The sequence below is a fragment of the Phascolarctos cinereus genome, unplaced genomic scaffold (genome assembly GCF_003287225.1).
Source record: "Phascolarctos cinereus isolate Bilbo 61053 unplaced genomic scaffold, phaCin_HiC Scaffold_4;HRSCAF=312, whole genome shotgun sequence".
NCBI classification, from domain to species: Eukaryota; Metazoa; Chordata; class Mammalia; order Diprotodontia; family Phascolarctidae; genus Phascolarctos; species Phascolarctos cinereus.
In genome coordinates this window covers 352436954-352581132 of record NW_027555847.1, presented here as the reverse complement: position 1 = coordinate 352581132, position 144179 = coordinate 352436954, and the positions used below count along the sequence as shown (strand labels likewise).

Sequence of the window (144179 nt, the reverse complement as noted above, 5' to 3'; positions counted from 1 at the left end):
TGCAGGTTCCCCACCCCTGTTCTAGGCCAAGGATTTCCAATTTTTTTCAGAATGCTTGACTTTCAGCAAACCTTCCTGTACTCAAAACACATACAACTGTATATGTTGAAGTTTAGGGTACTGCTAAGGGACTGCAATCCCAGAGGGAACAGGTAGGTGGTGCTAAAGGTCCAGGCTCAACCCAAATGACGCCAATTCCTCAGAGCTGAGTGCTAGAGGGTTAACACACATTATTTTCATATTTCTGGCATATAATTTAGGGCTAGGCCAGCTGATTTATATGCCTTTGCATTTAAATAGCTTTTTTGGGGGGTGTCTCTCCTCCTCTGTTCCCTCTGTTCTCCTTCCCTCAATGGACTAAAAATACATGAAACCTTAGAACTTATCCAGAGGGCCAACAAACATCATTATTTCATTTTGGAGACAAGGAAGCTCAGTGAGAAGGGAAGGAAGTGAAATGTTCAAGGTGGAGGCATTGTTGTAATTGAGCCTAGGTGTTAGGGCTTCAGATTGTAGACTAGAATACTTCTTTTTTCATAAGATGTTAGAGCTGGAAGGGACTTTAGGGATCAGAGAGTCTAATCCTCCCCTTCCCCTATTTTGTAGATGAGGGAACTGGGCCTTGAGGTTAAATGCTTTGCCAAAGGTTATTTATCTAGTAATTGGCAGCTAAGTGGTGAAGTAGATAGAGTGATAGGCCTGGAGTCAGGAAGACTCACCTCCCTTAGTTCAAATCTGGCCTCAAATACTTACTACTGTGTGACCCTGGGCAAGTCACTCAACCCTGTTTGCTTCAGTTTCCTCATCTGTAAAATGAGCTGGAGAAGGAAATGGCAAGCCACTCCAGTATCTTTGCCAAGAGAACCCCAGAGGGGTCACAAAGAGTTGGAAACAACTGAAATCACTGAACAACAACATTTAGCTAGTAAGTGTCTGGGGCAGGATCTGAATCCAATTCTTGACGTTAAGTGCAACATCCTATCAATTCTACCATCCTATCAATAAGTCCCTCTCATTTCTCTTGCCTAATCCAACGCTACTTACCTTTCAAAGTCCATTGGAAGCCTATTTCCTTCATTCCTAAACCTCCAAAGTAGTTTACTTTACTGTTGGGACTATATGAATCTCTTCCTACTGGGCTCCCAGGAAATGAGGATGTGGAAACTACTATTTAAAAGTTCAACCCAAGAACAATTTATTTTCCATCATCTATTCAATGACTGTCCTGTTTTAATGGACATTTATTATTATACCAAAGACTTTAGCAACTAATTTTATTCTGTGTTATGCTATTCTATAACTGCTTCATGTGTTAATCTTTTTTCCTTGCAAAGAGACCACATATCCCTTGTGGAAAAAGAATAACATCTCCTCATTGGAAACTTTCAAACAAAAATTGGATGACTGTTTATTGGCTATGTTGCAAGGGAGATTCTTTTTGGGTATGTGTTGAACTGAATGGATTGTGAGGTCTCCTCCAACTCTCAGATTTTGTGATTCTTTTAACAGAATTCTTGTGTGTCCTTAAAAATACTTAGCATACAATAAATATTTCAGGAATGCTATTTGAACCTAATTGCATTCTTATTCATCCTGAAATATCTTACAAATCACCCATATATTCAACAAAGTTTAAAGATGTAGGTTATCAAAAGTGTTCAGTGTTTAATTTAGGCCAGGAATGGCTATCTGAAACTACAGGGAAACTGTTGGGTTTTGTCTGAGTCCATGAGTCTGCTCTTCAATAGTGATGCTTAGAATAGTCCATTTTGAAACTAGGGAAATCTGGGGTTGTTTAGGTGACAGGTGAGGAATGGGAAGAAGTTCCATACTTCAAAGTACGTGCTGAAAGAAAGCTGGCTACCAAAAGAGATCTAGGGAGTCAAGAAATGGTGAAGGGTAGGCTAGTTTTCTGAGAGGCAGCTTAGTGTAGGGCAGGGAAGTCGGCCTCAAAAACTAATGAAGGGCCACTAATCTTATGTAAGTATCCCTGTAGGCTGCACAACAAATTAGTTTTAAAATATAATTATCTAACTTGTATTTTTATTTATTTTGTTAAATACTTCATAGTTACATTTTAATCTGGCTTGGCCATACTAGGGAGGGTAACACCTTTGGTATATTTGATGGAGAATTTACCTCAGAGTTTAGGAAGATTTGAATTTAAATCTTATCTCTGACCTGTGCTGTGTAAGACCCTGGGTAAGTAGGTCACTTAACCCCTTAGACACCCAGGTGATGGTCTAATAATGTAAGGTACGGAGCAGGTACTGATCTGCTTTGGTGAAAGTTTCTTTACAACACTGAAATCACAGGTCTAGTAAAAAACCCCCAAAATCCATGATTTTTAAAAGGTTAAAAATCAGTTAGTTTAACAGCTTTTCAACCAGGAGAAATATGTTGATGTAAAAGGCTATTTGACCAAGGTCCACAAAGGTACAATAATATGTGAGCCTAAAACATTCTTTCTGGAGCTGGAGAGGAGGGATATGGTGTCTCCCAGAGATCATAAATCCAGGGTGGGTCAGTAGTATATGGAAGGTGGGTTGTCATAATCCACGCTCCCCCCACCCCCCATTTGGGTCCTCTGTTGTGCCTTGGCTGGAAGTATAGCTGCCTCTTACAGCCAAATCCCATTTCTAGTGGGCCTGGAAGTTCGAACCTGCCCCACTTTTCCAATTTGGGTCAATTTATCTTTTGTAGGTAGTCTAACAATCCTTTGACTCCAGGTGCTAACCATATTGATGTTAGCCTTGGTGTAGAAACTCTATCAGCTTTAGCCCTACCTGAGCTCAGGATGCTGAACTCAAGTGATCCACCAACTTTAATCCCCACCCATAACAGCTAGGACTACAGGCATGAGCCAGAGCCACAGTTTTGACCATTTGGCAGATTTAGAAACATATCTAACTCTGAGCTATTCCAGGGCTAATTGCAGGGGATGACCCAGCAGTCTTCTTCCTATTTCCAAGCCATGTCACCTTCACTCTGTCCATCTTCTTCATCCCATTCCTTCTGGAGCTCAGACTCTGTCTCTTTGAACCTTGAGCTCTAAGAAGTGACCTCTTGCCTTTATTTGCCCAGAACCAGGTTACCGAATTATTTCTCTGCCATTTCCAAACCATGCTACCTCGTGCATGCTCACCTAGCCCCTACCCTCTTTTTTACTCTTCCCTTTGTGAAGTCTTCCCCCACTAGAATCCAAGCCCCTTAAAGATATAGACTTTTGTTTGCCTGTACTTGCATCTCCAGGCTCAGCACAATGCCAAACATATAGTAAGTATTTAATAAATAATTAGTTAATTTGTTTATTCAATCACCTAGTCCTTGTGAATCCACTATATTAAAAAGTGTTCTATTGAAGAAGCCTTGCACTAATAAACATTTGATGCATCAGACCCAGAGGTGTGCCGGTAAATGTTTAATAGCTGACTCTCAGAAAACAAAATGTCCACAGGACATAGTTTTAAATTTAATCTGCATTGTTAACATTTTGTCCACCATTTTCTTAAGCCTAGGTAATCAACACAACAATAAGCCACTGCCTGATTTCTATCATTTGTTGATTTCAGAGCTGTAAATGCTCTCATTGGAAATTTAACAACCAGGTCTTGGAATATGGCACAATTGGCTCCAGCATGCCACTATTGATCAAACCACACCATAATCAACAGCAAGAGCATTTTCACATTAATGTTTCCTGGTCGATTGCAATGTTTGCATTAATAAAGGTCACTAAGGCATTTTCAGGATGGCTCATTCCATCTATTCTGTGGGTTATATGTCTAGCTAGCTTTATTCTTCTCCCTCTTGTAGACTTTCCCTCTCATTCAGATTTTCATCAGGGGATGAAAGATGCAAGGATAGGCTAGAAATCCATCATTCTACCTTACTTTTCATTTACTTCCACTTCCTCTAAACAAATGTGAATTCCTTGAGGGCAGGGATGTAGCATTTTTTCCTCAATATCCCTAGAACTTAGCAGAGTAACTGGCAGATGCTGGGCATTTAACAAATGCATGTTGAATTGAATTTCCAGTTCTAATAAAAAGCTAGTGAAGGAAAATGTAGAAACTACTGTGAAAAATGAAATTCCGGAATAATCCATTATTTTCTGCTATTGATTTAATAATCATCTTCAGCTTTCATGGGCAATCTAGAAATGAGTTTGCAAGCAAAATGGTCTGGGAAGAAATATCTTTTCTCAAAATAATTTTACTCACCTTCAAGCAACTGACTTGATTTGGCAAGCAATTCCCCGAAAACCAACTTCACAGGCGCACATGCATTCCCCGTCCAACAGCATGATGGTTCCTCCATTTTGACAGGGCTGGCACTTGTGGACGCTAAACTCGGCAATATAGTCATTTATGGATTTTTCCAAATTTTGTTTCTTTTCATGTGCATCTTTCATTCTCGTTGGAACCAGATTATTTATTGGAGATAGCTGTGGATCAAATGAGATGACCCATAATGTCTTAAAGTGCTATATAAATGCTATTTATTATCAACAACAGTAATAATATGAGTATTACTATTATCATGGACCTGTGTCTTGGGATTTTAGGATTTAGAGTTGGAAGAGGCCTTAGAGATGATGTTATCCAACCACCTCATTTTGCAGAGTTAGAATTTGAGGCCAAGAGAAGTTAGGTGACTCCCCCAAGTTTAACAAAGTGATAAATAGCTGACCCAGAATTTGAGTTCTATTCCTCTGATTAAAGAGCCACGTGCTCCTTTCCCTGCAACAGGCTGGCTGCCTCTTATGATCTTGTACTTCCCTCTAGGGCCTCGCCTAAATGTTCTTTAAACACATATTAGGTGCTTAATGAACATTTATTTATTTATTTAATTTTTTAAAAAAATTAATTTATTTTGATTTATCAACAATCACTTCCATATGCTTTTGAGTTGAAAATTTTTCTCCCTCTTTCTCCCCCCAACTCTCCCCAAGACGGCGCACAGTCTGATATAAACTTTACATTTGCATACCCACTTAATGAATATTTAAATGAATGCTACATGTGTAGATAAGATCAATTTTTTTTCCTGGGCTGGTTGGCTTTTTGTTTGGCTATTCATGGCATAGTCAGTTTACAGGGAGCTTAGAAATAGAGGGCCCTCAAAATTCCTTGCATTACTGCATTGTTTTTTTTTTAAATAGTATTTTATTTTTTCCAGTTACATATAAAGACAATTTTTAACATTCCTTTTTTAAATAAAAATTTTTCAGTTCCAAATTTTCTTCTTCCCTCCCTTCCCTTCTCCCTCCCTAAGACAGTAAGCAATTTGATATAGGTTCATATATGAAATCATATAAAACATATTTCCATATTAGTCATGCTGTGAAAGAAGAAATAGTTTGCAAAAAATTACAGTCTGCAAAAGGAAAAAAAAGTGAAAAAAAATAAAGAAAGTGAAAATAATATGCTTTGATCTGCATTCAGACCCCATCAATTCTTTCTCTGGAGGGCATCCCTGTATTGTTTAGCAGCTGAATTTAGGTTAGTGAAAATCAGTATTTCCAAACCATTAAAGCTATCTAAACATACTATTGTGCTTTTTTTTTTAATCATAGCTCATATTACAAATCTCTGCACAATTGCTTGGCTTGCCTTGTTTGTTGGGGCAGGTTCTAATTTTAATGCAATAAAGTGAGGTTTACCCGACGTTCTATCAAACTGTAATATATATTGATTATTTCCTCTTGCGCTTTTTGTCGAGTTGTTTCAGTTGTGTCCAGCTCCTTGTAACCCCATTTGAGGTTTTCTTGGCTGAGATACCAAAGTGGCTTGCCATTTCCTTCTCCAGCTCATTTTATAGATGAGGAAACGGAGGCAAACAGTGTTAAGTGACTTCCCCAGGGCCACACAACTGGTAAGTGTCTGAGGCCAGATTTGAACTCAAGATGAGTCTTCCTGACTCCAAGTCCAGCACTCTATCCACTGCATCACCAAGCTGCCCAGACTCTTGCAGAATCTTCAAGTGGGAAGTGACTTCAGAGACCAATTAGTCCAACTGCTACTGACCAAAATTCCTCTTGACAACCTTCCCTTGAAGGCCTCTATTGATCTGGAACCCACTACCTTGCAAAGCAGTCCATTCTACCCTTAGAGCCCTAGAAAATATTAGGAAGTTTTCCCTTACATCAAGCTTGAATCAGCTTCTGTCCTGTGGTCATTTGTTGTCGCTAGTTTTCATCTCTAGGACCAAGCAGAACAAGTCCAATCTCTCCCTTATAGAAGACAACCCTTCAAATACTTGTGGGTAGTTATCATTCTCTCTAAGTCTTCTCTTTCCTATTCCTATTCTCAGCTCCTTTTGCCTGGCCATCCTGGTCACCTACCTTTGAATGATATTCAGCTTGTCAATATCCTTTTGTTTTGAAATGTGGCACCCTGAACTGAATGCCATATATGCCAATCCCAGATGTGGCCTTACCAGAACAATTCAACTTAATTCAATTTATCAAATGATTATAAAATGCCTAGTATATGTCAAACACCATGGGAGACACTGGGGATGCAAAGACACAAATGAAAGCTTTCTATACACTAAAAGAATTTAGATTCTATTGGAGAAGGAACCTAATATTATGATAATCCCCAAACTCCTCTTTTCTGGGGAACCTCTCCAAGACCCATAAAGCGCACTTGTGGCAGGCTGCTTGTCTTCTGGGCCCATCTATTTCTTCTTCCTAATATCACAGACCACCCCTTTTCTGGAAATGTCCGTAGCCTGTGCTTATACAGGTGGGAACTTCACTAGCCAATCCCTAGGATCTCCTTCTGTATAGCATTCGAAGCAAGAAACCAAAATGATATGTCTCAAAAAGAACCTATTCCCTTCCAAAAAAATCCCACCATACTTGATAAGACTCTCCGTTGTGGAGGAGATGAAGGACTTGGTTGTCCCAAATATTGGCTAGAAAGTGAGGAAGAGAGTTGGCCAAACCTGAATGTGCCAAGTCTGAAGTCAGCCTTTCTGAAGAACCATCTCTTATCACCATCCTTCTTTGTGCCCTGACTTGAAGACTATTGTATCCAAATCCCAGTGGCTACTCTCCCTATGCCTACAACTCTCCCAGCCACTGAAGCCTAATTGTATTCCATCCCTCTGTCAACTGAGACCCCAACATCTTCTTTGCCTTTGAACCCTGTTCCCCTGCCCTTCTCACATGCTTCTTGCCCTTGACCATCTCTTTAGGCCTTGAGTCTTCCCTTGTTTAAGTTAAAACATGATATAATAAAACCATATTACTTCACACAACACTGGCATTTAAAAATCTCTTGTAGAACGCAGCCTCTATTCATCCTCATTTAGAAATCTGAAAATCTAGGAGAGTGTCCATTTCAGGTATGGAGGATAATCGAGGATAGTTCACATGAAAACACAGAGACAGAGGTCATGTCAAATTTAAGGAATAGCTTATAGCTCATAGTTATATATATTATACATATATAATATATACATATATTTTATATAAGCCTATAGCTTATAGTTATTTTATAACAAAGTGTATGAAGGAGAGTAATGGTGGATAATTCTGGAAAGGTAAGTTACAGCCACACTGTGTAGGGCTCTAAATGTTAAGCTAATGAGTTTTTATTTTGTCTTGGAGACAATGGGAATCCATAAAAGTTTTTTGAGCAGTGGAGTGATGTGGTCAGGCCTGTGTCTTAGGATGATTATTTTGACAACTGTGTAAATGGTAGATGAGAGAGGAAATAGAAACAGAGAGAATAATTAAGAGGCTATTAAGACAGTCCAGGTGAAATGTGCTGAGAGCATGACATAGGATGGTGGCAATGTAGGTGGTGAGGGGGAAAAGTATGTGAGAGATATTGTGGAAGTAGAGTCAATAGGATTTGGCAAGTAATTGGCTGTGAGACATGACATGGAGGGACAAGTCAAAGGTGAGTCAAAGGTTATAGATCTGGGTAAGTGGGAGGATGGTTGGGACTCAGTAGAAAAGAGAAAATTTGAAAAAGTAGCAATTTTAATGGAAAAGATGAAGGACATATTGAGTTTGGGGGTTTTAAAATGACATCGAGGCGGAGATGTCTAGTTGTCACTTAAAAATGCAGGACAGAACTTCAACAGAGATAGTTCTGTTATAGAGTCGGAAGTCAGCTGCAAGAAATAATTGAACCCATGGGAACTGATGATGGGGCAGCTAGGTGGCATGGTGGATAAAGTGCTGGACCTGGAGTCAAGAAGACTCCTCTTTGTGAGTTCAAATCTGGCCTCAGAAATTTACTAGTGTGTGATCCTGGACTAGTCACTTAACCCTGCCTTCCTTAGTTTCCCCATCTATAAAATGAGCTGGAGAAGGAAATGGCAAACCACTCCAATATCTTTGCCAAGAAAACCCCAAATGGGGCCACAAAGAGTCAGACACAACTGAAAGTGACTGAACAACAACAAAACATAGGAACTGATGAGATCACTACTGAGAAGTTTATCACAGGATCACAGATTTAGAGGGATAAGGATGCTAGAGGTCACCTAAGTCTAATCCTTCATTTTACAGATGAGGAAATTGAGTCCTAGACAGGGTGAGCAATTGACCCCCAAGCACGCAAAAGTGTAAATTCCAACATCTCCTTTTGGATGGTTCATTAGCTCTTTCTGGACACTCATGCCCTGTTCAGGAACTTTTCTCTTTTAGAGCATTAAATGACTTCCTAGCAGCTAGAATAAATGAATAAACTTTGTGATCATTAACAATTTGTGTATGCTTTTCTTACCAGTAGGGTCAGCTGTTACCTCTTCCACATCTAGTGCAACAAGTGGGAACCAAAGTCTACCGATGAAAAGAATGAACTATCACATCACTAGCCAAGAGAGAACCTCTGCTATGTCATATTGTCTAGACTGTGCGTGATGGCAAACACAGTGATTGTATTCAAAATTCACTTAGCTAACATAGATTTGAGTTTAAGGAAGGAGCTAATTCCATTCAGTTCACTTCAACTTAAAAAGCAACTACAACATTTGATGCACTGGGCTAGGCACTGGGGGATACAAAACCAAATAATCCCTGCCTTCAAGCAACTTATATTCTTCAAGAGTCTTCAATTCAATTCTATCAGAAAGATACCTTTGAATGACTCTGTGCCCTAAATTTTCTGTATATAAAAACTGATAGTATGGGAAATATTTGCAACCTACTATGCTTTCTTGTTTCCTGGAGTTTATTAGATGAAGAAAAACTATTTCTTTTGAAGAAATAATCTCTTCTGATTATATCTATCTATAGTCATATGAAAAAATGCTCTAAATCACTATTGATTAGAGAAATGCAAATTAAAACAACTCTGAGGTACAACCTCACACCTGTAAGATTGGCTAATATGACAAAAAAGGAAAATGATAAATATTGGAGAAGATGTGGGAAGATTGGAACACTAATGCATTTTTGGTGGAGTCGTGAACTGATCCAATTATTCTGGAGAGCAATTTGGAACTATGCCCAAAAGGCTATAAATAACTGTGCATACCCTTTGACCCAGGAATACCACTTCTAGTTCTGTATCCCAAAATGATCATAAAAAGGGAAAAGGACCCATATGTACAAAAATATTTATAGCAGCTCTTTTGTGGTGGCAAAGAATAGGAAATTGAGGGGATACCCAGCAATTGGGAAATAGCTCAACAAGTTAAGGTATGTGAATGTAATAGAATATTATTGTGCTATAAGAAATGATGAGCAGGTAGATTTCAGAAAAACCTGAAGAGACTTACATGAACTGATGATGAGTGAAGTGAGCAGAAGCAGAAGAACACTGTACACAGTAACAGCCACATTGTGTGACAACCCACTTTGCTAGACCTAGCTCTTCTTAGCAATGTAATGATCTAAAACAATTCCAAGACACTCATGACGGAAAATGATGTCCACATCCAGAGAAATAACTATGGAGTCTGAATGCAGATTGAAGCATACTATTTTCTCTCTTTTTTTTTCTTTCTTGTGAATTTTCCCCTTTCGTTTTGATTCTTCTTTCACAACATGACTAATGTGGAAATGTGTTTAATATCATTGTACATATATAACCTATATCAGATTGCATGCTGTCTTGGGGAGGGAGAAAGGGAGAGAGGGAGAAAAAAATTGGAACTCAAAATATTATAAAAGTGAATGTTGAAAATATCTTTGGATGTATTTGGAAAAAAATAAAATACTATTAAGTGAAAAAAAGGAATAATCACTTCTGGTCTAAAACCATATATAATGTAGTTCTACTTGAAAAGATTTTATTTATTCATTTTTTTTTTTATTAGCAGGTAAAAGGCCAGAAGCAGAGATATGTTGTGGTAAAGGGAAATCTTGTTGGACTATGTGGTTTCTGTGCTCCCTTCTAACCCTGGGATTTCTAGGGGAGGTCCTTTGAGGGCTGAGCTCCATAAAACAAAGGAACACAGAATTCTAAATATCTTTCTGGAGTCAGGCCATTTAAGAGGGGAGAAAAATACAACCTCTTGCCCTCAAATTCCTGCAGAACATAGTTTTTGTGTTGTTGAAATTGTGACCTCAAAGATGATGCAGGGGTCCACTGACTTAAGTTTTCTATGAATTAAACCATAGGATGGAGGCTTTCAGCTCTGTTATATTTGTTTGGCAGAAAGAAAGGGCTCTTTCCCAAGTTGCCACATTGCCAGAAACAGTATACACAAGGGCTGGAGTTGTATTGATTTCCTCAGAAGAGGAATTCATTCTGCTTTACTCTTCAAAGGGAAGTGAGAGCCAATGAGACCATGACACAGGAATACAGGGGCCATGGAGACAATACAATTTGGTTAAATGCATAAACAGTGTTTGAAGAGATAAAAATGAAGGGTATGCACTGAAGAACAGATTCTGAGGAACGCAAACCTCATAAAGTACAAGGGCCTACCAAGGGAGTGGCAATTTTCATGGCCCTGCAGTTATAGGAAAGACTACAGAGGAACAGTGCATTCTCTTGACTAGTTTGGTCCCTCTGTTAAACAAGAGAACTTCATTAGTTACCTTGTATTTTTTAAGCTGAAGATGGTTGGAGATTATGTTATCCAATTTGCCAAGACATAACATAATCATGCAATAAGCACCTATTATCTGTCAGGCTGTGTCAGGTGGAGGGGGTGCAAAGATGAAAATGAAATAGTGCCTGCCCTCAAGAAACTTATATTCATTCCATAGGAAAAGACAACGTTTACACTTTTAAGTATATAAAATATAAAATAAACCAAAGATAATTGTGGGGGAGGTGCTAGCAGCTAGGAGGATCAAGTAAGATCTTGTATTGGTTCTCACAATTAAGCTGAGCTTTGAAATAAACTAGATATTCCAAGAGGTGGAGGTGAGGAGGGGTATGTGTCCCAGGCAGAGTGAAGTCAGATGGAGACAGGAGATGAAATGTTGTGCCAGAGGAATAGTAAGATGGCCAATCTGACTGGATTGTAGAGTGCTTGAAGGGGAAGTTTCACAGCACCAGTTAAGGTAAGAAATAAGATGCTCTAGCCCTGTTAGCTTTATCAGGTGAGAACTCCTCTTTAATTTCTGAGAATCATTCATTGAAAGTGAAGAATGATGTGAAAAATTCCACTTCTATTGAAAAATAATCAACTCAAGGCATAAACTAGGTGTCAAGGGGAAGGAGTCTCTGTTCTCCCTCCTTCCAAGGTCTTTTAGAGGAAGACCTTCAGAGTTTCAAAAGGTCAGAAAATTTGGACTTCTCATCGGGGATGGTAAGAATGTCCCTGGAATAGCAATGGCTCAGAGTGACATACATATCAGGAGCCCAGGTCAGACCAGACACTGAGGAAAGGCAGCTTTAGGACTCTCCAAGAAGCCAGAACCTTGGACCTCAACCATGTGCTGGACTTTGGAAGAATCTATGAGGACTTCAGGAAGTAAGGAAAGAGCTTCCATTGAAGGCAGAAATCATGAGTTCCATCTTTGCACATGTGGTCTCTCATCTTGAGCTCACTTTTCCTCTTGACTGTCTAGTACTTGTGGAACATTGTGTCACAGGTGTTTGGGGTAAAGTTTCATACCAACTATTCTTACTATAACTTTGGCTGGGTCATTGATATCAATTGCATGATTAGTGGTGAGCATACCAGTCAAGGCTTATGAATGACAGCGTTAGCAATCGACCCCAACAACTCAGGATTGCCTCTAGAACCCAGAGGGAAGAAGTAGTAGCCACTCTGTAGCAGTCATTAAAACTAATAGAGATTCAACATGGTGCAGCGAAAAAGAACACAAGATTTGGTATTGCAGCTCCAATGTGTACTAGCTATACAACCATGGGGAAATTACTTAATTTCTCTGAGACTGAATTTCATGATTTGTAAAGCAGGCATAGTTATATTTACACTCGCTTCCTCATAGGCTTGGGAAGACAGTTCTTTGTAAAACTTTGAGGGTGAGATAAGTGTGAATTATCACAAATTGTCTGGGAAGGTATTGTGATCCTCTGTAGAAACAGAACAAAATAACCTCTCAAAGCCTATTCCAGCCTTTAGATTCTATGATTCTGTGACTTGAGCACCTGAAAATGCTACATTCTATTTTATGAGAACATGCATAGGAATATCTCATCAGAAACAATGAATTCTTTACCTTTTGATTAATGAGTACAGGTGCTTTCTCTAAGGAAGAGCTCCAGTTGAGAAAATCGGTCACATTTACCACAGGTCCCCGAAGTAGCTTTTCCTTGAGTTGAGTGGCATATTCTCTAGTTCCTCCGTCTATGAGTGAAATAACATCTTCTATAACGTGTTTGTGGTGCCTGTCATCTGCAGAGAGGGAGGGCAAGAGCAGCACATTCATTCATAAATTGAACCAATCATTAAATGAGGATTTATGGAATGCCTACTGAGATCTTGGTCTACATTACATACCAGGAGTAGGTCATTTAAAAAAATTTTTTTCTTTTTCCTTTTTGTGAGGCAATTGGGGTCAAGTGACTTGTCCAGGGTCACACAGCTAGTAAGTGTCAAGTGTCTGGTCTGAGACTGGATTTGAACTCCGGTCCTCCTGACTCTAGCTTCCCCTAGATCATTTTTTAAACATCTTTTTGCTTACCTAAATCTTGACAATTTGATTGAGATGGCCTTTGAAGATGTCAAAGGTGTCAATTCTATGGTAAGTGGTATAGATAAACTAAACATGATGATAATACAAACCTCATATTATACACAAACACAAAATATGAAATTAAGAATATATATATATGTATATGTTTATATATGTAGGTATATATAAGGCAGCTATGTGGCATAGTGGATAGAGCACTGGGCTTGGAGTCAGGAAGACTCATCTTTCTGAGCTCAAATCCGGCCTCAGATACTTACTAGCTGTGTGACCCTGGGCAAGTCACTTAACCCTGTTTGCCTCAGTTTCTTCATCTGTAAAATGAGCTAGAGAAGAAAATGGCAAACCACTCCAGCATCTCTGCCAAGAAAATCCCAAATGGGGTCCTGAAGAATTGGACATGACTGAAACAACTCAACAACATATATATATGTGTGTATATGCCACAAGTGGTTTTCTCCCCTTATTAAACTATAATGCTAATATAACAAATATATTAATGCACCTAAACACCACTGCCATACAAATAAATACCTTATTAAATGACTCCCTTGGGAAAAAAGTTCCTTGAGCTAGAGTTAACCATAAAATCAAAATGCTAAAATGACCCCCAAGTCTTCATTAACTGTGCAAAACAGAGCTGTCTGTTTTGATGGCTTCATGATAAAAACACTTTTATTTTTAGGAGCATTTTTTTTCCATTTATGTAAGTAGTTTACTATTTTCTCTATAGGTTCAAGTAAAAGGATCCATTTTAGGTAGAATGGTGAATTCTTTAAAGTTTGCCTTCTGTCCCAATCTGCTTTTTTCTAAAGCTTCTTCACTCCCTAGAAGTGCATCAAGTTCTTATGATCCAGGTGGCTGATGACAAAGCGGCACCCAACCTCAAGCTGGTGCCTCCATGACTCAGAGGTGGCCCAGTGGTCTTTTTCTGAGAATTGCTTTTTCTCTCACATATGGAAGAAGCATCCCCAGGGCCAGAACATGGTGGGGTGGGGGATGGTTGCTGTGGCCTATGAGAGGATGCCCTCCCTCACAACACACCACAGTGAAATTGTCCTTTGAACACAATATTTATGTAGATCTAAGTAAATAAGGATGGGGTTGAAGGCTGTGGTCGTTAAGGTCATGCCTTCTGCCTCTGGCATCCAGTGGAATACCTTTGAGGGTCAATGAGGGGTGTGTTTTCAGTGCAGAAAACCTGAGAAGGAAATAATGTTCCGATTGAACTAGTAACTGTTTCTGGTCTTCTAATAATGGTGGGATGGGTGGGGAGGTGGGAAATCACCCACTATGGTATGGTTTCCATCTTATTTGGATCTATGTGTACTTATTATCAGTGTACGTGTCTGTAAGTCGCAATTCTAACTTGGCAAATAGTGAGCATTAACATAGATACTGAAGGATGTCCTGGAAACACAGGCTGGAGTCTATGAAATATGTGTCAAAAACATAATAGTAAAATAAATAAACCAAAAATTTAGCTGGAGGGTCCAAGTTTAGTCCCTGGCAAGGGAGGCAAGAGTGGGGGTGAAAGGTTAATAGTACTTCCTTCTAGGCCTTTCTCTTGGAAGTTCTTCCTGGAGATCCTATGCTGGTAATTTTGGAAAGTCAGTGCTCGATAGACTTGAGGCTGAGCTCAGGTGGATACCCTGGGATAAAGCAGCTTTGGGCATTTGCAGTCACTAGTCTCACTTTTTTTTTGCTGGCTTTCGTGGCTGCCTAGGTGATCTTGCTTTCTTCTCCACAGCTTGGATGACACCAATAACTACCATCTACTTCCTCTCCAGTGCAACAAAGACATCTAAGGGCAGGTATTCAGAGATATGTCCTGCACTATAGGCTTGCCTGTTACCATCTGCATGATGATTGTGTTTCCAACTTGAGGATCTTGGGGTTATCTTCTAGTTTTTTCAATCGAAGACGAGCTGATCTCCCTTGGCTCAGCAAAGCTGGAGGAGATGTGGGCTATGTAGCAGCCCAGGATGGGTGAGTAGCTGATGGCCATAGGCAAAATATAGATGGTTCATACTGATAATTTGGGAAATGACAATATTTACCTTTAAGAGCTAGTCAGTCTTATTGTCCTCAGCTGCATTGTCCTTCTGGATAGTTTTCACAGGATATCCTTTATATGCCCCCATTGGCTAGGATTGTGGGAGTAGATGGAGGTTGTTATTGATATAAACTAGAAGTTCTTGATAGAGACCAGCAAAGATGGTGGAGCAGGAAGAAGCAGCATAGCTGAGTTCTTTCCTAAATTTCTCTAACAAAGATTTAAGAAGATCCCTATTGAGTAGAGATTGGAAAGTCTAAGGAAAAACCACAGTGGATCATTTTTTCAGGTCAAGATGAGGAATTCATCTCATAAGCAAATAATCAAAGGAGAAACAGGGATGAGTCAAGCAGATCTGTGTTGCTCGGAAATAAAAGTGGGGTCCTGGATTCAAATCCTGGGCTCAGACCAAGAGTATGTCTACAACTCTGTCATTCTAACCCAAAAGGAGGATTTTGAATTTAATTTGTAGGCAGATGCAGACCAGGAGTGGCTAGCCACTATGTTACTTTAGTCCCTGGGTATCTATCTAGGACTCAGCACAGGGATGAGTGACTAGGGCAGCGGCTTTAGCACCAGGGGTTGACCTACAGTGTACTAATACTGAACTTATGGTTCCTTCCAACTAGCTGGCAAAAGTGTGCAGAAACTGTTTCTAACACAAAGTTCCAATATAAGAAGTAAGCCTAGAAGATGAGTAAACAAACAAACAAGCGAGCAAATAAAAGACTCCTATGATAAAGAACTATTAGGATGCCAGGAAAGCACAAAGCACAAACCTAGAAAAAGGAAAAGAAATCCAAAATATGCACAAGCAAAGCTTCAAAAAGCATAGCTTGGCTGCAAGGTCAACTAAAATTCCTATAAGAAATAAAGCAAGAATTTTTTCCCAAAAAGTTTTAAAAATTTAAAAATATGCAAATTAAATGAGTGTGTTAGAGGAAAGAATTGAAAAGGAAATGAGAAATTTGGAGGAAATACCTGAAAGAAGAATAGATACAAAACCCTACTCAAATAACAGACTCTCTGAAAATTAGAAATCTAGCACAAGTTAATGACAACATGAGACAACAAGAAATACGAACACAAAGTCAAAAGACTGAAAAAAATAAAAGAAAATGTGCAGTATCTCTTAATAAACAACTGACATAGAATATATATCAAGGAGACATCATTTAATAATCATTTGACTTCCTGAAAAGTATGATCAAAACAAAAGCCTGGGCATCATGCAGTATTTCAAGAAGTCACAAAAGAAAATTTCCTGAATAAGATCAAAGCAAAAATAGAAAGGATCTACTGGTTACCTCCTGAAAGAAAATCCAAAATGAAAACTCTCAGAAACATCATTGCTGGAATCTAAAATATTACAAGCAGCCAGAAAGAAAGAATTCACATACAGAGGTAGCACAATCAGGATTAAACAGGATTTAACAGCTACAACCATAAAGGAATAGAGATCTTGGGAATACATATTCCAAAAGTCAAAAAGATATGGGCTTACAACCAAGAATAACTTAGAGAAAAAGTGAGTAAACCTACATCAGAAAAAAATTGGATCTTTAATGAAATAGAATTCCATATATTTCTGATGAAATACAAACAGAAGAATCAAGAAGAGCACAAAAAAGTAAATATGAGTGAACATACAGAGTGGACTATACCAGGATGAAGAAGTGTTTATATTCTAATGGGGGAGGGGAGGATGATTCCTTTAAAAACTAGTGTTATCAGAGGTCATAGGAATAGTTAAATAAGTAGAGAGCCTAGGAGTAGTTTTGATGATTTTCAAAGAAGAAAGGAAAAGGAGGAGAAAAAAGGAATAAGATTGATGGGGAACTTAAAACACAAATAGAAAATAATATAAATAAAAAAGAAAGGGGAAACAGGTTTCATTTGAACTTCACTTTCACCTGAACTGGTTAAAATAAGGTTAAAATAAAATTACATATGTGCATGTATGCACACAAACAAAATTTGCTGTAGAAATGCTAAATTTAGAAATGTTTCAACAGTGAAACAGGAGAAAAGAGTGAGAATGAGAGGAAGGATGTATTCAGGGAGGGATTATTCATAAACAAAATAAACTCTAAGCTAAGAGGATGAATTGTGAAGAGAGGCTTAAAAGGGGAAAAAAAGATTGGGATCAGGGCAGGGGAAAAGGAAGAGGGGCATTGGGACAGAAGCTGGTTGATTGCATCAAACATAAAGTGTCGATACTGAGCTGTACCTTTCTCATCATCCTTTTCTTTATAAAGTAGGGGTAGGGAGCAAATATAGGAAAAATATAAGATGATGGGGTGGAGGGAAATACAGAGAGATTATAACTCTGAATGTGAATGGGATGAACTCATCCGTAAAGCTGAAGAGGGTAGTGGAATGGATTAGAAAGGAGAATCCAACAACATATTGCTTATATGAAACATACCTGAATAAAACACTCACACAATTAAAATAAAATAAAGAGCTGGAGTAAAATCTGCTAAGCTTCAGTTAAATTTAAACCATCAGGTCTTGAAATATAGAGTCCACAAATCTCAGAAAAACTGCAAGGGTGCTACAGAAATGTATTATGGCTATTCATTGGCTATTAAGGATTCATCAGCAGAAACTGAGAGCTCCAGAAAGAGAATGGAGTTGAAGTGGAGTAGTGGCTGGTAGAGGACCAGTTTTCTCAGTAGTATGAATAATCACTTTCTAGCTTTATCTTTTTCATCGGGATTCATTTTTCAAAATATTTTTATGTTTAAATCTCAAGGAGTACAAATAGGAGTACAAATAGGATAGGACCTTAAAGGGGATGCTCAAGGAGATTCACTAAACATCACCATGAGGTGGGCTGTCATCGAAGAAGCCACAGAAATGCCAACCCAGAAGAGAGCAAGGTGACCAGAGGATGAATCAAACAACTGAACTACCAAAGGTGGCATGGAAATGTTAGAGAGACTGACAGAGACTCATTTATCAGGAAAGGTAAGAGGCAGCCACTTCACCAGATAAGCAAGATTAGGTTAGGCTCATGAAGAATAGGCAATACTTAAACACTTCAATGAATCTGGGATATTATATAAATCTGTCATATGTGTATACTTCTTCTGATTGCATAACTCAACCCACATGTATATATTTATCTATCCATATATGTATGTGTGTCTTCTGATCCTGGGCAATTCTTGTTTCTGTTCTTCCATAAAGATTTCATGAAGTCTCTACCCAACAGACTAGTAAATCTTTCTCTTTTGTACATTTCATGGGTCCCAGTGTAGCACTTGGGCTGTCCATCAATTAGCTCACTTTTGCTACACATACTATCTACACTTTTCTTTCTTATAGTTTTATTACTGACTTTTGTTTTTACATATTATTTACATATTATTTTCTTTAACCAAGTGAACTATAACAAAAATGTAAACAAACCCAATCAACAGATTAAACATATTTAACAGCATATACTATGCTATGTCTCTGAGATGAGGAAGGTATATTTTCTTACCAGTTCTCCAGGACTAAGACACTTTATTATAGCTCTTCAGTGATTGTTCATCAGTGTTATTTTTGTCGTGTATTTTGTTTTCTTGGTTCAGCTTTCTTCACTGTGAATAACTTTATATGAATCCTCCTGTGTTTTTCCTAATTCCTCACATTTGTCATTTTTATGGCATGACAATATTTGTTCATATACCATGATTTATTTGGCCATTCCCAATTTGATGGGGACCAATGTCACAATTTTTTTTTACTACCATAAAAGATGCTGCTATGAATATTTCATAATATATAGGACATTATTAGGAGAACACTATCTAATAGTGGTATTACTGCATCAAAGCAGCTAAAGAGTGTCCCCCTGAGGATGATCCAACCTTGAGGCTGACAGGATGATTGGTGAGCCCTTGCCTGGAGCCACCATATCATAAGTCCCAGTCGCTCTGATCATTTCCCTCCTGGCTCATTCTCTGGTCTGTTCTACCTACACACTACCTGCTTTGCCCCTGTAAGGGTAGCCTCGCCCTTACTTTTCACCTCTTTAGGTGTTGTTGTTCTCCCCTATTAAAATGCAAATCTTTGGAGGGTAAGAATCATTTTTTCTTGTTCTTGTATCTCTCAGAACTTAGCACAGTAGCTGGCACAAAGTAAGTGCTTAATAAATGCTCTACTCTCTCTCTCTCTCTCTCTCTCTCTCTCTCTCTCTCTCTCTCTCTTCTCTCTCTCTCCCTTTCCCTCTGTATGTCTGTCTGTCTAAGGGTATGAACACATAAGTGAATTTTCTGCCTCCTTTTCTTATCTTACATTTCCTGCATAACGTTTGATACTGTTTCATACATACGTTAGTGGTAATATACTGAAGTCTACTTATTTCCATCGCATGGGTCCCTTTTGCCCTCATTTTCTACCACTCTTCCACTGTCTCTGCAAAAGTGAAAACTGACTGCCCAAGACCAAGGGCCATTTTGTATTTTTCTTTGACCCATGGGTTGTCATGGCCAAAGAATTCTTTGTATGATGGCAAAATTTCTGGTGATGGTCCTTAGTCGTAAGGAGGCTGGTCGTTAAGTGACAGATACCATTTAGTGGTTGGTGGTATTAAGTGGTATGGAAGCCTGGTTCCAGGGAGGATAAGGTTAAAGCTTACCTAACAGAAACTACATTGTTCCACTGGCAGAGTCCAAGGTTCTTGCGGTTGGGGGTAGAAGGATCAGTTGGGGGTGGTGTGGTTTGTAAATTGTGGCTTGGAAGTGCCCAAAGGAACTGATTAACTCTACCATGGCTCCTTATTTCCGACTAAATCAGTGAACTCAGTGCTTGAAATTTTAGCTTAAAAGAGGGCATTGAAAATCTTCCTGAGCTCCACATTATTTAAGAAATGACTCCTGTGAGGAAGTAATGACTCAGAAGACAGCTGGCTTTGACAGGCAAGATACCATGAAAGCCAACTGGAGGCACTCCACAGGGGGTGCAAGGCATAAATAGTTCTTTTTGGACCAGAAACCTTAAGAAGTCCTTCATCTCATGGGCAAAAGTACAAGTTCACTGTATTATCTTAAACAGGTCAGCAAGGCAGCTCACTCTATCCCTTTTGGACTAACCATTTTCCTTCCTACCCATCTTCAAAAATTCCCTGAAGTATAGCCAGTTCATAGGATCACAGATTTAAAGATAGAAGGAAGAACCTTCAAGGTCATCTAGTCCAATCCTCTCACTTTGAAGTTGAGGAAACTGAGGCCCAGAGAGGTTAAGTAACTTTGCCCAAGCTAAGTATCAAAGGTAGTATAATGGCCAGAATTTGAATCCAACTCCTCTGATTCCAAAGCTCACATTCTTTCTACTGCTTCTCCCTTCTATGGATGTCTGGTTCAACTATTAAAGAAGTCCCATTTTCTGGTTCTCCTATTCTAGAGGCTCCAGAAAGAGGACCCATAGTATGGAGCTCTGTTACAGTATGAACTTGTACCTTGTAGTCAAATTAACAAGCATTTATTAAGTGCTTATTGTATGCCAAGCACCTTGATACAAATTCTGAGAATAAGAAACAAGAACAGCTTTTTCCATCAAGAAGTTTATGTGAAAGCTCTAGGCATCTTGGGTAGGGAGATAGTGCTGACACTCTAAAACTAGCCAGAGTGATGGGAGGGGAACTTAGAAAAAGGAATGGAGTGAGTTGGAACAAATCTGGGACTGAAATTCACCATGTGACCCGAAGCACTTGCCCCAATCTACAGCACAGTGTAGATTGAACACTAGGTCTGGAATCAGGAAGATTTGAGTTCAGGCCCTTGCCTCAGGCCCTTACTGGATGCGTGATCCAGTGCAAATCACTTAATCTGTGCCTCAGTTTCCTCCTCTGCTAAATGGAGACAATAATATACCAACCTCCCAGGGTTTTTGTGAGGATCAAATGAGATGATATAGATACTTAATAAATGCTTGCTTCCTTGCTTCTGCTCTGTTACTGATTTCCTGTCATATCCTACACAGAGTATTGTACTTTTAAGTGGTTCTATTCTATTATAAATCAAAAGTGAGACATCCTGACCCAGTTCCAAATGCATGGAAATGCTGTGAGGGAGGAAAAGGTAGTAGGAGATTCTCCTTGTCTGAGAAAGAAGGCAGGTAAATGGTAACAAACAGAGGTCCAAATACAGCCATACTTACCTAAATTTCTTGAATTTACTGCTGAACAGTCAGAATGTTTTATGTTGGCTTGGAAGTCAATTATTTTTTGGTAAGAAAAATCCAAATCATACCCAAGGCATTTCCGCACATCATGTATTTCAAGTCCTACAAAAAGAACTCATTTGAAGATTCCAGGAGGATTTATTCATTAAATCAAATTAAAATAAACCCGAGCTTTGTTACTTGGGAAGGAAAAAAAAAGGTTTATTTTGTTTCTGGGAAGTCACTGCTGCCTACAAAGGCATGGTGACTATCTGCATGTTCTCTTGTTAGCATCACCTGGTGGTATCCAATGGAATTCTACTGCTTGCCAACTCAATGGTGAACAGCACACCTTGTTTTGCCATTCCTAGGCAGAAAAGGTATCAGATTGGGAATGAGGAAAGAGTGGTGGAGGGAGGCCATCCTGAACCATGGGCATAGGAGCATGGGCACAAAATACATTTCTTATCTACAGAGGGGAACGCAGGAGAGAGGCAGCATAGTGTGCTTACAGCACTGGACCCAGAGCCAAGAAGATGTGAATTAAATTCTGAATCAGATACTTACTAGCTGTGTGATCCTGGGCAAGTCACTTAACCTCTTTGGGCCTCAGTTTCCTTATCTGCAAAATGAAGGGGTTGATGTAAGTGATCTCTAAGGTCCCTTCCAGCCCTGAATTTCATAGGAAAAATCATATGAATTGTAACTTCTTAAGAAATCCTATAATCCCATTTCTTCTAGGTCATTTAGACCTTATTTTACACATGAGGAAACTGAGGCATAGAGAGGGGAAATGGCATTTCCAGCAGCCTATGGATATTGTAAATTACATGTACCCCTGTATCTCAAACTCAACGTATCCAGTCCACTCCTCTTCCAAACCTTCTTATTTCTGCTGGGGATACCACCATTCTTCCAGTCACCCAGTTTTGGCATCTTGGACTCCTCACTGGGACACCCTATATAGCTAATCAGCAGCCAAGTCTTTCTGATTCTGCCTCCACAAAGCCCTTTACACCTGTCTTCTCTTCGTTCACACAACCACTGCTCCTTTTTAGGCCCTTATCATGACACATCTGGGCTATTGCAATAGCCTCCTAATTGTTTTCCTTGAATTATCTATCCCCACTGTAATCCATGTATTCTTCACAAGGCTGCTAAAGTAAAGTGTTTTCCTAAAGTGTGGTTTGGTCCCCTCACTTCCACCCCAAACTAAATAAATTCTAGTGCTGCCCTATTCCTTTGTGTAATGTAAATTTATCTCTTTGTCTTTTAAAGCTCTTCACAGCCTATCTTTCCTGCCTAATTATACATCACTCTCCTTCCTGAGTTCTGCATTATCTGCTCCTCAGTGTGACTATTCTCCCCCTCCTCCCCTCCCCAGCACACGTTTGGAATCTAAGCTCTGAGAGGTCAGAAACTGGTTTGGTTTTGAGTTTTCTTGGCACTCCACCTTACACATAGGAGGTACTTAAAAATGTTTGTTGGCTTGCACTGAATCGGACAAAATTCAGTGTCCTACATGTCATTCCGTCAGTAAGCATTTATTAAGAACCTGCTATGTACTAAGCATGGGGATACAAGGAAAGGCAAAAGATAATCCTTGCCCTCGAGGAACTGACATGAGTCCAAGGAGGGAGACAACAAGAAAACAAATTATACAAAGAAACTATTTGTAGGATAAATCGGAAATTATTAATAGAGGAAAGGAATTAGAATCAAGAGTGACTGGGAAAAGTTTCCTGTAGAAGATAGGGTTTTAACTGAGCTTTGAAGAGAACCAGGGAAACCAGGAGGATGTAATCAAACCAGCCCGTTGCTCAATAAAGCAGACTTAAGCAAACTATGAATTCTATAAAATTTCATCTTTCTAATTGTACTTCTCTGGGAACAGTATTGTTATCTGCTAGATGTTAAACAAGTCTCAGTTGCATATGGTTTGCAGGATTTTCTCAAGGCTCTGCTGGGAGGTCCGTGACCAAATTAAAGAGCTCCCAGGAGATAGTCTATTCTCCATTTGATGGACAAAGTTGCTAAGCAGAGCTGGCAGACGTATTTCTCCTCTTTCAGAAAATCAAGGTAGTAGAACTTGTCTGCTGGAAACTTTGCCCTGTGCATTTGTTGGTGGGGGTGGGGGAGTCAGTGAAAGAGGTTATGGCACTTGGTCTAACAAGCCAGCAGAGCACCAACTTTAGGCCTACCTCTCTTGCGCATTTCTTCCTTGTCCAATACATATATCAATTCATATTTTCCTCCTATATTCCCAGAGCTACTGTAATGGGTGCCATACGTTTCCAAAAAACCAAAATATTCTCCTTTTTCATAGCTGGTAGGCAGAGCTTTTAAGTCATCCAAGAAAGTACTTTTCAACATAAAATCTCGATTTCGCATATGGAATCTTCCAAGCTGAACTTCTCCTTTCACGCGTAAAAAGATTTTTGTCTGCATTATAAAATGGGCAAAGAGGAGAAAATGTGAAGTTAATTGCCATTATTTTCAAGATAAATAATTAAAATCTAAGCACATTTTCATGAATATTCCATTCATAGAATTTTAGAGTTAAAAGGGACCTTACTGACAATTTGATGCAGTTGAGAAAACAAGGCCCAGAAAGATTAAACATCACCTACATTTAAGTAGGTTGTTAAGTTGTTAGTGGTCAACATTTCAGTTGATAAAGCACTTTCCTCAGAGCACCCTCATGAGATGACAAATCATTCAATAATTATTAAAGCCATCAATCATCCTGATCTATATCTTGCCACTAAATCCAGATAGACCCAGAAGGATAAAGTGAGGCTGGTGACCTTGCATAGCTTTCCCTTGCTTAAATCCAATTCACTTGTAAGCCATGGCATCGTTTTCTTAATGTCATGGTTCTCTTTGAGAACAGACAAACAACAAATTAAAGTCATCTTACAGATGAGGCAAATGAGGTTTGGTGAAGCTCTGGAGCTAGCAGCGACCGTACACAATGAGGACTCTCAATAAATACTAAACTGAAATGGTCATCATTGGTGAGCAACGGGTCAATACTACTACAAAGAGGCCCTGCTATGGATAGGAGTGAGACTCCTTCGGCTCAGAATTGGTATTTGGAGACTGATAAAAAGGTTTAGTGACTTGGGTAGAACTACCACTGGAACCATTTCAAGCTCGGTTCTCTTTCCATTCTATTATGCTATCAACTTGAGTGACTTGTTCACTGCTGCTGGCTAGCAAGCTAGCAGCAAAGGCAGCTCTCTAGGACTCGGGTCTCGCTTGGATATCATTTCAGTGTTTCCTCCATTAGACCAAATCAACTTTTAATTTTCAGAAGGAGGGAGAAGAAGGAGCAGGAGACAGAGAGCCATCAGGTAGTTTCCAGGCTTTTTACACATTGTTCTTTTTTCACGTACTCCAGATTGGTTTTATTGCTTTTATTTGCTCAGAATGTTCCAACTTTCATTTCTGTGCCTTTGCACTGGCCATCTCCTATGCCTTGAGGGTCCTCTCCTCTCACTCTGTAACTCAGAATCTTCCGGCTTCATTCAAAGCTCAGTTGAAGCACCATCTCCCACCTGAGGGCTTTCCTGATACTCCCAGTTACTAGTGCCTCCCCCCACTCCCAAAATTACCTTGTAGTTATGTGGCTTATATCTTGTATATATTTATTTGTGTACATGTTTTCTCCTGTGACTGACTGTAAGGTCTTTGAAAATAGGGACCATTTCCCTTCATCTTTCCATCCCTAATACTTGGTATAGTGCTTAGCACAAAGTAGAATCTTAAGTGCTTGCTGATTGATGGATTGATTGACTTTTTAGTGAAGAAACTTACCCAAGTTGATGCAGTCAGCTAGGGACCTTGAGTTTTAATTTTAGAGGGAATGGAAGAGAGAAATAAAGGCAGGAGAGAAAGGAAGAGCAGAGAGAAAAGGGAGAGTGAAAAAGGAGAAAGGGAAAGGAAAGAGGGAGAGGATAGAAGGAAAGGAAATGAGGAGAGAAGAGACAGGCAGTGAGAAAGGAGAGAGTAAGAAGGGAGAGGAGGGAAAGGAGGGAAGAAAAAGAAGAAGGGAATGAGAGAAAGGCAGGAGGGAGAAGAGAGAAAGGAAGAAGAAGGAAGAATGGAAGGAAGAGGATGGAGGGAAAGAGAGAGAAAGGAAGGGGGTAGGGAAGGGACAAGTAGGACTATGCCAGCATGCATATGGAAAAGTACAAGCTAACAACTCCACAGTGAAGAATTGCCAGGGACCTTGACAACTGTCAAAGCAGAAATTTTGTGACAGTGACAGAAACCTGTGCAATCCAAATGCCTTGTTCCTGTCCAAGTGCAAGCTGGACCTGTTCATGGCCTCTCAAAGGTTTTCTGGCTGCAGCTGGAGTTAGCACTTGTTATCTACAGAGATCTTGGATGCTTGGTCTCTGGACATAGGGTTACAGGCAGCTGGTCAGCCACACATGACTTTTGGGTCTACAGGATGACAGAACTACCTGAAGGGAATGAGTAGCACCAGTTCCAAAAATGTCTCAGGGAAGAAGAATTCACACTGTGCACAGAGTGAGTCATGTGAAATTAAAGCTGCATTCTGCTGATTTCAATTCCAGAGTTGAGCCTCAAAGATACACAAAACATATTCCAATTCCCAAACCAGATTGCAAAGCATGAGTAATGAACTGGGTTTTTATGAAGGGTTCTCTCGAGTGTCCACGTGCGTATTTTTCTTAAGAATTAAATTAGGAGATGTCAAATTTGACTAGTTTATGATGCCGATTTGTCAGTAGGAATTTTCTGCCGGCATCTGAAGTACTCGTTCTTTGGGACCTAAGGGTTATAATTGCATTACTATTGGCATTAAGATACTATATGGTAATTAGGAAAAGTCTCAGGTCAAGAGAAGCCCTTGGAGAAAGAACATTTGCTATTTATTTCAAAGGGGTTAAATCCACTTTTAACTTAAAAACTCAGCACACACACAGAGAAACACAAATAAGAAATACACATACACACATGCACAAGATTCTTTTAAGGTATATGTTGGACTAAATGGCTGAGATCTTTAACAATTCTAAAACTTCTGTGAAATAGGAAATATGAGATATGATGAAGTAATAAGACTGATTGGTTTATGGAATAAGTCTCATTGTCTTATGGTCATAATTAGTATCAAGTGAATATTATTTCTCCTTTCTAATGGATTATGGCGAATCATCAGTAATTGTACATCTTAAAACATTTTTATAAATATGTTGTTACTATTGGTTTATAGAGTATCTCGTAAACAATTCTGACGTCAGTGTTAGAATAATTTGTGATCACAGTCCCTGGTCAGTATACCTGTACCCTGAAAGTAGACTACTTAAGGCTAACAAACCTCTGTGAAGGGCAAAAATCAGGGTTCGAGGAGCCTTTGACTGCTCCACAGACATCAGTTCTGAGACAAAGAAGGCTGCTCCCTTGTTCACAGAAAAGGAGTAATCTTTCTTTGGATCATTCTAGCTGTAACATTCTCTTGTTTTTCACCAGTGATGCATATTACAGTTTAATATTTCTTGAATGTCCTTCTCTGGTTTTTGCCAGCCCCAGATGCTAAAAATCATTAGGGTCAGTTCTAGGTGATGCAGCGGATAGAACATTCCACTTGGAGTCAGGAAGTTCTGAGTTCAAATTCAGCCTCAGACACTTACCAGTTATGGAACTCTTAACAGGGCAGTCAGGTGGCATGGTAGATAGAATGCAGGCCTGGAGTCAGGAATACCAGAGTTCAAATTTGGCCTCAGCAACTTACTAGCTGTGTGACCCTGGGCACGTAACTAAACCCTGTTTGCCTCAGTTGCCTCATCTGTAAAATAAGCTGGAGAAGGAAATGAAAAACTATCCCAGTATCTTTGCCAAGGAAATCCCAAATGGGATTACAGAGTCAGACATGGCTGAATGACTTAATAACAACAAAACCCTCAACAAGTCACTTAACCTTTGTCTGCCTCAGTTTCCTCATCTGTAAAATAGGAAAAATAATAGCACTTACCTCCCAGGGTTGTTATGAGGCAAATAAGATACTATTTGTAAAGTGTTTTGCAAAACTTAAAGTGCTATATAAATGCCATGATGATGGTAATAATAATAATAGTACTTATCATCGCTATTATTATAGTTGGTTTAAAAAAATTCCATATTGTGTAATTTCTTCATCCTACCTTGTTCGAGGAATAGAACTTGATAAGGTGGAGACTTTCATTTTTTGAGTATCTAAATCGAAATGTTAGAGCAGATTCTTGTGATGCTTTCTTTTGATCAGATTCTTCTTTAGGTTGTTGTCCTCCAGGGGCTCCATCCCCAGGTGCTTCTTCCCCAGGGGCTCCCTCTCCAGGCACTTCATCTTCAAGCATTTTGGCTTCTGGAGCTCTGGCTTCATCTTCCCCAAATTTTGGAACATTAGAATCAAATGATTCCGCAGTATTGAGTACCTTCAAAGGGCCTTCAGTAGATGTGAGTTTTAGAGACAGGTCGATGCCAAAACTTGTTCTCCTTTCTCTGAATGTCTCTGCTATTTGAAGTATATGTTCTTCATAGGTCTCTGTTCTGAATCTTTTTTCTGCTTTGGTCTAAAAGAATAACAACCAGTTAGTTTGAAATCAGATGAAAAAGGTAATTAAATTATGTTTTCTTTGCTAATTTAACATTTATTAGGTATCTGTCAAAAGCTTACTAAACATTAAAATGGGATCTCCTTCTAGAGATCCTTTAAAAAGAGGATAGGATATTGTTATCTCTCAGATGTAGCTTTGTAAGACAGTCCAGACTGAAATCAGGGAAATGGACTATATGGCCTTTCTCAGTCCATTGCAAATGTGAGATTCTATATATTTTTTTTATCAGGTATGATCAAACCAAAATAATTTTTTTCCTGTGAATCAGCATGGAAGAGAAGGTACACTAAGCTATCTAGGTTATTTTTTCCTCTCTTCCAACTTCACCACCCTTTTCTTTCTTCTTTCCTTTGCCTTTTCCATTCCAAGATAACCTAAGGTGCAAGAAAAGTGCTGAGTTTTGTATAAGCATATGCTAACGGTAATCCCGTTGTCACAAGGGGCCACCAAGAGGGTTTTAATACTTACATTTGTACGCCATCCATAACTAATTAGATGTTCCATTTCTCACTTCCAAGCTTTCATTCAAGTGGTCCCTCATGTTTCTCCCTCCTACCTACACTGCTATTAGAGTTTTCTTAAGGAAATACATTCAGGTAGTGGGCATAAACCCCAGAGGGAATCTAAGAAAGCATTAAGTACCTCCTAATCCTTATCTGGGGCACAGTTCTAGAGAAGTTATGCAAACCTCTCAAAAAGACACTAAGATCTCAGATCTCAATGACAGGGTTATTTTCTAGTCTAGTTTGACAGAACATGATAAAGTTGTATTAGGCATTTCTGGGAAATGAGTGAATGTTGAGGTACATTCACAAGATGAGTTAGAGAAAAGGTAAAAATTGAGGTAAAGGGGCAGGGTGATGTAGGGGCAGGCTTTCACTACTCTGGTCCAAGCACCATTTAAATCATTACTCATCACATCATAGACTTTACCTAATTTCTGCCAATGTCATAGTAATTTTTTCTCATCATTCTAAGATAGGTGCCAATAGATTCCTTATATTCATTGAAGATAGTCAGCTCATCAGAAAGTGATTGATTTGGATTATGGCTGATCTGAAGACTTTTCTTCAGCAATTTAAGCGCATGATACCTCTTCTTTGAATGCCCAAGAGTTCTTACATTCAACTAGTTATTTCTGTTTTCTTGCAGAACTTCACCCAATATTTCTCATGAAACTTATCTAATTGAAGTCTTTTTTTGATGTCTTTCAAGTAGATTCTGAGAAGTTACAGGATGATTTGGTAGGATCTGTGGGGAGACTTACATCATAGTTCAGAGTTGCCACATTCCAGGGCTTGCGATAATAGGTCCCAGTATTTCCATCTCGAATTCGTACACACTGACCGTGGAAATACTCATTGTCAAAGGGGGTGTCCAAAGGATCCATCCCTAAAACGTTGATTCTGTGAACAGATGAGACAGCAAATTTCCAAGAATAGCCTTCACCTCTCTAACTCTAAAGAACATTTCAGGAGTCCATCTTCACCATCACTACCCAATGATCTATTCAGGAAGAAAATAATTCAGGGGTCTCTTTTCCTCATTCAGGGTCTCTAGTAGTGAAGCTGGCTCCAAAAAGCCCCTAAACTCTTTGAGAATAAAAAAAATGCCTTAAGTGAGTAGTGGTAAAAACATACTAAAGCAAGGTACTGGGAGAATTGGGCTCTAATTCCTAACTTCTCTGCTGTAACTGGAACCTAACCTCTTCTCAAAAGCAGCTTAAGCTGTGAGGCTGGAATGCCAACTCTGTAAATTATTTGCAAACAGTGCATCCCAGGGGCACAATCTAACATGTGTGTGTTAGGTTGCATCTATGAATCAACTCTGGAGCTTCTTCCTTCCTCTCTGCACTTTCTTTAAACATGAGCCTTCTCCTCCAGCTGTCTCATTGCATGTCAAGGACCTCACTTTTGTTTCCTGGACTGTATTAAACAGAGTGTACTTTCCAGCATTCCAATAGGAACATTGAAATTCCAGCTTGCTGGCAAAAAGTTCAACTGTTTTCCCTTTCTTCGGCCCCAAATTCCAACTTTTTTTGAGACAATTTTCTTTCAGAAAATAGGGATCTTGTTATTGTAGAAAGGTTATGTGCTGATTTATAAGATTAAGGGCTGTATACTAGGTATAAACTGGCTATGTTTGGCATTCTGCACAAAACTATTTCTTTGTAAAAAGTGTAGAGTGTTAGTTTAGAAGAATGCATGATTACCATCTCTTTGGATTATTCATGATAGTGTCTGGGGCTGATTAGTTCACCCCCCCCCATGCCTGTCCCCTCCAATGAGTTTAACTGTCATCTCTATACAAATGACTCAGAGATACATACACATGTGTGTGTATATATGTGTATACATACATACCTTATACACATACATACATATCCAGCCTTAGTCTCTCCCCTGAGCTTCAGTCCCATATCACCAGTTGCTTGTTAGATATTCCAAACTAGATGTCCTGGAGACATCACAACCTTGACATGTCCAAAATTGAACTCATCTTCCCCTTCAAACCCTCCCTTCTTCCACATTTCACTATTTCTATAAGAGACAACACCATTCTTCTAGTCTTCCAGGTTTTTCATTTCAGCATTATCCTTAACTCCTCATCCTTCTTCACCTTACATATCTAATCAGTGTCCAAATCTTACTATTTTGGGCTTCCATGTCTTCTCTTGAATCCTACGCCTTTACTCATATGAGTAGAATAGTACCACCTTAGTTCAGGTTCTCTTGCCTAAATTATTGCAACATCTTCCACATTGGTTTCCCTGATTCAGACTTCTCATCGCTTCAGTCTACTCACACACAACTGCCTAAGTAATTTTCCTAAATCACAGATCTGACCGTATGACATCTGCCCTCAACTCAATCAACTTCAATGTCTTCCTATTGCCTCTAAGATAAGAACATTGCCTCATCTGTCTGATTTGCAAAGCCCTGCGTAACATGTTCCTACAGCCTTGATGGATGTTATGCTTCACCCTGCACTCTATGATCCAACAAACTGGTCTTCTCTCTGTTCTTCCCAGCCAGCACTTACTCCATCCATCCTCTCTGTGCCTTTCCACAGATGGAACACATTCTCTCCTCATTTCCACTGCACAAAGTCCCTTTCTTTAAAATGCAGCTCAAGCCCCATCTTCTGCATGAATCTGTTCCTGATTCTTCCCAAGTGCTTATAGCTTCCCTCCCAAACCCACCTTGTATCTATTACTTTTCATATATTTACTTTCTCTGAATCTTTAATTTGTACATACTTGTATATGTCCTTGTGGTATCCCCCACTAGAATGCAAGTTCCTCATGAGGAAGAATTGTTTCATTTTTTTTTGGTTTTTATTTCTCCAGTGATTAGCACAGGGCCTGGCACTCAGTAGGTACTTCATAAACACTTAATGTCTGATTGATTAGATTGGCATAGAAAACAATACAGAGCTGTACAGCTTCAGGTTGCCCCCTGAGGCAGCTATCTCACAAATCACGTCACTAATCATAAGGACAACTTAGCAAAGGAATGTGGCTAAATTAGGACAAACCCATCACCAAAGCTACCAAAACATTAAAAAGCATGTCCTGATGATAGCCAGTTAGCAATATTATATACATCTGGATGGAAAATTTTAGGAAAGCTCGGAATCGGCAGAAAGAAGTTGAGATGTCCTTTTATCTCTTGCTCACTAGTGGTATCCATTACATTTTAAAGGAGGCTCAGTTAAGGAGACAGAATTTGTACAACATTCCAAAGACTAACTGAGATGTTGAAAATGTATTCTTCTAAAGAAGCCCTTTTAATAATAATGATAGCCTTTATAGAAAGCTTTAAGGTTTGGAAAGTGTTTTATGAATATTATTCCATTTGACCCTCATAGTAACCCTGGGATGGAGGGGCTATCATTATGCCCAATTTACATGATGAGGAGACTGAGGCTGAGAGAGGTTAATTGATTAACAGAAGCCCAAGGTCACAGAACTAGTAAGTATCTGAAGTCAAATTGGAACTTAGGTCTTCCTAGCTCAGTTCTCTATCCACTGAACCACCCATCTGCCTTGGAATACAAGCAGTAAGAAATTTAGTGTTAAATGAAGAAAAGAAAAGGGAGTAGTATAAGACTTTAGACCCAGAAGGGATCTCTGAAGTCATATAGTCCAACCCACTGTTTGTTTGTTTTTTTGACATGTACAATCATATTTCCCCCACTTAATAGTATTTTATTTTTTCCAATTACATGCAGTGAGAGTTTTCAATATTCACTTTTACGAGTAACCCAATGATTTTTAAAATAGGAAACTGACTTTCTACTCATAGGTTGATTGACTTGTACAGAGCTGGGATTCATACTGAAGCCTTCTGACTCCACATCTACTGTTTTTCCCACTGCATCATGATGGTACGATGTTGTGCTTGGTAGGTCACCTAAACTCTTAGTCTCAGTTATTTCATTTGTAAAATAGGGACAAGTATACCAGTGCAATCTATATCACAGAGTTGTTATAACAACTGCTTTATAAAATATAAAGTTAATATACTTAAAATATGATAATACATGTAAATATTGTTAAACCTATGCAAATGCTAGATATTGTTGTTATTATTATTATTAGGATGGAGACTAGAACTCCCTGAAGAGTTCTAAGGAATTCCCTGAATGAGCAAACTTCTTTACCCATGTTGATCTGCATTTCCTCTGAAATGTATGGTTTTAGAGAGTGGTCCAGAACACTGACAGATTAAGTGAATTACTCAGTGTCATACAGCCAGAATATGTCAAAGAGGGACTGGAACCCAGATCTTCTTGATTTTAAAGTTGTCTCTCTATCCACTATGGCACACTGCCTTTCATATAATTGCCATTATATAAATGGGAATATCATTCTCACTGTGGATAAGTCATGGATGAAAGGGCACTTGGGCCCCAAAGGATGGGTAGAAGATAAAGAGGTAGAAGCCAAAAGGCAAGGCATTCCAAGAAAGGGGAATGGAGTAGTGTGAGCAGATATGGAGAAGGGAAAGGATATAGTATATCTGGGGGCACACAGAGCAGGGCAGGGTAGTTGGAGCCACATGAGATCTTGCTGTGAATCTGATCAAAACTCATCAGAGGTAGCATGTGGTCCTACTGCTTCAGAGCCAATCAGTCTAGTCTGCAGTGAGATAATGATCTTCTAGGTACCGTGAAAATTCCTCTCCTGCGGAATGCCATCTTTGGGGAGAGGAGACCCCTGTGTGCTCTGGATAGTACTTAATGTGAGCCTGTCTTCCTGTCTGCATCCCAATTCACCAGTTTACCAGGTGAGCTGGAGAGAAATCTTCCTGGGCCTGATCCACAGGGGAGATTTTAAGCCTGGAACACAAGGAAAGCATTCTTTGCATATTATACATCATTTCATCTGGTTTAGATTTGTGTGTTTTCAATGAATGCAAGATGGTGTGGGGGGATTACACTAAATGCTTTTGAAAATCTTAGAGGCCGCAAGGCAAGGGTCTTTCAGAGTTGCAACCCAACCCAACCCTCCCGGAATCCTTATTCAAGTGGGAGAGCAAGTCACTGGGAGAAAAAGTGCAGAATAATTCTGACGAATGCTGGGGACTTTGATGCGTGAAAGAATCTGGCTGTGTGTGTGACAGTCGACAAGATAAAATTTGCAGAGATTGTCCAGATGACAAAGTGTAGAAATGCAGCTTACTGTCATGGTTGTAGAAACATCATCATTGCTCTATGTCTATTAGTGCAAACATTTAGAAGGTACCACATAAGAATGGTAATCAGAGTAAATAAAGAAAAGCTTTAATGGTATGTAATAAATCATTATAAGTGTAACTGTAAAAATGACCCCTTTTGACTTGCAATTCCTTTTTAAGTATTAGTTCTTGTATATCATGTTTTTCTACTTTACGTATCTAATTTAAGAGCCAAGCCCCTGCTTTGGGATCTCATTTTAAAGTAAAATATTATATATCAGTTCTGCTTTGAAGTGGAGGAAGCAACTTCAGGGTTTTTGTTGGAGTGGAGATGGGGGTGGAGGTTGAGGCAGTAATATGATATAATGAAATGTAGTTTGGAGATGTCAGGTTTAACATTTTTGGCTCTGCAGATGAAAGGTTATGGGCCTTACTCAAGTCACAAAGCCTTTCTGTATTTCAGTTTTCTCATCCCTGAAATGGGATAATAATGAATGAATGAATGATTGAATGGATAGATGGATGGATGACAAGCATTTATTAAGTACTTAATATGTACCCAGTACTCAGCTAAATGCTGGGTATACAAATACAAAAGTACGACAATTCCTGACCTCAGAGAGCTAACATTTCAATGAGGGAGACAATATTTAAAGGGAGTGTAGAGGGCCGGCTTTGGGGAGTTGGAGGGCTTAGGCCATCCCGGGTCTTACCTGCAGTTTGTACTAAGCCTGACAGCTGTGAAACTCAGGATGTCGGCTCACCACCCCCCTGTTCTGTCTCTTGAGAACAGGATGCAGGAAGGGAGGAAACGGATGGGGTACAGGACAGGACGCAGGAAAGAATGTGACAGACAAGGTACAAGGAAGTAAGGAAATCACCTAATTAGATTTGTACTTTTCATGAATAATAATGTTACTATTGCTTGATCCAGTACTATATAAGCCTGAGCCCTCAGATCAATAAACAGAGTTTGTTCTTCCCTGCTCTCACCTGGCCCGTGATTCTTTCTCTCTTCACACTCTGCCGGCATCAGACCACAGCCAGGGACGCAGGAGCTCCCGGCAAGGGAGTGGTGGCCAGGGAAGAGAGTTATGGTCAATGGAAGTCACAAAAATGTATCTAGAACAATAGGGCAGTTGAGGGAATGGTAGCAAAATTATAAAATTGAAATGATATAATGTGTATGAAAGGGTCTTAAAAAGAATAAATCATTATGTAAATGCAAAGTATTTCATTTGAAATAATGCTATACAGTCAGTTCTGCCATTTATGCATTCCCAAAAAGCATTGAGTTATGCAAAATCAAGCAACAAAAGACAGGGCTTATGGGGAAAATGAGGTTAAGGATACAACCCTCAGATATTTCATCAATGACTCATTTTAAAAAAGACAGGAATATAAGAAAAATGGTAGTACAATTTTATACATGTTAAATGGTTAAGAAATACATGAATTCTGCAATAAATAGTGGTCACATCAATAGTCTCGGGTTGCTGCTTGTCTTATATTTTTTGTCTATTTAAAAAAAGCAATGTAGTGAAAAGGAAGGTGGTATGAACTGGAAATCATGGAATCTGAGTTTGAATCCTAGCTTACAGCATTTATGTGTGTGATTTCAGGCAAGTCACTTAATCTCTCTGGCACAGTAAATCGAAAAGGTTGGATTCAATGACATCCCATGTCCTTTCCACTTTGAGATTTGTGATCTTATGATCCCAAGGGAGGTAGCTGTGGTGTCGGGGAAAGAGCCTGGAATTTAGCTTATGAAGGCCTGGGTTGGATCCCTGATTCTACTGCTTTCTGCCTGTGTAACCTTGGGCAAGTCATATAACTTCTTTGAGAGCATTTCCTCATCTGTAAAATGGGACTAATACTTGTACTGACCATCTCACAAGGCTGCTATGAAGATTAAACCACATACTATCTGGCAGGTTGAAAACAAAAAACACCAAAAGTCTAATTTTTATTACCTCTGGTCATTTCAATCATGTCCAGCTCTTCATGACCCCATTTGGGATTTTCTTGGCAAAGATACTGGAATGGTCTGCCATTTCCTTCTCTAGCTCACTTTACAGATGAGGAAACCGAAGCAAACAGGGTTAAGTGACTTGCCCAGGGTCACACAGCTTGTAAGTATCTGAGGCAGTATTTGAATGAATGACAGTCACAACTTTTCCCTTTCCTTACCTTGGGAGCCTCCCTTTATAGGTTCAGTTGTGATTATTGAGCAGTCACGCCTCTAAAGCCCGTTTGATTGAAATGGCCACTATGGAACTTCCCCACTATATCCATCCATGCTGTGTCACATGCACTCTGGCCTTTCTCTTGCTCCTGCTGGATCTTGGACTCCTCTCCTGTGGCTGCAGAGCTCTGACAGATCAGCTTTCACTTTGTTTTGCCTGGAACCAGGCCATAAACCCCTTCTAGGCCATCTCTACTCATGTATTATCAGCTTTTCCCTCTTTCCTCCTATTTCCTGACTTTAGCTCCCTTCTCACCGAGGTCTGCTTTCCCCAACAGAATATAGCTCTTGAAAGGTTGGGACTTTCTTACACATTTGCATTTGTGTTCACAGCACTCAGCAGTGTCTGACACATAGCAGGCACTTAAATTCTTTATGAAAAAAATTTTCATTTAGGAAAATGCTAATAGTTACATGTATTTTCTGTTTAGGGCTATTATATAGACAAAGCCCACTGAAGATCCTTAATTAGTTGTGTGGAAATATGTCGTGAAGCAGCAATACAGGGAGGATTTAATTCCATCACCGAATCACCTTGATCACACCTTCAGGAAAATGGCCAAATAATGAAATAAAAAGGCCATGAGACATCATGAAGGTGGGAGATGTTTAGATTTAATGTATTAGTGATACATCTGTAAAATGAACTGGAGAAGGAAATGGCAAACCACTCCAGTATCTCTGCCAAGAAAAGCCCAAATGGGGTCACTGAGAGTCGGATGTAACTGAACAACAGAAGGGGCATCAGATATTATCTAGTCCAACCTCCTTAAGGGCAACTAGGTGGAGCAGTGGATAAAGTGCTGGCCCAGGCCTGGAGTAAGGAATGTTCTTCTCCACAAATTCAAATCTGGCCTCAGACTAGCTATATGACCCTGGGCAACTCACTTAACTCTCTTTGCCTCCATTTTCTCATCTGTAAAATGAGCCATAGAAGAAAATGGCAAATCACCCCAGTATTTTTGCCAAGAAAATCCCAAACAGGATCATGAAAAATCAGACGACTGAAAAATGACTGAACAGTGATACTACTAAATGATGTTGGGAAACAAAGTATTTGGAGGATGCACATATATATGCATTTAGTTAGCTTAGTATAACACTATATAATCCAGACTTGATTGCTAACCAATGAATATATGAGCTACTCTTCCCAGTAAAAAAAAAAGATAGTTAATTACATAAAAAAACCCAAACTTAATTCTTTAGGGAGAAGACTGTCAAACTAACTAGTCTGATAGTTTAACTAGTCAAGCTACCAAACTAACTAGTTGGCAAGCATCTTCAGTTGCTACATTCCAGACTTATCAGGTGATTAGGGTTCTAAAGAAGAGGGCTGGGAACTAGGGGATATGCTTGGGTATGGCCAGCAAGGTATAAACCCTAGCCATAACTTCCTTCTAGAATATTGAGCTTCGTATTTTCCTCATCGTCATCGTTGTCATCATCCCTTTTGTCCTACTCTTCTTCAATGCCACCACCATTGTGATCTATCCATTATTATCACCCTAAGCACCACATCTCCACTTACTATGTGCCCGTGGGTGAAGCTCTTAACCTCTCAATTACCTAAGACTACGTCACAGAATACTTGTTGACCTACATTGATAGAAGAACATTTCCTATACCAATAATCACAATTCTGTACAAAACAACAACAGCAGCAGAAGTAACACCAACAACTTACATATATTAAGCACTTTGTTTTTGGAGACAGCTAGGTGATGCAGTGAATCCATTGTTGGACTCGGAGTCAGCAAGACTTGATGTTGAATCCTGCCTCAGACATTTATTAGTTATGTGACCCCAAGCAAGACACTTTGCATCTCTAAGCCTCAGTTTCCTCATCTGTAAAATGAGGACGATAACAGCACCTACCTCATAGGGTTGTGGTAAAAATCAAATGAGTTAACATGTGTAAAGTGCTTTGCAAACCTTAAAATCTTACATAAATATTAGCTGCTATTATTATTATTAAAACTCTTCGTGATAACCTTGTGAAGTAGGCTGTGCAGGTATTATTATTCTCATTTTATAGATGAGGAAACTGAGCCTTAGAGAGACTAAATGACTTGGCCAGGGTCACACAACTAGTAAATAGCAGAGTTGAAATTTGAACTTGTGTGTGTGTGTGTGTGTGTGTGTGTGTGTGTGTGTATGTGTGTGTGTGTGTGTGTGTCTCCACTCAGTGAAAAAGGATACATTCTTCCTGGGGTCCTGTCTAAGTAGCCAGTGGACTGGGATTTGAGCCAAGCTGTGTCAAGCACAAGCAATTTAACCTCTGCATGGGCCACCAAGGGCTGGGGAGCCCTGGCACTTTGTTTTTATCCTGGAGGATTCTGTCGTATCTCCTTGGTGACCTGGAACTGGTAATAATAGTTTGTTTTGTCTATAGTGTGACTTGTCTGTTCCCTAGGGATGATGTTCACCTAACCAGGGAATGCTTATTTCTTCTTCAACTCAAGTGGATACTGACCCATATCCAGCTGTCCGGCCAAGCTCAGACAATTCTATCTCACTACGGCAGGGAGGGCGTGGGTCTTTTTCACAATTGTCTTCATCAGAAAAGTCTCCACAGTCATTGTCTTCATTACATAGAAGCTGCTTTTTAATGCATCGACCTAAATCAGAAACAATAATGATTTGATATGGCAAAGGATAATCTATCTTGCCCAAAGTGGAATAAAATGCTCTTTGATTCTTTTTCATTTTAGGATGCCATCTGTATCACACTGAGGGAAACCGTAAGTCTCCATCTATAGGGGAAGATCATATTCATGCCTAGGTACACACAACGCGTACCGTGCGCGCGCACACACACACACACACACACACACTGAGCTCTAAAGACATCCAATGTCTCTGACTGATGAAGATGAAGGATAGTACAGATAAACTTTGACTTTTTGGATGAGATCTATCAAAAGACCTTTAGAAGTTCTAGTTAAACTAGGAATTTAATTTCTTTCACTCTTGTGTCCAAACAGAACTCACAATGAACAATCTGTGCCCAGAAATGTCAGCCAAGCAATTTACACCACACTGGTGAATTGCAGTGATAGAAACAATACCTGTTTCACATTTGAAATCATTTCCACAGTCAACTTCTTCATCTCTACAGATGCTAGCAGATTCACAACTACGCCGGTCTCCCAAAGAATATAGGCACCGCTTCCCACCAAACTGGCCAAAGGTCTCGATGGTCCGAGAACGATACTGTTAAAAGAAAAAAAGAAAAGGAAAACACTTGTTGGTCTTTGAAAAATATGAAGAGGTTATGAATACTACAAAAAGTATTCATACAACTGGCTGTCAGGGAAAAGAAATTATTCAAAAACCAATGTGAAATAGGAAAAAAAGAAGTCAGAAATGAACTTTGAAATAAAATTTCATGTTGTATATACTGACATTTTTTGGTGGTAATCTTTAAGGATTTCATAATGCCTTTTCTGTATATTATATTGCTTTCTATGTTTTCAGTGCAAAGAAATAGTCAAATAATTTCAAATTACTATCTACTTTTTGGGTCTGTGACATAGTTGAAGTATCTCTATATTAGACTGAGAAAGGAAAGAAACCCCCTGTTGGGGTGACACTTACGGTGCAGCAGGGGCAATCTTGTCATTTCAGGAAGATACAGGTCTCCTAGCAAGGGGCAAGAATGATACAACTCCATAGGATGTGTCTCAATCCAAAAAAATCAGGGGTTCCTTTGATCACCTTTGAAATACTACATCACCACTGCAATTTTAAATTTTTAAATCTTTTTTAAAATAAATTTTTATTTGCATCTTTTGTTTCTTAAATAAATCCTCAAAATTTCTCATAATATTCCTCTCTTCACCCTCCCAAAGAGCTATCCCATGCAACAAATGTTTAATTGTTAATCTTTTAAAGTAACTTATCATATTCTGATAGTAAATAGTTGGGGTTCCTAACTGTTGTTATTATTGATTTATTCTTATATTTTTTCTATGAATTTAACTGTTGCATTGTTTGATATATACAAAAAGTTAATTGTTGCACATATCTTATTTATTTTTCCCTTCACCATTGTATGGTGAGATAGGTGGGGGGGGCCAGGTTGTGTAGGGTTTTAAAAGCTAAGCAGAAGAGTTAACATTTATTCCTAAGGGTGATAGTAAGCCATGGGAGCTGATTGTGTAGGGTGTTTATATGATCAGATCTACACTTTTAAGGAAATTTACTTTGGCAGCAAGGTGAGATAAAGGTAGAGGTGTTCTGCAGCCGATTGCTACCATTGAGAGCCAACTGCTAAATTTTCAGTATGAGAATTCGCATCTCATAAATCAGCAAATGTTACAAACCAGGGCTTGATTTATTATTTTGGTGATTTCTAGAATTAAGAAAGTGATTGAAAAAATGTTAACAATGCAAATTAAACTTAAAAGGGTGTAGTGCACATATTCTCCCCCAGAGAGCTGATTGTTAAACATTTATCAGTGTTGCCTGGATGGAGGAGATTTATTTCCAGACTTTCCTTTTACCCCTATCCCCAGCAATAACCATGGTTTGTTGAACAAGAACATGGCAATGAGAACATACGCTTGTCATGTCAGGTCTGATGTTGGAATTTTTATGTTTTCTTTAGTTCTCCAAGCAAATCTATGGATCACTCTTTTTTTTTTTGCCATTTCCACGGTGAAGTGATAAACAATTGTCCAATTCCTGATACCCATATTGTGCATCATTTACCTTTTCCAGAGAGGACCCTTCCACTCATATTTTAGGGAAACCCTAGACATGAACCACACTTGAATTTTATTTTAGAGATTTCTTGGCAGTTTCTTGGGGTGGGATCAGAGGCAGAAATAGAAACCTGAGGATCTTTTGTGGAGTAGGACCTGAGCCCCAGGATCCATCTGGTCTGGGTGAGCCCAGGGTTCTTAAAGGATCCAGGGCCAGGAGTTATACTAATATACAAATGTGGTTATATTTATATTTTTAACAATATTAGTTACTTTACTTAGCTGAGATTTAAACCCTGTTTTAGTCTAGAGAGATTAGCTTTGCCTTGAAGATTACTGACTTTTCCTCTTTCTTCTCTGTTTTAAAAATTTTGCATTGTGTTAAAGTTTTTTAAAAATAGTCAATATAAATGTTTTTATTGTTCTTTTCCGGTTTTTTTTTTGCTTTGGTTATTATATATTTTCATCTCAAACTAATTTTATTTCCACTATAGTTAGAAGACATCATATGCTTTATCCTTCATGTATATTAATATTAATTTTAATTAAAGTTAAAAAGAATCTTAAAGAATATCATTATCTTTGTTAATCAGTAATTTTTGGATTTTCTCTTCCATTGCTGGTAGGGGTCCCGTCTGCTGTGGACTTTTGCTGATAAAGCCATTCAGCTCTTGTCAGTCTTTACTGTGAATTTCTTGGGAGACAGTGTGGCTCAGTGAAAAGGCCTCTGGTTCTAGAATCAGAGGCTCTGGTTGTTCAAATTCATCCCTGCACTTACTACCTGAGTGACCTTGAGTAAGTCTCTTAATCTACTTTCTTAAGTCTCTTAACCTTACTTTCCACATCTGCACAATGAGGGGATTGGCCTGCATGGCCACCAAGGTCTCTTTGATCCTACTACTTTGTGCTTAAACAACGTGGTCACATTTTCAAAGAATGAGCTTTTTGTGTCCAATCTTTTTTTTTTAAAGATGTTTTGTCCATCTTTGAAATCTTTCCACTTTTATTATTAAAAGTCTGATATTCTAATACATTTTGTTTAAGCATAAGTGTAGCTTTTTTTTTTTTACTCTGATGCTTGGGGAAATTTTTGTGATTTTTCTTTTTTTTCTTTTAAAAAAAATTTTGTGATTATGTGTTTTTGAGAAGTTGTTAGGATTTCTTCTTCCTGGTTTCTTACATATTCTTTTTCTATATAGAGCATTGCATGGACTAGTCCCTTGTGGAACATTAAAAAAAATTAATTCCTTAAATATAGTATTCAGCTTTTTTTTTCTTTCTCACTTTCTTCTGGGAACCCAGTTAAGCTAGTGTGTGTTCTTCTTTTACTTTGTCTTCTCAAATCTACTTTGTCCTATCATTTAGTTACCTTTTCAGTTCTGTTGCTTCCTGGGTTTGTTCTTCAATTTGTTAATTTTTTTTATTGTCTATTGGTCTTTGCTTGATTTTGTTGATTCTATTATTTGCTGCTTCCATACGTGTCTCAGGCTTTGGATGTCATTCTTCAGTTTTCCTAATTGTTGGTTCATTTATTTTTGTGTTTGTTTCACTGCTTTTTAAAAATTGCTGATATACATATATATATATATATATATATATATGTATATACATAAAATATATACATATATAAATATATACATATATATAAATCTATCTATCTATCTATCTATCTATCTATCTATGGTCCAATTTACTTTTCTATTGTCATTTCTTGTCTCCCAGCAACTGATGTTTCAACCAGGATTTCTGAAGGAATTTTAACCCTTAGGGGTTTCCCTTGGAGAAGTTCTTTATTATTGAATTTTAGGTTTTCTTCTAATTACTACTCATTTTTCTGGGGTGGGAGTAGTAAAAGTGTCTTAGTTGTGCTGTGGATTTACTATAGTAGTACCAGCAGTCCCATGAGGGTGTAGGGGAGGGTTTACTTCTCCCCTGTGCTCTGGTTGTTGGGTTGAGAAGGGACAAGGAATCCCATCTGCTTTGAGGGGAAGCAGAGAAAGAGAGGAATTATCCAGAGAATGGGGCAGAGGATAGTGATGAGAGGACTGGAAACCCAGTGAGAAAGGGTTAAGTTGTAGATTTGACCTTAGCCCTCTATGAGTGGGCCAAAAGGAAACTATTTTGAGCTTTGTTGAAGAAAGGGGCAGAAGTAAGCCTATCAGATAGGTCCTCAAGTGTGGCTTTTTGACCGAATTCAAACTTCACAGAACAAATCCCCTTAATAAAAGGATTTATTCTATAAAATTTAGACTCAGTCAAAAGGCTGCACCCAAGGACCTAGAAGGCTGTGTGTGGCCTGGAGGCCACAGGTTCCCCACCCCTGGATCTAGTAGGAGTCCTTCCAGCACCTGTCTTTGGGTGGTTTTGAGACAGTGGGGAGTTATGTGAGTCTCTGCCATTTTGGATTGAGTTGGGACAAAGAAGACTAGGACTTCCTCCTAGGCTTGGTCATTAAGCAGTCTGGTCACTGTGGGCTTGGGGAATGGAGGCCAGGACTACTCATCTCTCCACATGGGCCTGACTACACTGGGAGAGCAGCTGGAAGCACCTGGAATTGTATTTTTTTTTTTTGCAGGAGGGATACTTGGGGTCCTGACTGGAGGGAAGCAGGGTGTGGCTGGCCCAGGCTTCATGCAAGGCCATATTATTACTCTCTTTTGGTTGGCCTTGCCTATAGTACCTTTGTGCCTGCAAATCTGCTGCATTCAGGCCAGGGTGAAATAGGATGGGAAAGCACTTCAACACCTGCTCAGCCTGGGAGAGGGAGTGGAATAGGCTGGGCTATTTGGGTGTCAGGTCTAGCTGGGCTCTTCAAAGTGCTCCAGGGCTACTATATACCTCCTGTGGTAGCATCTACAGTGTTTCCTGCCTCTTCCCTCATTTTGGGGTGGTAGTTTCTTATTCCTTCATTGTTTGTTTGTTTGTGTTGGGAGGCAATCAGGCTTAAGTGACTTGCCCAGGGTCACACAACTAGTAAGTCTCTGAAGCCAAATTTGAACTCAGGTCCTTCTGACTTCAGCATAGGTGGGCTATCCACTGTACCACCTAGTTGCCCCCTTGGGTGGTATCTTCTTCTTGGTGACAGTTCATGCTTGGGGAGTTAGAGGAGTTCCCAGTTTTTCTGGCTTTCTTATTGTTCAGCCTTCTTGATCTGAACTCCATATAATTTCTTATTTGAACAAAGGGGGCATACCTACCTTCACAGAGACCTGAGTTTTCTGGTATTAGAATATGCACATTTATTTAAAAAGTGTGTCTCATTGCATTTCACTCTACCTCACAAAGAATGTCACCCTAAGGGGCTGCCTACTTTGCTAACAGTGCTAGTCCCAGAACTGAAAATCAGGCCTTCTTTCCTGAGATGCCAATCCCGAGACCACATTCATGGATGCTGAAAAAAAAAATAAAGGTCTATGTCTTACCATTTCTTTTTGGCAAGGGTTACATGAAGACCATTCACCCCAGGAGCTCAGTCTGCAGTCTACAGGAGCAGGGGCCCCAGCTTCTCTCGGTAACCTGTTTAAAGTGGCTTCTGAAAGTCTGAGAAAAGGGAACACATAAAAGCAGCAACAAAAAGTGCCAGTGGGGTGGTTTTAACTTTGTAATATCTTTTCAGGTCCAGATTTCTTTTTTTTTTCTTTTCTGTACAACATGTTGAAGTTGAAAGAATACTAGACACCACCTAGTGTGGTGTTTTGTACATAGGAAAGCTTATTGTTTGTTGATTTGAATTGGATTGACCAGGAGTCAGACCAGCTAGGTTTTCTTCCCAGCTAATTGTATGACTCACCTTAGAAGCAATAGGAAGCAACAGGCAAATCACTTAAACTCTCTGGGATTGAGATTTTTGTTTTTGAATTTAAAATCCTTCAACATACGTGCATACGTACATCTGAATATGCCAAAATACACTATAATTCTTCATTAAATCTGATAGTATCCTCTTAAGACACTGATAATCACTCATTCCTTCTTCAAATTCTTTCTTTGATTCTATGTCATACTTTCTTCTTCTTTTTCTCCTGTTCATTGAATCTCAGAGCTGGAGGATCTCAGAACCTTCATCACCTCATTCTTGGATTGTAGTGATAACTTTGGCTTATCTCCCTGCCTCAGATCTCTTCCACTCCCTGCTCTATTTGTCCTCCAATCAGCTATCAAAGTGATTTTCCTAACGCGCTCTTCTGAACTTGTCACATTCCCCAATTCAATAAACACCAGAGGCTACCTATTACCTTCAGGATCGCACATGTGATTTTCAGTTTCTTTTAAAACCCTTTCCAATCTTGCCTTTTTCTTTCTTTCTAGTCTTCTTAGTCTTTATTTCCTTCCAAATTGTTGATGAAGCAGAAGCACTTGGTTTCTTCAATCAATTAATCAGTGATCAATCATTAAATATACATTAAGCACCTACTATGCGCCATTGAAAACATACATAAAAAGGCAAAAGACAGTACCTACCTCCACGGAACTCACAGTCGAATAAGGAAGACAACAAACAAACAAATAAATGTGTAAAAACGAGCTATATGAAGGCTAGATAGGAAATAATTAAGAGAGGGAAGACACGAGTTAAGAGGGGTTGGGAAAGACTTCCTATAGAAGATGGGATTTTTAATTGGAAATTTAAGTAAACCAAAGAAGTGTTCCTTACATACAACACTCCATCTCTCGACTCCAGATCTTTTCACTGTCTGTCCTCCATGCCTAGAATGTTCCCTCTTCTCATCTCTGCCTATTAGCTTCACTGGTTTCCTTTAAGACTCAACTAAAGGGGACAGCTAAGTGATGCAGTGGATAAAGTACTGTCCCTGGAGTCAGGAGGACCCGAGTTCAAACCTAGCCTCAGATACTTGACACTAGCTGTGTGATTCTGGACAAGTCACTTAACCCCATTGCCTAACCAAAAAGAAAAAAAAAGGCTCAACTAAAATCCCATTTTCTTCAAAAGATCTTTTCCATTCTCCACTGCTAGTGCCTTCTCTATGAGAGAGTACCTTCCATGTATTCTGTGCATCTTGGGTTGCTACATAGTTATTTACTTATTTTCTCTCCGACTGGAATGTGAACTCCTTGAATGTTTATGCCTTTTTTTGCATTCCTTGAACTCAGTACCATGTCTGGCACATAATAAGCACTTTAATAAATGCTTGCCGAATGATTATAATGGAATGCTATTATGCTATACAAAATTATAAGCAGGCTGGTTTCAGAAAAACCTGGAAAGGCTTGCACAAACTGATGCAGAGTGAAGTGAGTAGAACCAGGAGAATGCTATACACAATAACAGCAGTATTATATGGTGATCAACTGTGAATGACTTAGCTCTTCTCAGCAATACAATGATCCAAGACAATTCCAAAGGACTTATGGGTGAAAAATGATAACTACCTCCAGAGAAAGAAATGATAGAATCTGAATACAGATACAAGAATATTATTTTTCACTTTTTTCATGTTTTTTTCCCCTTTTGGTTTGGGTCTTCTTTCACAACATGACTAATATAGAAATATATTTTGTATGATTGCACATGAATAACCTATATCAAATTGCTTACCATCTTAGGGAGGGGGGAGGTGAGGTTAGAAGGGAGAAAATTTGGAACTCAAAATTTAAAAAAAAGCTGAATGTTAAAAATTTTTACCTGTAATTGGGAAAAATAAAATATTTTTGGGGGGACTAGGCAATGGGGTTAAGTGACTTGCCCAGGGTCACACAGCTAGTAAGTGTCAAGTGTCTGAGGTCGGATTTGAACTGAGATTCTCCGGACTCCAGGTCCGGTGCTCTATCCATTGCGCCACCTAGCTGCCCTGATAAAATATTATTTAAAAAAATGCTAAGCAAATTAAGTCCAACGGAATAGGAATCCTCTGTACTATGTCCCCAACCTTTAGCCTCCATTAGAAGGACTCCAGTTATAAAGAAGATATTACTTCCTCAAATAGCCAATTCCACTTTGGGGCAGCTCTGATTATGGGGAAGTTGTCCCTTACATTAAGCCAAAGTCGGCCTCTGTGCAATTCATGTCCTTTGCTCTGATTTTTGCCTTCTGAGGCTAAGTAGAATAAGTCTAATCCTTTCTTCATAAGATAATCCTTTATGTATTTAAATAGAGCCATAAGGTTCCTACTACCTTTTATTAGGGCACACATTCCCAATTCCTTCAATCTCTCTTATTCTGTCATGAGTGCCAGTCCCCTCACTATCCAGCTTATTCTCCTCTGCTTTCTCCTTCTCTTAGTCTGGGGTCTCTAGGAACATGAGAGAAAGTGCATGGTTAGGAATGCAACATCTTCTGGGGGAGGCCAGGTCTCCATAACTATAAGATGAAAAGAGTGTCAGTGAAACAGCTCTAAAAGTAAGGGAGGTTTACTATAGGCAGAACAAGAGTTCCAAAGGGTAGAAAGACATGGACTCAGGACAAGAGGGCTGAGTTGGATGGGGATAAGAGTTGGGAGTTGTATAAAGGATTTTTTAAAAAAATGCTAGAAGCAATAGGAAGTCGGTGAAATTTCTTGAGCAGGAGAATAGTATGGTCAGAACTGTACTTCAGGAATATCAGATAGTGGCTATGTGGAGTATGAAATGGAGAGGGGTCAACCTAGATGCATGGAAACCAATTAAGAGGTTATTGCAATAGTCAGAGGAAATGAGGGCCTGAACTCATAGTGTGGTCGTATGATAAAAGTAAAGAGAAGGGGATGGACAGCAGAAATAATGAGGAGGTGAAATTGACAAGATTTGGCAACTGATTGGATATGGTGTGGATGAGTGTGGAAAGTGAAGAATGAGTTCTGGGTTGCCAGCCTGGGTGACTGGAAGAATGGTAGTACCTGTACTCCACAGAAATAGGACATTCAATCCAATTGTGCTCAATCTGTGTTCCCCAAACTTGGTATTCTATGCCCTACCTCCATGCCTTTGTCTAACCCTAATCCTCTTCATCTTCATCTGATAGTCTCCTTATTTTCCTCAAAGATTCTGTTTGGGTGTCATCTACTATGGGAAGCCTTTTTCCCAGTGTCCCTAGTGATTAGTGCTGTTGCCTTCCTCAAATTTATTGTTGCTATTGTTCAGTCATTTCACTTGTGTCCAACTCTTCATGACCCCATTTGGGGTTTTCTTGGTAAAGATACTGGAGTGGTTTGCCATTTCCTTCTACAGTGTATTAAGGCAAACAGAAGTTAAATGACTTGCCCAGGGTCACACAGCTAGTAAGTGTTGGTCTTCTCGACACTAGACTTGGTGCTCTAGCAGCCCCCCTCTTTGAATTAGCTAGTAATTTACTTATCCATGTACATGCTATGTTCTCCAATGGTACTTAAGTTTCTTGAATACAGTGAAGGCATTTCATTTTTTATTTTGTATGCCCAGCACATAGGACAGTGCCTTGTATACAGTATGTACTTCAAAAATATTTTTAATTAAATTGAATAATGGATTATAAGTACAAAGAATGTGAGTTAAAAAAAACTGAATGTGTTCTACAAATGTTAAAAAGATCAGTTATCTTCCCCATTTCTTCCTCTCATCCCCAGTTCCCCTCTTCAATGAACTCATTTTTCATATGGCAAAAATCATCTCTTTGCTTGCTTCAAGTTTTTCCATATGTAAATCATTCGCCAGCTGCCCATCTTCCTGCTGTGCTGTTAGCATTAATGAAAACATGTTTATAAAATACTTTTGCTACCCCAAAATGAAATGTGCTAATCAAGTACAAATTATTCTCTAAATATTTAAATCTCAGCTGGAAAATCATTGCTGAGATCAAAGTGATATGCATCAACACAGCAGGTGAATGCACCTTGGAGCTAGCAATGAATCTGTCACAGAGTAATGAGATGTCACTGATGGGTGCTCTGCACTCAAAGGCTTCCTTGAAAGAGGGGGAAAGGTGGGGGTGGAGATTGTGGCTCTCCCATCCAATAGAAACACAAACTCAATGCAGCTCTGGTATGAGAACCTGATCAATAGGTGGGTCCAGGGAGGGAATCCCCTTCAGTGTGAAGGAGCTAGGAGGGATCCCAGAGGCCATCTAATCCAACTCCCTAATTTTGAGGATGAGGAAAATAAGGCCCAAAGTGGTTAAGTGATTTGCCCAAGGTTACACGAGTTGCCACAGGTTACAGTATGTGGTTGAGTTGAGATATGAAGCTTGGTCTTCTGACTGTATATATACTGCTCCTTTCATAGTATAACACAATGATAGTAAGTGGAAGAATTTAATTCTGTATGGACAAAATTCAGGTTCAATTCAATTTATTCTATCAAATTCAAATTGAATAAGTAGTTACTTAGTGCCTACTACAGGCAGCTATGTGGAACAGTGGATGGAGCACTCAACCTGGAGTAGGGAAGACCTGAGTCAAAATATGGCCTTAGACACTTAAATGCTGTGTGACCATGGACACATCATTTAACTTCTTTTTGCCTCAGTGTCCTGAACTGTAAAATGAGGATAATAATAGTACTTACCTCCCAGGATTGTTGTAAGGATCAAATGAAATAATATTTCTAAATATTTCTAAAGCATTTCTAAAGCATTTAGCCAGTGCCTGGTACAGACACTTAATAAATGCTTATTTTCTTCCTTCCTACTATGTGCCAGGCATTGGGTCAGGTGCTATACAAGGCTCTCGAGGAGCTTCCATTCCAATAGGAGAGCTAAGACACAATAAATCTGATTAAGAAAATATGATAGAAGAGTGAAATTCCAGGGACTTTTAGAGGATGAAGTGATTGCTTCCAGCTGGGGTGGGAGTGAAACAGGAATCCAAGAAGCCTTCCTTGAAGAGATAGTACTTGAATGAGATCTTGCCTCAAATGAATAGGATTTTGACAAGTGGATATTAATTCCTTGGAATGGGAAGAAAACGTGTCAGAAGTCACTATCAGAACACAAGGCATGCAGTGTGAATTCAATAAATGTTTGTTGAATTGAAATTAGCCTGGTGGCAACAATGAAACATTGGTGTTTTAGATCTCTGGTTCAGAGCTATGACCACAGTTTTTCTGTTTGTGAGTATTTGGGATGTGTCCAAGGTCATTTTTTTTTTTATAAATGGCTTCAAGTCAAATACACAATTATTTATTGAGCACTTATACTATGTATCAGGCACCATGCTATGGCTGGGAAGACAAAGGAAAGAAAGAGTCCCCCTTCTCAAGTTGCTCAGGGGAGACAGCATGAAAATAAGCCTTAAACAAGCTATCTACAAGATAAATTGGAGACAATCTCAGAGAGAAAGGACTAGCATCAAGGTGGATCAGGAAAGACTTCTTAGAGAATTTGGGCATCAAGACTTGAAGGAAACATATAGGGGACTGAGTCAAATTGATCAAAATAAGAGCCATTCTCCAGTTGATAAATGGTCAAAGGATGTGAACAGGCACTTTTCAGAAAAAGAAATCAAAGTTATCAATAGTCCCATGGAAAAATGCTCTAAATCACTACTGATTAGAGAAACGCAAATTAAAACAACTCCAAGGTACCACCCCACACTTATCAGATTGGCTAATGTGACAGAAAAGGAAAATGACGAATGCTGGAGGTGGTGTGGAAATAATTGGGACACCAATGCATCATTGGTAGAGTTGTGAACAGACCCAACCGTTCTGGAGAGCAATTTGGAACTATGCCCAAAGGGCTATAAAACTGTAAATACTCTTTGACCCAGTAATACCAGTGCTAGGTCTGTATCTCAAAGAATTTTTTGTTTTAAAAAAAAGGGAACTTCAGCTTCCTCACCTAGAAAATGGGAATAATAGTAACAGGATTGTTGTGGGGATCAAATGAAATTATATTTACAAAATGCAAACTGCTATTATTATTATTAGGAGTCCATAGCATACTAAAGCTGTATGTTATTACTGTGAGTTATTGTTATTATTGGGAAACGGGATAGGGACCTGCCCAGTGATTTCAATAGTAGAGGGAATTCCCAGATGAAGAAACTCTATTTACCAATGCAAATTGGCACCTTTTCTGCAATTTCTAGTCTTAGAACAGGGTGTCTTATCTGTTTTTATGTCCTGGACCCCTTTGGAAATCTGATTAAGCCTGTGGACAACTTCTCAGACTAATGGTTTTAAGTGCATAAGATAAAATACATAGGATTAGAAAGAAAACCAATCATATTGAAATAGTTATAACTTTTTTTTTTAAGTTCATAGTTTCTAAGTTAAGAACTCCTTTAGAGAGTTGCTTAAAAGACAGAGACATTAAGTTACTTGTTTGGTGTCACACAGATTGTGTGAGAACCAGGGTTAGGACCTAGGCCTTTTTGGATGGAAGGACAACTTTCTATTCACTATCCCATGCTGACTCTGACATTGTTAATATTAGGAACACATACTAGATTCTGTGTGTGTGTGTGTGTGTGTGTGTGTGTGTGTGTATGTTCTTAATTGATTTTTAAATGTAATAAAAGGTCACTAATCATGTACTTCTCCCTCCCCTTGCTAAGACTCCAAATAGAAGCCTATGGCCAATGAGACTGAAAGCCAAAGAAAGCTCTGTGGTACAGCTGCTTGGGTCAGTAGAGCCAGGCTCAAGGGGCCTCCTCTCCCTCTCTGAGCAGCTGAGCATGGCAGGCACCAAGGGCAAAGGACTTCAAAGGCAGTGCAGCCTTCCCAGAGCACGCATGGGATCTCATGTCTGCTCAGCAGGGCACTGTACAGCCTGGAATCTGGACTGTTCAAATTGATTTTTCTTTTTAAGAAAGGGTCAGGGTAAATACATGAGGTTCAAATGATTGTAACTCCCCTCCCCTAACCTCTTTGGGTAAGCCAGGTTCCTCAACAAATGAAAATATTTTCCAAATGAGAAAATGATTCTTTGACAGGGAGCAAGGAGGGCAATTCTTGAATGAAGGAAAGCTTCACTACAACAGTTTAAAAAAGGACATGGAAAAAAAGGGATATATCTTTCTTTTCATGTAACTGAAAAAAAAAGATACCTCTCATTAGACATCTCTATATACATTGGAGCCTCCATAAATCATTCTTTATAGAATGGAATTTGGTAGGATGGAGACCCATTTGAGTCCTCGTCAAGAAGGTTTAGTTACTAAAGTCCTCAAAGACCCATCTGAATAGGCAGCAACATAGCACAGAAGCTAGCAATGGTGGGCCTGGAGTTAGAAGACCCTGAGTAAGTCACTTAACTTCTGTCTTCTTCAATTTCCTCATCTGTAGAATGAGGATAATAATAGCACCTACTTTCAAGGTTGTTTTTTAGGATAAAATGAGATAATATTTGTAAAGAGTTTCATAAACATGAAAACACTATTTGAATTCTACCTATTATTTTTGTAAGGTGGTCTCACCAATACAATGGCTCTCCATTTTGGACTAGTAATACTGGAGAGCTCCAATGCCCTTTCAATGATTATATCTTAGGTTTAGTGACTTGAAAAATGATCAATGCTCATTCGGTTCAGTTCTGAATTTTGGAAGGCACAAAAATATGTCTGTTTAGATTTCATGGGGAGAAAAGCTAACCTTTGCTGCTGCTTCAATATTCTCCTCCCAGTAGAAAGTAAGCTTCTTGAGGGCAGAGACTGTTTTTGTGTTTGTGTCCCCATACCTAGGACAGCATTGTGTACATTGCACGTGCTTGATAAATGTGAGTTGAATTTAATTGAATTCCCTTTAATTTCTGAGCTTGTAATTACATCAGTGCACATGTTTATTGAGTGCTTAATACAAGCAAGATGACTATAAAATGAGTGACATTCAGGTAGAAAGAAGGAAAAATACTCTTCTTCATTCATCCACAAAACATAGGCAATCCAAGGTCTGTGAATGGGCTCAGAGAGGACAGTAGGTTTATAATAGGGGATGTTGGAAAGGAGTGGAATTTCTATTTTCTTTACCTATAAAAATTGAATGGTCAAAGATATTTGGTTAAGAAATATTATCAGAACCATATTTATAAAAAGGTACAAACATTTCTACCTGATTGGTCACAGTCTCCCTCTTATGAGTGAGTTAAAGTGGAAACTGGGAAAAGCCTAGCCTAGTACATACACATGGACTGTTCAAATAGCCTCTTGACAATTGGACTGACTAAATGTTGGGCTTATCCAGAGCGTAAAGCTATACAAATCAAGTCAACAAAAACATCAAATCTGTAATTCGGTTGTCCTGAAAGAGTAACCAGCAAAGCCAGCAATTGCTCCCAGGCTCAACAAACACTGTTTATATGTGCCAATTGCTAACGTGTAGACTAGGCCAGCAGGCCTAGGTACAGGCACGCACTGATTTGTGGTCAATGATGATCATTTACAACTTGATGAAAGAGGGCTTCCCTCTAATGCCGCCTCTTCCTAGAAGCTTTCCTTGATCTTCTCAGATGGAATGGTCCTCTCCCTTTCCAACCACACATTGCACTTTGTTGAGACTTCTCTGATGCACTTACATAATTTTGTACGATACTTTACATCTCACTTATTTCTCTATTAGATTGTAAGCTCCATGAGGGCAAGATCATGTATTTGATGCAGTGATGGATTTGGCATCACAGGGCCCAGGGTCATTTCCTAGCTCTACTGTTTATATACCTGTCTAAACTTGTGTAAACTATTTTATCTCTGTAGGTCACAGGTTCTGCATTTCTAAAATAAAAGTTTTGTATGAGATCAACTTTAAAATTTCTTCCAGTTCTGACTCTATGATCTTAGGGGCACCTAGAGATAAAACTCTGGGACGGAATTAAGGAAGACCTGAATTCTAATCTGACCTTGGACACTTACTAGCTGTGTGATCCTAGGCAAGTTACTTAACATCTGTTTGCCTCAGTTTATCTGTAAAATGGCGATAATAATAGTACCTACCTCCCAGAGTTGTTACGAGGATCAAATGAGATTATACTTATGAAGTGTTTAGCACAGTGCCCAGGTCAAAGCAAGTGCTGTATAAACATTAGGTATTATTACTATTATTTCTCCTTGGGACCTAGCATGGCATTCTGTACAGACCAGATGCTTAATGATGCTTAATGAATGTTATCGATAGTTGTAACAGGTGATATATACAATATATTCACATAGTAGATAGAAAGGTGGAAATGGCTTCTTTTAATGATAAATAAACAAAAGTTCCTCAATTTCATCTACTCTTTGCCCACTGAATGCTTGCCAGTCAGGCAGATGTGTTACATATGAACCTAAGCAATCTCGCTTAACTATAATATCACTATGAGATGAAGAGGCACAGGTGCCTCATCTATCTTATTTCATGTCACGCTTACACATTTTCATCTTTTTCTGAAGCCCTCTGTTATATGTATTCAGCAATGCCACAGAAGGTTCTGGTGCTCTGTGGATGCCAAACAGGAATTTATGATCCATGAAAAACCAATAAAATCATGACAACTTGCTATCCCCAAACACCTTTTGAACTTTCAGTTAAATTGTGAAATGGATGCTGTTCATTCTGTCTGTGTGAGTGTTAAAAGGGATGACTTTGCTCATATATAGAGAAGGACCTTCTAGGTTAGTAAATCCTGGTTCCGTTTAGTTTAAAAAATACGAATTAAACATTTATTATGTACAACTATTTGCCACGCAGGTACTGCAGAGACAAAGATGAAAATCGACATGGTTCCTGACCTCAATTTATGCTATATTCAACTAAAGAAGAATTAGATTAAGGAGAATTAGAGGCATCAGTGTAACAGCAGTTTGGGGTTGACTACTTTCTTTTTTGTTTGTTTGTTTTTAAGGCAGTTGGGGTTAGATGATTTGCCCAGGGTCACACAGCTAGTAAGTGTCAAGTGTTTCATTTGAGGCTGGATTTTAACTCAGGTCCTCCTGACTTCGGGGTGGGTGCTCTATCCACTGTGCCACCTAGCTGCCCCGGGTTGACTACTTTCAAGGCGCAGTCAAGGTGGGGTGATCACCTGTAGTAACTAGAGGAGCCTTTCCCATGTCTTTCCTCTGAATGCATGTCACAAAAATATACGATTAGAAAGGACAACATGACACATTTGGGATGTAGTGGAATATCAGAAGAATATAAGCTCTTGGTGGGCAGGACTTTTGTCTTTGTATTTCCAGTGCCTAGCACAACATTTGGTACATGGTAGCACTTAATAAATCCTTGTCGGTTGATTGATTGATTTTTGCCCAGTTGGAGATGTAAAAGGAGTTTGTATAAATTGAAGTAGGCCTGGAACACTGTAGAGGCTACACATCCCTTCCTTCCTCTCTATTTCCAACAACAGTACTCTGGTCTAGGCTCTCATTATCCCACACCTGGGTCTAAATACTCCTCTATAATCCTTGCTATGAATGACTTCCAGACAAAGGATCCTAAAACATTGATTTCTTTTAATATTCTTCATTTTTTAATTGTAAACTTAACAATCATCAACAAATAAACCTTTTAGGATACAAAAAAACAGGGAAGAGGACTATGTAAGAAATTGTAGGCTTCCATTATGTAGAATTTTTAGGAAGAAATATGTATTAATATTCCACTTCCTTTTCCTGGCCTTTAAATTTAAAATTTCCTAAAGTAAACAAAAAGTGAAAGAAAAAATAAATAGGAAAATAGGTCTTTGAGTTAAACAAATGTTAACTTGTAAAGTTAAGTGTAATAAAGACCAGAGTCTTCACCCTAAAATTGGGGAGGGCTAACTCCCTCAGCTAAGTAGCACAGTAGGTAAAGAGCAGGGCCTCCAGTCAGGAAAACTTGAGTTCAAATGTGACATCAGACACTTCAGTGTTACCTGTGTGACCTTGGGCAAGTCACTTATCCCTGTTTGCCTCAGTTTCCTCTTCTGTAAAATGAGCTAGAGAAGAAAATGGCAAACATTCCAGTACCTTTGCCAAAGAAAACCTTAGTTGGAGTCATGAAGAGTTGAGCATGACTGAAATAACAACAAAACTCCCTCAGTCCTTCAAACATATAATGAAAATATCCCAGAAAAAAGGCAATAAGCCCCCTCAAAACCATCTCCTTTTTTTTTTCTTTTGGTCAGTTTTCCAGTTTGGGGAACATAAACTCCAGGACTGATTCACAGAATTACTCCTTTGCCTCTGGAGGGACTTTAGTGAGGAAAATTCTGAACAGGAGCAGAAGCATAAGACCACAGGGAGCCAGAGGCACTATAGAGGGCCTAACTTCACTTAAGCTTCTTATGGATGTGTCTAATTGTCCATCTGACCTGGCCATCTATTAATTACTGACCCAGACTACTAAGTCAGAAACACCTCACTCCTCCTACCTGTGTATGGTCATCACAGGTCTCTGCAGGGTAGAGGTCCCAAACAATTAGTTCTCCACTCAGAAACTCTTTCCTCTTGCTCCCCTAATCTTGGTGATTTACAGTTATCCTCTACTTAGACAAAACATTCCTCTACTTGCTACCTCTAAGAATGCTTTCATCCCTATCAAGGCCAGCCTGACCTTTCCACAGTACCTATCCTCCCCTGCCTCCTAGTCTATGATCTGGCAATTCTAATGATTCCCTCCTCCCCCCCCACCCCAGTCATTCTCCTCTTAGATCTCTCTGTAGTTTTTGACATGACCAACCACCCCTACTTTCTGGATACACTTTTTATTCCCTTCCCCCTTCTTCTCTCCACATAATCCACTCAGTTGCAGAATGCTGCCTTGGGGCCAAGCTGTCCTGATTGAGGAGTAATGGAATGCCAACTCACCCAAGTCACCATATCTAGCTTGCCGCCTACCCTGGTGCCACATGCATATATGAAATATTATATACCACTTATTATATTGTTCAGAAATGTTAATTATTATACTGTTTAGACCCAATTTATGTGATTAGAAATTGTTTGCACCCAGAATATTGCCCTGACCTCACTAACTCTCCAGGAATGTTGGAGAGGGCTACAAGGAATTTTGGGTTCCGCCGGGCATGTTTATATTTACTAATAGCTATCTCAATCTACTTTGCTTTCAAGTTGCCCTCTCAGCAAAACTGCTTAACTGAGTACATATGGTTCAAGTGTGGGTTCCCTTGTCTAAATCCCATATAATAGCAACCTTCCAGAGCCGAGAGGAGAGGGAGCCACACCTCCTTTACCACTCGATCTCTTCTGTCAAATGACCTAATGCATTTCTTTCTAAAACATTTTCAGATTTGGGGGGGGGGGTTTGTTCTCAAGAACAACATCTGAGAACATTAATCAAATTAATGATTCTGGAAAGAACATGACAATCAACTACCTTATGGCTTTGCTCACCACCCCTGGGACCATCCAGGCTGAAATGACCTTTCACGGCCTTTGCATCCCTTTAAGTGGGGTCTCTCTCCATTAAAACACAAGCTTTTAAGGGTAGTAGCTCTCTTCCTTTTGTTTTTGTTAGGCAATGGGGTTAAGTGACTTGCCCAGGGTCACACAGCTAGTAAGGGTTATGTGTCTGAGGTAGGATTTGAACTCAGATCCTCCTGACTCCAAGGCCGGAGCTCTGCCCACTGCGCCACCTAGCCACACGAAGGGAGATAATAGCGCCTACTTAAGGTTACTGTGAGGCTCAAATGAGATTTTTTTTTTTTTAGGCAATTGGGGTTAAGTGATTTGCGTGGGGTCTAGAGATCTGTTCCTTTTGTATTTGCTTCCTTTGCCTCTTGTACATGCCTGATACATGCTACTTTTTTCATTCTTTGACTCCTGTTCACAGAGGTGGGTCTCCAGAAGGCAAGTGCTACTAGTCCTTTACTTTTTACTAAGGACTTTAAGGTTACTGATTTAAATCTGGAAGAGACATTAGGGGATCATTGAGTTTAACCCTCTCATTTTGCTGTTTAGTCAATTTTATCATGTCTGACTCTTTGTGACACCACTTGGAGTTTTCTTGGCAAAGACACTAGAGTGGCTTGCTATTTTACAGATAAAGAAACTGAGACAAACAAGGTTAAGTGACTTACCCAGGGTCACATAGCTAGTAAGTGTTTGAGGCCAGATTTGAATTCAGGATGATGAGTCTTCTAGACTCCAGGCCTGGCACTCTATCTACTGCACCGCCTTGCTGCCTCTCATTTTACAGATGAGGAAATTAAGGCCCAGAGAAGTAAAATGACTTGTCCAAAGTCACAACAGATAGTAGGTAGCCGAGTAGGAATTTGAACCCTGACTCTAGATCCAGCGTCTCCTCACTGTGCCATGCTGCTTCTGGGACATTGCTCTCTGTCCCTGTCTTTGCCGTTCTTTTTCAATCTCCTTTACTGGTTTCTCCTCCACCTCCTACAATTCAGTGGAGATATTCCCCAAAGCTCTGCCCTAGGCCCTCTACTTGCTGTGTATTCTTTCCCTTGGCCATCTTATCAACTCCTTTTGTTTCAATAATCACCTCCATGTGGGCAACCATTAGACCTAATCTATACCTTAATCTCAAGGCTTGCACCTCTTTCTGCCTGCTGGACATCTCAACCTGGTTGTCCTTTTAGCAAATTGAAACTCAAAATATTCAAAACAGTACTCACCATCTTTCTTCTAAAACCCTCTACTTTTTTCAACCTGACCTATTTCTGTTAAGGGCACTTCCCCCTCCCCTACTTTCAGTTACCTGTGTTCTCAATCTTACAGTCAACCTCAACAATGTTTTATGCCTCTACCTCCTCCTAACTCAATCCCTTGCAAAGTCTCGTCAGTTCCACTTCTATAACCTCTCTCATCTATCCCCTTCTCCCCACTCACTCCTTTAATTAGGCCATCAGGCCACCTCTAGCTCTGACTCCTAACAGCCTCCTAATGTGTCCCCCTACTTCCAGTCTTTCCCCTGCAATGGAGTCTTCCTTCAGCCTTGCCTCTCGGAATTCTTATCATCTTCAAGGCTCATCTCACACGCTATTGTTTCCTCTGGGGAGCCTTCCCCAGTCCCCCCATTTGCTAATTCTGTCTTTCCTTCTTAGATAACATGTATTATACTTATCTCTGTACAAATTGTATCCCCAGTACAGCAAACTCTTGGAGGCTAGGGATTGTATCATTTTTATCTTTTGTGGTACTAATCAGAGATGCCCAGATGTTGAGCTGGAAAGGACCTTAGATCCCATCTAATCTAATCCTCACACCATGGAGGAAGAGACTGAGGCCCAGAGAGGTTAAATGATGCCCCAGATCGTGTGACAGGGCTGAGATCTGAACCAGGGCAGATGCTTAATAAATGTTTAGTTGGATTGAATGAAATAACAACTACCTAGCAAAGGGGAAAAGGCTCACCTTGTCATAGCTCCATCCATCAAAAGACTTATTTCTAAGATCCATATTAGAAGTCGAAATCTCTGGTCAACAGACATGCTGCTTGTCTCTTAGGCAGTTGCCAAAGGAGTGGCTGTGATTGATTTTGTAATGTATTTATTTTCAGTGGGGTGGACAGAGGACTCCTAAAGTATTTCCCGTCACTGGGCAGAACTATTGCTGATTTCTGTTTAGAGGACTCCAAAGTCCAGTCAAAGAAAAGTGGATGACCTGTTACTATAATCTTCTGTGGATTTGAAAAATGGGATTTCTGTATCCTGGTTCTAACTTATTTGAGTTGGATGGGACTTTCTGGTTCTGTACAATATGTCTGATTTGCTGTGGCCTCTTTACATTGCCCCAATGCATGGTAGGCAGCTAGGTGGAGCAGTGGATAGAGTGCTGGGCCTGGAGTCAGGAAGACTCATCTTCGTGAGTTCAAATTCTGCCTCAGACACTTACTAGCCATGTGACCCTGAGCAAGTCATTTAATTCTGTTTGCCTCAGTTTCCTCATCTGCAAAATGAACTGGAGAAGGAAATGGAAAGCCACTCTAGTATATCTCCCGAGGAAACCCCAGATGGACTCAGACAGGACTGAAACAACAGCAAAGATGACAACAAAACAATGCATGGTAAGGGTCTGGAGCGCTAGCTCTCTTGTTTATATAGTCACAGAAATTCATCCAAAGCAGTCACATTGAGTTAGATGCACCTTCAGGTTCCAAACCATAATTGGATTGAGAACTATGAGTAGGTTATCCCTTCCACATCTCAACTTTCCTTGTCACAATTTTGATAGACAGGCATAAAAAATTAAATGGGAATTTTTGGGAGGTTTTCTGGAAGCCATAGACATTACATGAAGGCCAGTAGATAAAACAGAAGTTTAGAAACTTAGAAATGCATCAAATATATATATATGGTTGTATAATATCAACATATTTTATCTTTTGTGTTTGTGGTTTGTCCTTTGTTCTCAAAGAGACATCAGGACAATGATTCCTTGACTTGCAAATGAATTTAGGTGAGGGAGGGCTGGGTAGAGTCACCAGCCTCACTTTCTCCTCTGGCACCATCTAGGTCTAGTGGCCAGATATAGGTCAAGACATTTCAATACTACAAATATACACAATTTCTTCTTCTCTGGTATGAAGGGATGGCCAAAAAATTTTAAGCAGATTTTCCAGATTGGGAGGGGCCTCATCCCTAACCCCTATGATGTGGAAGGGATAAGTGTAGATTAGAGATGATTAGGGCTTTGCCTTAGGGCACCACCTCGCTGGTGGGCATATCTCTCCTGTAAGCTTACTTCCTCTCCATGGTGACCAACACGCCCATATCTCATCATAAGGTTCTCTGCCATGAACTCTCTGCGGGTGGAGAGGACAGGCCAGCCCCTCTCCTGGGGTGGTGGCACACTCATTGTTGGACCCAGTGTTACCACTGACATTCCCCCTCCCCAATTTCATTGTTTTTGCTTTGGATGAAAGAATTCTTTGTTACCTTTTTTCAGACCCTAATCCTTTCAGCTTTATCACATTTAGGGAATGGCAAATGTCATAGGATCATAGATTTAGAGCTCCAGGGAACCTTAGAGGTCATTGAGTTCAAACCCCCTCCCCCACCTTATGGTTGAAGAAACTGAGGTCCAGAGAAGTTAAAACAACTTGCCCAAAGTCACAGAGATCATTAGATGATAGCCAGAATGTGAACCCTGGTCTTCTGACTGCTCTCATGTTTCACGCTGTCTTGTCCAATGATATTAACTCATAGTCACTCAATGGCCAAGAACCAGAAGGAATGATCAATGTTTTTTTCAATTTTTCTTTTTAATTCTGAAAATGAGTCCTGTCATATTCACACTAACAGCAATGAGGTACAATAGTTGTTAAAAACAACAAACTTTTTTTGTGTGTGTTTTCTATAGCATAGCAAATTATTGAAAAAAACTCAAAAAACCCTACGTCTGTAAGCGGTCTTTTCAGTCAATCACAGAGCTCAAGACGTGTTTGTATTTTGGATGTAGAGATATACAGAGAAAAGTGTTTCAAAACCTAGGAAAAGGTAGTGATACTTCTGTGCACTGGGAGAGGCACCTAAATTTAGGAGAGATCTGGGTTCAAATTCTGTCTTTCATTTATTAGTCCTGGACCTGTGGGCTAGCCATCTAACCTGAGTGTCTCTGCTTCAGTTTTCTCATCAGTAAATTAGAAAGTGATAATGTCTGTAGGTCAAAATGAGACATGACACATTAAGAATTTTACAAACCAGAAAATACTATATAAAGTTCCTTTGTTACTATCAGAAAAGTAAACACCTTCCCATACTGATCCAATATGGTGTGCTTTCAAACAAATTCTTGGTTTGGTTCTGGAGTTAGGAGAACCTGAAAGAATAAGAGCAGGCTAAAGGTTCCAACCTTGTTTATAATTCCAAAAGAACCTGTTCTTCTTCCCTTCCTTCCTTCCTTCCTTCCTTCCTTCCTTCCTTCCTTCCTTCCTTCCTTCCTTCCTTCCTTCCTTCCTTCCTTCCTTTCTTCCTTCCTTCCTCCCTCCCTCCCTTCCTTTTCCTCCCTCCCTTCCTTCCTCCCTCCTCCCTTCCTTTTACTCCCTCCCTCCCTTCTTTCCTTCCTCCCTCCCTCCTTCCTTCCTTCCTTCTTCCTTCCTTCCTTCCTCCCTCCCTCCCTTCCTTTTCCTCCTCCCTCCCTTCCTCCCTCCCTCCTTCCTTCCTTCCTTCCTTCCTTCCTTCCTTCCTTCCTTCCTTCCTTCCTCCCTCCCTCCCTTCCTTTTCCTCCCTCCCTCCCTTCCTCCCTCCCTCCCTTCCTCTCCTTCCCTTCCTTCCTTCCTTCCTCCCTTCCTTCCTTCCTTCCTTCCTTCTTTCCTTCCTTCCTTCCTTCCTTCCTTCCTTCCTTCCTTCCTTCCTTCCTTCCTTCCTTCCTCCCTCCCTTCCTTTCTTCCTCCCTCCCTTCCTTTCTTCCTCCCTCCCTCCCTCCCTTCCTTCCTTCCTTCCTTCCTTTTCCTCCCTCCCTCCCTTCCTCCCTTCCTTCCTCCCTTCCTTCCTTCCTCCCTCCCTCCCTTCCTCCCTCCCTTTTTCCCTTCCTTCCTTCCTTCCTTCCTTCCTTCCTCCCTTCCTTCCCTCCTTCCTTCCTTCTTCTCCCCTCCCTCCCTTTTCCTTTAATGGTAGGTGCCAAATATTTGTTGAACAGAATTCAATAATGGAAACAATTAGGTATAAGGTTTATTCCTCTGATCAGGGGTACCAACTTGGCTATTAACAAGCAACCTCTCAGTTGTAGGTGCTCTCCTCCACCTCCAATTATGTTTCCTGTATTTTGTACTTATCATACTTATCTGTGTATGCATTTTTTCTTCTCAGTAGAACGTCTGGTTCCTTGAAGGCAAAGGCTTGTTTTATCTTCAGACCTCCACCACTTAGCACAATGTCTTGCATAAAGTGGATGCTTATCCAGAGCTTTCAGAATTCATATGGAATCATCTCATGGGAGGTGTGGTAGTGCAAGGAACTCCTACGTGCAACACATCTGGGGTCAGGGGAGCTTGTAGATATTTGTGGCTCCTAAGGACAGATAGGAGTTGATTTCAGCAGTTCTCAGACAACTAGCGCAATGCTTTAGGTTACAAAGGCAGAGCAGACTTTTCCATGGCTGATGAAATGGGTGGGAAATGCCTATAACTAGATAATTGAATGATTGTATGGCCACAAGCCACTTCCTGCACAGCCCAGCAAGTAACGAGATGTTAGCACTGGCCCAGGGAATATATCGCCAGGAGACACCACTAACACTTTTACGTATCTCTTTAATGGGTTTCATTCTTGAGGCTCGTTCTGAGAGTGCACATATAAAGGCAAAGTCTTTCTACAAGGTCTGAGAGTACTTTACAGTAATTAGATTTAATTATAAGTAGGTGTGACCAGACCTTATAAGCAGCTTTTGCCTTTGGAAACTGACTCATCCAATATATTTAGAAAAGTTTATAGTTTTTCCTTGGCTGAGTTAATTTGAATGAGGAACTGTTTTGAAATACACTTGGGAATTTTACCTATGATTCGCTGCTGTGCTATAGGTTAAAAGTCCTACAGCAAGCTAATTGCAGGATAAGCATACAGTGATATTAATGATGAGGATGGTCTGTATCTATTTAATACTTTTTGCTTTTCCAAACTTTTCACAGGCAACTTTTACACACCACACACACACACACACACACACACACACACACACACACACACACACACACACACTGATGCTTACTTTCTGAGAGATATTGAGTGAATTACTTAACTTCCCTGAATCTTAGGCTCCTCATTTGTACAATGAAGGGGTTAGACTTCTTGGCCTCTGAGGTCCATTCTAGTTCTAAGCTTATGAGTCTATGAACCTGTGATCTATTCTGAATCAAGCTGTGGAAGAGCCCACCAGGAAATGATCCATGATCCACTAGACATCATGATCTATTAGAATCAAGGCACTGGAACCTTGTTGACCAAGAACAGTATGGATCCTATAAAGATCTCCTGAGATTACAGATAGAATTAAGGAATTTTAGAACAGAAAAATCACCTTAGGATCATACATGTAGAACTAGAAGGGGCCCTAGAAACCATCCAGTCCAACCTCATTTTACATTTTACAGATGAGGAACTGAGGCCCAGAGATACTAAGTGACTTGTCCAAAGTCCCAGAAATAGTAAGTGGCAAGGAGTGGATATGAACCTAGATTCTCTGTCTCCACATCCAACACTCTTTCCATTATTCCACACTGACTTCTCATGTTTTCTGTCCTGTCATTTGAAAAATGAAAACCCTCAGGCTAAAGGAAACTTTGACTGAAAGTACAGAACTAAATTGTGGCAGAATTGAAAACTAAACCCAACCATGCCTTCTGATTTCCAGTCCATTGTTCTCTTCTCAATGGATCACTGCTCTCTGTTGGAAGAAAGTAATTATTAAAGTCTGGATGTTTGTAAAGTATGAATGGACTCATCAAATAATACCCATTTATAAGGCCCTTACTATATTCCAGGCACTGTGCTAAGTACTAGGGATACAAAGAAAGACAAAAACATGTTCTTTTCCCTCAGGGCACTCACATTCTAATGGGGGAAACAATATACAAAATACTATACATATATGGGTATCTATGCATCTCTCTCTCTCTCTCTCTCTCTCTCTCTCTCTCTCTCTCTCTCTCTCTCTCTCTCTCTCTTCCTCTCTCTCTCTCTCTCACACACACACACACACACATATTCTAATGGAGGAGACAATATGCAAAATACTATACATATAAGATATGTGTATCTATGTGTATCTCTCTCTCTCTGTCTCTGTCTCCATCTCTCTCTGTCTCTGTTTCTCTGTCTTTCTGTCTCTCTCTCTGTCTGTCTCTCTCTCTGTCTATCTCTCTCTCTCTCTGTCTCTTTCGAAAATTAGAGGTAATCTCAAAGGAATTAGCAGTAGGGGCTGGGTGGAGTATAGAGGAAAGCTCTCACAAGTCTCTTGCATAAAGTAGGATTCAAGCTGAGTCTTGAAGAAAGCCAGGGAAGCCAGGCAGGTCATGAAATGAAGGTGATAAAATACAGCATTCCACACATGAAGCACAATCAGTGAATAGGTCTGCAGGCAGTGTTGTATGCAAGAAACAGCAAGAAGGCAAGTGTTGCTGGATTGTAGAATACAAAGAGGAGAGTAGAATGTGAGAAGACTGGAAAGGAAAACAGGGACTCTGTTCCCTGAACATTAAAGGCTTTAAATGCCAGAGTTTTTTGTATTTGATCTTGGAAGTGATGGGGGGCAGGGCAATGGAATTTATTGAGTTAACATCATTAGATATGACATTTAGGAATTTCACTTTGGCAGTTGTTTGGAGGCTAGACTTGAATGGGAAAAGACTTGAGGCAGGGAAACCAAGCAGCAGATTATTGCAATAGTCCAGGCATGAAGAGATGAAGACTTGAACCAGGGTAGCAGCTGTGTGAGTGGAGAGAAGGGATGTATCTGAGAGATATTGTGAAGGGAAAAACAGCAAGCATTGGAAACAGATTGGATATGTGGGACAAATGCAAGTTGAAGATGACACCAAGGTTGTGAACATGGGTGACTAGGAGGACGGTGGTATCCTTTGACAGTAATAAGGAAGTTTGGAAAATGGGAGAATTGACAGGAAACATAATACATTCTGTTTTGAACATGTTGCATCTCTGGGATATCCATCCACTTGAAATGGCCAAAGGCAGATGTTGATGGAGATTGGATGCAAGGGAAAAAGGTTAGAGCTGGACAAATTGACCTGAAAATCACAGGAGCTGAGGAGTTCACCAAACCAAATAGTATAGAGGGAGAAGAAAAGAGAGCCTCAAGAGAGGTCCTTGGGGGACATCCACAGTTAGAGGGCATTAGCTGTTTGGAGAACCAATGAAAGAGACTGAGGAGTGGTCATGTGGGAGGAGAACCAGGAGAGAGCAGTGCTGAGAAGAGAGTATCCAGGAGAAAGGACAATCAATAATGTCAAAGGCAATAGACAAGTTAAGAAGGATGAGGACTGAGAAAAGGCAATATTAGATTTGGCCATTAAGAAATCATTGATAACTTGAATTATGTGGTCAGAAGCACAGCACAAAAGTATTTAAAAGAGTGAGAAGAGAGGAAGTAGAGGCCCCGAATGCAGAGAGATTTCTCAAAGAATTTATCCATGAAAGAGAGGAGAAATAGAGGCCAAGAAGTAGTTGAGATGGTCACATCAAGTGATGATTGTTTTTCAGGTGATAGAAAAGACATGGGCACGTTGGCAGGTAGTAGAGAATTAGATAAGGAGAGACTGAAGATTAATGAGAGAGTGGGGATGATAGAGAGGACATTCTGCTGGAATGAAATAGTGGATACATGCCTTGGCAAGGAGAAGGGGTCACTTCTTCATGTGAGATAGAAGGTCTTCAGCTGAGAGTATGGGGGTGGAGTGTGGGAACAAAGCCATGAAACCTGAGGATTAATGAAATGAATGGTTTAGAATAATCACTATGGTGAATGGGATAGTCAATCATTTTGGGAGGTGTCAAAGGATTGCCTTACTGCAGCGAGAATTCAATATTTTTAACTAATACAAAGTGGTTTTGATGGCTGCTTCAGTTGCAAGATTAAAAAAGTTATCATGACATTCACTAATGAATAAAAAGATTAAAATTAACCAATCTAAATACCAATCCAAAGAAAGAGGAAAATTGACTAGGAAAGACTGAGTGGGACAGCTGAGTACCAGAGCCATAACTAGCATGGGACTGATGTGGCTTTGGCCTAGGGTGCTGGCATGTTGAGATGGGGAGGTGTGTGCTTCCTTCCCAGTAGAAGCTATTCACATACCTTCTGTCCTTCAGTCAATTCCGTTATCCTCCCTTGTAGCCTCCTTCTGGTCCTACGTGGAGCATCCCATCAGCCTACCCTTCCCCTCGGTTTCTATAGCTTGGTTCCTCTCTCAAGGGCCCCACTTCCTCAATATACTTCCTAATGATGTGGCAGTTACTAGAGAATCCCAGAGTTGAAAGGGACCCCAGAGGCCATATTTCAGCTCATAAGTGAAAAAGCATTCCTGCTACAATATCTCTAAAAAATAATCATTTGGTTTTTGTTTAAAGGTCTTCAGGAAAGGGAAAGTCTACCTTCTGCCTCTTGGGATCATACATTCTACTCTGGGACAGCCTCAACTATGAGGAAGTCTTGTTTTCAAGGCTTAATGTGCCTATCTCTCTGCAGTTTTCACCCACTGCTCATATTTCTGATCTCTGGGGTCCAACGGAACAAGGTTAATATCTCTTCTAGGTGATAGCCCTTCACATATTTGAAAACAGCTATTGTCCTGAGTCTGCTCTTGACTTGTGATTCTGAGCAATTCATTTTACCTTCTAAAAGGAAGCCCCACTCACTCCCTTCTGCATTTGCTGCCCTGCCAGATTTCAGCTCCACAGAACAAGATGCTCCTCTCAGGATAAGCTCATCACTTCTAGTCTCACCACCATGCTGCTAACTCAAGCCTTATCCTTCAGCCTTCTCTCCCCTCTGATTGAGGGCAAGAGGCTGGAGTACCAAACTCCTTGCAATGCCTTCCTCTATAGAAGGCAGAAACAGACTTAGCTCACTCCACTCTTCATCTGCCGCTCTCCTGGCTTTCAATACCACAAAACAAGATGCCTCCTCTTCCTCCTGCTTTCTTACCTCCTTTTGTGTGTTGTCCCTTTCTTTAGACTATAAATTTTTGAGAATAGGAACTATCTTTCTCTTCATTAGTTGTATCTCCAGCATTTAGGACAATGCCTGAAACATGGTAGGTGCTTAATAAACGTTTATTGGTTGGATTTTACCTCTCTGAGTCTCAGTTTCCACACCTGTAAAAGAAGACCATGTGCTATTGTAGACAGAACACTGGGTGTGAAGCATAAAGAGTTGAGTTCAGATCCCAGTTCTGCTTCTAACCAGATGTTTGGCCTTGGCATGTCACCCTATCCTCCCAGTCAAGTGGTTTTATCCCTGATAGATAGAGAGAAAAAAAAAAAAGCACATACCATTCTCTACTATACAATTATACGCAAGCAAATAAGCCAATTCCTGCTTTTAGGGATCTTCCATTCTAAGGAAGAAAGAAAATACATGAAAAGAATCTGCAAGGAGGTGGGAGTAAGGCAGGAGGGAAGGGATGTTAGTGATGGAACCACCGTGGAGCAGGGCCCAAGTAGTAGAGAAGCCTGGGCCCTACCAGGATAAGAGAAGAGTTGGCCCATCAGAGCCAAGGCATAACCAGTTAGGGCTCTGCAGCTGACTACTTGGCACCTTCAACTCAGGATCCTGCTCCCGGGCCCCAGTGGATGACTAAGGCCTGCAGGGCACATTTTCAGTCTTCTACCTAGCATGTGGCATGTGACCAGTAATGAAAATTGGAGCTCTTCAGAAAAACAAGAATCTAGGAGGAGCTCCAGTAACTCATTAAGTAAGATGACAAATTGTTGGAGCTTGTCCATCAGCAGCATGCTAATGACTACCATGTTAAAAGGAGCTGCTGGGGCACCTAATCCTGAGCTTCCCACACTAACAGCACACTTCCAACATTCGAACAAAGCATTTTTTTTCTTTTAAGTAAAGGGATAATGTTGCATAAACACTTCCCAGCAAGAAACACAGATATTTCATTATTTAGCAATCTCTTCAAATAATCATAGCTTAAATATTAACCAGGAGCCTTGAGGGGCAGGGAGGGCTGACAACGAGAGGCCAGGGAAGAGGAAAAAGATCTTATTTCACCAAGTAGACGTTGCATTGTGTTTCCTGCTGTTTATGGCATTTTTCTGGAAATATAACTTATTTGACTACTGGATTATTTAAGGGCCAATCCACTTTGGAGGTTATCCAGGCCGGGTACTCCTCCTCCCTATAAAGAAAAAGAATTGGAAACCCAATCAGTTTTGCTTTTTTGGAGGGAGGGGGGAATTTGCAACTAGAGGTATAACATGCTTAATGGAATCAACTGGGTCTATGAAAACATGGCATAAAGCAAAACAAGTAATAATAATAAGAATAATTAGCATTTATATAGCACTTGAAGCACTTTACAAATGTGATTCTATTTTATACTCAAAACCTGAAAGTTAAGTGCTCTATTATCCCCATTTTTCAGATGAGGAACTTGAGGCAGACAGAGGTTAATTGACTTGCCCAGGATCACACAGCTAGCAAGTATTTGAGGCTGGATTTGAATTCTAGGTCCACTTCTCTATCCACTGAACTACCTGCCTCATAATAGCCAGGTGGATCATAGGGTTAGAGTTAGAGGAAACCTTGGAGGTTATTTCTAGTCCAACTCTTTCATTTTGAAGATGAGGAAATAAGCCTTAAAGTCACTCACCCAAAGTCACATAGGTTGCAAGTGGCAGAGCTGGGATCCTATAGGATTGTTAGCACTACAGGAAGGCAGCTAGGTAGTGCCATAAGTGGTTAGAGTATGGCCCCTCAGGTCATGAAGACTTCTTCCCGAGTTCAAATCTGGCCTCCGACACCAATTATGTGACCCTAGACAAGTCTCTTAACCATGTTTGCCTCAATTTCCTCACCTGTAAAGTAAGCTGGAGAAGGAAATGGAAAACCACTCCAGTATCTCTGGCAAGAAAACCCCAAATGGGGTCATGAAGAGTTGGACATGACTGAAAGGACTGAATAACAACAATAGTACTATAGGACAATGTCCAAACCACGATATGGTATTTTAAAACTTTATAGGTGAAACTTCAGAAGTTTGTTTGTTTTTTAAACATATTTTTCCTATTAGTGATTTGGAGGGATATTTCTTATAGTTGTTAATAGTTCACAATTCTCTTAAGAATTATTTGTACCCATTGTCCATTAATCCATTGGGGGGAATGATTTTTAGTTTCATTTATTTGTATTAATCTCTTATAAATCTTATATATTAGATGCTTATAAGATATTTAATGAAAATCCCTCCCCCCCCATCATTCATTTCCCTTCTTATCCTAATTGCATTGATTTTTTTTTGTGCTAAAGCTTTTCCGTTCAGGTAACTAATGATCTATTTCACCTTTTGTGATCACCACTATCCCTTGTTCGGTTAATAATATCCCCCTAATTATTGCTCTGAATGATACCTGATCTGGTTCTCTTCTAATTTTGTTGTTCAGGTCACATCCTTTTGAGGCTTATTGTGCAATATAGTGCAAGATATTTGCCTAAATCTAATTTCTGCCAAATGCTTTTCAGCTTTCTCAGTAACTCTGGTCAAATTGGGAATCTTTCCTCAAGTAATTTATGTACTCAGGGTTATTGAGCCCTGGATTTTTGAATTCAATTGTTTCTGATTCTTCCTTATCTAATCTGTACCACTGCCCTACGTTTCTATTCTGTAACCAGTACCGAATACTTTTTGTGATTAGAGACTTATAATTTGTGGTGTTGGAAGTGCTTTCCCCCTCTTCACTCTCTCCTTACCCCATTATTTTCTCTTGAAATTTTAGCTCCTTTTTATTCCAAATTAATTTTATTGCTTTGTTTAGCTCTAACAAGTATTCCTTTGGTAGTTTGATAGATTTATCTTTAAATCTGTAAATTAATTTGAAAATTGTCATTTTTATTATATTGGCATAGACCAACAATAAGTACTCCAGTTAGGTCATTCTTTATTATTTTAAGTGTCTTTTATCATTGTTCCTTGAGTGTGCCATGGCAGTTTAACTCCCGGATACTTTATGCATTTTGTTGTTGTTTTGAATGGGGCTTCCCTTCTGATTATTTAGTCCTGGATTTTGTTACTGTTGTGTAGAAATGCTATGGCTTTTTGTGGGTTTACTTTGTATTCTGCCGCTTTATTGAAGCTATTGTCTCAATTAGGGTGGTTTTTTTCCCCCAAAACTCTCTAGGATTTTCTAGGTAAACTATGTCAGCAGCAAATAATGATAGCTTTGTCTCTCCCTTCCCCCCATCACCCCTCCCTCTGTATTTGTGCCTTTAATTTCTTTCTCTTGTCTGTTGTTACTATTTTTAGTGCTGTGGCTCTCATTTACAGAAGTAAAGGGAAATCCTTCCTTTAGTTTTGCATTTATCATGAAAGCCTCTTGTGTTTCCCCATCACACTTTATACAACTTTTAGTTTGAGATTTATATTTATTATATTTTTTTCAAAGGCCCTTGTGTATTTGTGCTTTGTAGGTCATATTTTCTTACTGTCTAAAAAGGAAGCCCTGTCACAAACAAAATGGCCACTGTTAAAATCTACTCAGATGAGAATGGTGTTAGTAAGTAAATAACTTCCAGTGTGAAGTGTCCAGTCAAGGATAAGGTCGTTCTGCCCTTATTTCCCGCACCCCCCCCCCCGCCTCGCTTTCCCTAGCCCACTCATAGCAATTCTGCTTGAGTAAGCATTTCTTTCTACTCTTGGGTTAGTTAGCAGCAGGTGGTTTCCACTTCATTAAAAGTCCTTGCTCTTCACAGCAGTGATAAAAGCATGAAGGTTAAACTTTCTTGGAGAGAGAACTGAAAAGGTTAAGCAAAAAGACTGAAATAGGCAGCCTATTGGAGGGGGTTTCTTTTTTCCCCCTCCATACCCCACTCTGCGCCCCCCCCCCAAGCCCCAAGCATCTATATCTTGCAGAGAATTTGCTGAAAATAGAGTTACTTCTCAAATCTCCTAGTTCAGGTATGGCTGTTTCTGCAGTGCTAGGAAGCAATACAGTCTTTATGTGTAAGCTATTTTCTGCATTCTTATCTACTGACATCAGGATGAAAGGGTGGGGGTGGAGAAGGGAAAGCTGCAGGAAGTGAATGAAGGTCTGGCAGTAACCAGAGGTGGGCCATGCCTATATTCAATAACTTTGCCTTAAATTAGTTTGTTTTGAAATAGTTTCTCCTTCCACCCCAGTTTGCCTCGTTGCATGGTGCTCTAGCAATAAAATTAGTTCAATCCTGACTCTTGTCTATATAGTTAAAGCTTGCCCAAACCTTTTTTTTTTTTTCCTGCTTGGCTCTGGAAATGAACCAGAGACTGTAGCATGGATGAGATTAATAGGAATCAGGCTAAGGCAGCTAGGTGTGGCTATGGATAGTATGCTGGCAATGAGGCCTCAGACATTCACAGGTTCTATGAGCCTGGACAAATCACTTAACCTCAGTTTCCTCTTCCATAAAATGGGGATAATGATAGAACCTCTCTCTCTTTTTTTTAAAGGCAATTGGGGTTAAGTGACTTGCCCAGGGTCACATAGCTAGTAAGTGTCAAGTGTTTGGTCTAAGGCCGGATTTGAACTCAGGTCCTCCTGATTTCAGGGCCAGGGCTCTATCCACTGTGTCACCCAGCTGCCCCTAGAATCTCTCTTGAAGCAACGTGGTGTCATATAGAGGACAACTAGATGGCACAATGGATAGAGTGACTCAGCCTTCCTGAGTTCAAACCCAGTCTCAGACATTTACTAGCTGTGTGACCCTGGGCAAGTCACTTAACCACTGTCTGCTTTAGTTTCCTCATCTGTAAAATGACCTGGAGAAGGAAATGGCAAACCATTCCAGTATCTCATCAAGAAAATCCCAAATAGGGTTGGGAAGGGTCAGACAAGACTGAAATACAACAAAACACTTAGCACAGGGCCTGGCCCATAGTCAGTGCTTCACAATGTTAGTTATTATTGTTATAATATTTAGAGGTAGGCAATTGGGGTTGAGTAACCTGCCCAGGATCACACAGCTAGCGTCTGCATTTGAACTCGTGTCCTCCTGATCCCAGGGCCAGTGCTCTATCCACTATACCACCTGGCAATCCCTAAACGTCATCTGTTATTAATTGTCCAAGGCAGTGCCTGCCTATTCATAGCCATGTTGCCAGGTCTAAGACTCCTCTAGAGAGGAACAAGTCCCATGTTCGGGGAGAGCCACACACATTCACAGAGCTGCCAGATCTCATAGTTTCTCCCTCCTCCTCTCTCCTTCCTCTCCACTCCCAAGGCCATGACCCAAATTCAGGCCCTCACCACTAATCATCATCTGGGCTACCTCAATAGCCTCCTTGTTGGTTGTCCTGGCCCAGGTCTCTTTCCAATCCAGCCCAAACTGATGTTCCTAAGCGCAGGTTTGACCGCGTCATTCATCAACCCAAATTCCAGAGGCTTTTTTTTAACCACCAGGATCAAATATAAACTTCTCTAGTTGGCAGTTAAAATCAACTGATCACAATTGTCTTTCTAGCCTCATAGACCAACCAAATGGGCTGCCTTGTGATTTCTCCTACAAAGCCATTGCACTGACTAACTGCCCTACCTAGAATACACTTCTTCCTCACTCATCTTCCCATCTCTAATTTCCATTAATACTCATCTCAAGTATCACCTTTTATTGGATCCTTTAAGCTGTTTAGTGCCTCCCTTCCCCCAACCTGTCACCTTATATCTGTATTGTATGTATCTAAGTACAGCTTGTCTTCTATATAGAGACTGAGGGAAGGGGCATTTTCACTTTTTTCTCTGTATCCTCAGCATTTAAAAAAAAACAACACTTGATTGTGTTGGAAACTCTACCACCAAAGAGTAAACTTTACCAATTACCGTTGGTAATTGATGATAATAGCTAATATTTACATAGCACTTTAAGGTTTACAAAGCACAGTGTATGTTATCTCATTTTATCCAACAAGCCTGGGAGGTAGGTGCTATTATTATCCCCATTTTGTTGCTGTTCAGTCATTTCAGTTGTCTGATGCTTTGTGACCATATTTAGGATTTCCTTGGTCAGATAGTGGAATGGTTTGCCATGTCCTCCTGCTCATTTCACAGATGAAGAAACTGAGGCAAGCAGGATTAAGTGACTTGCCCAGGGGCACACAACTAGTAAGTATCTGAGGCCAGATTTGAACTTAGGAAGATGTCTTCCTGACTTCAGGCCCAACGCTCTATGCACTGTACTGCCTAACTGTCCCATTTTACAAACTAGGAAGCTAAGAGAAAAAGGTAAGTGGGTTGTACAGAGTCACATTGTTAATAAATGTCTGAGGCAGGATTTGAACTCAGGTCTTCCTGACTCCAGGTCTACCACTCTATATACCACCTAGCTGCTTAATTGTTCTGCAACTTGGAACTTCGTGTGAGGGCACCAAGAGGTTAACATTGTGTCAGAGGTGAGAACTGACTCTAGGTCTTCCTGACTCTGAGGCTAACTTTGTAGACAACCAAAGCTGCCTCACAGTGGCAGCAAATTCTAATTGGGAGAAATTGGAGTATAATTTGGATTCATTTTAGTATCTACTTCTCATTGGAGGTCAGGCAATAAGGGAAGATAGGGTGAGATGAGCTAACTTTGAAAAAAAAAAAGGACCACCGATTTTCACCTACCTTTTTCTCTCTTCTTTCAGCCTCACCTTAAAGTACAAAATACCCCATGATTTATCTGAACTGGATTTCAAGAAGATAGAACAAATGGATAAGATGCACACGATTCTGCATTTCCAGTTTATTGAGATGGAGTAAATTCATAGCTTTATTTGTATTACAGAAAAGTGCACAGGAGAAAAATAGATCTGTACAGGACATATGTGGCTGAAATTCAGTTTCAAGAAATTACTTTCAAAAATCCCAGTTACCTACAAATAATTGTCTCCAGTTTTAGCACAAGTTTAAGTATTTGGACATTAAAATACTATTTCAAGTTCATATTTATAAATGGTTGAGCAGAGAGTCAGACAGAAAGGTTAAGCCTATACATTGATCAGCTATTATCATTAGACATGTCACCCTAACTTTACCTTAGACAATTATTTAGGGCTTAGGGTTAAATCAACAGAGGTGCATGAGTCTACCAGCTGGTTGACACTGCAGGCAAGTTATCCTTTTCCTCCACCCAAAATTAACATTGAATGTGGATGTTTTAACACCCACAAGAACCTGAGAGTTAAGGGTCAAAGACAAGCAAAAACAAACACACATGTAATGCAAAAGTCATTTTGGCAAAAATTCACTCTCATAATTGTGCTAAAAGTAGAGATACAAAATATACTGGGAAAGTGTTCAAGTTTGTTTTTGGTTTTTCAAAAAGAGGAAAAAAAAAAGGTCAAAATGACCATGATTATAACCAATATCTTCAGATACTTCAGGTTCTAGACATCTTCCATCCATTTTTTTTCATCTTTACCAATCCCTAGCCTGTTGTTTGAAGAAAGTTCCCTAGTTGCTTTAAAGGGTCCAATGTAACCACTAAAAACTCCAGAGGCTTTTGGGTCAATCACTTCATTTAATAAATGGACTGACCTTCAGGGTATAATACTTGCACGATGAGCAGACTTCTAGCAGGCTCACTGAAAAATGTTATCAAAGGGTTTGAATTCTGGAGCTTCAATTCAAGGTGGTGGCCTCTTATGCAGTTAAGGAAAAAAGGTATGTGCCCTCTAGGTGAGTGACTGTGATGAAGTGACTACACTCTCTCTTAACCAAAAGGCAGCAAAGCCGTGTCAGATCTGTGATTTGGTAAAGAGACTGTTTTCCCATAAACCCACAGAATTTTGCCAGCTCTACAAAAGGGGGAAAGTGATAGTGTTAGGTCAATGTAAATGAAACTTTAGGAACTGCATCATATTTTGAATGTTTGGGGGTGAGGGTGGGGTTGGGGGAGAAAAAAAACTACCCAACATGCTTATCCACTATTTGTTATAACTTTTGGGTCAGAGGAAAAAATCAAAGTCAATCCTGCAATAAGGACAAGGAGAATTTCCCAAAAGTGAGCTTCATAAAGGGTTCCCATCCTTTGAAAAGTGAGGAGATGTGGAATGTGACAACAAATATCTATGAGTGGTTGAAGGACTTGCTTTAGTTTACTTTATCACATCACTAGAGAAGAAAGGGAAGAGGAGAAGAAAAGCAAGATTTTGTCTTATTTTTTAATAAATGCTCAGTCCTCTTATAACCATGAATTTGTAAGCCTTTGAAAGAGATAGAGGAAAAAAAAACCCACACAAATTCTAAACCTTAAGTGAAGGTAACTCCAAAACTTGTTAGCAGAGCAAAAGTTCTGGAAGGAGTGTGTATTCAGATGGTGTTATTTAACATTTATCATTCGTGAGACGACAAGTGTTTTGGGAAAGTAAAGGTGGGAGACTCAAGTGGACATACTCTCCCATCCCCACCTCCCCACGTTGGAGAAATTCTCTTGACTTCATTTGTTTTCAGATTTGGAAGGTCAGGTTCTTATATCTTATGTTTCAAGCCACAGCTTTGAAGCTTAGCTTTATGTCTGGGCAAAAAGTGAAAAGATATCTCTATAAGTAAAAAAAAAGAAAGCCATCAAGGAATAAGGCAAAAGGTAATGAATGTTGAAGCTGGAGCAAGACAAGATGTTGTCCCACTAGTAGCTCTGTCCTTGGCAAATGTGGCCAACCTTTTTGTTCATCTTGATAGGGAATGCACCAAAATCCTAATGAAGAATGGGAGAAAAAAGTTACAAGTCTATACATACACAGAAAATAATTCTAATTTGTTTTACTATCAGGGGGACTAAATGTGCAGCTTTTGGGGAATTAAAAATTGAACACAGATTCAGATATCAGTAAGTAAGAAGAAGCCACAAGTGGTAAGTAATCTACAATCCCCAAGAGGAAAACCACTCCCTGAGGGTAAGCTGTTCTGCTCTCAGAAATTATATTCATTCTCTAGTCCATTAAACTGTCCCCTAATTGGCCTAAAGTACAAGACAAATCTCATTACAGTGTACACCTTTCAAATAAAAGGTACACTAACAAAAAAAGCCCAACATGATGGAATAGCAGCTCTGATTATTTTGTAGGTTAGTAGCTTTTTTTCATATATGTTACAAAGAATTTCCTGCTCTCTTCCTCCTTTGCCTATCCAATCTTTATCCAATAGTCACTTGGTATTTTAAAAATAAAAAACTCAATATACACTGACAACATCTGATATGTCTAAAGTTAACTGGTGTGGGTTAGTCATGCTTGAAACTAAAGATGAAGTTATTTACTATTCTCTTTTCATGTAATAGGTATAGGACCAGGGACCTGTGTGAATACACACCTCCACAACAGGAATTGGGAAGAAGGAAAATCAAGCATGTCTTCCTCCTGGCCCTCATTCTGAATCTCCTTCTCATGCAGCTGGAGGCTTAACTAGGAGTTCCTGTGCCCATTCCGCCAAAAAGGGTTAAACCAATGTAAGTCTGATCCTCCTTCATACCTATATAGTTTTGCCTGATAGATCACAAGAAATATCCAAATAAACTAGCCAACAAAGGACCATAGATTTAGAGCTGGAAGGGACCACAGAAGTGATTTAGTCCAATTTTCCCATTCTACAGATGAGAAAACTGAGGTCCTCAGAGTTTAAACATATCCCCTGAGGTCTTCCAGGTAGTAAATGGCAAAGGTGGGGTTCCAGTCTAGTTTATTTGACTTTAAATATGGTGCTCTTTCCATGAACCCATACTGATATTTTGGACAAGTGGGTTTTGCTTATAGGATCTTTATTGAGACTTTCACAAATGGATAAAGGAAGTCCAAGACTACAGTGAATTATTAATCAATGCTCAGGATTTTTTTTTCTGTATAACAAAAGCTTTGCACAAGTTAAGCATTCATTTGTGGAGGTGGTAAGGAAGGAACAATTTTACCTGCATAAAGAATGAATGGCCTTACCGTGCTTTGCAAACCCTAATGTCTCATATAAATGAATCATTTAGTATGAACTAAGCAACAGTGCTCAATTATCCTAATTTTGCAGTACCAGATTCCACTTTCAGAAAGTGTCGTAATAAATGTCTTTGCTTATTATCTTTTCTTTCTCTTCCTCCAACATTCTGGAACCCCTGCATCTCTATAGGGGAAACCCCTTTTCTTCACCATCTGGCCTCAGCCTACCCTTTCTGGCTTGTTACACGTCACTCCTCTACATGCATTCTATGATCTGTCTCAGCCAACAAACATTTACCATCAAGATGCAATTTCATTTTTAAAAAAAGTGCTTAATCAACCATCATCAATAGTCGCCACAGTTTAGAATAAGTTTGAACTGCTTATACTCAGCCATCATGCAGCTACTAGGTGACATTCCCCTTCTCTCCAGCTTTTTCATTCCCTTTAATGGTTTGTCCTTAGGTGTCGTCTAAAATGTAAGCTTCTTGAGGGCAGGAACTGCTCTTTTTGCTTGAATTTGTATCTCCAGTGCTTAGCACAGTGCCTGGCCCATAGTGAACACTCAATATATATATTTTTTGAATGACTTTACTAGACTATGGATCCAGACTGAGGAGAAGCCAAGATGTTTCTGTCATCTGTGTTTGATGTAGTCATTAACAATACTTACTTAGTGTTTGATGGTTGCTTGAGGAGATCTCACATCTCCTTAAATTTCCAGGCCCTGTAGAACACTGGTTTATTATTATAAGTAACAACTTCAGTGAGTGTTTCTGCACATAGGCAAGATGCCATTGAGTACACAGCAATGTGAGTGTATGCTTGCTTGTGGAAATTTGGGAGAATTCATAAGTCCTTCATGTTTTGATGTTTTAGTTTCTCCGAAGAATATAGAACTTATGTTCAAAAGAACTAAAGTATAGATTTCACATTCGGAACAAATTGAGTTATTTATCACACCACCAACAAACTCTGATACCTATAATTTTAAAAGCCTATCTATCCTCCTCAACGTTGTGTTACCGTTTTAAGAATGGAAACCCAGGTCTAAGTCACCTCCAAGCAAAAGGCACTTAACTTCTATTCTAAATTTAATTTCCCCTCAGACAATTAATTTGATAGAGCCTTCTACTTACAGAAGTTATGCAAATCGATTTCCAAAAGGATCCCCATATAGATGAGAAGATGTTGGCTGTTGAGGCACAGTCTATGGAGATACAACATCCAATTGGAAACATAAATAGTCTTATCTTTGAATATAGATCTATGTCTTATCTATGAATTGTTTTAATCATAAAGGAAACAATGCAGACTATTTCCAGAGTTCTTTTTAAGAAGTATAGTTGGATTATAAAGTTGTGTGTGAAAAAATAGTTGGGAGACCACAGCTCTGGGTTCCACAGAACTCTGTTGGTAGGTAAGGGGTGATGCTGAATAATTAGGTCCAAATGAAAACACAAGCTGCTCGCAAAGGAAGTTTGTGCTCTTCCTGAGCATGATACTTGGTGTAACCTCCGTGATTTGTTGACATTAAGGTAATCATATTAAGAAATTAACTCTTTTTAGGCAGAATTACAGCTTTAAGTTTCTCCTGGCAAAGCATTTAAAGTAGGATTTTAAGTTACATAATAAATGCTTCCAAGGACAGGCATTGTATTTAAGGTATCCATTTTTGTCTCACTATAACAATTGAAAGCATGTGGCTACCACTGAAAGATAATAGTTGTCCTTTCCACATCTTGACTTTCCCCATCAAGGGTTTGATACATAGTGAGTGGGCTTAAGAAATTAAATGAGAATTCTTTGGGAGGTTTGTGGAAGTCCCAGATAATATGCAAAGGCCAGCAGATGACACAGAAAAAGTTTAGAAACTCAGAAATGCATAATATGTGTATATACATATACGTATATATTACTGCAAACACCCCATGAAAGAAAAAAAAATTCAGACTACTTTTGTGTTATGAAGGGAGGGCCAAAAAATTTTATGCAGATTTTCCAGATTATGGGGTGCTGTGCCCCTAGCCTGTGGAAATGTGAAAGGGATAACTACTATCTTTCTCTAGGGGAAGCAATGTGCCAAAGATAAATGCAGTTCTCAAAGTTAATTCTTCTACCTTTTTGTGTATGTATGACAGAAATACTACTTCACGAATTAAGAATTAAAAGTAAGATTAACTAAAAATTAAAATGGAATAATCTGATCCTACCAATTTTACAAGGTATGAACATTAGTACCTTGGAATAATAATTTGCCAAGTTATTAGGTTTCTCTCCCGATAATCATACTTACGGGTGGTTGCAATGGAGAACGGAAAGGATCTTTTGCAAAAAGGTTCTCAAATGAACTTTCCACTGGCTTGGAAGCTAAAGGGGTGCTTTGCCTGGGAGCTGGCTTTGGTGCTTCTTTAAAAAGAAAAAAAGAACAGAAGTCCAAAACATACTACTTAGTAGAATGGCTTAAATAGTCTCCCTGTTAACATTTGCCTCAATTAGATAAAGAACAAGCATTTATCATGTCCCCTGTGTTGTAGACACTGTGCTAATAGTTTTATAAATATTAATCTCATTCAGTTTGATAAAAGAACTTACATACTGTTTCTCAGAATTGTGAGGCAGTTAAAGAATACAAGTGCAATACTGTGTATAGAAAGCCAGACTTGCATTCAGGAAGACATGGATTCAAATCCTGCTTCTGACACCCACTGGCTATCTGACTGGCAAGTTATTTAAACTTCTCCGTGTACGAGACTATATTAAGTGATTGAGACTTATGTTACAGATGAGTTCCTCATCCACACTGGCAATTCCCTAGACTGATGAATTTATAGGTCTGATTCCCTCTTAGGACAATGTCTGGCACATAGTACGTACTCAATAAATGCGTATTCCTTCCCCTTCCACTTCACGCCTATCTCCCCCTGCCCCTGCAATCTGTGGACTCAAAGTGAAGGGACTTATTATTATGAAGTAGAGGATTTTAAGATTTCTTTTAAAGCTGTTTAAGGTAGAATCAATGCAGAAGCTGAACGAGGACCCTTTGCTTTACCAGGATACTAGGAGTTATCCCTGAGAACACTGACAGTGTTTCTAATACTTCTGAAGGCTAGTCTTATCACAGTGCCAAGACACCTGTCACTAGGGGGCAATATCAGGCCATTTTTTCCCCAAAGATAACAATTTCTTCTTTAATGTATTCCAAGACATAAATAGTTAAATTTTTTTATGGAGCTATTGGATGGTCAATGAAATAAGACAGAAGCTAGTATTGGATTCTTCTGGACCTGATTACCTTGGACAAGGCTGTCGGGGAAAACGCCTTACCATTTATCTTGGCCAACAACTGATTAGCATCTAATTCCTCATTCTCTGTATTCTCTTGTGGAATTCCAATTTTGCTAGTGAAGTAACTGGAGAAGGCTGCTGAGGCCCCAGAGGATGCTTGCTCCCCCTTCCTTGCTGGCACTGCTGGTCTCTGCCTCAGCTGGATGTCCTTAAACATTTCTTTCACCTCTTTGATTTCTTTATCCCCAAGTGGATCTAAAGCAGTGAAGGCATCACAAGAGAGATCCTTCTGTGGGATAGTTCTGGGAGGGGGCTGAGGTGGTGAGCCTGAGATAAGCACAGAAGATTGCTGGCCAGGGGCGGCAGCTGTTGGGAATATGTTGCTCTGAAAAGGATTCCCCGTGGAGGCTTGAGCTGGCCACGTGTTAGCTGGCACATTTGTGGTACAGCCCCAGAGAGGAGGGGATGAGGGTGATGTTGGGGCTCCATAGGACGTTGGCTGATCCCAGCCTGAGACTGTGGGGTTTGTATTAAAGGCAAGAGGCTGACTAAATCCTGAAGGCTGAGAACTCATCATGGGCACTGAGGTGGATTGGTTGAAAACTAATGATGGTGGATTCCACGGTCCTGTCTGAGGTGTTGGTACTGGTAAGCCACCTAAGAAATAGAGAGGAAATATATTAAATTTCACCAAATGAGAAACATAAAAGGTAGAAGAATTAAATCATCAACTGTATCCTATGGTAGTTTTCTTAAGTACCTGAACATTGGAGGAAATGGACACCCTTGTTGCACAAATGTAATTTAACAATGCCCATACACAAAGCCAGGTTAGCCACCAACTAGATGGTTAATTCTAAGATAATTCACATACATCAATGACAGGTCGTTTTCATGAAAACTCATTATGCTCACATCCCATGGAGACCATTTCATAGCTTCTGTTGATTTTAATGCATCAAGTGTTGATAGAGAGGAGATCTAAAAAATTTTTAGTTGTGACTATAATAGGAGACTTGTTAAAAGTATTGCTGAGAGGACTACTTTAAGTCCAATTTAAATCAAAATTAGTTTTTTACATTGTATCACCCAACCTAAGCTTGGCCAGGAATCTGAGGATAATGGTGAGATAAAATATATGACAAACACTTACTAAGTGCCTACTTCATGTCAAGCACTATGCTAAGTGCTAGGGATACAAATAATAAGAAGAAAGCCTTGGCTGTCAAGGAAATTGCAATTTAATGGGGGAAGACAACAGGCAAAAGGAAGCAGAAAAGCAGTTGGGGGAGAGCACCCGAATTGAGATGGTGCCGGAGTTTCTGAGCCCTCTTTTCAGGGAGGCTGCCGGTGGAGTTTTTTCTGCTCTATACTCAACTCTCCAATCAAGAGGCAGAAGCAAAAGAAGGTACTGATGAGGTAGGTGTACATGAAGCTGAAGCAGTGTCCACCAAGGTGCATTTCCGATAAGAACATCCTTGGGGCACGTTTATGATGATGGTGGAGTCAAAACCAAGCCTGATAGCTGGTGGCAAATGGAGAGATGGCTGAGATTTTGAGGCCTCCTTAAAAGGAGGTGATGGGAATTTTTCCTCTGCCCTCCAGCCCTCTAATCAGAAAGGCAGAAGCAAGTGAAGGTACTTATGAAGTACTCTCCTCAAACCTCAATGAACTCTACATCCAAGCTATTAAACATATGTCTATCTCATGTGATATCCTATAAGCTTATCATTAGACTCAAAGCATTTCTCCAATTGTGCCAAACTAGTCCTCCCTCACCCACTTAGTGGAGTACCCAAGCTTATCCTAGCGCTTCACGAATTTCCTCTTTCACCTTCTTCCTGGGGCACTGAAAACCTAGGGGGCCTTCTTAACCACAATTCATCTCCACGCACATTAAAATGAAAACAAACAGCTGATGTCCTCATTTCAAAACTCCACCTGCCTTGAACTTGTCTGACACTTACTTAGTTCATCAGTTTCCTAGGCCTGCCAGAATAGAGCAAGAGACCTTGGTAATGCTATTTCTATATCAGATGAGAGATATATTAAAAAAAACAAACAAACAATTCTCTAAGACTTCACCACACTTGGTGAACTTTAAAAGTGCTTGATAAATTCAATTTATTATTAGCAGCAGCATATTATGCCTTGTTTGTTCTTACACACACACACACACACACACACACACACACACACACACACACACACACACAGAGGTTATAGGATAGTCTAAATTAACTCTGATGTCTTATATGATCACCATGATCTAGACCAGGGGTTAACAAACTATAGCCTTGAGCCAAATCTGACCTGCTATCAGTTTTTATACAGTCCATGAGCTAAGAATGGATCTCATATTTTAAATGCAATAGAACTTTATTTAAGACAAAATATTGGCTAGTTTTTACCAAATTGCACCTGTCTGCTAAAGTGAAGAAAATTGAGAATGTTAGAGCTGACAGGATCTTTAGAAACAGTCTAAACCAGGTGTGGGGAACCTGGGGCCTTAAGGCCACATGTGGCCCTTTTATTAATAAAAATATGTAAATATTATATAATATTATATATAGATACATTAACAAATATAAAATATTACAGATTTATGTATGGATATAAAATATAATTAAATAAAAATAAATTAATAAAAATTAATGAAAGGATTTGTTCTGTGAAATTTGGATTTGGTCAAAGGGCCACACTTGAGGACCTAGACAGCCACATATGGCCTCGAGGCCCCAGGTTCCCCACCCCTGGACTCTAAATTTATTTGACAGAGGATGAAAACTGAGGCCCAGATGTTCAAGTTCACATAGCTAATGAGACTGGAACTTACATTTGTCTCCATATTTTTTTTTCTCTATTTCTGTCACTAAGTTTCCTTCTTGGGCACCAAGTTAATATTCTGTCTTAGACTATATTCTAACAAGTTTTTCCAACTACCATTTCCTGACCACTGTACTTAGAGATAGTGGAAGAATCAGAGGGTAGGGAAGGAGGAAAACTAAGATTCCTTGATTTCATAGGAATATAACTTTGGCATGTCCATATAATTAAAGTCTTCTACTATAGATTGTTGGCTGATTGTAGTAAGGTGACTAATGGGTTATACTGTTCTACTTAGCCAGAGGCTCTCCTGTTTGCTTAACTTAAGAGAAGAGCTGATCCTTTGGCATGAGAGACAGCAGAGTATGTTGGATAGAGTGCTGTATTTGGAATCAAGAAAACCTAGGTTCAAAACTTGCCCTGATAGTGGTATGACCCTGGGTAAGTCACTTAACACGTGAGTTGGAAGGGACCTCAGAGCTTTCTCAGATCTAAATCTGGAATTCTCTGAAGTAGCAGTTTTGCATAACCCTAAAAACTGGATTGACTCAAAGATGGTAGAAAGAATAACTCACACTTGGAACTCAAAATCTTATAAAAGCAAATGTTGAAAACTATCTTTACATGTAATTGGAAAAAAAATAAAATACTATTAAGTGGAAAAAAAGAGAATAACTCATTCAGTTGAGATGACCTGTCATTTTAGTTTCATTAAAGACTTTTCTCTCACTATTTATTCATTTGATAAAAAAAAATTGTAGAATAACAAAAAAGACAGGTTAGCATTTCACAGACTTTCCAGTCTTTATGCTATCTACTCTTATTCTCTTAGAAGCAAAATTTGTGGCTTTGATCATGAGGGTTAACTGGCAAGGAGGAAGAGAAAAGTGCTCTAAACAGCAAAAGCTAAAAGCTTTTCAGTCCTCAGACTTCTTTCCTCTTCCTCATCACACACTCACACGAAGAGGCCTTTTTGAAAGTTCTCCAGGTCTTGCCACTCTGTGTGTGTGTGTGTGTGTGTGTGTGTGTGTGTGTGCACGGGCGAGTGCACGCGCAAGGCAGAGCAAGGGGTAGGGAAGTAAGGTGGTGTATATGAAGTCAGTCTCCTGTCCTCCTGATGCCAGGTCTCAGCTGTGCTCGGCATCACAGTGCTGAGGTTTCTACCCCCACCAGCTCTCCACAGGATGTGATTGCCCAGCTGGGGGCGGAAGCCAGCCCTACAACCTTCTGTGGCTTGGCGGAGGCTCACAGCTAGTGGACAGGGACTATACTGTAGAGCTCATTTTACTGCAGTGGCCAAACTCTGAAGAATCATCAGTATTCTGCTGTTGTTCATCCCCAGGCCTCGACGGGGGCACCCCGCCAAAAAGCTTCACTTCATTTGAATAAATTAACAGTTATTGGGTCCAGCTGTATTTGCAGGCTGACTAGTAAAATATTGGCTATAAAAATTCTTCAAGGCATGGATATTAGAGCTCTCTGATTTTATTTAATTGTTGCCACTACATGCAGGCATTTTTCTCCTTGCTGTAAAGGGATGTCTATTAGTGCCATTTCAAGGGAGTGGAACAATGAAGACCAAGAAAGATCATAGAACATTTAGGAAGAGTTGCTTGCTTAAGTGCTCTCAAGGAGAATCAGACCAAGTTAGGGAACAAGGAAGAATCTTCAGCCATTCAGCAACTGGGCAACACCCCGCCTCCACCCAGACATGACTCAACAGATTTAGCATGACACTGTGAAAACATTTTCCTGCAGAAGAAATGCACACCTAATGATTGAGCCAGTGTCAAAATCAGAGAAATCCAACATTTCTGGTTTAAGTTCTACAGGAGGCAGGAGAATGCTACCTGGAACCTTCCCACTCCTAATCAGTGGGAGTCTTTAGAGGTGCCAAGCAGCAACAATCAGTCCCTCCCCCTTCACCAATGGCAGACATTTATTGAAAGGACTGAAATTAGCAACAAGTCTGAAAATAATGGGAAGCTGTTCAGTGGTGTTGCTGAGCCAGCCAGCCCAGGGTCAAATTGTGAAGGAGGTGATGTTCTTCTGTGCCCACCCCTCCTCGGGAAGCAGCCTGCCTTTTCTCACTCTGGCTTATGATTACTGTTCTCAATCCTTTCCCATCCCCAAGGACCATACACTCTCTGGAACTTCTGTACAAAACTCAAATTTAAAAAGCTTCCTATCAGCTCTTTTAGTCAAGGATCTCATAAGTCAGCTTTATCTTTTTTAAAAACTATCTGTTTATTTATTTATTTTTAAAAATTGAATTGGTTTGTCTTAAGGTTTGGGGCTCCATGACTTATCATATAAATGTGGATACAGAAACAGAGAGAAGAAGATCTGGGTTCAGTTCTCACCCCTGCTATATTCTGATTGTGTGATTATGGGGGCAAGTCATTTTAACAAAATGCCCTGGGAAACTCTTAGACTGTAAATTGCAAAGCAGGTGTCAATCTGCATTGCTAAATGGGTGTTTCCACACTGGGGTGCTCCATATGCTGATGAAATTATAGCTCCAGTCTGTCATCTAGTGATGATGATGCTGATAACCTAAAGGAATCACTCAAATAGTAGCATTTCACTTTTCTACAGCAGATCGGTGAGAATATTTTCTGGATTTTTGTTGTTCAGTTATTCTCAGTATCATTCAACTCTCTGTGACCCAATTTGAGGTTTTCTTGGCAAAGATACTGGAGTGATTTGCCATTTCCTTCTCCAGCTCATTTTCTTTCTTTCTTTCTTTCTTTCTTTCTTTCTTTCTTTCTTTCTTTCTTTCTTTCTTTCTTTCTTTCTTTCTTTCTTTCTTTCTTTCTTTCTTTCTTTCTTTCTTTCTTTCTTTCTTTCTTCCTTCCTTCCTTCCTTCCTTTCTTTCTTTCTGGCAATCAGGGTTAAGTGACTTGCCCAGGGTCACACAGCTAGTAAGTGTCAAATGTCTAAGGCCAAATTTGAACTCAGTTCCTCCTGACTTCAAGGCCGTTGCGTTATCCACTGCACCATCTAGCTGCTCCTCCAGCTCATTTTCTAGATGAGGAACTGAAGCAAACAGAATTAAGTGACTTACTCAGGGTCACACAACTACTAAATTTCTGAGGTCAGATTTGAATTCAGGAAGATGAGTCTTCTTAACTCTAAGCCCAGCACTCTACCCATTGCACCACCTAGCTGTCCATATTCTGGATACTGGAGTACATTTTAATACACCTGTAGACACTTACACAGGCCTTGCCTATATGAAAGGGAAGTCACCTCTCCCCCCATCCCACCTTTCCTTTGATGCTTTTCAAATTCAGGTTGGGAATATTAGAACCGCTTCTAGCTCTTCAGAACTTGAATAACTAGAGACTTTAATAAAAAGGGGACAAGAAACTGATGAACTTACCTAGACCAGTCAGGGAACCCACTGAGGATGGGGCATGAGTGTTGAAGAGGTCCATAGGATTGTTCTGCAAGACTATAGGTTGTCCTGTTGGTGAAATCTGACATGGAGATTCTGTGGTAGGAGTGGCAAAAAGATCTGACCCAAATATATCATTCATTGGAGACTGGTGTTGGTAGGAGGAGGAGGAAGAAGAAGGATAGGGAGGAAAAAAAAACAGAAAAAATTAGTTTGATAATTGTAAATAATCAAGACTATTCTCGTCCTTCACTTTTCAGAAAAGGGAAAGACTGAATTTCCTAAAACCCAAAAGTCTGTTCTTGGTAGTATGAGAACAGCTGGAACTTTAGTCATTTTTCTGCTGAATAGTTGGCCAAGAAAGATCAGATTAGATATCAGAGCAGGAAAGGACCTTGTGGAGCTTATCCAATCCTCCCATTTTACAGATGAGCAGACAGAGCGAGTTAATGACAGAACCAGAACTATACCTCAGGTCTAACTCCCATTCAGCTTTTGTTGTTGTTGTTATTTTTACTTTACTGATATCTACTTGAGATGACCCTATTCCCCTCCCCCCAATCTGCCTGAGAGCTGGAAAAATATGTGTAGTTGGAAATACCCAACCAAGAATAGATCTAGGCCATTGCATTTCACTTGTATTAGACATGAAGACCAATATGCTTTGAGACATACAAATCTAAAGGATGAATTTACTACCTAAAATAGTAATGGGTTGATTTCTACTCATCAATCCTAGAATGAACATCTATTTTTTTTAAATGAAGCCCCAATTTCACAACTAAGAGACTGTGGCAACACTTTTCCAAGGCTAACTCTGACCTTCTCTTGCCCCATAGTATATAAAGATCAACTTACCAGAGATACAGAAGCCCGGCAGCATTAAAACAGAAAACTTGTTTAGTTAAATCTATTAAGTGACAAAGCATGCAAGTGGAAAGCAGGTGACAAACACTGCTGTAAGGGGAAGGGGAAATTTAAGAAAGACGGATGATTAGAGAGAAATATTTCTGGAGAACTGACATGGCTGGTCCCACCTTCTATCTTACAGTCATACTCTGGGAGTTACGATAGCAGAGAGAGAGTGAAAAAAAAAAAGCTTGCATTAAGCCACCCTTTGGTACCGAACATGCATTCTGCCAATGGATATGTGAAGAAGGTAATTCACCTTAGCAGTCCTTCTGCCTCTTCCAGGTTTGGTACTTTGTGGAGGTGGGATAATTGTTATGGAGTCATGTGGTGAGGACTGGGCAGAGTTTTCTGTATCCTGCTTTATTCCATTGGGTAGTGACAGTCCTTTGGAAGGGGTCCCCACAAAAAAATTGGGGGAAGATGTGATAAAGCCATTTTGTTCTCTTTCAGGTACCCCATTCTGAGTTCTTATTGCAGGCTGGGTTTGCAAACTTGCAAAGGGCCACTGGCCTGCCTGAGCCTCCTGTTTCCCAGTTCGATTAGAAATCTGGTCAAACTGTTGCCCAAAGTAATCAAAATCGCCATTCAGAGACCCATTACTCAGTGGAAGTGGTAAGAAGCTATTCAGATTCTCTTTCTTCTGATCTGGAGGTTTGGGAGAATCAAATGAAGAGGGTGTCGATTGGTCTGGTTGTGTGAAAGGATCATCACGGAAAGGGTCAGGATTAGGGGTGGGAAAGAAGTTGAGATTGGCAGAAAAAGCATTTTCAGGCAAGAAAGGTGTCTGGGGCTTTGGTCGAGGAAGTGAGCAGGAAGTGATGCCATTGGTTAAGAAGGGATTTTCTCTTAGAGAATTCTGATTGGTGTCGATTTCAGAGTTTAGATCCACTAACAGGAGATCTTTGCTTTCCTAACAAATTTAGAAAGAAAAGAGACAGTGTTAGTCAATATCATGGTTTTAAATGTGAGCTGTATCATGGTGATTGTTGGCAACATATACCTCAAATGAATAGTTTTTCTTCCATCAGTTCAGCAGCCAGCTATTGATATGCTCTTCCACCCTCAACACACATCCCCTTTCTCCTCCCAGTTCCCATTTTTTGCCCCTGAGAGTCCTTGGTAAGGTGCTGTTTTATTGTGATTCTCTTGGCTAAAGGCTATTGCTTCTCATTCAACTAATAATAACTCTTAAGTACAAAACACTTTACATACCTTATCTCATTTGAGCTTCACAATAACCTGTGAGCTTGGTGCTATTATTTCTATTTTGCAGATAAAAAAATTTAGGCTGAGAGGTTAAGTAACTTATCAAGGCTCATACAGCTACTAAGTGTATCAGGTACATTCAGACTTATGACTGACTCCCCAGTGTAGTATGGCAAGACATCTCCAAAGGTTAGAGTGATGAGAAATCTATTTTAAGGGATCCTGAAATTGATGTGCAAAATCCTTTCCACTTCAAAGAACAGACTCAGAGGGGTCTAACACCTTGTGAAATCAGAGTTTCACGCTAACTAGCTACGAGAGTGTACAGTAGGATCCAGGACTCCTTGAGTGTAGTGTAATGTTTTCTTGATATCATGAGACATACAATCCTCACATAAAATTAGAGGGAACTATAAGTACTAGGTGTTCTCCTGTGGGAATAGTTTGAGAGTTCCAAATGCAAGAATCCAATGTTTCTTGGTGAGCTATGAAAGAACTTAGGTCTTTGGGTTGCTTGATCCCTGTAAGGCAAATCAGGCAATGTATAAGATCAATTTTTCATACTGCCTAGGGTCTTTTTTTTTTTATTCTACTCTGCTGCCTTCCTTAGCGGCAAGGTTTCTCATGGCAGCGTCATTTTTACTTAGCCCTCTCCCATTTTCCTCTGCATTCAGAAGCTGTTATTAAAGGAAGGGCTCAGGGCAGAGAGAGGGTGAGCAGTCTAACAGAAAGGGAGCTTGGTCACATTCAAAGAATACTCAGGTCCCAACATCTCTAAGGAGATGGTAGGGTAGGACTCTGCTATGTAAGATGCCCAGGATTACCACAGGAGCTTCTTTGATGTTTCAAGTGGCAGGTCCTCTAACACAAACCAGCTCATGGTTAGCTCATTCAATACTAGTAGGGTTGCATTTTCAAATCCTTTAGAAGCACATTTTGGGGCACAGACATTTAAGGAAGCAGGGGCAGGAAAATATAATACACACACACACACACACACACACACATAACAAACACCCCCCCACACACACACACACATACACCCAGGGAAAAAGAACCTTACTCTAATCCCCTATCTCTTAACAATCCTGCCTGGCTCTCTCAATATGGGTCTCTTAATACTTGTAGTCCTTCTTGTGCACATTTTGGTACTATAGAGTATGAAGACCTAGGCTCAAATTCTACCTTTGATGCTTATTACCTGTGTAGCCCTTCTTATGGACCTTTACATAAGGGCTACTAGTACAGAATAAGGCTTTAGTATTCCTCTGAATTTATGTAGACAAGTACATTCTACAACATTTGAAGTGAACTCTTCTTTATAATAATGGATATAAATGAGGCTCTAAAACTGATCACTGTCATTACTCTTGGATTAAGAGATCTAGACTGCTCAGGATTGATATGACAGTTTTGGTCTTTTTGGTGTTAAAAGATGTGGGGGAGAAAAAAATGCCCAAGTGACCTTCCATAATAAAAAAATGTATTAATTGAAACCAAGCATTGACTTCCCAAACCAACTGTATTAGAAGTTACCTCTTAGATTACTCATGGCAGATTCAGGGGAAAGTCATGCTAATGTATCTGAAAAGATGAGTTACCAACTCAGGTTTTAATTACCCATTTTACAATCTTGATTATATGATCGTGGCCTCCACTGAATAGAAGCGGGCATAGGAAATGCCTGGTGTTAATGAACATGGGCAAGAAGAGCTAGAATTATTGACACAGCATCAAAGATTTGGAGCTGGAAAGGAGGTCAAAGGTAATCTAGTCAAAGCACCCCTTTATTTTATAGAGGAGGAAATAGACCCAGATCAGTAAAGTGACTTGTTCAAGGTTATAGGTAATAAGGTGGGATTTGAAGGTACATTTTCATACTCCAAAGGCAGCAGAGGTCTTTCCACAGTGTCAGGATTTAGATTAGGTGACCAAGTATGTTCTGAGAAGGACCAAAATTGAGTCAGCTCCCTAATCCACAACCATTTTTTCCTAGATTGGTTTTCTACTTTAGTAACAGATTATCTCCTTGGGCCCTTGTGTGCTTTGCATTTGTAGACACATTAGATAAGAAGTTTTAGAGCTAATAGGATCTTTGAGATCTTGCCCAAACCCTTCATTTTACAGATGAGGAACTGAAAGCAAAAGTCACATGGTTCACATGTAGCAGAATTCAATCCCAGTTCTTTTTCTATGATACTTTACTGATTAAAAAAATGGAAATATAAATTCAATGTTAAAACAGGCATATAGAAATGAATAAAATTTATGTAGAAGAGATAGTCTGGTTCTGCCTCAAGATCACAAGATTTAGAGTTGGAACAGATGTTGGACATATTTTAGCTGCCTCATTTTACAGATGAGGAAATTGGTTTGGAGGTGAAAAAGACTTCCTGGAAGTGAAAAGGTAAGGGTAGCTGAAAGGCCAAAGGGATTTGATGCATATTTAAGTCAGTTTCTCCACTACATATTAATTTTATAAGGCTAAATATTTGCAGAAAACGCTTCAAGCTCGGACTTCATTTTTATTATAGTTTTGATATTGTGACCATAGGCAAATACGTTCTCATGCTCATTATCCCCATTTTACAGCTGGTGAAATATTTGTACTACTGGGATAATATGAGGAAAGAGCTTGGAAAATCTGAAATCGATAAAAAGAAATATGATTTTATATAAAGTATACAAACACCCAAACTACCATTTTCTTCCTAAAACCATTTAGGATGGTCATACTTGTTAATTAAATTTCTTCAGTGTTTATTAATTTTTCACCCTTATTCCTCCTCTACTGACATTATTCTCTTAAAAAGTCAATGACTTATCAGTCTTCAAATCCAATGATCTTAATCCTTATCCTCTTCAAACCTTTTACTTTATTCAATATTTAATAACCCTTCTCTCTGGAAGCTCTCTCTTCCTGAGTTTTCTGTGACACTGTACTCTTCTGCTTATCTTCCTCTAACTCCTAAACCTTTTCACCTTTTTCTGATTCCTTCAGTGCCAACCCTCCCCATAGATCTATCCTTGACCTTGACCCTTTTCCCTATCCTCTTCCTTAGTAATCACTCTCCAGCCCAAACTTCTTTCCTAATCTCCAGATCTTTATCTCCAGTTACCTACTGAGTCCTGCCAAAATCTGACAGATAATTTATTTCAAATTCATCTACCTCCCCTTTAACCCCAGCCCTGAACACACACACACACACACATATACATACACACACACACACACACACACACACACACACACACACACACACACACTTATTCCTACAGCTTCATTATTTCTACCACTAGTTTTCTGGTTGACCAAGGCTAGGAATACTATCTTCAATTCTTGTTTGTGATAGTCAAGTTGAGGCAACTAAGTGGCATAGTTGAGGAAACTGAGGCAAACAGAGCTTTGTGACTTGCCCAGGGTCAAAAGCTAGTAAGTATCTGAGGTTGAATTTGGATTCGTATCTTCCTGACTTGCCCTATATACTATGTGGCATATGAACTTCATCTATTCCATATACATCTTGTATGTACCTAGGCTATCTACATGTTGTTTCCCCATTAGAATGTGAGCTCCTTGAAGGGAGAGACAGTGTTTTTGCCTTTTTTTTTGCACCTCTAGTGCCCTGTGTTGAGGCTGCCATATAGTAGGTGTTTAATAAATGCTAGCTGACTGAGAATCATTTAATTTCTTTCCAGTCCCATGTTTCCTTTGGTGCTCTTGTTTTCAAAACCTTTTGAATATAGGCTTGCCAATGAATTGAAACTGTTTAGGTAGGAAAAGGTAACAGAAATGGGAGGCTAGGGTGAAATCTTCATCTTGAATTCTGGTACCTGAATGTTCAAGTCAAAGTTGGTTTTGTCAACAGGTTCTACTCAGCTTCTTCTGTTTCCCCCCCCCCCCATTACCTAAAAGGGTAGACATTTCTGACTGGTTTGTCTTTCAGATGATAAATACAAGTTGTTGAGATGATGCAACTTTTTAAAAAGTACAACTTGCCTGATTTTTAAGTGATACTACAGTGTCTTTATGTTTTACATAGAAAATCCATATGGAAACTTGGGACGTATTTCCTGCTAGGAAAGGCAAATCTTTTTGGCTGTTGGTATTTTGAAATAAAATTATAGGCATAAGTGCTATTATGGTGCAAAATTTCCCCCCCAGCCTGCCCCTTACATACTTACTGTTGGACTATTTAGGTCAGGAGGTGTGGACATGTCCCCAAACAGATCCATCTGGTCAACACCCTTAAAAAAAGCAATTTTGATTTGATTAAGACATATACCAGTCCTATGTTTCTACATTAATATTAAAATAGCATTTATATTAGAAGAATAAATATGCATACTGAATGGTTAGTGATAATGGGATTTTGTAATTTTATGGCTACATTAGCATTATCCACAGAGCATAATATATACAATCAGGGCAGAATCATAAGACTTCATGGACATACCAATTTCATTTTGCTAGCTGGGTAATCAAGTGTCAGCAGGTCTTTATTCCCATTCTGAAAAAGTCATAGGATCATAGAATGTTAGAGCTGGAAGAGAACCTGAGAAACCTAATCCAACCTCTTGTTTTAAGAGAAAGCTCAGAGAAGTCATTGTTTTATCTAAGGTCACGTAGGTTGTTATGTAGCAGAGCCCAGATTTGAACTTGGGTCTTCTGACTCCAAAATCTATAGTTTAAGTAAGTATTTATTCCCAATTTTAATGACTCACTAAACAAAGATTTGGATTTTATATCGGAGAATACTCTGTTTCAATTATAAGAGAGGGATAGTGCAACATTTGCATTAGATCAAATTATTTATACAAGCATAGAAACAAATTTACCTCAACTGCCTTGTTGGCTTCTTCAGTCTACAAATTAAAAAAATGGAAAATTATGTTAGCTGCATTTACTAAAATGCCTAGGTTTTCCAGAAATCTGCACCACCACTTTGGTTTCATCTAGTAGTAGCTACTTAAGGCAGACAGACAAAAAACAAAACTCACTTGTTTCCATCCTAAAACTGCAGGTAAATGAAGTGGTTTTTTAAATTCCTTGTAGCTAGGCACAATTCCACATAGCATAGACAGGCTAGCAAAATTTCCTTGGCTCCTCAGAAGGATAGGTAATGTCCCTATGGCTCTCTAGAATCATTATGGGCTCCTAGCTCATAGGACCCTTGAATACATGGGCTGATTCTGAATACCACTCAGGATTCAGAAGAGTTGATCTAGGTAAAAGAAGAGAAGGAATCTGGAAAAAGAGACCTGCCTATGGGTTCTGTAGCCCAGAAAGAAAAAAAAAAGTGCTCCTTCACCTCCTCATGCAGCTACAGATTAGGATAGATTTCTTGGACTTAATCTAACTAGGGCTTAAAGCCAACCTTAGGGTTACCCTGGAAGCTGTGATATATGTGCTAACCCCATGGCCTCTGAGTGTCCTCCCAACAGATCAATTAAAATGGTACTATGATCTGTGGCTATCTTGACAAGAGATTGAAGTCAAGTATTTCAGTGATAAACAATATATTCAGATACAATAACCCAAATGCTCTATGATTGTAGTAATCAAAAAAACCCCAACTCATCAAGCTATCTATTCCTGCCAACCTGTCACTCTCTAGTACTTGCCTTTTTCTTATCTTCTTCTTCCTTTTTCTTGACATTATAGATGACTTGAAAAAGGTCTTTAAGATCAACTACTAATGGTTCTGCCTAAAAACAAACAAAAATATTTAGTGATTCCAAGATTACTACTTTACTCTTCCCCCTTGTTAAAACATAGATTAGAATCAATTTCTACTTTCATCCCAAACCTTCTCCCATTCATGGGAGAAAATTGAAATTGAACAGATAGATTGGAATCAGTGAGGTAATGTGAACTGTCTCTCCTAAAATTCTGGTAGGCAACCTCATTGTATCATGGGATTTTCAAAAGCTATGGTCAGTGGCACACGAACATTGGCAGGGCTTGTCAAAGCTGGAAGGGCTTTGAAAATTGACCTACTGACAGATAACATGTCTGCCATCTAAGAATCAGCCTTGTTGAGTACAAAGACTCATCGCTCAAAGGTTGGCCAGCAGGTTATTAAATGTTTTGGCCGCAGCAGCTCATAAAGACAGTCAGAAATACTAAGGAATAGAGGAGTTGCAATCAGCATCAGAAGGATGAATCACACTTATCAAATAATAGATCCTTTCAAGAAAAGTGGGGATAGAGACTGAACCTTTGATTTCACTGGCATTCAGAAATTCCAGGCCAGGAGATTTCCTCTACCAAGGCAGGTCAGCACCTTTGCTACAACTTAAAAAGATGCTTAGAACTCTGAAAAGTTGAATGACTTTTCCAGGATCATATAGCAAGTATGTTTTAGAGGCAGAATTTGAATCAGATTTTCTTGGGCTTATGGTCAGTGCTCTGTCCACTATGCCATTCTACTACAGAGCTCATACTCATATATTGTTTTAAGGTTTTTAAAGCACTTTACATACATTTTATTTGCTCCTCACAATAGCCCTGTGAAGGAAGTGCTACAAGTATTACCTTCCCCTTTATTTTACAGATGAAAACAGTGAGCCTTAGTGAGTTTCATCTGCTTAGAACCATAGAACTAAGCAAATACTTGAGTTAAAATTTGAACACAGATCTTCCTGACTCCATTACTAGAGAATTGACAAGATAATGGTTTTCTATCATTATCCAATGCATTCTAATTGCTTCTAGGTCTTCCTTGTACTGCCATCCTCAGATACACACACACACACACATACGTATACATATATGTATATATTATAGGTAGATATATCTACATAGTTATTTATATGGCTATCTAGATAGCCATGTAGGTATCATTCTATATATAGCTATTATTCTAGAATCTAGAGAGGATGAGCCCCTGTGGAGATGTCTGCTACATCTTGCCTATCAAATGATCACCAATGAATAGGTTTTAAAGTATAACTACTTCCAATTAGCATACAAAAGATGAAGACATTCTGGATCCCCTTTTAGATTTACCATACTCAATTGCTTTCAACACAGCTCCCAGCTGGGTAACAAGAATATTGGTGCAATGTAGTCTGCCAAGGAGACTCTTATCAGTCATAAATTAGTTCTAGAACCACCAAGAAAGCTCATTCAAACTGAGGTGTATACTTCACTGTTCTTTTTTCTCTTCTGTCCACAGCCCTAATTCTTAAAGATGTGGTAGGAGGCATATGTTGTCGTATATGGTTAATGTATAGGTTTGTTTTCTTTAGCTCTGCTTCTTTGTTATGGAAGAGAGAGGGTGGAAAGAATGAAAGAGAAATCACTGGAAAGTGACAACAATTTTAAAAATAAAAACCATTACTAAAAGAAAATGGTTCAGATGAAAAAAGAGAGAAGGAATCCAATGCTTAGGTCTTCCTAAAAGGAATCCAGGTTTTGACTTTTGTTTCTCAAATTTGAAAATGAGAAAAATGATAACTACCATGGGTTAAGCATAAAAAGACAGGTAAAGCAGACCAAAAAAACTCCTAAAAAACAAAAAAACAAAAAACAAAAACCCAAAGTCCCACTGACTAGAAAATTCATTTGTATAATTTATTTTTATTTGGTTGTCAATATTTGCTTGAAGACACACTTAGACATCTCCCTTCTATCTGCCATGTTCCAAATTGTTTACATTTGCTTTGGAGTAGGTCAAAGGAAAGTAGAAATGGAGTTAAATGTAACTTGACCTCACCTACCTCTCTCTGTGTATCCATAGCTAAGTGTGGAATTTCATGGAAACACTGGAAAGAATTGATTTTGTGTGTGTGTGTGTGTGTGTGTGTGTGTGTGTGTGTGTGTGTGTGATGTACAAAATCCCTTTTATTCTAATTTCAATTCCCCTCACCTTTTCCTGTATATTCCCCATCACTACCCCTGGGCCCTAGTGTTCTTACCTGCTGTGCAGTTTTTATGGCAAAAAACTGATGTTGTCCTTCTCCTCCACACACATAACCAAAAGCCCTATTGTCTGTCACATCTCGGGCAATGAAAGAGATCTTGTTTACGGGATGTTCGTGCTCGATCACCTGTGACAAAGTTATAACTTGTTTCTGGAAAACCACAAAGTCCATTTACCAGCCAGTACTACTAGCACCTCTTACTTTTACTGACATTAGACATGCCTCTTCAAGGAGCTAGAATTTGAGGGAAGAAAAAAGTTTGGCCTCTCATTGACTGCTAAAGCCACATTTTCCCTTGCAGGGCAAGTAGTAAAAAACCTCAATGGAAACAATGCATCTTCTGTTAAAACTATTTTCATTCTGCAAAGGTTTTTTTTTTTTGATGCTGTAATATAAGCACTAAATAAAGGGAAGATTAGAGGACTAGAAGCTTTTGAAGGGAATGACTAAGAAACAAGTAGGCCTACATAGTCCTTTGGCTAAAATAAAACCCAAAGTAGGGTATGAGGAGAATAAAGAGGTCTAAAAGGCAGTAGATTTTCTTGAGAAGAAAGCCATTAATGGTAGTTTAGAGAGAAGGCCCCAACCTTCATAGGAATAGATATTTCCCCCTCCCCTGCCATCCAATTCTTTAATGTTCATTTGAAGGGATGGTCTTATTTAGACACTGTTCCTGAGTTACATGCAATAAGGGAGACTCATTCCAAAATGGTCAGTCTAGTTTAACAACACTTCATGAAGCTGGAGAATTTGCATGTAAAAGAATTGATTAGCATTTGATTTCTTATCTTCTTCACTCTCCCTTCTTTCTAGCTAAAAATAAAAAATCCAACATCTCCATGGACAAGATCATTTTTCTCCACAACTTCAGGTGGAGTGAAGGAAGCTTACTCACTCAAGTTTCCAAGTCCTCAAAACCAGCTAGTCACATCAAGAACAATCACAAACCAAGCTCCATGCTAATGGATTCTTACCCCAGTTTTCTCATCAATTATTTTAATTCCAGAGAGAGAAATATTCAGCCAGATCTTCTGTTTGTGCTGTCCCTGAGACCGAGCAGCTACCGACATTCCCTGGAAGTTAGCATTGGGAAAGAGGAGAGGTTTAAAGCTGAAGGTCATGTCAAGGTGAGCTTTAATATTCACATTGGTTCACTGTCCATATAGCAGCTGTAGGCATGTTAAGAATCAGGTTAAACATTTAAATAGGGGATAGGGGGAGGTGATGGAAGCTAGACACAGTATAAATAACCACCCCCAAAAGATGAATATCTGTCTTAAAAGAGCTTCTTGCCCTGCTGCTACTGGAACTTCTGACCTTGAGGCTACATTGTCCTGACAGCAGAGACATTTAAATGAACTGTACCCAGAACAACCATGGTCACCACCCCAACAATCTTTCTGCTATGCTACTGCATACTGATTTCATTCCTTTCCCCCTATATTGCAGAGGTTGAGTCTTTACCTTCAATTTCATCATAGAGTCTTGACACATTTTATCCCCTCTTGCCTCTGGCACATCATCAATGCCAATTAGTTTGGCCTTGTATTTTACTCCATCACCTTTGAACCTGGCCAAGAGATATTCATCTGTCTTTTCTGTTCCTAGAGAAGGAAAAAAAAATAAAGCTTATAAATTGAAATACAACCCTAAGGTAAGAGCTGTTATGAAATATTTGACTCAAGACTCAGGAATGAAGATGCTTCAGAAGCTCTACAAGGTTTTGGAATATTTATGGCTGCTCTTGTCTCTTGGTTACACAAGGATTAATCCAGTTAATTGAGCAAGTCAGCTGTTTAGTCTTCATCCATCTCTGATTGTCTTTTGGCAATGTCACACTCAATAATACTTTATTTGGAGAATGATAGGGAAGGGTAGAGTGTGAAGAAAAAAGAATGCTTTGATTTCGTTCCATATCCCTAAGAAGATATGAAAAAATATATTAACTAGTAGCATCTTAGAGCTGAAGATTTCATTCAGATCTAAATTCCTTATAATGACAATCCCCTCCCTTTTTCTTGTGCTTTGAGAACAAGAGCCTAAAGACCTTCCATGGAACTTGAGGATATCATTACTCAGCTAATCTAGATTGGTGTCATGTTGTTCCCCTGAAAATATATATATATTTTAATGAAACATAAAATGCTATTCCAGACCTGGTGGCGTGTGAATTCATGCAATATTATTTTGCCATAAAAATGGTGAATGAGAAAATCACAGAAATCTGGAAAGACTTTTACAAGCTAACAGAGCAAAGCATGCAGAACTGTAATTGCAAATGCCATAATAATGTAAATAAAACCACCTCAGAAAGGCAGCTGCTCAGAAGTTGGAGTCTTTGTATAGAAAGAGATGTAGATTAGCATTGCCTTCTCACTTTCCTCTTTCCATTCGCCATTAAAAAAAAAAATTCTAACTCCTTTCATAAGGCAAGATTACATTTTTTCCCCATCAAGTAGGGTAAAGGAATCTCAAGATCATAATAAATATTCATCAATAATGAATCCAGATAAGATGATTATGGATTCCAGACCTGGCAAATAGTTACTACAATGGTCTTCTTTTCTTGGTTTAAAGGAAATGTTGTGAGTATTGGGGTGGAGTGAAGAGAGAAGATATTGAGGGAAATGCTGGATGTAATGAAACACAGAGACATGAAATTTTAAAATCCCAATCTACTGGTTTTGGAAAACTGAGAAAGGCTTACTAAAAACCTCATGGTGGCCCCCAAGTGACAAAGCAACATGCTTCTTGTGACAATCAAGTATAAGAGTTTTGCCATCTCTTCTCTAGCCACCTTCTCAGTTGAAAAAAAAGAACAGTATTATTTCCTCTCCTATTTTCTATTTAAGTTGGACAGTCTTCCTTCCTTCCTATTTTCTCAGGCTGTAGTACATTTCACTTAATCTTTTACTTACTGGAGATTCAGCCAAAGCATTCTCTCACTGGCTCAGCTCTTCCTTGGTGTCAGAATTTCCCTAACTCTAAAGTAACAAACTCACAAAACCCATGATTTTTCTTTGTCAAAACATCAGGTCAAGAAGATCCTTTGTACCTTTCTTTTTTTCTTTTTTTGACGATGATTTGGGGGTTGCCTGTTGCTCAGGCTGACCATTGGCCATGTTGGTTTCTACTTCAGCAGACATTTTGAGGAAGCTGGCTGCAAACCCTGGCTCCAGGAGATGCTTAGAGATCCCAGGAGGATTCACAATTGGGGAATCTCAGATGGACATAATCCAAGATGATCTGTAAGCAGAAGTCAGAGGCATATGCCCACATAAGTTACACTAAGACATAAGAACAATAGAACTTAGCACACAATAAGTTCTAAAGATTCTATGTTGCTAATTTTTTTCATGTCTCCCATTTGACAGAGTTCTGATGTTTGAGAGACACAATTTCCATGGTAAGTTCTTAACCAGTTCAACAAGATCAGTTATTTAAGTGGAAATTGACCCTGTTGAGTGTCTCCATAGGTTAGTTATTTAGTTGTTTCAGTGGTGTCCAACTGTTCCCAACCCCATTTGGGGTTTTCTTCACAGAGATACTGGAGTGATTTGCCATTTCCTTCTCCGGCTCATTTTAGAGATGAAGAACTGAGGCAAACTGGGTCAAGTGATTTGCCCAGGGTTACATAGTTAGTAAGTGTCTAAGGCTGGATTTGAACTCAGAAGATGAGTCTTCTTAATTCCATGCCTGGTGCTTTATCCACTGCTACTTAGTAGCCCTAGGTGCCCTAGGCTATTAGCTAGGTAATTTTGGCTTGAAGTTGAGCAATTGGATTAAAACATCCACTATGAAAAAGTCCCACCCCCATTCATTGTAGGTTACAATTTTTGTTTGTTTGTTTGTTTGTTTTTAGAACAGAATGCTTGTCAGAGGTTGATTTTAGAAGACCCTATGAATGCCAAACAGGACTAGCATCTCAGCTCAATCCAAACAGCAAGTCCCGGTATACACAAGTCCTTCTGTTAGGTAACAGCAATACAAAGATAAAACTGTTCTCACTTTATGAAGTTTACAGTCTGCTGCATTGGTTGTGGGAGGAGGAGGGGAATGAATAGGACTTGCAAGCAAATGATAGAGGTCAGAATAGAATTAGAGGCATAGAAAAGATCCAAAGTGATCTAAAAGCATTTAAGGATACTTTGCTGGGGGAGAAAAGAGGAATACATTTGCAAAAGAAGGATTCATCCATGTTAGACCCTCAAGGAAGGATTTCAGCAGGAAGAAGTATTGTAGGAATGAATTCTAGACATGGGCCAACCTGTAATAAAGTACAGGATGAAATAATGAATGGCTACCAGTATAGTCTGGGTTGTACTTAGAATACATAGTATGTATAGTATGTAAGGTATAGTATGCATCAGGGCTAGAAAGGCATATTGGAGCTAGATTGTAACTCTAATTGAAACCCAGGCTAAGTAGTTGGTATATTATCCAAAAGCAAGAGGGAAGCAGTGGTGTTTCATTTCCCCCCCTTTAAAAACAGACTAATGATGCTGTCAGACCTAACAAATAGTAGAGGCAGGGAGATCATTTAAAAGACTAATTATTTGAAGTAGTTTAGTACAAGAACATTGGCTGTGGAGTCAAAGAGAGGAACTAGGTGAGGGGGGTTTCCCCTTCGGAGGTGGGGAATTACTCCAGCTAATGCAATTGGACACCTTCTAGGCGACTTATGGTCTTACAGAGAGTTGTTTAGCACACTAAGAAGTTCAGTGACTGGCCCAGGGTCACAAAGGCAGTAGGTGTTAAGGGTGGGACTTGAAGCCAGGTCTTCTGTTCTGGGAGAAAGAATTGACCTTAATGATTAATGAAGAAACTAAACAAAATTTACTAACTATACAATTCATTTGATGTTTTAGTTGAGAGAAACCGAAAAGGATTTATTGGTGGAATATGGTACGCATATATCTTTTTTTTTTAAAGTTTGTTCCTTTATATTTAAGGATTTGGGTAGAAGTGGGCTATTACTACTACTGCATATAAGCATAATTCTGAAAAATGGTAAATGGCAGTCTCTGAATTCTTAGGGTTGGAAGGAACCTTAGAGGTCATCTCATCCTACCCAGAGCTAAAAAATTTCATCCTCTACATTACCAACAAGTGGTCATCAAGGCTTTGCTTTAAAAACCATAACAACAGGTAACCTGGACGCCTGAGGTCCATGCTGTTTTGGGTTAGTTCTAATTATCTTTCAGTTTTCCCAACAGCCCCCAATTAGAACTGAATGATTCTCGATAGAATTAAGCAAGCTAATAATTGTGTGTTGCTATTTGTTCATGAGGAAACTTTGTTTTTGAAGGGTCAGTTTAACAGGACTAGACATCTTCTACAATCTATTAATTTCTTTGTAGCATTATCTAAGAGGCAACATCAATAGGACACATTTTGCAACAGAATCTCTGCTCTAGTAGCTTCAATGGGTGGTGGGGATAAAAAGGTAAAAGTTAAACAGTCATGGTTAACATACAAATCTAGAGTACCGAAAGTTTTCCTAGACCAGAATATCTGAATCATTCCCCAAAGACAAAAGTATCTCTTGTTTTGCAACAACTGAAAAGAGAAATCTTAACTAAAGTCATGAGACACTATTAATTGTTAAGTCCAAGAAGCCTATATCCTTGGGTTCAGAAAACCCTTCCCCAAAAAAGCCTGCACTTAATTTCCTCTCTCAGAGCCTCCCTCCTTTCTATACATACACACACACACACACACACACACACACACACACACACACACACACACACACACACACACCCCTCTGATTCCTCAACAACGAACCACTCTTTAAAGTATCTATAGAATCACTTGCATTTATTCTTCAAAAAAAGAAAAATTGGAGGGCTTATCCAGATTTTTGAGTAACAATATCTCAAGCTTAATGAGCTAAGAGTTCCTAGGGCTCTCCTATGGAAGTCAATAGTCTTTATTTTGTTTTCTTCCAAGTTTATAAATGGTTAACCATTTAGGGATGTGCAAACATGAAAGGTAAAAAAAAAAGTTTGTAGTTCACAGGTTTTTGCCTTCTAATCAGTTCTATTCAAAGAGATAACTATTGTGGAACCTAAGTCACCAAAAATGCTCAAGAATTATCATTCAAAATGCATTTATTAAAGGCTTTCTGTGAGTGGACATGCGGCAGGAGGAACCAATGAAAAAAATGGAACAGTTCCTCCCCTCAAGAAGCTTTCATTCTATTGGGGAGGGAAGGAAATCAATGAAAGCATAAACAAACAAACAAAAACAAACAAACAAACAAACACAAAGTAACGTGTGGATGAGTTTTTAAAAAAGTTAGCAAAGTCTTCTTGTGAGAAAGTGGTTTGAGAAGTCTTGAATGAAGCTCTGGGTTGGTTCTAAGAGGCAGAGTGGGGGAAGAGGTAGGGCATTCTAGGCATGGGGTGGCGTTGGGGGCATGTCAATCTTTGCAAAGTTATAGAGGCTTGAGAAGGAATGTTTTATATGGGGAAAATGGCAGTTTGACTGGACTACAGAATACACAAAGGAGAGTAATATTCAATATAATTGTCACAGACTTGATCTCCAAAGTATCAAGTACATTTCACAGATAGGATATTCTACCATGTTAATCAGCTCGATTCTGGTGCACTCTCAGGTTAGGCTAAAAGAAGAGTTCCCCAGTAAGTCTTGCCCTTAAAAAAAACACACACACAAATTTACCATGGGTTTAGTTTTCCTAGGGGATGTAATTTCATCCATAAAGGATTTAGTTATACACGCTAGAGCTTAAGCTCTTTGAGGTGAAGAACTAGTTTTCTGGATCACTATTTCCTATCAAATAATAAGCCCTTAAATGTTTGTTGAATTGAGATTGGGAAAGTCAATTATTAAAGTGTCCTAGCTAAGACAGAATAAGACATTGTTTTGTAGGTGAGTGTATACCATGAGGTCACTGGTGCTGTGCATGCTTAGGTTGACCAGGAAGTGCCCTAGTTCCTGGGACAGATACTAATACTAGAAGTCCTGTTAGGTGCAAAGATCATTGAGGTGGGGGGCATTTTTGAGCCAGTAGCACTTTTCAACAAAAAACAAGTTTGAGGCCACCCGACCACTATGTATCACACCCCTCCCACAAAAGCTTTCTCCCCCCCACAGGTAATACCCCCTAAAACTGGAAACTACACCAACTACTGAGCAGGGCCATTAAGGCTTTGCCCAGAAGGGCACACCCTTTCCTGGTGGCAATCTCCTACAAAAGGGAGGGGGGCAAGAAATTCCAGGTCCCTATTAAGTTGATTTAGGATAAAGAACAGATTGGGACAAGATCCCCTGGAGTGATGTTATTCAAAACCAGGTGTGATTGCACACATGGGAGCAGTTGTATGTATGGCTGGTTCCCCCAGGTTCTTTTCTGCTTAAGGGGATGTGGGGCCCTTCAGGAAAACAGGCTATTTACTTCTTGGGATTCATTCCTCCCAGATAAAGGGGCTGTGTAGCAATGGGGAAGTCCGGGAGACAAGAATTCTGCCTGGGAAGTTATTCCTCAACAATGAACCACTCACAGAGATGGGGCATTGCAGGGCTGGGCTATTCTTTTCTGTACTGTTGTCATTCTGAGGAGAGGAGTGGCATAACTACAGGGTGGCCCCACAATGAGCAGGCTGGGAGGGGGGAGTACAAAAAGTCCCAACTAGGATTCTCTCCTCCCTCTCCACCTGCCACTAAGGTTGTCCTAGGTTTACCTAACAATTTCTAGTTATGTACTTGCTATCATTAAAAACAAGTTTTGTAGTCAAGAGAGGGGTAGAAAAAAAATCATGTATGAATTAATGTTTATGGAAATCATCAGAGATTTTCTAAGCTTGATATATGGAGTATAGCTCAGGACTAGAAGGAAACTAGAGATTCTAAGAGGCAGAGGCAAGGAGAGAACACTCCAGGCACGAAAGGAGGAGATGGAATTACTAGAAAGGGCAAGAGGGACCTAATTTTTCAAGTATCCAAGACAACTGACATATGGTGGACAGGCAAGGAAAGCCAGGTAAACACCATTTTGCAGTTTCTCCCAAAAGCTTCTGTAAATTTGCGCTTAAAGCTTCTGTTACACATTACCCTTTTATTAGATTAAGTGCTATAGCTTCATTCTCAATCAATAGACTTGATGGATGTGTGTGTGTGTGTGTGTGTGTGTGTGTGTGTGTGTGTGTGTGTGTGTGTGTGTGAAGCACGAATTCAAGTAAGAGATCAGTTTGGAGTGGTAATAAAACAAAAGTACAAAAGGGATGTTTTGAGTTAGAATGGCATTTTCCCTATCCTGGGGAAGTGAGAGAAGACAGTAAATCCTGACAGAAACACCGTAGAAACGCTTAAAACTCTGGCCTGTTGGAGCCACAGGAAATATAGTAAGAAGTCATATATTCCTAGCTAGGTTCATTGTAGCTGAAAGGTAGGTACCAAACTCCTCATTTGTCAGGTGATCCTATGTGCAACGTTGTCTCATACTCAACTTATCCCTAATTATTTTGCAAAAAAAGAAATGGTATCAAGAGGTCAGGGATGACAAATCAGTAACCTTCAGCTGCTCCTGTCTGCTAAGTCTGGAGTTTTTTTTTTTTAATTCAGAGCCAATTAAAATGAAAGTACTAAATTCTGGATAAAGCAGGCCACTTCCCTCACTAAAGGTCTAAGGGTTTTGAAATTGCCATTTTTGTCCAAGATCGTGAAACCGTCAGTTCTCTGCCCATTTATTTAGGCAGCAAGTTTCTCAGAAATTAAGAAGTGGCATTTGTTTGTTGGGGACAGAGTTAAAATTTAATCTGATTAGATTCTAGACCTTGTCCAACTGGGGCATTATCCCTTGGATTGTAACTTGCAACTTCCGTTTTCCAAGTGGCCCTAAGCACATGATTTGTTAGGAGCTCAGAAGTCTTTTGCTTCCCCTTTTGCAACCGACCACAGGAGAGGACTATGCCTGCACTTACACTAGTAGGAATTTGCCTCCTGTCACAGGTTCATGCCTGGTCACATCGTAAAGGGCCACAATAATTTTTAAACTACAACTCAAGGTGAAGAGAGGTCATCATCATCATCATCATCATCATCATCATCAGTGCTCCAGCACTGGCCTGAGACTGACACAAACTGTGTTAATTTTGGTGATCAACGATGACTAAGGTTATAAATCTGAAAGGGAACTCAGAGGTTATCTGGGTGGGGCCTGTGGGGCCCAACTCCCTTATTTTACAGATGAGGAAACTGAGATCCAGAGAGGGTTCTGTATTATTTACCTAAGGTCACATGATGGCAGGGTGAGGATTCCAAATCCTGAACATTCCACTCATTGTGTACTCATCATCATTCTGGGAATCAATGACAAACTTGTCTGAGGCAGTATTGGGATAGAGTGAAGTTTGCCCTGGGAACTTCAAGAGGCACCAGGGATATAAGTACAAAACAAAAACCTGCTATATCTCCCCAGGCTTCTTTCTTGACATCCCCTCAGGGTCCAACTATTAACCGGTTGAGCAAACAAAAGGCACTCGGAGAATTTATTTCAAGATTTTAACTAAATATTTCTGAGGACAGTTAAGGTCAGTTATTTAACTCATTAACAACTTTAATCCTAATTATAGGCTATTGGGAGAAGCTAGGTAGAGTCCAAATAGAGGTATGACTTTAGGGATGGGTGTTAACTATTACGACTCTAATCACCTCCATCACAAAATAAGTATTACAATCAAGTATTAGATTAGGGGTGAAAGATTACACCCACTAAGAAACACCTGGGTTTTGGTTCTCTGCTGTTTCTGCACTTACTTTTCTTCTCTGCCCTTCCATTTGGTTATGCATAAAAATCAATGGATTACGGGGCAGCTAGGTGGCAGAGTAGATAGAGCAGCGGCATTGGATTCAGGAGGACCTGAGTTCAAATCCAGCCTCAGACACATAACACTTACTAGCTGTGTGACCCTGGGAAAGTCACTTAATTCCATTGCCTAGCCCCCAAAAAATAATAATCAAGGGATTCAGGGTTCCTCCAGTTCTAAAACTATATGAGATTCTCTGATTAATTAGGGTACTTATATGGAACAGGTAGGAAGTTGAGGTGGGGGGGAGAGTGAAGATAAGAAGTACAATTTAAAATTATAATAAGAATACAATTAATGGTAACAAGGCTCTAGAGACTTCTATAGATCTTTTGATTCCCCAATAATAATAATAATAATAATAATAATAATAATATAATAATAATAATAATATAATAATAGTTAAGGGGCAGTTAGGCAGCACAACGGATAGAGCGCCGGCCTTGGAATGAGAAGGACCTGAGTTCAAATCTGGCCTCACACACATGACACTTATTAGCTGTGTGATCCTGGTCAAGTCACTATTACCTGTTTGCCTCAGCTCCTCATCTGTAAAATGAGTTGGAGAAGGAAGTGGCAAACCACTCCAGTATCTCTGCCAAGAAAACCCCAAATGGGGTCATGAAGAGTCAGACACAACTGAAAATGACTGAATGACGACGTATAGCACTTACTACATGTCAGTTACTGTGCTAAATGCTTTATAATGATTATTTCATTTGTTCCTGGGAGGACTCTATTTTACAGATGAAGAAACTGAGGCAAACAGAGTTTAAGTGTCTTGGCCAAAGTCATACCGCTTAGTAAGTGTCCGAGGCTGGATTGGACTCCAGGCCCAGCACTCCATCCAATGCATCACCTAGCTGTCCTTTGGGCTATCTTTCAAGCCATGCCCTCACCCCAATGGTTGCTAAAGGTTTCCCTGAAAAGGTTTTTATTTTTTTGAAGTCTTAGGATGGCATCCTAATGAATGTTGCAGGATGAGGTAATCATCCCTGTTCCTTATTTACCTATATTTGATGTGCTGTTTCTCTTAGCTACAGTAACCCCATTGACTTTCAAATGCCAGCATTTGGCTGGCTCCTCAAGGAAGGACCAAACAAAACAGAAGCAAGCCAAGGAAAACAAGAGTTCAGAACATTATAAAAAGTGTCATAAACATCTTTGCTAGAATGTCCAGTACTTTGTCCTTTTTATAGTCTGTACTTTCCTTTTCTCTTGGTACTTTGTGCCTGTTTTAGCTGAAGTGATGGATTAATGTAAAATATTAACTTCCCCGCCAAACTGTAGAGGCCAAGAACCAGCCTTTATCACCATCATCAGAGTCTCCAGTTGAGAATAAGAAGTTGCCAGAGATGCTGCAAAATCAGAGTTATTTTGTTCCCCACATTGGAGCCAATACTTTCCTTCTGTAACTGCTCAAATTCCTATCCTATTAGAAAGGGCTGTTCTGCTCTTCCTGCAAATGCCACGTCTTGAGAGCAGGGAGATTAATTCAGCCAATAGTTCATTTGGGGGAACTTGTGCATATTTACAAACATACAAGGGAATAGGCTACAGTCAATTGTCTCCCAGTTAAAGTACTTCGCCCGGCTGTGGGGCCCTAGTAACTGGAGAACACGTTTGTAAGCCAGGATGCTACACACAAGTTATGCATTCACAGGAAGCATGTGTCATTTACACTTAACCCTCCAAGGCAGGGAATGCTTCATTCATTTTACTGAATATTTGTAGAAGGAAGAGATGTTGCTTTCTATCTCTAGGACCAATTCAGATGGGATATTCAAATTATAAACAAAAAACTGGCTTAGTTTGTGCAGAATATTCCTTTTAATGAGCAATTGCTAAGTGTTGGAATGAGCAATCACTGAGCTGATATAGAGGAAAAGAAGGGGGGAAAGATAATTTTTTCCCTAATTAGAAATGATTGGGTGAGTTTATTCAAGGTTAGGGGCTCAATATCCTATGTGAATAACAACAGGGCAGAGCTTTTAGGGCAATACTTAATCCATTTCAATCAAGCCAAACTAGAGATTGACTGAATCAGCCAACTGGTCTTCAGAGCATCCAAGTGGTAATAAGTTGCCAGGTGTGGTCTTCAGTTTGGCCTGACCCAGATGAGGAAGATAGATCTCCCTACAAGTCTCTTTTAAAGCTTAATATCATAGTCCTTTTCAATCTTTAAAATGACTTAAGATCAGAGAATCTTAGATATAGATGGGAATTTAAAGATTATGGATTACAGATGAAGGGACTGAGGTCAAATGATTTTACTTCAGATCATAGCTAGCTGGTAGCAAAGCTAGGACTAGATTCCAAGGAGATGGGAGATAGCGGAACCAACTTAATTCTCCAAAGACCACTCATCAGAAGCCTCTGGTTGGTTATCCTCCTTGAGAACCAGATACCATGAAATCTTGAAGGGAGAAATGAGTTTCCTGTGTAAAACTATCCTGTGGCAAATGGATATAGCAGGCAGAGAGAGAGAGAGAGAGAGAGAGCACTTTATAATTTTTAGCTAGTCCAAATGTACACTTTGCAAAGTCGCTTAGTGGCGAATGGTATGCTTGGTACATATTGGATAGTACCAATCAGCCCATTAAAAAGGATGTTGCTGCCCAGAACACAACATTTGGCTGGCTCAGAGAAACTCCTTGGAGATCAAAGAATTTAACTTTGTTTTGGTACACTCCCTCCTAATCAGTGTTTGGATTTTGGGAGACTTTCTTCTCAGGCACATGTTAGAAGTTTGAGTTCTTAGTTTGGCAATTTAAGTCCTCCTGGCTCATTGTGAGTGAGTGACCCCACCCTTGATTTTTAAGTAAAAACTTCCAGGAAGACTGTCTCCTCTTAAAAGAACCCTAGGGAAGAAAATGTACTGCCAGAGACCTAGGCCTTGCTGCTCATTTTTCCATGCATAAATGGCCTCTAAAGAATGACTGCAAGGAGTAGGTTAAAGAACAGAGAGCAGAAACACTTGAGGGCTATCTTGATCTCAGGCCCCCATGGACTTATTTTGTGGAGTAGAATCAGAGGGCATCTGAGTTTCCCAAGGAAAACCTCCCTAAGCCGGGAACATGTATAAAGTAGTGCCCTTGAGAATTAGTCTATTCACTGTCAGTTCCTTATAGGCACCAGTCAGACTGCAGACCCACTGTATTAAGTACTGATACAAAGGATAAAGAGGGATTAAAAAAAAAAGAACCAAACCATGGTTATTTCCTTTAAAAGCTGAGACAAGACAAAGAACATCACACCACTGCAGAAATGTATGCAGGAGCATGGATCTAAAGATGCAAGTGACCTCAGAAACCCTCCAATGCAACCTCTACATTTTATAGATGAGGTAACAGAGGCCCAGTGTGGTTATCTGAATTGACTAAGGTCAAGCTGGTAAGTAAAAGTCAGAGGCAGGATTTGAACCCCCATCCTAGGATCCTAGAGATTTGGGTGTCTCTTTCCTCATACATTCCCTGTTTCTATTCCTCTTTAAGTGTCCTGGTTGTACTTTGTTTTAAAGGAATAGGGGCTATATTAAAAACCTAGTAAATCACTTTGTGGAAAGGGTGGTCTCTGTGCCTGTGTACGACCCTGGTGATATTCATACCTTACTCAAACAGTCAAGAAACATTTCTTAAAAACTTAGCATGTATTGGGCATTGTGTGTTAAATGCTGGGCATTAAAAAAAAGCTGAAAGACAGTCCCTGTTCTCAGATGGTGGACTTTCTAATGGAGGTGACAGCATGTAAATTAGAAGATACTATAAGATGCATACAGAGTATATAAAAGTAATGTGAAAGGTTCTATGCTTTTCCAACAACCACCCTTCCTCATCTTGATTTGGATACTGCTAAAGCCCCATTGTTCAGTTATTTCAGTCATGTCCAACTCTTCCTGAAACCATTTGAAGTTTTCTTGGCAAAGACACTGGAGTGGTTTGCTAGTTTACAGATGAAGAAACTGAGGCAAACAGGATTAAGTGACTTGCCCAGGGTCACATAGCTAGTCAGGCTGGATTTAAACTCAGGAAGATGAGTCCTCCTGACTGCTGGCTCAGCATTCTATCCACTGCGCCTCCTAAGTTCCCTACAGCTAAAGCTTCAGCACTGACTAAATCTTATAACTCCCAGCTAGTAGTGTTCAGGTAAATATTTACCAAACAGCTCTCAGAGGGAAAAAAAAGTATGTGTGACACATGAATTTTATCTGCATTATTAACATCTCCATCTATACAATCAATGAAATAATAAATCCAGACCAGGTTTGTGGTATTTGCCTTTCTCACATTGAAAACTTAATTATTGTCCCTTGGAGCTGGCTTCAGCATACCCCTTTCTTCCAGCTGACATATTAGAACAGCTAAACTCAAGCACCTGAAAACTAACTCGGTGAATGACATTTGGGACCACTTACATTTTCCAGGTCAAGAGGATATCATTATATCACTCAAAACTCTAGTTCCTTCTGGAAAAGTTAGTAATGGGATTGAAGAGCCCATAAAGATAAGAGATACTTATCTAGCATACTGATCAAGTCTGATTTGTAAAGAACTTTAAAAAAAAAAAAAGCCTGCCTAACTTTCTTTTCTGCATTGCTATCAGAGATTGGAGTTTTTCCCTCCCTGGCATGAAACAATCCTGGAGAGTTAGGTAATGACTACATTAAATATGCAGCATATATTCTTTGAGCATGTGGGTTTAAGGACACAATGGGATATTCAAATCAGTCCCTGTGTGGCTTGGCCTATAGGGACAATTGTGCACATAAATCTGAAAAATAATTACTGAATGTTACTCATATTCTCTACCCTAATGCCATTGCAATGGCATAATCTCAAAAAACATAATATTCATCTGGAGAGATCAAGAAAGTATCTTGTTTAGAAACATCTGTATTTGAAATAATGATTAGTTGTATACTGAGAGCTAAATACACTTAAATGTGGCTGGCATCAGCTTCTAACACAGAAACCTGAACCAAAAAAAAATTTTTTTGAAGCAGGTGAAATTAATTTTATCCCAACTCAAAAAACATTTTCAACACTGTTTTTGTCCTTATCTTAAATTCCACTAAGCCTTAGTGGAGTTAATGTCTCAGCAGGGGTCCAAGACATATTCCTTGCCCAAGATTGGTCTGTGTTCTTGTTTCTGAACAGAGGCCTTGCAGCCTGGTGGATAAAATGCTTCATTTGTTGGTAGGTTGAGACTCAAGAAGAGCTAGGTTTGAATCCAGCACTTTCTAGTTATATGTCTATGGGGTTATCCTGAAAGCCCAGTTTCCTCTCCTGTGAAATCGAGATACCTTAGTACCTACCTCATTGGATTGTCAGACTCAAACAAGAGGATGTATGTGAAATTCCATAAAGATGCCAGTTATTACTATCTCAGAGCAGGCACAAATTAGAGCACATGCCATAGTTTCCTTGGTCTGAAATTTGACTTTTGACAATGAATAACATGCATTTATTAGGCATTTACTATGTGTTAGACACTGTGCTAAAGGGTAGGAATTGAAACAAAGGAGGGGCAGTCTCTGTTCTTCTGGATATCACATTCTAATGGGGGAGGAAGCACAGCATAAGAAGTTTCAGCAGCAAGTCAGACGGAAAACGAAGGTCTCAAGGAGAGGTGAGCAGATTTAGCCTCATTTTAAGTTAGATCAATGGTAATCTTGGAAGAAATAGCAGCATCAGAAGTCAGACTGTAAGGCATAGAGAAGTAAGCACAAATTCTTTGCTAGGAGCTTAGAATTACATGATTTAGGAAGACCGCTTTATTCTAGAGGCAACAGGGAGCAAATGAAGATTTGAGTAGGGCAGTCATAGATAGCTTAGATTTTGGCAGCTGTGGAGTGGATGTATTATAAAACTGTTCACCTTTACATTAAATTGGCCCCAGTCTATATGTTTTTTTTTCTTTTTGCTAGGCAATTGGAGTTAAGTGACTTGCCCAGGGTCACACAGCTAGTAAGTGTCAAATGTCTGAGGTCACATTTGAACTCAGGTCTTCCTGACTCCAAGGCTGGAGTTCTATCCACTGCACCACTTAGCTTCCCCTGTGTAATATTTTTAATAGTTAATTTTTTCTTTTGCTATCAAGTTATTGGACACATTTTTGCTACTACATCTGGTGATCCTTGTGCCATTCAGTCCTCCTCCAAGTTTTAGATGAGTTGGTAAAACTGGAGGGTTGTCTGAATTGTAGGAGTAAGTAGGCCAAGTGACTCCATGGTAGTCTTTGACCAGTAAAAGCACACAAAGTTGGACACCTGTTTAGATATCTTTAGAAGAAGCAAAAAAAGTCTCAACTTCTGAATAGTTCTTACAATTGCCAGGTAAGTCACCCCTGGATAAGTGAAGTATTAGACTGTAGTGAGAAATTAAGTTGTGCTCACTTCTCTATCCTTTATAGTCTGACTTCTCATCTTGCTATTGCTTCCAATACTCTTCCAATACTCCAATGAGGCTCACTTACATATCATCTCAGGAAGCACTACTTCAGCCCTGTTTGCAGGACTTGGGAGATGAGATCAGCAGAGATTCTGGAGCATAGCTAGCCTCTCAGTTTAGAAGTTATGGACATCTCAGCAGAGTTACTGAATGGCAAGCTGAAATGGAGGTGATGTGACCAGAAATGCAGAGTCATGCCTGGTTTATAGCAACAGAAAGAAAAGCTTGGAGAAAGGATGAAGTCATAAAGGAATCTGGAGTGCCAAGCTAGATGATTTAGGGCTTTGCATTATTATAGGTCCTCTAGTGAATTTCATAGGCTATTAAAATGAGATCCTTCTCTTTCCCTGGGCAGAGAGACAAGTGAAGCGAGACCCAGAGACAAGAAGCATCACATGCAGTTCTTCTCCTGGGACCTAACTCTCAATTTTATGCTCAAGCATATCTACATAGTTGAGTATCTGCTGGGAAGGTAAGGAAAGGTAAGGAATCAACGTTAATGAGAGGTATCACCAAATAAAAATTCCAAAGTTAGTAACTCTAAAGTTATACATTGTAAGGAAAAATGTATGGGCAGGCATACCTATTGGAACAGTCTCTCCCAGCTTCAATATACCCCTGAGCATGCACACACACACACACACACACACACACACACACACACACAGAGCAAGTGGTATCATATGGATTAAATCTCTGACTACAAATAAGTACTGAGTATTCTGGTATCCCTCTGAAGCCAAAACCAGTGGTTTTGGTGAGGAAAACCTCTTCTTTGATGAGGAAAAGGATGTACTAGTCTTTTCACTGCTTCTAGGTAGTACTAGCATGCATCTATATATCTATATCTATCTTTACACATGTACATAACACACATTCATACATATATATATGTATATGCATTGGTTTATATACATATACACATACACACATATTTCTTAGAGTATGCATATTTTGTCTATAATTATTAAGGTAGATATTTTCTTTTTATTTTATGTTACTGTGTATATTTCTTAAAGTGAGATTGACATAGGCTTTCTAGAGCTGAAAGAGATTTCAAGATTGTCTCTTTGTAATTTTGGGTAAGTCCCTTTGTCTCTGTTTTTTCATCCTTATAAAGGGTCCTCATTAAGGCACAGAGAATTAAATAAACAATTTGCACTAATGTTAGAGACTCTATTTGCATAGCAAATAGACTTGAACCCTGGGTTACACTTCAAATGAAGGGAAAGAGATGGATATGGACTAAATTATCTCTAAGGTCCTTTCCACACAATAATAAATTCGAAGTGTGTCCCAGTGTAAGAAGTGATCTGATTTCAGTCTTGGCTGGGCTTCTCTGCTTATTTATTATAGCCTTGGGCAAATCATTAAATCTCATGCTTAGGGTTCTTTACCTACAAAATGAGGAAGCTGAATTAGATGGCCTCCAAGGTCCCTTCTAGCTCTAACTTCCAAGATCCTAGTCTAATCCCTTCATTTTACAGATAAGGAAGGGAGCCCTGAGAGTTAAGGTCATTTGCCTAAGGTCACACAAGGAGTAAGAAGTCAGGATCAGAATCTTTCTTACTAAAGGCTAATCTTGGAACCAGGTGATAGGGATTTAAGAGTATAAGACACAGAGTCCAACTGTTTAAACAGCCATCTAATTCATCTCCTTGCCCTAAATATTTCTCTACTCCAATCCATTCTTCACATAGCTGCTAAAGTGAGCTCTTCAGTGCAGGTCTGCCCATGTCACCTTCTATTCAGTAAGCTCCAATGACTCCCTATCATTAATTCCTCTGTTAGACATTCTAAATTCTTTGCAACATGACCCTTTTCTATCTTCTTTCCAGTCTTTTTACAAATTATTAGCCTTTAGGCACTAGAAGTGGAGAGCTAACTACCTTTTGCATTGGCTTCCACCCTCTCCCCCTATGCTTGGAAGGCTCCCCTTTAGAGTTTTGCCTCTTAGGATCCTTGGCTTCCTTTGAGACTCAGCTCAAGCAGCACCATCTTCTCCAGGAGGGCTTCCCTTCTAAAGGTTAGTGGTTGCTCTGTTCAGTTGTGTCTGACTCTTTATGACCCCATTTAGGGTTTTCTTGACTGAGATACTGGAGTGATTTGCCATTTCCTTCTCCAAGGTCACTGAATAGCTATTAAGTGTCTGAGGCTGGATTTGAAGTCAGGTCCTCCTGCCTCCAGACCCTGTGCCAAAGTTATCTTGTGTCTATTTTGTATATTTTGTATATATCCATTTGTTTACATATTTTTCTCCCATCTGAATATAAGCTCCTTGAAGACATAGGGGATTTTTTGCATTTTTTCCTTTGTATCATCATAAATTAGCACTGTGCCTGGCATATAATCAGTGTTAGCTGTGTGACCCTGGGCAAGTTACTTAACCTTGCTTGCCTCAGTTTCCTCATCTGTAAAATGAGCTGGAGAAGGAAACGGCAAACCACTCCAGTATTTGCCAAGAAAACCCAAAATGCTTGATTGAGTCACCTGAAAATACCAACTACTGTTAAGTGTTCTGAAGGGAGATGAGAATAAAAAAAAGTCATTCCTTCAATGTTATCAAGGAGGAAGAAAAAACATCTCTATTAGAAAGGTAAGAGTTTAGGTACTAATGATTGAATAATCTATTTTTATAGTTGTCGCATATAAAAGTTTAAAATTGTTTTTAAACTAACTAACTAACCAAGATGGTACAAATATTTCCTCCTCTAAAGGTAGTAGGATAAACTGACCTTTAAAATTCCTTCCCCAGCCTTTGATTTTGCAATCTTCATTTTAATACGTAGTGCAAGTTGTATGATGGAGAAGAATTCTAAGATCTCTCCCCACACTATGTCAGCAAGGCCTTTGGGATCCCATTCTTTGAGAGGCTGGTGTCCTATCTTTCATTTGAGAGTCCCTTACGGGTCAATTCCTGGTATGTGCCGATGTCCTGAAAGGACTAACATCCTTCCTTCCTTCCTAATTCTTCATAATTAGAAAAGGGTCTCATTTTCCACAACAGGCCTTCTAAGTATCAAAATCAAAGCCAGCAAGAGCAGGCCAAACTCCCAAGTGGGCTGGGACAAGATCAAAATGTAATTGGAAAGTATTTAACAAAAATAAATAAAAATGCAACGTAATATAGATGATTAAATTTATGATTTTTCAAGTCAGCATGTGGCTGACAGAGATCATTTAAAGAAATGTTTTTAGCTATTTCAACATTACTTCTAGTTGATATTTTATTCAATATGACATTCTTTAGAGAACTTTCATTTATGACTTTGAGTGAGCCACCTTTTCATTTGATAAGATGCCTTTTATTTATTAAATGTCAATTATATAGAAGATGAGAGGCAGCATGGCTTACTGGTGCCAGGGGAGCCTTGAGACTCAGGAAGAGTGGGGTTTGAGTCCTGCCTCTGACCTATGCTGGCCGTGTGACTGTGGAGCACCAGCCATATGCTCATAGAGCTGCAGGGTCCTTCAGAAGCCATCCAGTCCCACCCCTGACTTTACAGATGGGAAAACTAAGGTTTAGGAAGGTGAAAGGACACCTTCTAGTGTCCCAGGCAATTCTTAATACTGTTACATAGCAGTTACTTAATGCATCAGTAGAAGGAAAAGCAATAGAAATACGAGGAGTTTGCAAATCACTTTTCATCTTTGTAAGAAATAGACTATCCAGTATTTATAATTTACACAAGTATGATACAAGGTAGAATGTGATGGGAACAAAGGATAAATCAGGGAAGGCTTCACAGAAGAGAAAGCAGGTGAAATTAGCTTTGAACAAGATTTTGCTATGTAATAATAAGGGAGCATGTTCTTTCTAGGCATGTCTGACTGCTTTCCTGACCACATAGGGAGAAATACTTTGTTGTTGTTTAATCATTTTTCAGGCTTGTCTTACAATTTGTGACCCAATTTGGTGTTTTCCTGGCAAAGATACTCTAGTGGTTTGCCATTTCCTTCTCCAGCTCATTTTACAGATGAGGAACCGAGGAGGGTAAGTGACTTGCCCAGGGTCATACAGCTTGTCAGTATCTGAGGCTACATTTGAACTCAGGTCTTTCTGACTCTAGGCCCAGTGCTCTATTCACTGAGACACACCTAGCTGCCCCTAGAAAGAGTAGGAGAGAACACCTAACAGGACTGAAAAAGGGTAACTATGGCCTTCATTACAATGGAGTCAAACTTGAACAGAAACAGATCTCTGTCAGCCACATGCTGACTTGAAAAATCATAAATTTAATCATCTGTGTTATGTTGTATTTTTATTTATTTTTGTTAAATACTTTCCAATTACATTTTGATCTTGTCCCAGCCCACTTGGGAGTTTGGCCTGCTCTTGCTGGCTTTGATACTTTCGGCCTAGAATACCTAAAGTAGATTTGGAGAGAGGGGGGCTGGGTTCAAATTCTGGCTCTTCCATTCATTGCATTACCTTGATAAAGTAGTTTAACCTCAGTTGATCTTAGGGACTCCACCTCTAAATGAAGGAGTTGGAACAGATGATTCCTGAGTTTCCTGCTAGTTCTGAGTCTATGATCCTATGAATTTAGAATGTCCAATTTCTTCCCAAGGGATGGTTTATCCATTAAAAAAAAGATCAAGTTCTTTCCCCCCAGTGAAATCTCATTGAATAAGTATATTTTAAATGTTCCAAAAAAGAAGGCATTCACCAGCTTACAAAAATAAAAGAAAGAAAGAAAACATGCAAGGGCTGTATCAATTTTATCTTATTTTAAGTTAAAAACAGATAGTAAGAGTGATTTGGTCCACATAACTGTCATACTTTGTACCTATTAGTGCAAAAGTTCTCTTCATAGATTATAGATCTAACCCGAGGGCTCTTAACCTCTTTCTATTTGTGGTCCCCTTGGGCCATCTGATGAAACCTGTGGGACCCTTCTCAGAATCCTGTTTTTAAATTACACATCATATGGTCATCCTAATATGAACAGTTTAAAGACCCTGAATCAAGAACCCCTGATCTAGAAGAAAAGATATCAGAGGCTATAGCTAGTCCAACTCCCTCATTTTAAAGATGAGGAATCTGAGCTCTAGACCAGGTTAGTTAAGTGACCTCCCCAAGGTCACACATACAAGCAAATATGAGAGCTTGGATATGAATCCAGGGCTTCTGACTCCAAGTACTCTTTCTATTGCGTTATTCTGTCTTCATTCTTTTAAAGACTAGAAAGCATCCAATGTGATATTCACTAGATACTTAATCTGTGGGCATACTGAGGTTGATAAAGTTACACATCCTACATAAATTGACATGACTCATGTTTAAGAGGAAGGAATTGGCTAAGATTTCCAATGCCCTTGGAAAGCCTGCCCAGATGAAGCAAGAGGGACTGAGGGTTCCAACCTACATCAAGGAATCCTTCTCCATGGGATTGATTTCCAACACAGGTAGTATTTTCTGTTGAGCCAGTGCTCAGATGTGCCATGCCAACACACACTAAAGGCAAGCTACTTCCTGTATGTAGACCACACTGTCAATCTGCACCACCAAGCTGGCTTGGACAACAGTTCTTTTGCCTCTGACAACATATTCAGGTTGTTTCCATTGAGCTGTGACACAGACCTCCTTCAATAGGGTCTAGTTAGCCACCATAGGAATGTGTCAATATGGGAAGTACTAAGTGAAGCAATTAATGAGTCATCCTAAACTTTTCCTGGTTCATAAACAGCTTAGTGTGTAAGCAAGATGTTCTGCTAGCTATGTCCTTCCAGAGTCAAGCATACCCTGAACCATTAAAGTGCTTATTGAGGGTTACTGACTCCCCACACTGTGGACATTTCAAGAAAACACAAGACTTTATCTAATCAAAGCTAGAGTTCATCTTTGCATGATGTAGTTTATGACCCACTCAGTCACTGAATGAAAAGGATCGTGCACTGGGCCTCAGACTAGAGGTTAAGCAATGGATCTGAGCTACAGGGTTAAGTGTCTGTGTTTTTCCAGTCACTATTCCGTGAGACATTTATAGCAGTGGAGGACTCAGTTAGATCATTTGTTTCCTCAGCTGAACACTGTAGTTCAGTGAAAACAAGCCCTCCCCTCAAAAACTACTTAATCCAATTTTAAAAAGTGAGTCTGCAAAATTGAGGACTTATTTCTAAGTTTTAGTGAGCAGAGTAGGCCATTTTGGTACTTCCTTGCTGCCTGGTAGCATTCCACCTTTTACCATTAGAGATCACAAGCTATCCTCACTGTCTCATCTTTGGTGTCTTGTTTTGTGATTTGTGATTGTTTGTGTCATCCCATAAGCCCTCCATAGGGAAGCTCCCCAATACGCTAGAGCTCACTTCTTGTTCTTTTTAAGAACGTGTAACTTGAGTTACATTAATACTTAAACACACACGAATTTTCTGTCCTCAAAACAAACAAACAAAAAAAGCCCACCACATTTAGAACAGTAATGCTTTTCTAATTGATAGTGTACTTTATTAAGCTCAAGATAATAAGTTATAGAGATATACACAGGTAATCTCTAATCCAACTTCACAAAAGCTTCTTTGAGAGGGATTCTACTTAATTTATGGAGAAATTTAGCAAAAATGAACTAGTTGCTACTTTAAAGTTCAGTCTGTGCTTAGAATTTCACAGAAAGGTTAAGGTCATTTGGTGTCCATCATTTCTCACTACTGTGGTGGAGTGTGGCAATACTTTTTAAGAGTATTTATAGCTGTTGGAAAACCAACTAAATTACCCCATGTGCTCTGATTATCCTGCCTAAAAGGTAGACCACCCCCTTCTTTCTACATGAAAATTATGACACTTATTCAATATGCTCCCAACTTCTTATGTTGGATGAGCAATGGGCCTGGAATAGGAACCTTAAGCCTAAGCTAGAATTTACTTGGTGAAAAATGAGTAAAAGTTTTCATTAAATATCTGTAAGCAAGGTAACTTTTCATGAAAGCTAACTGACTCAGAGGAAGTCATATCTTCCAAAATTTAGGCTAATATATAAGGTTGCACCATGTTTCACTTGTCTTTGGGTACTGTTTCACTCTAGCAGTCACTCAAAGACTCATCAAGCAACTGGATGCACTGTATGCACCCGTGCATACACACACACACACACACACACACACACACACACACACCACACACACACACACACCCCAGTACCTATCGTCAAGAAGCTTACTACATTGTACTTGGAGGGGTTGGAGCTGAAAAAGTAAGTCGTTAAATGCAAAAGGCAACAACTTTTTCAGTTATGAGCTCAATTTTTAGTCCATGAATATGTCAGGAAGATGAAAACAGACTTTCCTCAGTAAATATCAAGTCAGTGCACCTGATAGCCTCTTCCCCCACTCCTCAAAGATGAATACCTACCCCTAAGGCCTTTAGCTTAGTCAGGCAAATTATGCAAGATGGGCTACAAAGTTCAAAAAGAGATTGAGCTTAGTATGAAGTGGAAGGGTTGGAAAGAGAGCACTGGGGCAATAAACCAGAAAAAAAAAGTGCTAGAAGAGTAAGGAGGCCTGGGCAAAATATTTTAAATTAGGTTTTATGGCTCCATCTTTAAATTGAGATGATACTTGTGCTATATACTTTACAAGCTAATTGGGAGGAAAGTATAAGCCTAAAAGTGTGATGTAAATGGTAATCATTGTGCTCACTTTGAAGACTGGGGCCTATCCACCTAGGTAGGAGGGGAAAATGCATTTCAGACAAAGACCTGGGTGTCACTACCTATAACATAAGTTTTGGGAAGTAGGAGGTAGGTAAGGATAATCAGACTGGTCTGGAGCAAAGTTCATATGAAAGAACAGTAGGATTTAAGATTGGCAAGATAAATTGTGGGGCTCTATCCTGTGCCGTATTTCCCACCTCACCCCACATCTCGGTAAACTCATTAACTTCCATGAGTTCAACGATCATCTCTTTGCAGACAACTTCCACATCTGTATCTCCAACTCTGGTCTCTCTTGAACTGTTCTGCACCACAAATTGCTTATTCAGTGCTCCAGCTAGCTGCCCCATATGCATTTTGAATGTAACATGTCCAAAACAAAATACATTATCTTTTCCTTCCCCTTTTAACTTTCTTGCTCCATTCTCCTTCCAAATTACCCCTGTTCACAACCTGGAACTCATCTTCAACCCTTCCTCCCACCCCACATCCTGTGAAGTTGCCAAATTCTGTCAATTCTACTCTAAAATATCTCTGTTTTACTAAAACATCCACACTAAAACACCCTGGTTCAGGACCTCTTCACCTTTCACCTAAACAATTTCAGTCTCCTAATTGATCTCCCTGTGTCCAGTCCACTGCCCTCTAATCCACCTTCTACAGAATCACCAAACTGAAGTTCCCAAAGTACAGGTCTGACTATGTCATTGTCTTGATCAATGAGTTCCAGTGGCCCTTTCTTCTTTTTTAGGATAAAATATCAGCTCTTCTAAGTTTTAAAACCTTTTACCATGTGTCTAAAACACCCTTTCCAGGATATCATATGGTCAGGTTTTCAAGTAGGGAAGAGAGCCAAGTGCTATGTATAGGAAGAATGAAGTCAAAAAGGACACAAATACATTTGCTTCTGTTCAGTCTAAGAAGTGAAAAATTCATATTTGGTGGCTGTATTTTGTATCTATTATTAAAGCAGAATCATCTTCATTAGACCTTGAGGTCCTGAGGTGCTAAATAACACCCACATTGGAAGTGAACAGATGGCTGAGTAACATGAGTCACAAATGTAACAAATCACCAAATGAATTTTTCACTAAAGTGTATACACATACAAAAGTAAATAATCTTTGGTAAGGCAGTCCATCTTGTAACAAAATGTAAGAGTAGTATTGATGGGGGAAAAAGTAATATCAATGAAACTCAGAGCACGCAAAAGAAAATCATTTCTACAACATAAGGGAAATTATTATAGATTCCTTCATTTCAGTCAAGAGTTTGAAGTCATGTTTGATCAGTGTCAAAGCCCTTGCCTACATAGTAGAAGCTCAGATGGCATTCCAACATCTGACAGTGTCACATTACTACCAAAGTGATGTGGCTAATGTCCCCTTGAGAGGAAGAAAAAAAAAGTTTCCTAGCTGCCAGAGAATTTGAATGATCGTGCTAATTTGCATGGGGACTGAATAACCACAACAGTCTGCTCCCCTAGATGTGCCAGATAAGAGTCTTGAAGAGATGATCACCTGGAGATCTCATTTCCCAAGCCCAGAGTTGACATAAACTAGGAAAGCATATGTATGTTGCTTATTACAAATTACCTTACTGAAGGCATGCTTAGACAGAGCTGTTTAATTAATTAAGTACACTCCCCCCCCCAGAAAAAAAAGTCTAGGTCAAGCTGAAACTTTCCATTGTAAGTGTTCTGATTCCCAATATGTGATGTTGCAAATAGGGAAATTCTACCTCTTGCTCCTTAATGCTGTTTTCACCTGTTACCTATAGTTTCCCAGTTTGGTGGGACACAAGGGCATCTACCTGTTTCCACTGATTTATGGATGATTCTTATGAACAGAGGGAAGCACTGGCAAAAAGATTACTTTCCTTTATTGCTAAGTAAAAAATTCAGCCCAATAGGCACTAATTAAAGGAAGATGCAAGATACAGCAATGAGAGCTCTGTTATCTCCTCAACTGTCAAATTATACCACCAGACCTTCACATTCACTTAGCCTTAAAAGCATGAAGATACATTTGGTTAGTGCAACTCTGTAGCTCTATTGCAATCTGGAAGAGCACTGTGGAGAGACTTAATACTGTAGCTTAGGTAGCTAATGACTTTTGTGATAAGAATGAAGAGTAATTTGTTGGCAACTGTGTCAAATGTTGCCAATTGCATTGTCCCATAGGCATGAAGTACTGTGTTTAGGACCATCCACACAGCTGAAATGGAGAATTACTTTTCATTCCATTCCTAGCAATTTTATCCCTTTAGGAGGTGACAAACTATTGACACTGATCGTCTTAAATTCTAGAGACATCAGGCAGGTTAACAAGTCCCAATACCTTCTGTTCCATTGAGTTCATTAGCTATGCCAAAAGGTACTCAAGAAGGTATAACTTTTCAGGCCTTACTAACTTAATAAATCAACGTGTGAGGAAAGGTAGAAATCTATCAAGACATTGTTGTCTATCTGCAACCTCCATAACTTGCTTTCCTTAATTTGAAGGGTATTCTTGCCTATATATAGTGCCTTGCACAAAGCAGATGCTTAACATTTGAGGTGAATTATGGGCTCACAATTTTGGAATTGGAAGGGACCTCTAGTCCAACCTATACCTAAAAGAAATCCCCACTATGACAAACATACTTGGCTTGAAGACCTCCAATAAGGAATAACCTCTTGAGGAAGCACATTCTACTTTTGGACAACTAACTACTATGAAAAAATTTTCTCCTGACATCACTCTCAAATTTGTCTCTTTCCAACTTCAACCCATTACTACTGAATTTGTCCTCAGGATCAAATAGAAAATGCTCAATCTCTCTTCCATGTGATAGCACTTCAAAGTTTGGAAGACATATCATTAACCTCCCTCCCTCCCTTCCTCCCTCCCTAACTTCTTCAGGGTCTTTCTGAGGCCCTTTCCATCCCCGTCGTCTGGACATCCTCCAGCTTCTCAGCATTCTTCCAAAATAGTGGTGCATGAAACAGAGTATGATACTTTCCAAACCCAGTTTGACCAAGGTAGAGTTATAACAACAACAACAACAGTAACAGTAATAATAAACATTAGTATTATCATTTAAATAGTGCTTTAAGCTTTGCAAAGTACTTTTACATTTGATTCTCACAACAACCTGGGAGGTATCCCCATTTTACACATAGGGAAACTAAAGCTGAGTGAGATTAAACATAATAGTTAGTTTATATTACCTTAAGGTTTGCACAACTCTTTCTATAAGTTATCTCATGTGATGCTCGCAACAGCCCTGTGAAGTAGGTGCTATTATTAATGATATGCCAAGGGTGTCAGAGGTATTAAGTGTCTGAGGCGAGATCTGAACTTATGTTTCTATATCCAGTTCTCTATTCACCCCAAGACCTGGAATACAGAAAGCCTATTCCTGGAAGCTATGACTCTAATGTAGTCTTAGATTTCTGTGCTGATTTATAGGCAAAGCTACTAACCCTACAAAGATTGTTAAAAAATAGTCACTACAATATTTGTGTACAGAAGCAAAAGGGTTAAAATCTATTCCAGGGTAAAATCAAATGTATAATGTGAATTTTAAGCTCTTTAAATAGTTTTTTCTCATTAAATTCAATTTCTATTTTATATTTGCAATGCTTATGTATTTTAATTTTGAGGTAATTGGCATGGAAATAAAGCCTTTGTAAATTAGAACTGAAGTATATTAGTATTTCTACCAGATTACATTTGTGGTGAAGATTCAAAACACTCAGATAGTAATATTTCACTGTATGTGTGGTACTATGTGTTTTCTCTTAGCATCAAAAAGTCTTGGAAAGACATTATGTTAACTTATGTATTAAATTATTTTTAATATTTTAAAAAAATATAGCCTTAAATTGCATTGTCCTTTTTGGCTGTTACACTACACTCCTAACATATATTGAGCCTGAAATCCTCTAAAGCCCCCAAACCACTTTTTTTTCAAATGAACTACTGTCTAATCATACCTCCCTCATCTTTTACTTATGAAATAGATTTTATTTTCTAACCAATGGTATAGTTATCTTTGTTGAAAGTCATCTTATTAGACTCAGCCTAATGTTCTAGCTAGCCTGTTGAGATCTTTTTAGATTCAGTCATCTAGTGAGCTAGCAATTCCTCCTAGTTTTGTCATCTGCAAAAAGCAGGCTATCTATGCTTTTATTCAAGTCAATTACAAAAATGTTCAGCAGATTAGGTTCAGAGTACAGATCCCATAGAGACACCATGGGAGATGTCTTATTAAGTGGACACAAAATCATTAATGACTACATTTGGAGTTCTGTCTTTTACCTAGATCCAAATTTAACTGTAGCATCACCTAGGTCATGTATCTGTCTTTGCAAGAGCATTAGTATGTCAATTTATGATACCAACCACACTTTCTACAAGAAGCCTTTTCTAATCTCTTTTAATTCTAATGTCTTCCCTCTGTTGATTACTTCCTATTTGTTCTTAGAGAGTGTGTGAGCTATGAGCTCCTATAAGGCAGGGACTGTCTTTTGCCTTTGCACCCCCAATCCTTAGCAAAGTGCCTGGCCTACACTAGGTGCCTCATAAATGCTTATTGACTTCTTTGTGAATCACTTTGCTAAAAATCTAGTTGAAATTACACTGATATGATTTATCTACTTGTGTATATTGGGTGAATTAAATGGAAAAGAATGTCTTGGAGTGTGTTAGTCTATATAATGACTGTAAGAATTTAAGATTGTCACTGTTAACCTATGATAACTCACCAACTGAAGCAGTGTGGATGATGCAGTGGACAAAATGGTGGGTCTCAAGTCAGAAAGACTCAAGTTCAAATTTGACTTCAGACACTTACTAGCTGTGTGAACTTGGGCAAGTCACTTAATCTCTGTTTGCCTCAGTTTCCTCAACTATAAAATGGGGATAATAATAACACCTACCTCACAGGGTTGTAGTGAGGATCTAATAAGATATATGTAGTGTTCAGCACAGTGCCTGGCATATAGCAAGCACTATATATAAATGTTAGCTATCATCTTTATTACTGTTTTTTTTAAAATTATTATTTTCCTAATGTGATGTCACTGCTAGAATGACACTCTACTGCTATATTAGTTTGAAAACCCCATGAAAATTAAGAAAAAAAGGAGGCAAGGTTGGGCTGATATAACCTGATCTTGATGGGGCCATAGTTTCTCAGTAATCACGTCTTTCTTTACTAATTCACTAACCATCTATTCAATGATCTATTCTAGAACTTTTCCAGAAATCAAAAAAATCAAAGCCAATCTCATTGGCATATAGTTTGCAGATTTGTCGTTCTCACCCACCCCAATTTTGTGTGTGTGTGTGTGTGTGTGTGTGTGTGTGTGTGTGTGTAAGACTGGAACATTTAGTTCTCTCTAGTCCTACGGTTCCTTCTTTATTCTGTAGTCTTTCAAATATTACTGATAGAGGGTTATCTGCAGTTGGCCTGGTGACTTGTACTGATCAAAGGCATCTGCTTACCTCTTAGTACCTCTTAGCTTACCACCTACTCACTTATCTTAGGCATCAACTCCCTGCTAGACATTTTTTGTTCTGTCCTTTCCAATACAAAAGTCATTCTCCTTGGCAAGGAGAACAGAAGCAAATTACACAGTCTTGAACATTGGAATACATTAATTCCTCAGATTGTATTTTGAATACTTTCAATTAAAAAAAAATCCATGATCCTAAATCTGCATTTCTCAAAATATCAAGTAAGAGAACAGAAACCCATTAAAAGAGAAATAGCTGAAGAGATTTAGCATGGAAATGAAGAAACTTGGATTCAAGGGATATGCTAAGAAAGGAAAGATGTTATGGACCACTTGGAATATTTGATGGCCTCTCACAAAGAGAAAGCAGACCAGTTACTCTGTTCAAGAAGGCAAATTTAAGATGAAAAGAAAGATTTTGATTTAACATAGAAGGAAGAGTCCCCGTGCCCTCCCTTAGAGATATCCAACAACAGAATGAATTGTCTTGATATGAACTTCATAGCTCCAAAAGTATTCAAGCAAAGGGATTTTGGAAAGGATCCTTGCATCAGATAGGAATATAGTCTATAACCTTTCTTCCCACTATGAGAATTATTGGGAACATTGAGTATACAATTACACTAAAGTTCCAACTTTTTGATACATACTAAACAAATGGGTCTGTCCCTAGTTGGGGTAGACAGAACAGAGGTTGGGGATGAGGAATAGAATCTATGGTTTTGGCTTATTTCTAATGTCTGTTTGGTTGTACTCAAGTATAATATCGAGTTTAAAGCACACTCAGGTGATGGAATTTTTACTAACTCTGTCCTATTTCCAATCCATTAGTCCAGATTAAGATAGTTACATGACCTCTCTTCCTCTTCACAAAACCTAACTATCCTAAATTAGTACAAAGTGACCTCTTCTTCCTCACAGAAGTGATAGTAGGTTGTTCAGCTTTCACTCATGGTACCTAACTACAGTATCTGGCCATTCTCTCTAGACTGAAGCCTCCATGGAGGGCAGAGAGATTGCCTTGTACTTTATATTGCTTGTGCCATCTAACAGGCATACAAATACTCATTTGGTGAGATTTTCTTTGTGGTGGTAATAGTCATGGACATTTGTCCAGTAAAGCAAGGAAAATTTCAAAAGAAAAAAAACCCTTAGGACATTACAGCTGGGGTACCTGAGCACCTCATGCCTAGATTGCTATAATAGATTGGGTGGGTGGAGGGGGGGAGGGAGACAGTATATTATTTTACTGTACCCTGTTCCCTGCTTTCTCCTATTATGAGGAATAATGACAATTTATTAGTGTCATTTATTTATAATGTACTGATGGTACCAAAAAAATTGAAATGATCCTTGCCCTCGAGCTTTACAATCTCTTGGGGGAGGTGGGGATACAACTTGTTCACAATAAATAGCAAAGTAATCAGAGGGGAAAAGACCTCCCTCAGTTTTATTATTCCACTCCCTTACTTGAGAACTTACAAGAGTTTCCCATTAACTCAAGGCCAAACCCTCCTGGTTAGGGAACCACATGTCCCAACACATATAGGATCATCCAGCTCTCCTGAACATACTCGTTCATAGCCCTATGCCTTTGTTCATGCGGTCTCTTTCTACATGTCTAACTCAAATACATTCTTCAAGATCCTCCTCAAGTCGTATCTGTTTCATGAAGCCTTTCTGGGTAAGATATGTCTGGACTACAAGTTCTTGACTCATAATCCATAGTATTTGTCCATGCATGATTTTGGAATTATTGTTTTGTATTATTCCCTAGTAATGTTATTTAATTTTGTATCTAACCAGACCTTTTTTTTTGTGGGTTGTAACCATTGTTGTAAAATTGAATCTTCTATATGCATTTCATGTGAGTTTAATTCTACAAGAGATGATAAGGCTTTTACACAAAACTTACATTTGAAGAGATTCAAACAAGATGCTATGAAAGGTTTTTACTATTAATGTGTCTTTTGCAGTACCTAACCCAATGCTAAAGTTAAAAGAGTGTGGTAAATTTGGGGTTGGGTTCTTCATATTGAGGTCTTGGATACTAAGATTCTTTTTTATCATGAAACTAATATGCAGTAGAACATATAACTGTCAGTCTCTGTTTTACTTCAGTTCATGGCTTATTAACACTAGCATGTCACATTAAGCCAGAATGGATTCTTTGCTTGAAAAGTGATTGACTCCCCAACACTATAACAAAAATTAAGTACAAGTTTCAGGCTGGTATTCAAAGCTCTTCCCAATATGGTCCCAGGATCCCTTCTCATACTTGAATTGAATTAAATCATTAGATATCCCTTAAACACTTTAGCACTTTCTTGCTTGTTTCTTTGTTCATTCCATTTACAAACTACCTCATTTTTCCCTAACAAGGAAACTGACATTTATCCAATACTTTGAATTCATTTTCACAACCTCATAGTGCATAGAGAGCTGACCTCAAAGCTAGGAAGACTTGAGTTTAAATTCTACCTGAGGAACACAGGTGGGTAAATTGCCTAATCTTAGTGAATTACCCTAAGGCACTGAGAAATTAGAAGTTGAAGAGAAGGTTCTAAATTCCATTGGTAAAGGGGATTTCTTCATCTGGAATTTCCTTATGCTAAAGAAACCACAGGTATAGGTCCCTATAGGTACCTCACACTATAGGTGAGGAAACTATGGCTGAGAAAGGTTGCCCATCATTACCTAGCTGAGTATTGGTTATAAGATTGGCAGCCAGGACTTCCTGATGTTGTCCCCCTATTGAAATCATGATTTCAACCCAATTCAAATGCTACCACCCTGAGTATCCCAGCTAAAAGTGAGTTCTTGTGTCTGTAGTCTTATAACACTTTAGGCTAATAGTAGTCACTTAGCACTTGAACAAAATACTATGTGCTGTGGGTCATGTCATATATCTCTTCCCATCACTAGCATGGGGTCTCTGTGAAAGAGATATTCCACATATTGGTTGAATGGGTATACATCATTAGTAGGCTGCAGAAGAAATTTTATAGATAGTAAGTTGCCATATTATGTAAGTATCATTATTGTCTAAGACATTTTTCCTATCCCAGATGCTGATCTGGACATTTTGTTCAGTAAGACTTTTAAATACTTTTCACAGGAACGTGGCCTTTTCAGCAATTATGGCTTTCCAGAAGAACCAGTAACATGAATGCAACACTCATGTCTATACTGATATTCAGGAAGCTAAACAGAGGTTACATTAAGCTGAATTCCTGTTTTCTAACAAGACACACTGCTTTAAGGAGCCTAGTGTCATTGGACATCTGCTAGATGCTTTCAAAGGGGAGAAGATTTGTTGGCATTACTTTCTGGGTATATCTGAAGGTTTAAACTTCTGAGAAAGCCTTGATGTGGGGCTTCTCTTTGGGCAAAGCAAAAAAAATCCAAACAAACAAACAAACAAAAAAACTCCCCTCAAAACCACTTACTTGTGTACCTGTACATTGGCTAGCCACAAGGGGCTTCTAACACTCTTGTCAACAAATTCATGGAGGCAAACTGACAAATTATAAATAAGATCAAGATACCTGAAACCAAATGAAAACTCACTGTTTTCTATATGTGTCACAACTATTTTCTCATAAGATGATATTAAGAAGTAGAGCAAAGAGAAAGAAAAATCATGAAAAAAAAGAAGAGTTGATAACTGTTTAGATTATGCTTTAGTAAGTTTCAAAGACTACAATGGAAAGTATATAATTGGATGACATGTTGTCCAAAGTGAGAGGATTTCAGAATTTTGATAAAGGAGCCAATCGCATTTCAAAAGTCTTTATACCTGGAGCCCTTATTTTGAAGTCTGTAAACTTAAAAAAAATATTTTTTATATTTTAGTAATTATTCTTCAAGATAATTGGTTTCTTTTGGGATATTCTGTGTTTTACTCATTTAAAAACATTATCCTGAGGATAATGGGAGAATAAGTTGGGATTCACCGGACCGCCAAAAGGGTCCATGACATACAAAAAAAAAGTTATAATCAATAGACAATGAGACCAAGGAGAGAAGCCACAAGGAATGAGGTTGATAAGTGGATAAGCATCAGATGATCTAAATCATCTGAAAAATGGAAGTTTTTAATTTTGATGTGTTTACTGGAGAGTAAAGAGCATATTCTTCCCCAAATCATTGCAACTGGAGACTGGAGTCATTAGGTATTCGGTAATGAAAGTTACTGATTCAACAATCATTTGTTAAGCATGGTGCTGAACCTGGGGGGAGAGGAAGAGATTAGGCCATTATCCTTGACTTCAATGGGGTTTACAATCAATGTTCTAATTGTGAATGCTTTATTCCCCTTTGGAAGTGTGATGAAGAGGTCCAAAGATTTGTGGAGGTTTTTGTTTTGGGGGGGTGAGGTGTTTAGCAAGATTCTTAGATTATTTTGTATAATGCTAAGAAACTCAGTTTAGTTACCATTCAAAAGAAATGATTAAATCACACATAAGAAACAAGAAATTTGTAGTAGGAATAGCCTGCAAAGACAGCTGAACTAGCAATTAGACTTTAGATTCATAAGTGCCAAGAAGGCAGGGATCATAAAATTTCTGCACTTTGTATCTCTCTAGCTGCTAGAACCATGCTCTGAACAGTGTAGGTACTTAAGAAGAATTTGTTGAATTGAATATCAAATATTCCAGGAAAGGTAACTAGTTAATCTGGACACCTACTTGAGTCTCTTGTCTGCCATTCCTACATTGTCAAGAGCTGATGGAGTATGAAATTGGCACATCTCCCATCTTTGCTTGAACGTGAGCTGCCACTGTGAGGGGAATAGTGGAAAGTCTATTGGGAATGCCAGGCATGCCTGGTGTTTTTTAACTCTAGCAGAGCCTTGTTTTTAAACAGATTTGGACACATCGAAATATTCTGTTCCCTACTCCCCATAGAGTGGTTAGTCTAAATTGTATCCCCAGTCCTGGGGGCACAATCCTGGAGGCCAGGCACAGTGCCTGGCTCATGATAATAAATGAGACTGATTGATTGTTCTCTAGGAAAGCCAACTTGTCCAGATTTCCCATTTCCTAATGTACCACACTTTAACATGGAATACCACCTGTAGGTAATTATCCTTATTGATATGAGGAATCAGAATACTCATGAAACAAAACAAAAAAACCTTACCTTTTTGGCTTGTATTGTAACTTCATATACATTCTTTCGTGTCTCCCAGTGAGGTACACAGGGTATTATACTAATTTTGCTGATGATGCAGGAAGAATAACTGAATGACTTGTCCCAGGACACACAGACTAGCCAGTGGCAGGAGAAAGCAATGAGTTGGTCTTACGACTCTTCTTGGACTATTATAATACTACCACTCTTGTTTTAAAAAAAAAAAACAACCAAACTCTGCCCTTTCCCCTCCCCCTCAAAGCATATTTGAAACCAGATTAGAGATCATGATTTAGTTATCTATTCTACTGGAGGTCATAGATCTTAGATTTAGAGCTGGAAGAAAACTTAGAGGTCATCCAGCCCAACCCCTGAATTTTACAGATGAGAAGAGCTGGAGCTCTAGGAGGTTAGGTGAGTTGCTGAAGGTCACACAGATAATACGGGGCAGAACTGGGATCTGACCCCTGTTTCTCTGGCTCCCAAACTTGTGCTTTTCCTAGGGTTTGCACACACACACACACACACACACACACACACACACACACACACACACGAACTGGAATCATCAAAATCGAGGTCTCAATCCTTCTTGAAACTTACTAAATATTGCATCTATATTCTATAAAATGGAGACAAGAATACTGTGCTATGCAAACTTTAAAGAAGTATATCATTGCATATGAGAGTCAATAACTTCTGGGGGTAGGTGAGAGAGACACACAGAGAGAAAAACTCAAATTTCAGTACCAGTTTTGACATGTACTAGCTTGTGGGACCCTGGGAAAATCATGGGATTTCTCAGTACTCCAGGCAACCCTTTAAGACAGAACAGATGCCAATCTTTACCAGTAGAGGACATTTTCTAATATGGAGTTCCCTGTGTCAACTGAAATATGAATCTAGTTTACAACTTTTTTTCTTGTCACCTCCCCAAAAAGCTAAAACCATACCATTGAATACATATTGTGAACTGCCCTCCCCCACAAACTTCCTAAAGAAGAAATAAGGCACTGGCACCTCTAATACTAAGAAATGAAATGACACATTTCCCCTAGAGCTAGAGATATGCCACCACAGAGAAGTGAAGGGGAAAGGGGAAAGGAAAGAGAGGAGGTAAAAGTCAATGATTGAATATGTGGTTTGTACAGTTTCAGGCTTATTTTAGATTTAAGTTAAAATAACCAGCACCTTAAATGCACCTTTTATTGCCTCATCATTTTTAAGTGATCTAAATTCACCCAGTTTGCTGCTCTCATCCCACATAGGGCTATTGCTCATCTGTTTGGCATTTTTCCTAACAAGATTGGTGTCCCTTTCTCTCAGTCTGTTCTCTCCCTAGAAGTAAAGTCAGTCAGTATTGCTAAGTGTTGCAGCTGGTCCACAAAGGAAAAAAAAAGCAAAGTGAAAAAGATTTCAATGCTGGAAACGTGATAAAGCAGTCAGGTTGCATTAAGTTGTGTGCTTTGGGATAGTTCACCAATCACTGGAGTAACATAGAGGCTGTAACACCTCTACTTCTGAGTGACACAGCCAGTTTCACCAGCTTGAGTGTGATGCAATAGCTTTAACCAATTAGAGGGGGCCAGTTAAGGACACATCACTAAAATTCCCTGAACTTGAAAACCTCTCTTACCTAATTTTCTGGGAAGTCACTCTCCCACCTTCTCCCAGAGATTACTCTTGGCTCAGCTCTAGTTCTTTCAGATTTTTGCTTCCTTATACCTTCAATATAGTTTAACCTGTTGCCTGACTCCAAAATGTAAAGCATGCACCTAGCTGCTCCTCCTAAGCACCCATGTCTTTAAGGCGAATGCTAAGGGTGCATTTAAGTCATTAGACACTTTGTACAAATTATGGAAGTAGGGCTTAGCCCCAAGGCCCTTTCTCTTTTGGGCCAGTTTTAATTTTGGTCCCAGAAGTCTGTAGGTGATCTTTTCCTTCTTGTTTGTTAAAAGATTTTCTATTAGAAAGGGAAAAAACAATATGAAGAGTAATAAAACAAAGGAGATGGGGAGGGGGAGTGGAACAGGGGAACAGAGATTCTAGTTCCCCTTGCCAAAAGTGTCACTCTCATTTTAGGTCAGGAAGTGATTTGTTCAGACTCCCTCTGACTCTGGAGTAACAGGCTTTCTTCAAGGCTCAGAAAGGGATGCATGAAAAGGAGCTATCCTTGGCCACGTGCCCTGCTGTGTAGGCAGCCTGTCACTCCACAGATGGCTAGCCTAGTCACTGCAATTAATATGGGTGGTCCCCTGTTTCTTTACTCTTTCCATCCAATGCAGGTTTTTGGAGAAGGGATTTTTTTTTCTTTGTACATAGTTATAGAGGTAGACATATGGAAGAAAAGTAGCTTGGCAAAATATAAGTAGAAAAGATCACTTAGCCACGGAGAGTCCTTTGAACCCCAAGCAGAGAGACTTTTTGTCTGATCTGTACCAGTGTGGGGAAGGACAAATCTGCTTGCCTTGTTTGTATTAAAATGTTTGGATGTTTGTCTTCATTCAGCGATATGTAATGCCTAATTAGGGAGCCTCAATAAAATGAGTATTTTGCAAAGAATGGCTTTTATTTACTTCTATAGTGTGTAGTGTGTGGGGTGGTGGTAGTGGTTGGTTTCTTGCTCCATACCTGTTCCAGTGAGTTTGCCTGTATTATACTCCCTTTCTTATTTCCCAGGTACTGACACGTGATCCTTACTGCATTAAGATAGATGCATTAAGATTAAGAGACAACATGATGCATCTGAAAGAGCAATGGATTTGGAGTTGGATGACATTGGTTAGTTTCTCAGCTCTGCCATGGTCTAGGTAGATGGCCTTGGACAAGCTATCCTCTCCGGGCCATGGTTTCTTTATATTTAAAATGAAGGGGTTCATAGAATTATATAGCGCTGGAAAGGATCTTAGTCCCTTAGAGGTTATTCAGTCCAATCCCTTTATTTTACAGAGAAGGAAATTGAGGCCCAGTGAGACTGTAACCAGCCCAAAATCACAAAGGCAGAGCTTTGATTTGAATATACATCCTTTCACTCTCAATCTAGCACTCTAAAGTTCCTCCCAGCTCTAAAAAATTAAATAAATTAAATTAAATTAAAAAAATCTAGGATTCTATGATCCCAATGGCTATGGTGGCCATTTAGCCACCCTGAAATCAAAAGGCATCCCCCCCTCCCACAGCCTCTCACTTCATTAGTAGATTACAATGCTTGACTTCTCAGGCTCCTAATGCATCCCTTAGTTTTCTTTGAGTATAAATCCACTATTTAAAAACAAACAAACAGCAAATCTATCCAAAGCACACCAACCCCTACCATCATAGCTAATTTAAATTTCTGGTTGAGACTTTCTTCCAACTCTGGAATTGCAATTCAAGCTTAGTATTACATTGCAGAGCCAGAGAGCATTTTAAAATACCACATTCTGTAACTCAGGTGTTTCATATTGCCAGTTCTGCTTATGTTCACTCAGAGGGACAGACAACTGCATATTTCTGCAGCAAACAGTTCAGTCTTCCAAGTCAGTCAGGCCCTAAGCCTCTCCAGCTTTGTTCTAAAGACCAGTAGGGCAATGTCCAACCACTGCTGAGTGTCTCAGGAATGAGCTTTTCCCTTCAAATGGCTGAGTATTTCAATATCTTAGTTTTTGCCACTAAACAAGACCAGAGTAGGGAAAGTCTGAAAGACTGAGATTTAGTGTAGAGGAGATTGTAGCCACAAGCTAAACCCATGAAGGATAAGCAGTTTGGTAGTGCTAAATTTAAATTTACCAACACCAAGTGACAGGAATAAAAAAAAAAATAGTCACTGCCTTGTGAAGAGGCCCAAGTCTCCCCAAAACATATTGCCAGCCAGAACCCAAACTGCTAAGCATGTGTTTTCCTGCCTTCTCTTGATCTCTAGGTGATACATAGGGAGGAATGACTTAGTAGCCCAATAATGTTGCCAGCTAGCCAGTCAGCAGGACCCAGAAGTCATCAGCATCCCTTTCATAAAAGCAAATTGTCTGAGAAGCCACTGAGAATGTAAAGGAACAGAGTGATGCAAGCCACTGAATCACAGACCTAGAGGTCATCTAGTCCATTTCCCTCATTTTACAACCCAGGAAAATGGAGGGCCAAGGACATTTAGTGACTTACCCAAGGTCATACAGGTAAGTGACACAGCCAGAATTTGTAACAGAGCTTAGCAGATGCAACTGTAGGGAAGTTTGGATTTTCAATCTTAAACTAGGTCTTGAGCCCAGCAGTTATTTTATAACATCAAAGTCTATTCTTCAGTAGTTGTATTTTAAACAAGTCATTTAACTTCATTGTAACACCACCCCTACCATATCTGTAAGATATAGGGTATTACCTAGGCCTAACTGCTCTAGAAAGTTAGATTAGCTGGGGTAGGGAGGAAGGTACAGTTACATACATCTGCACATGCATACACAACATACACACACAAAGCCACACACACATACTTGAGATTAAAGGAGTAGGTGAGTATTGAAGAATTTGGAAAAAATTACCTACAACTTCAGAGGAAAGATGTCAAATCTAACTTAAGATAAAGATACTTGAATTTTAAGGGGAGAAAAACCTAATAGAGGATGTCATCAACAAAGAGCATCTACCTTAAAAGGGACTCACTATTACACTGCACAGTAATCTTTTCATTCTGCCTTCTTAGAAGAAGATTGACTAGCCTATTTTGTTTTATTAATTTTGAGTATCAATGTTGTTCTTCTTCAAATTCCCTCCTCCTTTTCTCAAAAAGGATTAAGGAAGAAGCTGCAAAGATCTCCGGTATTTTCAAGCTCCATGAAATTTTATCTCCCTCCTTGTGATTGAAACCCATTTCAGAGTAGTGACAGCACCCAGAACAAATAAATGTGGAGTCATGACAAGGCTTCTGTTGTAAGATGCTTGTCTTAGATCCCAAGTGTCAGCAATTGTCTGATGGTTTCTATATATGTCCTCCTCCCAGTCTCTCCATTTTAAAAGAGGAACGGGGAAAAAACAACAACCTGGCACATGTTCTTTCCAATGTGGGCAGGAAAGCTTATGTTGGAGAAACTGTAAGAAAAGCATACTACATGTCATTTATTCTAAGAAAAGCTACTTAAGACAGTTAATCCGTTACTTGGGGTATGATTTCTCTCAACATTTTTTAGGTTCTGTCCTGGCTATTCTTGGTTGTTTCTTCCCCCACGGTGACAGGGGCCAAGAAGCCACATCAAGGAATTTCTATGGCAATACTGATATTTTAAAACCTAAGATTAAGCCCCCTTCTCCACCCAGTCACTGCCTGCCTTCCCTTCTGCCATATTAAAGTTATTCATTGGCGTAGAGAAGCTAGTTTCTGGATCTCAGGTTTAATTTGTGAGGGATTGCCAGAATTCCCTCCCTCCAGTTAAGGCTTCAGTCATTAAAAAATAATAATCTCAACAAAGTTCTGAGCTCTAAAATCGAAGGCAGAAAGCACGCCGTAGCCTGTGGGGATGTTAAAAAGAGACACCTAATGTCAAGTAACAGTGAAAACCGTTACATTTATAGCTGGCTGACGAGCCCCCCCCTTTTTTAAACCCCGTTCCATTTCCGTCCCCCCTCCACTTGCCCTCTCCAGCCTAGAGAGCCCACGGCCTCAGCGCCATCCCCATCCCGGAGGCTGCGGCAGCGGCGGCGGCCAGGCTGCTTCAAGCCTTCCAACTAGTCTGTCCAGTACCTTCGGCAGCTATTGTCTTAGGAACGACCGCAGCGCAAGAGAGCGAGACAAAGTTCAAGAATGTTCAGTCCCCGCGCTTGTCACTCCTAGCTAGGCAGCCCCAGAGCAGCACAAACCAGGTCCTCCCTCTTTGTTAGGCAGCGAGCAAAAACAAACACGTCGGGGAGCTAATTAGGCAGTCATCGGAAGGAAGGAAAAACTACCACCAACAACGGTGGCTTTCTAAAAGCTGCCGGCGTCCGCCTTCCCCTTCCCTGGAAAAGGCAGTCAGAAATTCGGTGTCAGTTTTCTTCCGTCCCTCTCTCCCTCTCCGCACAGCCGGGTTTAAGCCCGAGCTCCGAAGGTAAGTTCATTCACCACCAGCCCAGTCTCAATGCCAGGCTACACGACCTCCCGCTCCCACCGCACGTCGTCAGTCTTCTTGCTCAACTCGCTCCCCACAGCCTGCGCTCCCAGGAGGGCCGGAAAACCCGAGCCCAAGCCCAGCTCCGGACCTCCAAGAAGTGAAAACGGAGAGAGAGCAGGGTAGGGAAGGAAGAGAGGGAAAAAAACCCCCAAACTACTCACAAACTAACTCCTTTCGGCTCCGAGCATGATTTCTTTTCCCGCTGCTCCCCAAACCCTCCGCCGGGCGGACTGGTCAACCCCGCGGGCCGGTTAAATACTCGGTTGTACGCTAGACTCCCGAGCGGAGCTAGCCACTCCCAGGGAGAGATATGGTTCTAATCAGATGCTGGCAGCTGAGGACTCCCCAGGAATGCGCTGTGGATGTTTTTGCTGCTCCAGCTTGGTTACTCCCCCTCAACGTGTCTGCTGAGTCTTCCAAACTTAACTGTTTATTAACTCCTGCCTAAGCCACCAGAGGATCTCGTTCCCTGCGGCGCTGGGACTTAGCTGGGGGCAGGGGAAAATCTAAGCAGCATAGCTAGCTCTTGGTAGAGAGATTTATATTAGGGGCTCGATTAGGCCCAGAGCAACATTTCAGGTAAGAGCTTCGGGGGTAGGAGTTGAGGACAACTTGAACCGCTCCGTTGCAGCTCAAGGTGATGTGGCAAATCAGTTCAGCCTTGGGCTGTATGTGGCTCTTGCAACAAAAAGCTGTCTGGAATTCTGACGTTCTGGGTAGTGAAGTGGGATCTCGCACCTATTGAATGCAATTAGATTCTTTAAAGAGGCTCTACCCCTTTGAAGGACAATTCACCTCGTTTCAGAAGTGGATGAGCTTAAAGAAGTGTGTGTTTTCGGTGGGTTTGTAATATAAATCTATGCAAATGTATTTATGCATAGGCACAAATGCGGAAGACATACTACATATATGTGTGTATGCACAAGCACAAAATTATATTATACGTGTAGGCATAACAAAAATGTCCTCCTTTCCCATATATCCTTTATAAATACTTTTCCCTTCTTATTTGTAGCTTAAACTGTACATGTGCACTGTATCAACACAAATTAGGTGATTTATAGAACGATACTGTGCATAATGAATGTGTTTGTATATATGTATGGATAATATAAAGTTACATATATCAAAGACAATCACGGGGAACCTCTGATTGACTTGGTGAGTCCTCCAGTCCACTGGAGGAATATTGGAGAGTGGATAGGGGACATATCAGTTCTATAAAGGGGTCTCCTGGTCATTCCTGATACATACACATAGTAGGTTTTTTCTTTGAGATTTTTGAAGCCATATAATAGTCCATGGAAAATAATGTATAGTCCTAGAGAAAGAATTACAGCAATAAACCTAAAAATGTATTTACTTACGACTAAGCTGGATTTATACCAGGCATGAAAAAAAGTTTTAACTTTAGGGAAATTGGTATAGAAATTACTATCTAATATTGTAAAGCTGACACACAACCCACATCATTAGAAGTTGTATTGAGGAATGCCTTAGACAACAATAATAAATCATATCAGTTTACATAGCATTTTAAAATGTTTAATGTAGTCTTTCCAATTATTTTATTCAATTAATACAACTTGTTTAGAGTGGCACACATACTCTCTTCCTCTCCCCCACACAAACTAGTTTTTATGCTTTGGAATGCTACTACTATACAAACAACATAAAATTACATCAATACCACACTTAAAATTATTAAATCATTATCTGAAGAGACATTCTATATGAAAAATTTTTTAAATTCATTTTTTCTCTTTTTGTTCTCTTTGTTTTTATCAAAGCCATGTCCCTGACAAAGTTTGGCAGATTAGATAATTTGAAACCATGCTAAGAGAGGAGTGGTTTGTTTTATTGACCAAATAACCTAGTGGAGAGTAGATGGGCATTTCACCTCTGGAGGAAGACTGGAGAAGAGGGAGGAGGGTCAACTCTGGCTCAAGTCACATGCAATATGTGTTTTGTGGTCTCAGCTTAGTCCTGACTATAAAACCACTTTGTAATTTGGGGTAGCTCAATGTGACTGGCAATCTCCTCTCCGAAGTAGGTCAGGCTTGGAATAGCAAGGGTGCAGGGGTGGAAAAGAGGGTCAGGAATGAGACGGAGGAGCATAGCTGGGTGGGGTAATTTACCTTATACTTGCTGGTGCTGGCCTCAACTTTCATTTTTTTTTTTAGGGGACAATTATGAGGACAAGAGAAGGCAAGAAATGTGGATGTGTTCCCACTTGTAATATCAAACTTGCTATGTTTAAAATGATTATTAGTCACTTTGTGATAGATATAGCAATTTCAGCCCTATTGTTAAACATGCGTAGGAATTTTTAGTTATGTTATCTTTCAGGATACTTCATTATGCATTTTTTTATTTTAAGTGATAATAATAGTAGTGATGGTAGGTGGGGCATACATACACAAACATGCATGTATATATGTGTATATATATTTATATATGTTCACACATATATAGTCACAGCTTTACAAAAGTCTTAAGATTTACAAAGCTCTTCTGTGCATATATTTTCTTATTTCCTAATTATCAACATCCTTGTGAAAAAGGTTCTCCAAATGGTAGTATGATACTGATAATGTCTGGTGAGAATATTATCTGATCACTAATGATGAGGAAACTAAGTCTCCCTGCAAAGATGGTTCCCTGTCCATGGAGGTGGTGGAGGTGAATCCAAATCTGAGTCTCTCCTGACCACAGTTCAGCACTTTCCACTACCTCATTGATCTATTTATGAACTTTTAATAAGTCATGGGGGAAAGATGACCATTTTATTTCATAAAAAATAGAATGGCTTAACTGTCTTGGAGGGGTTTGGGGGAGAGCTCAAGTTAGTCATTGCTTTTACTCTGCCATCTTGGCTCCACCCCTCGCTTAACTATCTTGCAGGAAGCTCAATTTTTTAATTTGAAATGTTTTCTGGAAACTCAGAAACAATCCAACATTTTAATTTTTTTTTATTAAAACATTACTTCTTGGAAAAGGTAACAAAGGGATTATTTTAAGGGCAGGGCAAGAAACACTAGACGAATACAGTAATTTAGGATCATGGTTGGAAGGGACCTCAGAGATCATCTATTCTTAATTTTTTTTATTTTATAAATAAGGAAATTGAGGCCCAGAGAAGGGAAATGACTCGCTCAAGGGCATACAGGTGATAAGGAGCAGAGTTCAGCTTTTTTTTGGCTCCAAACCTGTGACTCTTTTCATTACAGCACACTTAATCTCTAATAAACTACAATATCAAGAGCAGGCTTTTGTTGAAAATTCTTTCATTTATGTGCAGTTGGCCCACCTGAACAATGTAAAACCAGCATCTTAGTATTTTTTAACTGAAATGTGGGGAGTCAACAATGAAGCCAGAATATCTTTTTATATCTGTAGCGCTCTGATATTACTTTTGGCAGAGATTCAGTGTCCTACCCATGTTTGGGGAAAAAAGAAAAAAAAATTAACTCTTTTTTTTGGTTTGGTGAAACATTGCCTTATGCCACAATAGGCAAATCACTTTTCAGCAGGTCTAAAATTATCTTCCTTACATCTGGAAAATCTCACCACTGCTTGTTCTGGGGTTGCCTTTCCAGATGTTAACTCTGTCTAAACCACAGTCTTTTTTGCCACACCGAAATTCAGGTTTGGAAAAGGAGGTGGTCAAGATTAAGTGCAAACTTTGAAAAGTATAGACCTTGCATGACACTACCCCTTGTACAACCCTGGCCTGAAAACACTGCTTCCAGCAGAGGGAAAGGGGTGGTTAATCCTAGGATGGCTTTCTGAAGAATGCATGGTTTATTATTAAAGTAATCTTTTAAGATTTTACTGGAATGTGCTTCCACAGCAGTGCTACGTTTGTGGGTTATACTATGTGTGTGTTTTCTCTTCCATAATTAAACTTTTTCCTCCTTTTGCTTAAAAACCCCTAGTGCTTTTCTCCTCTCCTCCTCCCCCCTTTGCTTAAAAAAACCTAGTGATTTTCTCCTCTCTCCCACCCCCCCTTTGGATTCTGCAGCTCCTTGTGAATTTTAAGTGGTACTTTGGAATTTGCCAAAAGGTAAGCTGTCTGTGCTCCTGGAGGCCTTGTTGGCAGCTACAGATTTTCCAGTTAAACAAGGAATGAATGACTGGAGTCTGAGAATACAGCAGGCAATATAAGCTTTTTCTTTCCTAGCTAAAGCATAAAGGAACTCTGGGGGAGAGACAGGAGGTGACAAGACCATGACCACCATTTTGAGCACCACCTGTCCTGAAACCTCAGTGGAAAGAGCCCAGAATCCAGAGGCCAAGAGCCCCTAGAATATAAGCCATCTGCCCTGCTTCCCCATACCACTGACCCTGTTTCCAATTTGGTCTCTGCAACCATTGCCCACCAAGTCCACAGAAGCTTCCCTTGAGGAGACAGACTCAGGAGGGGCTGCAGCCCCACCTTCTCAGGCTTTCTGGGCCCTGAAGACCAGGAAAAGAAAATTCTGGCCACCAAAACCCTTGGCACTATTAAATGCTTCAACCCTGGATATGGAAATGATTTTATTAACGCAAATGGCATTAAAGGATGCATCACCACTGCTCCCCAAGCATTACTGGGCTGGTCCATCTGTCTTTCAGCTGCTATTTGCAGCTGAAGCCTCTTAGGTGTGCTGTTTCCCCCATTAGAATGGGAGCTCCTTGAGATCTACTTTTCTACTTAGATCTCCAGCACTTAGCTCAGCACTCTGTATGTAGTAAGTGCTTAATAAATGCCTTTTCAGTTTCATTCATTAATTCATTCCTTTGTCACAAACAATACCCAGATGGGGTGTCATTCATATTACACCACGATTGTTCTTACTGTCCTTATATGGTTTGTCCTACTGGGTACATAATACAAAATAGCTCATCTCCAGGAGATTTGTTTAATGGCTAGGAGAGGCAACACTTTGGATTTTTTCCACTCTTTTAAAAAGAAAACAAATCAACCTAACTTTCTTCATATAGCTTGAGCATTTGATTTTTTTAGAATATAGACTCCTTTAAGGTAAGGACTACCTTCTGTCCCATCCCCATATGTCAATCTTTCACCTAGGGGTTTGTAATGACCTAGTGAAAAGCATCTCTGTACCTTTGGGAAGGATCACTCACCTAAATCTGCTCCTCCCCAAAACTCCAGTATTCTTGCCCATGCCATCATAACTGACCTTGGCTTTGGTATTTGAACTGTTGGAGTTATCTTTTACCCTTCTTTCTCTTTCATGTCACACACCAAGTTTTGTAGATTAAATCTCCACAACATTTCTCCCCCTCATTTACTCCTTTTTCACTATCACTGCAAACACTATGCCTGGTACTGGCCTTCAGTGCCATCTAAGTGGGCTTTTGCAGCAGTCCACATACTGGTTTTTTCTTCTTCATATTCTTTCCTCTTTCAATCACTTCTTCATTTCTAGACTAACATTATTTAGGCATATATATAGTCATATCATTCTTCTGTTAAAATTTTTTCACTAGCTCCCTATTCTTTCCCAAGTAAAATTTAGTTTGCTTTGCCACACTACTTTATCAGACTTATCTCACTTTGTTCTCCTGCATCCATTCTAGTTCCCACCCAAACTGGATTGCTCTCTGTCCCCTGAATATTCTCTGCTGTTCAACACTATTTATGTGGTTTCCTAGGCTCCTTTCCTCTTTTTTGATTGCATTCTTTAAAAGCTAAACTCAAAGACCTCTTCATGAAGTCTTTTTCTCTCTTCAGATATTGTATGGCATCTTGTGTTACACCTAGTGCACTCACCATGTATGACAAAAACAATAATAGTAATATCAATAACGGTAGCTGATGTTTACATGGAACTTAACAGTTTACAAAGTACTTTACATAAATGATCTCATTTAATCTCCACAGCACCCCAGTGAGGTAGGTACTGCCAAGCCATGGAGAGAGAGGTGGTTTGTTTTATTATAGATATGGCTATCTATAATAATATAGGTGTTATTATCTCTATCTTATGAATGAGAATGCAGAAGCTCAGAGAGGTTAAATAGCTTGTCCATGGTCATATAATTAATAAGTATCAGAGGTCAGATTTGAACCCATGTCTCCATATCCAGGATTCTTTCCACTACACTGTTGTATATTATAATATAACAGCCAGGGCTAAAGTCAGGAAGGACTACAATTTCCAGGAGATCTGAGCTGACAGCAGAGTCATTACTTGATAAAAAGGGAACTCAAATTTCAATGAAGCTTGTATACAGGTGACCCAGGCAGATTGTTTCAGGGTTTTAGAGAGAAGTCATGAGACTTAGGATTCACGGAAGTCTTTGTAAGTCTGGGCCATATGGGTGGAGAATCAAGTTGGGAACTGCATGGGGACCAGGAGCAGCATTGGGGCAAGCCAAAGCAAGAACTGCATGGAAGCTGCCAGCCACCAGGCAAGCAGGATCACAGGATCATAGTGACCAGTGTGCTGAGCACAGTGCCTGGCACATAGTAGGAGCTTAAGAGATGTTTATTGATTGATAGTGCAGGTACACTAACAAGAGCAGTTTTCCTGCAAAGAAACCAAGGCTGTCTACATCGAAACCTCCAATCCATTCACCATAGAGAGATATTATACATGTCTTTCTTCAAAGACTAATGGGTGTAGAGGGGCTCATTTCTTAAACTGTTCTGGGGGAAGAGGGGGGCAGATTTTTATCCCATTGGAAATGTGTGCTGAGATTGCTTCCTGTTGCTTTAACATTCATGTCTTTCCCAGTTAAGTGTCTCTGTTTCAGGGCTCTGCCTTGCTTGGATCTATTGGCCTCTGGGTTATTTCAGAAGTTCCAATTTTTTTCAAATTTGCTAAGGGAAACACTGAACCAGGGAAGTAAGACATTGTCAGAGACTCTTCTATATAAAACTGAAATGGGTACAGGTTGTTATCTGTGTCTAGGTCTTATTCTGCCTTTAGAAGAGAAGGTCCTAGAACAGCCTGTTTCAACCAGG

At 39.5% G+C, this 144179-nt stretch overlaps 2 protein-coding genes across 4 annotated transcripts in view; both read right to left on the bottom strand.

The window, feature by feature from the left end:
- Positions 1-58880, bottom strand: part of C9 (complement C9) — a 65834-nt gene extending 6954 nt beyond the window's left edge. Inside the window, exons 1-10 of the mRNA XM_020996173.2 lie at positions 58758-58880; positions 43986-44103; positions 38926-39070; positions 38331-38475; positions 29196-29334; positions 27476-27883; positions 23501-23741; positions 21297-21422; positions 12614-12789; positions 4224-4447 (exon numbers count right to left, since the gene is read on the bottom strand). Of these exons, the coding sequence (XP_020851832.1) occupies positions 4226-4447; positions 12614-12789; positions 21297-21422; positions 23501-23741; positions 27476-27883; positions 29196-29334; positions 38331-38475; positions 38926-39070; positions 43986-44103; positions 58758-58834 (1797 nt within the window). The 5' untranslated portion in view covers positions 58835-58880 and the 3' untranslated portion in view covers positions 4224-4225. The remainder of the gene's footprint in view (positions 1-4223; positions 4448-12613; positions 12790-21296; positions 21423-23500; positions 23742-27475; positions 27884-29195; positions 29335-38330; positions 38476-38925; positions 39071-43985; positions 44104-58757) is intronic.
- A 14883-nt stretch (positions 58881-73763) lies between these two features.
- On the bottom strand, positions 73764-137563 carry DAB2 (DAB adaptor protein 2). 3 transcript variants are annotated; one of them, XM_020996181.2, is made up of 15 exons: positions 137365-137563; positions 99573-99763; positions 97982-98121; positions 97492-97590; positions 96512-96643; positions 94214-94297; positions 93428-93454; positions 93046-93099; positions 92774-92836; positions 87639-88292; positions 86456-86618; positions 80284-80901; positions 79253-79365; positions 78096-78166; positions 73764-75731 (listed from the first exon to the last, which is right to left on the bottom strand). In XM_020996181.2, the coding sequence occupies exons 2-14, from the start codon at positions 99661-99663 to the stop codon at positions 78101-78103; spliced, it is 2304 nt and encodes a 767-aa protein (XP_020851840.1). In that variant the 5' UTR covers positions 99664-99763; positions 137365-137563; the 3' UTR covers positions 73764-75731; positions 78096-78100. The 3 variants fall into 3 exon arrangements, with proteins under 3 accessions (XP_020851840.1, XP_020851843.1, XP_020851848.1); XM_020996184.2 differs by lacking the exon at positions 137365-137563 and adding an exon at positions 136798-136893; XM_020996189.2 differs by lacking the exon at positions 87639-88292.
- Between the last annotated feature and the right edge of the window lie 6616 nt (positions 137564-144179).

Bases quoted from the DNA above. Each gene is read 5' to 3' on its own strand.
- DAB2 (XM_020996181.2), bottom strand. From the start codon at position 99,663: ATGTCTGCTGAAGTAGAAACCAACATGGCCAATGGTCAGCCTGAGCAA. The intron at 93,100-93,427 runs GTAAATTTGTTT...TGACTTTTTCAG, and splicing joins AAGCCAACAAGGCAGTTGAG to AATGGGAATAAAGACCTGCT. The intron at 78,167-79,252 runs GTAAGTATGATT...GTATCTCCATAG, and splicing joins GTTCTCCATTGCAACCACCC to ACTGTGCCTCAACAGCCAAC.